The following is a 144,179-nucleotide window of genomic DNA, read 5'->3' as shown; positions in this document are numbered from 1 at the left end:
ACAAAGTTGTATTTTATTGCTAAAAAGCACAAAAAATAAATTTATAAATAATATACAAACCAACATTTTGAGTGTGTCCAAATACATGTTCACACTCAAAATGTTTAAATAAATTATCTGGTCAAATTATAAGTTTAAATAATAAAAATGAAAATGGTATTTTCTGGCGTTTCTCATGTGTGTGATTACAATGCAGGTTTCGGACCTCACATACTAATATAAGAGTTTCTGCTAAGTAAAAAGCTTCTTTACATCTCACCAATAGATGTCTCCAGTGAAGTTCTAGTGATTCAAGAACAAGGTTTCTAAATTGGTTCATATATATAGAACTTCCAAGAATTTGAGTAGAGTGGTTGTCAATAATGGGTAGAATTGGTGAATGTTACACGCGTGTAAAGTGATCAGTTGAACCAGTCTATGTCGGTCGTCAGCCCCGTAAATGCCCAGACTTCAATATTCTTCTTCATCTTTGATAAGATGTCAAAAAATAAAATGAATATATAAACCAGCCTATGACGGTCGTAAGCCCCGTAAATGCCCAGACTTCCATAATATTCATCCATGTTGAGATGTCGAAAAATATTATAAAAGTACTTATGTACATTTGTTTTATAATTTCAGTCAACATATTCATTGTCTATGTATTTTTTATCTGCCTCCACAGCGTAGTGGTTAGCGCGTTAGGCTGGATGTCCCGGGTTCAATTCCCAAGGGGGTCTAAAAAAATATTAGTGATTTTTCAGTCTAATATGACCCCGTTTACTTTGTGTATTACCACTTTTATTACAGAAAGTAAACGATGAATTATAAAGGAGAGTGTTATATTATTATGCTTTTGATATACAAAATATGAAATTATAGTGTTATTATTTCACCGGCATAAAAAGTGAAATAAAACGATTAAACTCAAATCCTTTGAAGTAGTATGAAAACAAAAGCATTAGAGAAGTCCAACAGACCACAAGGACCATTATTGAAAAACGCGGACGAGCCATGTGTTTGAAGAAGCGAGACAAGTCGGCGGTGTGTTTGGTTACTTTTTAACGGACGGTTTATCACAAACGGCGCAATTCTCTACACCAACTAATCGACCAACCATCACGCCGTCTTCTTCTTCTTCTTCTTCATGAGCCCTCTGCCCTCCACTGCCGGATATAGGCCTCTTCTCTACTCTCCATTTTCTCCGGTCGGTTGCTGCTTGCAGCCAGTTTCTATCCCCCACAGCGACTATGTCGTCGGACCATCTGTTTTGGGGTCTTCCGACACCTCTTTTCGCTCACTCCTTTCAAGAACGTCTTAAATAAAAAAAACTTGATTTTTCAGGAGAACGTTTTTGAAGTTTAAAAATATAATACAATGTATTAAAAATAAATTTAAAACAAATTTATGAGACGAATGTTAGTGGGAAAAGAAGCAGAGGAAGACCGAGAAAAACATGGCACGATCAGGTATGCCAAATACTTGAAAGTGGTCAGGTTAGGAGTCGTAACAATCGGCGGGTATGTATGAGGAGATACATGAACGTGGAAGAGGCGAAGAATGTTTCAAAGACAGAGTGGTGTGGCATTATATTCTCTCTGCCTACCCCTGCGGGGAAGCGGCGTGATGGTTAGTTGGTTAGTTTTTTTTTGGAAGCAGCACATTAAAGATTTGAGAATAGGGCCTATGGGAGCTTACCAACCTACAAACATTTGACAGTTTAGTTCTGTAAATATATATAAATTAAATTAAAACAATGTGTTAAAAAAACACACTTTAAAATGATCAAAGGAGACATATTAAAAGCAGACGCCATTTTCAAAGAAATCGAATGCTTCATGTATTTTAAAAATCAATTTGGATTAGTTTCCAGCGCATATATATTAGCCTCGTTTAACCTCAGGGATAGGCAGATGCTGCCGATTTTTAACAGAAATTCATCGTCATAATACACGATGTATAATGGTCAGCGTGTTTCGCTACCGTGCTGGAGGTCCCGGGTTCTATTCCCAGGGGGGGGGGTGAAAATAAAAATTAGTGATTTTACACTGTAATATTTATTTAATATTACCCTGGACTGGTTCCTGAAGCGCAAGAGTGATCACCTTGTCTTCATGTAAGTAATGATCAAGATAACACTGCGTCAATTCAATGCAGTGCCCTATGCACCATTGGGTGCGGATAAGGGTTATAAGTAATACACGAGGACATAATAAAATACATGTGGAGCCGATGAACACAAATACGTTTGGAGTAATGTCCTTGCAATATATTGCCTGCACCCAAATTAACCAGCTATCTTACATGTATAAACTAGAACCCAGTCAGGGACCCAAAATGAATGAACTTAAAAAAATACTTTATAGAAAGATATTTGTGAAAAAGAAGGATGAAAGTAAACTGAATGCAGTCGAAATGCTACAAAACGATGTATGATAGATGTGCGAATAGTGAAATAAGGAAGGAATGCAAAGCTGAGATAAGCATTATCGATAAACTTAAGAAAGGTGTGTTGAGATGGTTTGAACATGTAGAACGAATGAGTGAGGAAAGAAGGGTAAAACAAATTTATGAGGCGAATGTAATGTAAGTGGAAAAAAGAGCAGAGGAAGACCGAGAAAAACATGGCGCGATCAGGTATGCCAAATACTTGAAAGTGGTCAGGTTAGGAGTCGTAACAATCGGCGGGTATGTGTGAGGAGATGCATGAACGTGGAAGAGGCGAAGAATGTTTGCAAAGACAGAGTGGTGTGGCGTTCTATTCTCTCTGCCTACCCCTGCGGGGAAGCGGCGTGATGGTTAGTTAGTTATATCTGTGTTTGTGATTAGCTATCTTCTTTTTTTTTCCCTTTAAACGTGCTTCTTACCTCATTTCTATATGCCTATATAAAATAGAACCCAGTCAGGGATCCAGAAAAATGAACTGAAAAATACTTTACGGAAAGGTATTTGAGTGATAACTTATATTTTCATATTATTTTTTGACATCTCATCAAAGATGAAGAAGAATATGGATGTCTGGACATTTACGGGGCTGACGACCTTCATAGGTTGGTTTAAGTGATCACTTTACACACGTGTAACATTCACCAATTCTACCCATTATTGACAACCACACTACTCAAATTCTTGGAAGTTCTTTATATATGAACTAATTCCGAATCGTTGTTCTTGAATCATTAGAACTTCACTAGAGACATATATTGGTGAGATAAAAAGAAGCTTTTTTCATTGAGCAGAAACTCTTTTATTAGTATGTGAGATCCGAATTCTAGATTATTATCACACACATGAGAAACGCCAGAAAATATAATTTTCATTTGTATTATTTTAGCTAATAATTTGACCAGTGAATTTCTTTACAACATTCTGGCCGACCAAAAATCGCATGTGTTAGACATTTTGTGTAGTTTTGAGTGTGTAAATGGTGCTATGGTGGTGAAGGGTGGTATTGTTTGCATGCTCTAGTAGTGATAGTCCTGACGAAGAGACGGGTACGTCTCGAAACCGGTAGACATAAAAATCTCGGTGAGTGGTTATATGGTATACTAATATAAACATTTTAGTAAAAAAATAAATAAGTAAAAATGACTAACCACAAAGTAAATGCTTTAAATATTAATAATATTGAGAATACATTTATGATATTAAAAAAAAACCCTACTGTTTAGTTTAGAAAGCTACCCAGAAAGATATTCTGTAACTCCTTGTAATTATTAATAGATTTGCATTTTGATGTACATAATTTGTTTTTGGTGATTTATTGATGAATGTTAGCAAATCCAAAATCATGGTTTTTGAAAGAGATGAATGTAGATCTGAGTGTGAAATATTGGTAAATGGGGAGATTTTGGAACAGGTAGATGATTTCATATATTTGGGTAGTATGTTTTCTAGGGATGGAAAGATTGATAAAGACATAGAAAGGAGAGTGAATGCTGGGAACAGAGTGAATGGTGCACTAAAATCAGTTTTAGCAAATAAAATCTATCAGCGGAAGCTAAACTGGCAGTACACAATGGAGCTCTGGTTCCAACCCTTATGTATGGAAGCGAAGCATGGAGTTGGCAAAAGAAGGATGAAAGCAGACTGAATGCAGTCGAAATGCGATCCCTCAGACGAATGTGTGGGAAAACGATGTTTGATAGATGTTCGAATGATGAAATAAGGAAAGAATGTAAGGCTGAGATAAGCATTATCGATAAAATTAAGAAAGGTGTGTTGAGATGGTTTGGACATGTGGAGCGTATGAGTGAAGAAAGAACGGTTAAACAAATTTATGGAACGAATGTAGTTGGAAAAAGAAGCAGAGGACGACCGAGGAAAACTTGGCACAATCAGGTATGTCAAATACTTGAAAGCGGCCGGGTCAGGAGTCGTAATAATCGTCGGGTATGTATGAGGAGATGCATGAATGTAGAAGAGGCAAAGAATGTTTGCAAAGACAGAGTGGTGTGGCGTTCGATTCTCTCTGCCTACCCCTGCGGGGAAGCGGCGTGATGGTTAGTTAGTTAGTTAATTTGTTCAATCACCTGACATGCTCCGAATTCGTCTTGTATGGTATATTTTGAGAAGGGATAGCGGAATCTGTACTAAACCCCAATCAAGATACTTCATAACTAAATTCTTGTGAAAAAATTAAATAAGTAAAAATATAAATAGCTCCCGAGTGGACGATCTCAGATTGGTGAGATAAGATTTGGCCACACTCAAAATATTGCGGAGATATTAATGTGTCGCTGAGTCTGGCGGCAGATGGGAATGCCTAGATAGGTGGACCGATCGCCCATCGAGAGACGCACCTGTCGCGGGCTGTGAAGGATGGACCCAGCCGTACCTAGCAGCTTCACTGGGAAGCCGTGCCCCATATCAGCGTATGGACCGGAATGACATGTGCAGTTTTTAACTCTCTCGTAAATATTAATAATAAAAAAATTATAAAGTACAGTCCCAGGTCGCTAATTTGAACGTAAATCGAGAAGACAGTAGTTCGGAGAGTAGGGAAAACGTAGATTACAATGAAAAAAAAATCCTAGCCCGTTATATCGAGGTTTTACTGTAATACGTAAAAGGACGTCATGAAACTAAATCTATTTACAACATTTTGAGTGTGTCCAAATACTTGTTCACAAAATCTGGATTATCTCCAATTACAGGAGTTATTTTCTTATTATTTGTTGACATCTCATCAAAGATGAAGAAGAATATGGAAGTCTGGGCATTTACGGGTCTGAGCTTAGCATTTAAGTGTCACTTAACCCAGCCTATGACGGTCGTCAGCCCCGTAAATGCCCAGACTTCCATATTCTTCTTCATCTTTGATGAGATGTCACAAAATAATTCTAAATCTATTTAATTAATTTTTTTTTTTTTTTAAATATATAAAATCATGGTTTTCAACCCCCACATTTTAGTGTATTTAAAACAGAATTATGTCTAGCCTCCCACGATTCTGGTGATGTCAGAAACGAAGAAACCAGATCACTGGTCAAAGAAAATAACATTGGAAAAACTGTATGGTTGCTGATGTATTATATGAATACAGATAGTTGGATCGTTTTTATAAAAAAAAACTTAATTTTTTGGACATCTCAACATAGACGAAGAAGAATACGGAAGTCTGGGCTATAAAATCAAAAGAAAAAAAATTCTTTCAATTTTTTGACATCTCAACAAAGATGAAGAAGCATATCGAAGTCAGGGCATTTACTGGTCTTACAAGCTACGCGTCACACTACGCCAAATATATTTTTTAAATCAAACGGTATACGACGCAGCGTGCGCGATGATAAATCGATGGCCAGTTATGCAATACGGTGAGTGTAAAATTCTAAGACTACGTTTGACAAACGGGACCCGCCCACGCGGGCTTCCGTTCGCAACTTGCGGCCAACATTTATAGCTCCAACTACATATGTACTACCATGTCGCACCGGCCGTCGGATCCGTCGCCGCGTCACTTGTCGCTCGACCGTCCCGAGGGACTTTCAACCTGTCCGGCCGTACATGTACGGCCGTACCAAACTCTACTCCAAGGAGTGCGCAACAATCTTCTAGCGCAATATGAGAAATGCTGAAAGCATGGGACACTGCTCGGCTGTCCAAACTCAAAACACAGTAAGGGACATTTTTTATTAGTACGTTTTTTTTTTGCATTTTTGGACGAAGTAAATTCTACTGGTTCTGGAGGTCCCGGGTTCGATTCCCAGGGGGGGGGGGTCAAATGAATACAAGTAATTTTTCACTCTAATATTTATTCAATATTACCCTGGTCTGGTACCTAAAGCGGAGGGTTGATCACCTTTCCTTCGTGTGTTAACGATCAAGACAGCACTGCGTTTATATGATGCAGTGCCCTATGCGCCATTGGGGTGCGGATAAGGGTTTGAAGAAATTCTACTTAGTACAAAAATGCAAGAAAAATTTACTACAAAAAATGTCCCTTTCTGTGTTTTAAGCTTGGACAGCCGTGCTGCATAGTACATTAAAAAGCATCGCCTTAATAAGGAGGTGGCTTTTCGTGCTAAAAATTTATTCATTCAATGACAATGCAGCGACACATTTTGGCGAAATTTTAAGCGCCGACTAAAACAAATCGCTCACTCCTTTGAAGAACGTCATAAATGAAAAGTCGAGAATTTTCAGTTGTGCATGTTTTCAGAATGCCCAGAAAATGTACTATATCCCAGCAAAAGAGGCATATTTTTCACTTAATATTTACCCGCTACAGGACAAAAAATGTTGTTTTTGCATTTTGAAGAAAAGGTATTGTTTAATTATTTTTTTAAATATATTGAATATTTTTCAAATGGAGAAAAAACCTTCATGTTTTACCTAAAAAGATCTGTTGCACAGTAAAAAGTTCAATAAGTGGCTTGATATTTATTTTTAATACATTGTATTATATTTTTAAACTTCAAAAACGATCTCCTAAAAAATCAAGTTTTATGGTATATGCGTTGTTGAAAGGATTGAGCGAAATGTATTTTCAAAAACAGTTTTCCAGCTAAAAGGGATAAATTATTTGACATAAATTCATATTTTTATTAACTTTTTTTTTCAAATCTAAAATATTTTCCCAGTTTTAACACTCCCTAACAATCTCCATTTACTTTTATCCGCCTCCGTGGTGTAATGGTCAGCGTGTTTAACTACCGTGCTGGAGGTGCCGGGTTCGATTCCCAGGGGGGTGAAAATAAATATAAGTGATTCTGCACTGTAATATTTATTTAATATTACCCTGGAATGGTTGATTGAAGCGCCAGAGTGATCACCCTGCCTTCATGTATGTAACGATCAAGATAACACTGCGTCGATTCGATGCAGTGCCCTATGCACCATTGGGTGCGGATAAGGGTCATGAGTAAGCAAGAATTTACAAGCAATTTTGATTGAATAAACACTAAAAATATGATATAATTGAATTTTATTACGGCCTCGAACGCGTTAACGTATTTTCAATTGATCTGTATGGAAAAAATGTTTCGCATAACGATTAGGATGCTGGAACGAATTAAACTGTGAGAGGTTCTACTGTATATAAAAGTAAGTTGAACAGAATGTCCGAATGACCTTACAGACTTCCTTGAGAATTCCTTGAACTCCACTGTAGTAGACCTTAATATTCTTACGAGCTAGTAATCCGATCTTAGCTGCACGTCAATACAATGGATTTATCTCATGCTGTGTTATTATTGGCTAATAAATTAATATGAAAAACCACAAGACTATCTATGGGTTACATTCTTATTGAAATCTGTAGAGAACTAAGGGAGATATGGAGGTTTAAACCCGAGATATTTCAAAACGAAAAACGTGCGTTCGCATACGTCAGGTTTAAAATATATAATAATAAAACCCTTAACCGCACCCCGATGGTGCATGGGGCACTGCGTCATATAAACGCAGAGTTATCTTGATCTTTTACACGCGAAGGAAAGGTGATCAGCCCTCCGCTTCGGATACCAGTCCAGGGTAATATTGAGCGCACGATTCAATTAAATTTATTTAGCGATTTATTGATTTTGATTGATATTTAGTTAAGTAGGTAATTATAGATCTTCAATGCCACTTTAAAGAGTTTGCGAGCATAAATTGTGACGTCACACCGGTCCAGATATTGACAATACTGACATCATATTACAGATGTAATCATAAACAAATTTACGAGGCAAATGTAGTTGTAAGAAGGAGCAGAGGAAGACCGAGAAAAACTCGACACGATCATGTATGTCGAATACTCGAAAGTGGTCATGTTATGAGTCGAAATAATCGGCGGGTATGTATGAGGAGATGCATGAACGTGGAAAAGGAGAAGTATGTATGCAAAGACGGAGTGGAGTGGCGTACTATTCTCTATGCCTACCCATGCGGGGAAGCGGTGTGATGGTTAGTTTAAACGCGCAATAATCGTTGCCAGTGATTTACGTTTTTTTTCATATCGCTCACTCCTTTCAACAACGTAATAATATATCAAAAATCGTCAATTTTCAGTTGTGCATGTTTTCGGAATGCCCAGAAAATGTACTATATCCCAGAAAAAGCGGCATACTTTTAACTTAATATTTACCCGCTACAGGGCAGAAAGTGTTGTTTTTGCATTTTGAAGAAAAGGAATTGTTTAATTAGTTTTTTGAAATACACTAAATATTTTTCAAATGGAGAAAAAAACATTCAGGTTTTACATAAAAAAAGATCTGTTGCACAGTAAAAAGTTCAATAAGTGGCTTAATATTTATTTTTAATACATTTTATTATATTTTTAAACTTTAAAAACGATCTCCTGAAAAATCCAGTTTTTTGATACATGACTTTGTTGAAAGGAGTGAGCGACATGTTAAAAATATTGGTAAAAATACAAGTATGTAAACGAAAATCACCCTAAAACTAGAAGAAAAGAATGCGTTTTTTTTACGCAGCAGAAAAACATTCAAACAGCGAGCTATATCTCGTGAAATACACGAAAAATATTTACTTACTAATGTTTTCCGATCAACGCACACGTTTTCAAATTTAAAAACGTTTTAAATCACGAGGTATACAGCTTTTAAATATCCCTACATGTCAAAAAATAAGGCAGACGCCATTTTGGTTTTTTTTCAATATTTTCTATTATTGTTGAAAAATTAAGAAAATATACTCGATAATATTGTTGTAATCTTTAAAACAACTGAGTGTAATAAAATTTAACGACGATTTGTTGAATATGGTGGTTTTTATACGATTAAAATGTATATTTTATACGTTAAAAGAAAAAAAATGTATCAGTAATACAAGGATACAAATTAAGACGCCAGGACATAATTCTTTGTTTAAGCTTTTTATCATCAGATAGTTATTTTAATAAAGAAAACTATTTTAAAATATATAAATGATGGTTTCAAAACAGAAATAATAGGTTTAGGGGATAGTATTTCCATTTTTTAGTAACTACAACAACCAAAATTATGTGGACTTGACAGAAAACGAATAACGCAGGTGTAATGTTGAAGATGATTTTGTATAAAGAAACAAAAAAAACATTCATCTGTTTCGTTTTTGATAAAAAATAAATAAAAGCCTATTAGTTGAATAATAAATTAAGACATTTTCAAATAGGCCCGGCTTATATTTAAGAAGGGAAAAGTGGTTCGCTTTTGCGGGTCAAAATGCGCGTCCATTTTGTTAGCCGCATCAAATTCCGCATTGAGAAATGCAATCGAATTAAAACACATGCAACGAAATATTTAATTTAAAAACAACAAAGCGGACTTTGTTTATTGGATTTCCTACCTTATTCTCACTGGTGGAGGTATATTAAAAGCGGCAGGGAACAATTTCGCCGCGGCGTTGGCAGGATTCTCAAACAACATTTTGCCTGTCGAAATCACAACACAAACGAGAAAAATCCTATCACAAAACTATTGAAAAATCAACACGAGGTAATTCAACAACCAAATTTGAGCACTAAATCACTGGTTTGCTTGTGTTTTATTGCGAATTTTAACGCTTTTTCATAAAGCGATTTCGACGCACGACAACAAACAATGGCTTTTTTGCACGCGATCCTACCACCTTGAAAATGATATTCTACGGTAGGTTGTTATTCACTTATGTTATTTTGAGTTATAAGAAGGTGTTTTGATTCACGGTTCGCACGCTTTTGGTTTTGTTTTGGATAATTTCGACAATGGACGAACGCGTACGGCCGTCGGAAGTTGCCTCTACTCTCTACTGCCCGGTGTTGTGTGTACGCCGTGCGGGGTGGTCGGGGTAGTGAGGCATTCGCTTGTGCGGTGTTGCCACTACTACAAAAAATAATCCAGTACCTAAGTAGTGTAAGATCACAAATAAAACGCATTTTTACCGATTGTACTTATTTTATGAATTCGCTACTGTACAAAGGGATTTTATCGTATTTATTGAATGAAAATTGTTCGGTTATAACAAAAAGTTAAGTTTTTTAATCAATTTCTTTATCAAACGTACTGAATATTTATGAACTCTTGTAAAATAATGATTTGAGCTTTTGATTGTGAGCCTATCAGTAACACCTTGTGTTGTTTCGAAAAAAGGTGTTTCAGGAGGTCAATTTAAGAAATTTCCATTTTTTAAGATAAACAACTCAATCATTTAACTTTCTAAATAAGCGTCATTATTTTGGCGATCGTTTTATTTCATTTTTGTTCCCATCAAATGAGATAAAGGACACTGCATAAGGTAATGAAGCATATAATAGGGTAACATATGAAAAACTCGCCAGTATCAAATCTGGCACCACACGGAAATCGGGAAAAGTGATATTTACTCATTAAAATATCAATGTCGTTTAGATTATTGTCAAAAAGATTCAAGAAATTTTTATAAAAACTTCACTATTTAAGTCGTTAAACTATTTAAAACGTAATGTTTTAATGGAAGAAAATTGTGTTTATTCATCGTTTATGTAAAGAACGACCAGTTAAGGCAAGACGCAAAAGCAAAGTTTTATATTCATATTAAATGACATGAACCATATTTCAAAATACGAGAAAAAAAAATCCCTTTTTTAATTATGTATAGATGGTCAAAAATACATAAGACGTAAGAAACTATGAAGAATTAAAATTAACCAATTCAATTAAAAAATATCATGCTCATCTTGTGCACGTAAGGGTATGCAATCCCGAGTGCCAATTTTTCCCTCTAAGTTCTCTGTTTTCCGATTACTAATCTTTCCTATTTTCCATACGATATTAGTTATTTTGCGTCCATATAACTACAATCATGTTAACACTGCATTTATATTTTTACACTATTTGGCCAAATAAGAAGGAAACACATATATTTTAATAACTTAGTGTAGAATTTATTTTTACAATATTTATTTAGTAGACAAAAATAAAAATATTTGTTTTTATTTTATTTTAACCATCTTAATAAATTTAACGGAATCTTTTAGACTTTTTTCATGTATTTTTATCACTTAGCGTATGTAATACAAAGAAGTTTATATTTTATCTTCAGTTTAAACATATAATATACACGCAACTCATGAATATTTTTTCCCTTTATTCGGGAAATTTTCTTACGCATGGCAGCACCGTAGCGTTTCGAATGCCGATTTGCACGCCGCACACTAGCGCCAAAAGCAACGTTGCCAGTTACTCAACTAGGGATTTACTTTTGTCATTTTATTTTCATGGCATCCCAGCGGTCCTATTCCGGCGCGGTAGGACTGACAACACGCAGGTAAACCTAGCGAACTTCCATACAAACTTGTGAGGATAAATGACCGCTCGCTTATAGCCGTCGCTGGGAATAGGGCGCATTGACAGCCGGCTCGCTAGAGTAAATAATATTTTTTGCAAGTAAGCAGGAACCCCTATAATTTTAATCCCGATTATACGGATTTTCGATTACTCGAATTATACTAATTTAAGACTATTACAAATAAAAAACATAGTTGAAATATGCTTTCAATCTCGGATAGTCGATATATGGAGAATACTCTTTTAGTGAGCAGAAACTATTTCATATTAAAATGTAACTTTGGTTTAAAATCACTATAAAAATTTTATTATAACTTAATTATAATGTTTACCGGTTAGCTTCGAAACCGGTAGACATTATAATTAAGTTATAATAAAATATTTATAGTTATATTAAAACAAAGTTACATTTTAATTATAAAATGGAAAACACAAAGTGCTTCAAATATAAATTACAGAAACTATTTTATTTGTATGTGAGGTTCGAATCCTGGACCATTTAATTTATTTAAAACAGTTTGAGTGTGTCCAAATACTTGTTCACAAATCTGGATTATTATTTTAGAAATATTATTTTACATCTCAACAAGAATAATATGGAAGTCTGGGCATTTACGGGGCTTACGACCGTCAAAGGCTGCTTTAAATGATCACTTTACACACGTGTAACATTCGCCAATTCTACCCATGATTGACAACAACACTATTCAAATATAGTCTTAAAACTTCTATATATGTATACAGTTAAAATTTCGAAACAAAGTGCTTGAATCAACAGAATTTTACTAGAGACATCTATTGGTGAAATGAAAAATAGAAAAGATCCTTTCGTCCTTGAGTTCCTAAAATTTGAGTAGTGTGGTTGTCAATCATGGGTAGAATGGTGAATGTTACGTAGGTACGTATAAAATGATTACTTACTTCCAGTATATGATAGGTCTTATTCCCTTTCAACACCTAAACTTCCATATCCTTCTTCATCTATGTTAAGACGTCAAAATGTAACCAATTTAAACATTTTTATTTTATAACATTTTGATTGTGTCCAAATACATGTTCACTAAATCTGGATTATCTCCATTTACAGGAGAATTTTTTTTTTGACATCTCAATATTGATGAACACGAATATAGAAGTCTTGGCATTTACAGGGCTGACGACCGTCAAAGGCTGGTTTAAGAGATCACATTCATCATCATTCATCATTTCTACCCATGATTGACAACCACACTACTAAAATTCTTGGAAGTTCTATAAATATTAATCAATTTTGAAACATTGTTATTGAATCACTAGAACTTCACTAGAGACATCTATTGGTGAGATGAAAAGAAGCTTTTTATTGAGCAGAAACTCTTTTATTAGTATGTGAGGTCCGAATCCTGGGTTATAATCACACACATGAGAAATATCATTTTTAATTTTTATTATTTCAGCTTACAATTTGACCAGATCTATAAAATCTTTATATTTTGAAGCTGGAACATATGTATCACTAATCATCCCTTGGCGCTGAGTTGAATATATCGCATCTACAAGGCACAGCGACCCTGAAAACAGATTCACAAATCGATAATTTAGTCCGAATGATAATATGCAAATTGGATTATACAGATTATCAGAGTGCTACTTTCACCAGCCACCCACACGTAATAAGAGAAGCCGTACTATTGACTTGTTCAATACGGCGTACAGTACAGTTACCTGTGTGGGCAGATACGCCTGATCCAGTTAAAGGACGTTGGTATAAATTGTTTTTACTAGTATACTATGTTCGGTGAACGAGTGTTTTTGCCTAGAATTTTCACTCATGAATTACATGAAATTATAGTAACTTTAAACATGAAGAGTAAATCAACTCACGAGTAGGCATAGGCTATAAAACTTAAAATGTTGATCCCTGAGTAGAGTCCTGATAAGCGGTATTGCATAAGCCGTAGCTAGATTTAAGAGTCACTTGGACGTCAGGTAATTAAAAAAAAACTACGTTCGGTGAACAATGAATAATAAAATTTATATATATATATATATATTTATATATACATATATATATATATATATATATATATATATATATATATATATATATATATATATATATATATATATATATATATTTAAACATTTATATATATATATATATATATATATATATATATATATATATATATATATATATATATATATATATATATATATATATATATATATATATATATAACAAAGGTGTTTTGAGATGGTTTGGACATGTGGAACGAATGAGTGAGGAAAGAACGGTTAAACAAATTTATGAGGCGAATGTAGTTGGAAAAAGAAGCAGAGGAAGACCGAGGAAAACTTTTTACTTGAAAGCGGCCGGGTCAGGAGTCGTGATAATCAGCGGGTATGTATGAGGAGATGAATAAACATGGAAGAGGCGAAGAATGTGGCGTTCGATTCTCTCTGCCTACCTCTGCGGGGAAGCGGCGTGATGGTTAGTAAATTAGATCGCCGTTATTCCGCAGGAGTAGGCAAAGAGTATGGAACGCCACACTCTTCTGCTCTCACATACACTCCTAGCTTCCTTCAGATCTATACATCTTCTAGCCATACATGGACTATGATTTGACTTTTGACACCACCAGGTTCTAATCGAGCTGGTCGAGGCAAGTCTTTTCCGGCCGTCCTCGTTAGTTCCCGGTCATATTCACCAAATATACTTTCTTAGCCATTTCCTCGTTATCCTTTCACTCCACATGTCCATACCACCTGAATCAACTGTTTTTAATATTCTTAATTTTTCCTGGTTCAGCCTTATATTAATTTCTTATACGAGTATCTTCGTTTTTAATTCTGTCATACAATGATAATCCTCATATTCGTCTGAACCATGATACGCGATTTACCCACAACGAAGGTTTGATAATCCCAAGAATTAACAATAAATATGGGAGTCCGACACTGCAATATATCGTTCCGAACATTTTTAATTTGTTGCTGACGGAGGTTAGAGGTCAAAATAAAATATGGAACAAAGGCAAAATAAAGGAATGGGTAAATGATCAAGAGTTAATTCTATGAAAATTGTAAAATGTTTATATTCTTAATTTTTCTCTTTTTTGTGTGTATATTAGGTTAAAATCGTTAAAAACAATAAAAAATGTATTCAAAAAGAACTCCACCGACAAGACACACAAAGTGGCTTGGTGGGTCTCTGCAAAAATATTGTTTTTAAATATGTTTAAAATTGTAATTTAAATTAATGTATGCAATTTATAGGAGTTATTTTCATATTATTTCATTTTTTTATTTTTTGACATCTCATCAAAGATGAAGAAGAATATGGAAGTCTGGGCATTTACGGGGCTGACGACCGTCATAGGCTGGTTTAAGTGATCACTTTACACACGCGTAACATTCACCAATTCTACCCATTATTGACAACCACACTACTCAAATTCTTGGAAGTTCTGTATATATGAACCAATTTAGAAACCTTGTTCTTGAATCACTAGAACTTCACTAGAGACATCTATTGGTGAGATGTAAAGAAGCTTTTTATTCTTATTATTATTTTTAATTTTTATTATTTTTTTATGAGATGTCAAAAAATAATATGAAAATAACTCCTGTAATTGGAGATAATCCAGATTTTGTGAACAAGTATTTGGACACACTCAAAATGTTGTATATACAATTTATGTTATGTTATGTTAAATGTGCTTTGAACAGACTATTATTTCAAAACATAGATTTATCAGTATTAATAATTTTTATCTGTCAAATTGACCGGACAACCGTCATTAAATTGGTCGATTTAAATGAAATTTTGGACATGCAAATATAAGAAATTAACTATTTAGATTTTTAAATTGTGTCGTATTTCCCAACACCCACGAAAACATCACACATAGTTTTTTTTACGACTTTTATTACTTGTAATTTAAAAAAAAATTATTTTATCTACTGGTGGTTCTAATTTTTTTTCGCCTCCGTAGTGTAATGGTCAGCACGCTTGGCTACCGTAGTGGAGGTCCCGGGATCGATTCCCAAGTAATAATAATAAAAAAATGATTTTTTCATTATAATATTTATTCAATATTACCTGAAGCAGAGGTCTGATCACCTTTCATTCATGTGTTAACGATCAAGATAACACTGAATTTATATAATATGTTGCAGTGCCCTATGCACCATCGGGTGCGAATAAGGGTTTGAAGAATACAGGTTAATTTTGCGGGCATACGCTCAGAGTCTGGCAAGCGCATTCAATACTATTCTGTCCGTGAAACTTGAGCTATGATATTAAAATGAATAACGCAGTTCTCTACAATGAAGAGACTAAGCTCTTGTGCTTGGAGAGGGACTTACACTTATTATTTATTGTTTATGTTTGTTTTAATATCGTGAATTTATATTTTTATTTATTTTTTGCATGTGTATGCATATATCGTTCAATCTTTTCAACAACGTCATATATCAAAAAACTTGATTTTTCAAGAGATCGTTTTTAAAGTTTAAAAATATAATAAAATGTATAAAATTATTGAATTTATTGAACTTTTTACTGTGCAACAGATCTCTTTAGGTAAAACCAGAAGGTTTTAACTCCATTTGAAAAATATTTAGTTTATTTCAAAAAATAATTAATCAAACATTTTCTTCAAAATGCAATAACAACACATTCTGCCCTGTAGCAGGTAAATATTAAGTTAAAAATATGCCGCTTTTGCTGGGATATAGTACATTTTCTGGGCATTCCGAAAACATGCACAACTGAAAATTGACGATTTTTGATATATGAAGTTGCTGAAAGGAGTGAACGATATATATGATATAATTCGTTTAATTTATTTTTTAGCATTTTTTAAGTCTTCAATATATTTTTTATGTCTGTGGGAAAGTTGTTCAACTACTTAGTTCCAAAATATGCAATGTTCAGTTGGAATTGTTTGGTATTGTATTTTGGTATTGTAAAGTCATGTTGGTATCCTGAAGATGAATTTAACATTCAAGTATTTTTCACCCTTAAATAGTTGAAGATAAAATACAGTAAAATGAAGATATACAAAACTTGTCGCTCACTCCGTTCAACAACGTCATATATCAAAAATCGTCAATTTTCAGTTATAGGATCTATCCGACATCGGATCCGTGCTAGTTCATAATGAACTCCCACCAGAGATGGTATCATACATCGCTCACCCCTTTCAACAACGTCATATATATAAAAAAATCGTCGATTTTCAGTTGTGCATGTTTTCGGAATGCCCAGAATATGTACTATATCCCAGCAAAAGAGGCATATTTTTAACTTAATATTTACCCGCTACAGGGCAGAAAGTGTTGTTTTTACATTTTGAAGAAAATAATAATAATAATAAAACCCTTATCCGCACCCCAATGGTGCATAGGGCACTGTGTCATATAAACGCAGTGTTATCTTGATCGTTTACACATGAAGGAAAGGTGATCAGCCCTCCGCTTCAGGTACCAGTCCATGGTAATATTGAATAAATATTACAGTGAAAAAATCACTTATATTTATTTTACCCCCCTTGGGAATCGAACCCGGGACCTCCAGAACGGTAGCCGAGCGTGTTGACCATTACACTACGGAGGCGGACAAAATAAAAGGTATTGTTTAATTATTTTTTTTGTAAATTTTTATCAAATAGAGAAAAAATATTCAGGTTTTACCTAAAAAGATCTGTTGCACAGTATTAAGTTGAATAGTGGCTTGATATATATTTTTAATACGTTGTATTCTATTTTTACGAGATGTTTGGAAAAGATTCATTTGCCCATCCTTCATACAGCCCTGTGCAGCGAAGTTTTCACAAGACTTCACGACATCGGAGCAGTGCCCTGATGAAGAGAGAGTTATCGATAGGAAATTATGTTCGAAAATGTATCAAATCGGGGAAAGTTTAGTGCTCAGTTCGTGACCACTCGACACAATACAGTAACGCGCTTCACTGCGTCTCTAGGCGGTGTACGCGGTGGGGCAACATTCCGGGTACAGAACGCTAGACACAGAGGTTATCCACGCACATTTATTTCTTCAAACCCTTGTCCGAACCCCGATGGTGCATAGGGCACTTCATCATACAAAAGCAGTGTTATCTTTATCGTTGTTAACACAGTTGAAGGAATGGTGATCAGCCGTTCGCTTCAGATACCAGTCCAGGGTAATAATGAATAAATATTAGAGTGAAAAAATAATTTATTTTTATTGGAACCCCCTGGGAATCGAACCCGGGACCTGCAGTATGGTAGCCGAGCGTGCTGACCATTACACTACGGAGGCGGACATTTATTTACTTATTTGTTTATTTAAATAAATTATTTATTAATTTATTTAAACTTAACTAACTAAATAACTAACCATCACGCCGCTTCCCGCAGGGGTAGGCAGAGAGAATAGAGCGCCACACCACTCTGTCCTTGCAAACATTCTTCGCCTCTTCCACGTTCATGCATCTCCTCATACATACCCGCCGATTGTTACGACTCCTAACCTGACCACTTTCAAGTATTTGGCATACCTGATCGTGCCATGTTTTTCTCGGTCTTCCTCTGCTTATTTATTTAAACTTCATGTACAGAAAAGAAAAAAGTACATTGGCGGGCAAATTGCTAATAAAAAAAATCCAACTAACCAAAAATAGACTAATGGTCAAAACGTTTGATACCATATAAGTATAGCTGTTTGCAATCAGAAGGTATTTTTACTTTTCAATAATTGATGCAGCTGTCACTTTGTGGTAAAATCTATCCATTTTTTAATAATTTTTTACACAATAACGTAGAAATCCTAAAAATAATTAATACGAAAAGTCATAAACTGCAACATTTTGAAACAATAGAAATTCATAAAAATATAAATAACAATAAACCCATAATTAACAATATGACAATGACTAGAGCCTCCCCCTTTTGTCTATGTTCCCACTGATAAGAAATAAAAACAAAAAATTAAAATAAAATTAATTAATACAAATAAGAAACAGCTACTACTTCCTCTTTTACCTTCAACGTCCCAAGGACCCAACTCTAAAATTTAGAAGTAGCTTCACATACGGTGTTTGAAAATGATGCGGAATGCATCGAAACACGTGTCACAGTAGATTTCAAGAAAAAGTGGTATGTACTAAGTTAAACATTAATTAAAAATGGTATTGTCAATCTCGTATGTTGGGTGAATGTCGAAAGGTATGAATGATATGATGGGCAGTTACATAGATAGAAATCTTTCAGGCCTTTCTTGAAGGTTTTCAGATATCGCTCACTCCTTTCAAGAACGTCATAAATAAAAAAAAAGTCAATTTTCAGTTGTGTATGTTTTCGAAAAGCCCAGAAAATGTACTATATCTCAGCAAAAGCGGCATATTTTTAACTTGATATTTACCCGCTACAGGGCAGAAAGTGTTGTTTTTGCATTTTGAAGAAAAGGTATTGCTTAATTATTTTTTTAAATATACTTAATATTTTTCAAATGGAGAAAAAACCTTCAGGTTTAACCTAAAAAGATCTGTTGCACAGTAAAAAGTTCAGTAAATGGCCTGATATTTATTTTTAATATATTTTATTATATTTTTAACTTTAAAAACGTTCTCCTGAAAAATTAAGCTTTTTGATTGATGACGTTCTTGAAAGGAGTGAGCGATATGTATTTTCACATGAAAAGGTGATTCGTTCCACATTTCAGAGAGACGCGTAGTTTTGTGGCACCCACTGCGGTCGCGGTAACATAAGTAGGCGACAGAAGCCGTTTAGTTATGGAATGGTTCATTGAACAAGGTTTAGTTACTCTCAAATCTGCTGGACAATGCAATTCGACCAACTTTGAACATAAATACAATAATGATAGTAATAGTATTATATCAAAACCGTTCAGAAAACAATCATGAAAGTTGAAGAAAAAAAACCTTTCCATCAAATTTATCATTTTCAATATTCCAGGTCCCAAAAGTAGAAACCGTTTAAAAAAAAACACCGATTTTTCAACTATTCTTTTTATAGATCTTCAGGATCTGTCTGTGCCGCCGCCTGTCGCTCTCTCCATCTTTTTGGAGGTCTGATTCGAAGTCGAAATTTTGCTCTAGAAGCATCTCGGCTGTCCAAACTCAAAACACAGGACATTTTTTTTTGTAGTACGTTTTTTTTGCATTTTCGTACTTAGTCCAAAAATGCAAAAAAAAGTACTACAAATAAAATGTCCCTTACTGTGTTTTAAGTTTGGACAGCCGATCTGCTCTTGCCTCAATTCCATAAGTGGCTATTGGTCGAACACATCGCTAACTCCTTTCAACAACTTTATAAGATATAGAAAATTGATTTTACAGATCATTTTTAAAGTTTAAAAATATAATACAATGTATTAAAATATATATCAAGCCTCTATTCAACTTTTTACTGTGCAACAGATCTTTTTAGGTAAAACCTTAATGTTTTTTCTCCATTTGAAAAATATTAAGTATATTTACAAAAAAATAATTAAACAATACCTTTTCTTCAAAATGCAAAAACAACACTTTTTGCCCTGTAGCGGGTAAATATTAAGTTGAAAATATGCCGCTTTTGATGGGATATAGTACATTTTCTGGGCACTCCGAAAACGTGCACAACTGAAAATCGACGATTTTTTTTATATATGACGTTGTTGAAAGGAGTGAGCGATGTATGATACCATCTCTGGTGGGAGTTCATTATGAACTAGCACGGATCCGATGTCGGATAGATCCTCATCCAGGCTCCTGCAACATCTTGAAACATGTCTTTGAAAGCTGAAATCTGCTTTCGATGAAAAGAATTAGAAGATAAACTATGTGTGATGTTATACAGTAATTATTTTTGACATCTCATCAAAGATGAAGAAGAATATGGAAGTCTGGGCATTTACGGGGATGACGACTGTCATAGGCTGGTTTATTTCATTTTGCCTATGCTTAAATACAGAAACGAAGCATGGAAGAAAATAAGATCGATTGGAAGCTCGTTATCATCTGCGTCTGTTTTGCGATTACGTTTGTACGTTTATCGCCAGATGGCGGCTCATCACGCGACCAGCGGAGACACGAACCGGGGACAGTCGGCGCGAGGCGGCGCCAGGCCCGGCCGTCTCCGCGACCTCTCGACACGACATGGCGTTGTTAGCGCTGCGGGGCGCGTTCCGACAGTCCTCTGGACGCGGGTGATCGCTCGCTGATCAGTTTTCTGACATTTTCAATTTAACCTATATTTAAATTAACACTATTATGCTAGTTCTACTTTTAATACCCCCCCAATTTTGTCCGCCTCCGTTGTGTAATGGTCCGCACGCTCGGCTACCGTTCTGGAGGTCCCGGGTTCGATTCCCAGGGGGGGATCAAATAAATATAGGTGATATTTTCACTCAAATATTTATTCAATATTACCCTTGACTGGTACCTGAAGTGGAGGGCTGATCACCTTTCCTTCGTGTGTTGACGATGTTGTCGACGTGTGTTTATATGATGCAGTGCCCTATGCACCACTGGGGTGCGGGTAAAAGGTTTGAATTTAATGAATTGAACTTATACTACCCTTATACCCTTTACTATGACCTAAATTATATTGTATACCCACACACAGGCCATGACTTTGTGGGATCTTTTTTTGTATTTATATTAATATTTTATTCATATTTTTTTTTGTATTTAAATTTATGTCAAAAAACCTTTCCGTTTAGACGTAAATGAACGTCGGTGCGAATTTTCCTCAAAGGAGTATCGACGTTAATGGACGTCGAAGTCTATCTGTCTATTGGTATAATGTAACTTGTATACCAATGACATCTGTGGATATTTGTGTGTAATTTTATCATTGAAAAATATTTCCAATAGTTGTTTTTTTTTTAAATTTTATATAATTATTTAAACATAATTTCTTAATGGTTATGGGTTTATTGTTTCCAAATGTTAAATTTTATAACTTTTCGCATCAATTATTTGGCGAACACGAAACGCGTGTCAGGATAGATTTTAAGAAAAAGTGGTATTTGCTAAGTAAAACTAAAATAAAAAATGTGTAGATTTTACAACAAAATATAAAGACAGCTGATTCAATTAATCAGTTATCTGGCACCTGGTCGAAGGTTTAGTATTTTTTTATTTATTTGAGCTGTATTTATTATTTACTTACTTTGTTTAAGGTTTAAATATCATTTTGTGATTTTTCATGGTTAGTTAATTTATTTTTATTTACAAGCCAGAATGACCGACGACAGATGGAGGAAACGCGTTCTGGTGTGGTGACCGAGGAACCAGAGGCCTCAAGGACGTCCACCGATGAGATGGGTGGACGACATCAGGAAGTTTGCTGGAAGACAGTGTATGGGGACGGCGCAGGATCGGGAGGAGTGGAGGCGGAAGGGGGAGGCCTATGTCCAGCAGTGGACCTCAACGGGCTGATATGATGATTTACAAGTTATTATGGTTCGATTACCGAATACAAGGGTCGAGCTTACTAAATTTTTCGACAGCGGATCCGTGTTAGTACATAAGGAATTTTCACGACAGTTGGTATTATACATGATAAAACTAGCCAAGGACATTGCTACCATAAACTGAGCTAGGGAACAAAATGCCCAACCCTCTTCTAGTAGAATGGAAGGCCTGTTGAGGACAGTCAGTAGTCCGCCTTCTCCTGAGGAGTGCGACGTGGTTTTCTCCCAGCAATAAGCAAATGCTGAAAAGTACCAGACTGGCCCAAACTATATTATCCCTCCTGTTCCCAACACAGATTAAAATAAAACATTTTTAACGTTAGAATTATCAAATATCCACTTTTTGATCTATAAAGTTTGTACATAATCTTCTTCTTCTTCTTCATGTGCCCTCTGACCTCCACTGCTGGATATAGGCCTCTTCCCCTTTCTTCATTTCCTCCGGTCGGTTGCTGCTTGCAGCCAGTTTCTACCCCCCACAGCATAGTAAATATGTTTAGTCAGTGTTTGATAATGTCCTAAAAAGATGAAACGCGTATTAACAAATACATAAACAAATGTAGAATTCAATCCAACAAACCTTGTTTAACTTTGGATATATTACCTTACAATTCAATATGGAATTCTACCAGCTGTCTGCAGTTGCAATAAACACGATCAGATGTGTTGCACGAACGCGCTAATAAGCGTACCTTGCGTTATAGATTCGTAGCAATTAATTCGCTATTTATTCTCTTATAAAATAAAGTGAATGAGGATTTGGGGAAGTAGTTCTGCCAACAGTTGTCACGAGATCGAACCAAATATAGTCCAAGCCAAAATTATATAGGCTTCGTGCCCAATTACCGACCGTTTGAACCAATGAAAACTTATTTTAATAACCCGTTACTTATAAACGGGTCAAAATTTAAATATCGTTAATTTATTTTTTTGTTCATTTAATATATTTATTAATAATAAAACCCTTATCCGCACCCCAATGGTGCATAGGGCACTGCGTCATATAAACGCAGTGTTATCTTGATCGTTTACACATGAAGGAAAGGTGATCAGCCCTCCGTTTCAGTTCAGGGTAATATTGAATAAATATTACAGTGAAAAAATCACTCATATTTATTCTTACCCCCCCTGGGAATCGAACCCGGGTCCTCCAGAACAGTAGCCGTGCGTGCTGACCATTACACTACGGAGGTGGACAAAAATATATTTACATTTTTTTTTATAACATGATACATTTGAATCATTTATACATATGGAGAACTTTGATATTTCGATTCGCTGTGCCTCTCCATAAAAGGGACTGTGCTCTTGTGCTTGGAGAGGGACTCGTACACTCGTGGTTTAATGTTATATAATAAAATATATAATAGTTTTTTTGGTGTATTTTTTCAAGATTTAAATGTTTAGAATTTTAATTTTTTTCTTATGTATTTTTATAACATCTTTTTTTAAATTTCTTTAGGGAGTTTATTGAAATGTTTGATTGCCAAATATTTTAAGTTAAATGTTTTCGTTAAATGTTCATAGACTTTATAAATACTTACTAATTAACCAAGCGTCACGCCACTTCTCGTAGGGGTAGGCGGAGAGAATAGAACCCCACATTAATCTGACATCTTACAAACGATCTTCGCATCTATCATGTGCACGCATCTCTTCATACACTCCTGACCTGATGACCGCTTTGACATACCTGATAAGTTTTTCTCGGTCTACCTGTGCTCCTTTTTCTAAACTACATTTGCCAAATAAATTTGTTTTACCGTTCTCATCTCAGCCTTGCACCCTTTCCTTATATCGCCATTGGAACATCTACCATACATGGTCTTGCCGCACTGAGAGATGGCATCCCAACTGCATCCAGTCTACTCTCATCCTTCCCAAACCATCCCAACCCGCCTTCCTTAGTTTGCTGGATAGTGCTCATCTCAGCCTTGCACCCTTTTCTTATATCACCATTGGAACATCTACCATACATGGTTTTGAGAGATCGCATTCCGACTGCATTCAGTCTACTTTCATCCTTCTTTTGTCCATAATTTTTATCTCAGTCTTACATTATTTCTAATTTATATTTGAAGCATTAACTTTGTGATTTTCCATTTTATAATTAAAATGTAACTTTGTTTTAAAATCACAATAAATAGTTATATTTTATTGTGATTTTAACACAAAGTTACATTTTAATTATGAAATGGAAAATCACAAAGTAATTTCCGTTTTCCCTTCACTATTCGAACATCTGTCATACGTTGTTTTGCCGCATATTCATCTTATATTTTTTAACATATCGCTCACTCCTTTCAACAACGTCATATATAAAAAAAAACTTGATTTTTCAGGAGATCGTTTTTAATGTTTCAAAATATAATAAAATGTATTAAAAATAAATATCAAGCCACTTTTTGAACTTTTTACTGCACAACAGACCTTTTTAGGTAAAACCTGAAGGTTTTTTCTCCATTAAAAAAATAATGAAACAAAACATTTCCTTCAAAATGCAAAAACAACATTTTCTGCCCTGTAGCGGGTAAATGTTAAGTTGAAAATATGCCGCTTTTGCTGGGATATAGTACATTTTCTGGGCATTCCAATATCATGCACAACTGAAAATCAACGATTTTTGATATATGACGTCGTTGTAAGGAGTGAGCGATATTTACCTTCCCTTGTTTAAAATACCAAAGGTAAAATCGTATAATTTAATTGATTGATTCGGCAGTCACTTTGTGGTAATGAACATAACTGAAAATTGATGATTTTTTTTATATATATGACGTTGTTGAAAGACCTGAGCGATGTCTAATATTTTTGTGATGGAAAAATTTAAATCACGTATTACACATTAATTTAAATACCACGCAAAAAGTATTTCATGACTTTTTTAAACGGAAAATGAGAGGCGTAATGATTCGCAATCAAAACGCGATTTCTCGCAAACACAACTGGAATTTGGCGGGCGCTTTTCCAAGCGCGGAATGTCTCCTGGCGAAGTATGGCGCAGTTAATGGCCAGAAATTAAAAATGTGACCCACACTAAAACATCCAGGGGGCCGTTTGATCGTTTGCCTTTGCTTTTTACGCGGAACGAATTCAGAATTTTTTAAATGACATGTGATATTTATTATATTTCGGCCGCTGAACGCGGTCAGACTGCAAATACCCTCTCCACAGATATGTATCTACATATATGTATGTTTTACTTTTTTATTTATTTGGTAATTTAACAGAACATTAACATAAATACAAATTTACAATAATGAATTACAAATATAACAGGTAATTGTAACATTCCTATTACGGAATTGAACAAATCGCTCACTCCTTTCAAGAACATCATAAATCAAAAAATTTGATATTTCAGGTGAACGTTTTTAAGTTCAAAAATATAATACAATGTATTAAAGAGAATTATCAAGCCACTTGTTGATTTTTTTTACTGTGCAACAGACGTTTTTAGGTAAAACATTAAGGTTTTTTCTCCATCTGAAAAATATTTAGTATATTTAAAAAAATAATAAAACAATACATTTTATTCAAAATGCAAAAACAACACTTTCTGCCCTGTAGCGGGTAAATATTAAGTTAAAAATATGCCGCTTTTGCCGAAATATAGTACGTTTTCTAGGCATTCTTGAAAATTGTCGATTTTTTTAAATGACGTTCTTGAAACGAGTGCGCGAAATGTTAAATCAGTCAAAAGTAAACAGCAAGAATAAAATATGCCAAAAGTTAAGATGATTAATAGGCAGACTTAATTTAGATACGTAGCTATTCATATATCGATACGTAGTATCAATATATGAATACCGAATCACTCTAGTGAAGTTCTAGTGAAGTTCAAGAATAATGTTAAAGAATAAAATTGGTTCACATATATATAGAGCTTCCAAGAATTTGAGTAGTGTGGTTGTCAATAATGGGTAGAATTGGTGAATGTTACACGTGTGTAAAGTGATCACTTAAACCAACCTATCGTCAGCCCCGTAAATGCCCAGACCTCCATATTCTTCTTCATCTTTGATGAGATGTCAAAAAATAATAAACACGTTTTACACTCAATATTTTGAGTGTGTCCGAATCGTTGTTCACAAATGTGGGCCTGTCCACTAGGGAGTTATTTATATGGACATATAAATAACTCCCTAGTGGACAGGCTACATTTATACAGGGTCTATGATGACTCATAGGCTGGTTTAACTGATCAATTTATACACGTGTAATATTCACCATTGTACACATGATTGCGTAAAATGCTGAATATTATTAAAAAAATGTAATTGGAGATAATCCAGATTTTATTTTATTTTACACACTCAAAATGTTGTAATACTTGTTCATTTTTAGAATCGCTTTAAGCCGGAATGTCTGCCTACACTGCTATGTAGTAAAGGTCCAATTTCCCTTTCGGTCCGATAGTCGAGTGGGTAGGTACTTTTTATGATAATATTCCCATTGTTTCATGCGTCTGGCAGGACCATTACGCGCGCAAATACACGGAAAGGGCGGGAACCCGAGACGTTAAACGTCATAACCACGAATCGGGCGTCCATCATGCGCGGAGGAGAGCCCTCCAGCTCGCGACTGCCTACCGCCGGAACGCTTTCTTATTTTAATAGTTTTCCGAACGAATTTGTCCAGGGTATGCTCGGCTACAATAGTTTAAACAGCTTAAGTACTCTCTCTTATGGTGGGGAAAGACCAAAAGAAGTTTCTGAGGTATCTCTACATGAGAGAGTACGGGTATTATCCCGAATTAATTTCATACTAAAAGAAATCGCATCGATCGTTTCTCTATCACCATTTACCGCATTTCGCTCACTCCTTTCAAGAACGTCATAAATCAAAAAACGTCAATTTTCAGTTGTACATGTTTTCGGAATGCCCAGAAAATATAATATACCCCAGCAAAACAGGCATATTTTTAACTTAATATTTACCCGCTACAGGGCAGAAAATGTTGTTTTTACATTTTGAAGATAAGGTATTGTTCAATAATTTTTTTTTTAACATACTAAATATTTTTCAAATGCAGAAAAAACCTTCAGGTTTTACCTAAAAAGATCTGTTGCACTGTAAAAAGTTCAGTAAGTAGCTTGATATTTATTTTTAATACATTGTATTATATTTGTGAACTTTAAAAACGTTCTCCTGAAAAATCAAGTTTTTTGATTTATGACGTTCTTGAAAGGAGTGAGCGATTTATCATTCGAATTAAGCTGCATATTTTATACATCTTGTCTGTTTTAAAAAAAAAAATATTTTCAATTTTCTTACATTCAACGGCAACGTATGGGATAGAAACTATGGAAAGCTCGTGTAACCGATAGCAGGAGAGGTCGATATTAATGAAAAGGAGCCGCTGCCTGTACCTGCATTGAAACTGAAAGAAAACTTTCTAGAACGCACATTCAATAACCGATGCTGAAAAAAAAATACTATTTGCAAAGCCGAAAATATACTGACATTCGAAAATAAAGCAGTTAAAAAACAAATTTGGATGAATAAACTTTAGTATTTTTTTAAATTCTGATTAGTATTTTTTAAAAACAAATACATTTGCATCTGAAACCTGTATTCTTCTTAGAATTTCAGGCTACGAATGGCTATACATATTAGGTATTGACCTCTTAATCCCGCATTCATTGTTTTCCCGCATTCATAGTTTATTTTAATAGATCCCTTTAAACGATAGATAGGGGTTTTACTGTATAAATATATACATTTTCTTGTGTATACATATTCTTGTTGTTGGCCTTGTGGCCTGTTTTTAAGAGGGATTAGCCTCCTGCTATGTCTGTAGTGGTCTGCCCGGGAGACGTCTACCATGGGGTTAGCCGTACAGTGTGATATGGAGGAGTCTGGATGGTTCCACCGTTGCCACAAAAAACGCGCTTAGAGTGTTAGAAATGAAGACTCTCAGAAGCATATCAGGCAAGAGTCTTCGAGATAGAATAAGAAATCGAAGATGTCGTAGGGAAGGTGGGAGAGGCAAGGAGACAATATATATATATATATATATATATATATATATATATATATATATATATATATATATATATATATATATATATATATATATATATATATATATATATATATATATATATATATATATATATATATATATATATATATATATATATATATATATATATATAAATATATTTCGCTACCCTTAAGTTGAGGGGTGGTAAGGGGAGACGATAAGACACATTATTTTTATCTGTGTTTCGACTCAATTAGGTTCGAGAAGAAGACTTCCATTGTGGCATAACCCTGCCAATCTATGCGCTAAAGTCGTAACTTCAATCGGAAAACTTCAGGGCTGCCACTGCATGTAATAAAAATATTATAATATGTACATATTTCTTTTACATTAAAAAAATAGCTGAGGGGTGTTACTACCGACACTGATGTATGGTAGCGAGATATGAAATCGGCAAAAGAAGGTTGAATCTTTTTTGAAATGCGTTCTCTCAGACAAATGTGTGTAATATCGATGTATAAGAGATTTAAAAATGAACGAGTTTAAGGATGATAGTTGAAAAGATAAAAAAAAGTTCCTTATGTTGATAAAGACTTGTAGAGCGAATGAATACCGAGAGAATGAGTCAAGAAATGGATTATTTGAGGTCTCCCAGATGTATGTAGATGATTTAATATTTTTTATTTTATTTGTCCCTTCGTCAGGACAGAAAATAAAGTCACACATATTTATAAAGATCATCAAATCTGCAAGTTCTATATATATGTATGTATGATCCAATTTCGAAACATTGTTCTTGAATCACTAGAATTTCGCTAGAGACATCTATTGGAGAGATGAAAAGAAGCCTTTTTTTATTGAGCAGAAACTCTTTTTATTAGTATGTGAGGCTCGAATCCTAGATTATAAACTAACTAACTAACCCTCACGCCGCTTCCCCGCAGGGGTAGGCACAGAGAATAGAACGCCACACCACTCTGTCTTTGCAAACATTCTTCGCCTCTTTCACGTTCATGCATCTCCTCATACACACCCGCCGATTGTTACGACTCCTAACCTGACCACTTTCAAGTATTTGGCATACCTGATCGTGCCATATTTTTCTCGGTCTTCCTCTGCTCTTTTTTCCACCTACATTCGCCTCACAAATTTGTTTTACCGATGAATGATAGATGTGCGAATAGTGAAATAAGGAAGGAATGCAAAGCTGAGATAAGCATTATGGATAAAATTAAGAAAGGTGTGTTGAGATGGTTTGGACATGTAGAACGAATGAGTGAGGAATATAAAATATATAAAACCCTTATCCGCACCCAAATGGTGCATAGGGCACTGTGTCATATAAACGCAGTGTCATCTTGTTCGTTTAAACATGAAGGAAATGTGATCAGCCCTGCGTTTCAGGTACCAGTCCATGGTAATTTTGAATAAATATTACAGTGCGAAAATCACTAATATTTATTTTACCCCCCTTGGGAATCGAACCCTCCAGAACGGTAGCCGAGCGTGCTGACCATTACACTACTGAGGCGGACAAGTGACAATGAGTGAGGAAAGAACGGTAAAACAAATTGCATTATACTTATATTTTTTTGAAAATCGTTCACTAAAAATTGTCAACCCTGTACAGTTCGGAAGATTGGAGCAAGAGTCGCGTCACAGCCCCATAAATCAGTCCTTATTATCCGCTTCCTACAATAGAAGGCAAGGTGATAATGGAACCCTCACCCTTCTGCGTCGTAAGGGATGCGACGAACAGAACGCAAAATTATATCCACCCATAAACCACCCTATTTTGTCATACTTGGTATTGAAAAATTGTAATCTTCCACTGAACTTACTTAAACGTCTTGTATAATACAGATTTTATTTTTTATTTATTGTTTAGGCATTCACTTTGCGGTGAGACATATCGCTCACTCCTTTCAACAACGTAATATATAAAAAAAACTTGATGTTTCAGGAGATCGTTTTTAAAGTTTAAAAATATAATAAAATGTATTTAAAATAAATATCAAGCCACTTATTGTACTTTTTACTGTGCAACAGATCTTTTTAGATAAAACCTGAATGTTTTTTTCTCCATTTGAAAAATATTTAGTATATTTAAACAAATTATATAGCTATAGGTACCTTTTCTTCAAATGCAAATCATTTCTAAAATCAAAAAACTCAAATTTTCAGGAGAACGTTTTTAAAGTTTAAAAATATAATACAATGTATTAAAAATAAATGTCAAGCCACTTATTAAACTTTTTACTGTGCAACAGATATTTTTCGGTATAACCTGAAGGGTTTTTCGCCATTTGAAAAATATTAAGTATATTTAAAAAAATAACTAAACAATACATTTTATTCAAAATGCAAAAACAACACTTTCTGTTTTGTAACGGGTAAATATTAAGTTTAAAATATGCCTCTTTCGCTGGGATATAGTACATTTTCTGGGCATTCCGAAAACACGCACAACTGAAAATTGACGATTTTCGATTTATGACGTTCTTGAAAGGAGTGAGCGATATGTCAGGCAGCTGGTTAATTTGGGTATAGGCAAGGTAGACCACTAAAGAGATGGATCCACAGCGAATCAACATCGCAGGAGGCTTATCCCTCTTAGAAATAGAAGAAGTGAATTACAAAGCGATCGGAGTATTGAGTTCATCATAATACATATACGCGTTACGCGAATGCAGATGACACAATATGTGAACTGATGAATAATGGGGGGTCTGGGGTCTTCTGAAACCGGTCATTAGGGGCTATTAATCAGGCGAAACATCTGTTACTGACCCGCGGCCTGTGGACCGCACGCCAATCAACAGCGCTCTCCAAACTCTGGATATCGCATATCACTCACTCCTTTCAACAACGTCATATATCAAAAATCGTCAATTTTCAGTTTTGCTTGTGCGGGTTGACCAAAAATCGCACCTATTGCATTTTAAATAAGGGAAGGTACATGTCGGTCACTCCTTTCAACAGCGTCACATATCAAAAATCGTCAATTTTCAGTTGTGCACGTTTTCGGAATGCCCACAAAATGTACTATATCCCAGCAAAAGCGACATATTTTTAACTTAATATTTACCCGCTACAGGGCAGAAAGTGTGTTTTTTGCATTTTAAAGAAAAGGTATTGTTTAATTATTTTTTTAAATATACTAAATATTTTTCAAATGGAGAAAAAACATTTAGGTTTTATTTAAAAAGATCTGTTGCACAGTAAAAGTTTCAATAAGTGGCTTTATATTTATTTTTTAAGCATTTTATTATATTTTTAAACTTTAAAAACGTTCTCCTGAAAAATCAAGTTTTTTGATACATGACGTTGTTGAAAGGAGTGAGCTATATATGAACAATTTTTTTTTACAACATTTTGAGTGCTTCCAAATACTAGTTCACAAATCTGGATAATCCCCGATTTAAAGTTATTTTGCATATTATTTTTTAAAATCTCTATATAGATGAAGAAGAATTTGGAAGTCTGGGCATTTGCAAGACTTCATAGACTTGGTTGATTGTTCACTTCACCAATCCACCCATGATTGACAACCACACTTCTAAATTTCTTTGAAATAATTACCGAAAGTAATAATAATAATAATAAAACCCTTATCCGCACCCCAATGGTGCATAGGGCACTGCGTCATATAAACGCAGTGTTATCTCAATCATTAACACATGAAGGAAAGGTGATCAGCCCTCCGCTTCAGGTACCAGTCCAGGGTAATATTGAATAAATATTAGAGTGAAAAAAATCACTTATATTTATTTGACCCTCCCTGGGAATCGAACCCGGGACCTCCAATACGGTAGCCGAGCGTGCTGACCATTACACTACAGAGGCGAACATTTACCGATAGACTTGTGATTTTTCATGTTAATTATAACACATCATGATCCATTCGTAATTCGCTAAGCAGGGCCGGCATGTGTGAACACGGGCGTTGTGGAACGCAGGCGTTAGGGAGAAGTAAACAGAGGCACAACCGATCGCCTTAATTAAAAGATGTTAATCAAGTGCTTTAATTTAGCGATGAAATGCAACACTGAGTACAGTACGACATGTTTATGAAGGAACATTTCTTAACAGGTGTTCCATTTGTTTATGCTGGAGGCATACATAACTTGCCTGTTAGATTTGCAGCAGACGATAAAACACAGTGGACATTTTCACTTCTTTTGGAAGTGTTTCTTTTGTGTTTTTGTCATCTTCTTCTTATTCAAACCCTTATCCGGACCCCAATGGTGCATAAGGCACTGCATCATATAAACGCATTGATCGTTAACACATGAAGGCAAGGTGATCAGCCCTCCGCTTCAGGTACTCGGCTGTGCAAATTTAAAACACAGTAAGGGACATTTTTTTTTGTAGTAGGTTTTTTTTGCATTTTTGGACTAAGTAGAGTCTACATAGTCCATAAATGCAAAAAAACCTACTACAAAAAAATGACCCTTACTGTGTTTTAAATTTGGACAGCCGTACTGGTCCAGAGTAATATGAAATAAATATTGGAGGGAAAAAATCACTAAGTGTCGGGTTGTAGTGCCGTGGTTAGTGTCGCGGACTCTTGAGTCAGAGTTTCTCAATTCGAACCCACTCTACCACAATTTGATACCTGTTACTAATAATAGACCGCTTGGGCTCACGGAAATAGTATAAAATATAATCAACTTTTTCAAGTACCTAAATGTAACACTGATTTTGCCAGAAATACTACAATTAACCGCATTATGGATACTTATCATAAAATGTTTAATGATATAGATATATTTGGGAAAAGCACTAGTTCCATAAAAAATGACATAAGCAGGAAATTAGGTGAATGATTGATCGTTGCCGTTTGTTCAACAAGCCAACTGCTAATTGGATGATTTATGTTGACATGGAATAGGTACTACACACACACACACACACACACACACACACACACACACACACACACACACACACACACACACACACACACACTCACCCCAACCAACATAAGAATAGCATTATCGGAGGATTTTTTTAATTGGCCATAGTTTGGTTAATTAATGTTGTATAATATATTGTTTTGGCTGTAAAAATCCCAAATAAAATAAAATAAAAAATAAAAAAAAAATAAAATGGAAATATGTTTTAAAAAAATAACAAATTTTTCTCAATTTATTAACAAAATATTTATAATAATTTCATTAATTGATTCGGCAGTCACATTGTGGTAAAATCTATCCATTTAAAAAAAATTATAAACATAATATTAGAGAACAATCAACATTTTGAGTGTGTCTAAATACTTGTTCACAAATCTGGATTATCGCCAATTACAGAAGCTATTTTTCATTTTTTTTAACATATCATCAATAGTGAAATTCTAGTGATTCAAGAACAATGTTTCAAAATTGGTTCATATATATAGAACTTCCAAGAATTTGAGTAGTGTGGTTGTCAATAATGGGAAGAATTGGTGAAAATTACGCGTGTGTAAAGTATTCTCAATTTTTTTCTCTTTTTGTGTGTATATTAGGTTAAAATGGTTAAAAACAATAAAAAATGTATTAAAAAATAACTTCACCGACAAGACACACAAGGTAGGTGCTTGGTGGGTCAAAATTGTGATATAAATAAATGATTATAATTTATATTATGTTATGTTAGTGTCCGCCTCCGTAGTGTAATGGTCAGCACGCTCGGCTACCGTTCTGGAGGTCCCGGGTTCGATTCCCAGGGGGGGTCAAATAAATAAAACTATTTTTTTCACTCTTACAATTTATTCAATATTACCTTGGACTGGTATCAAGATAACACTGCGTTTATATGATGCAGTGCCCTATGCACCATTCGGGTGCGGATAAAGGTTCTTAAAAAAAAGAAATATGTTTAAAATTATGATTTAAATAAATGTTTACAATTTATATTATGTTATGTTGGTGTGGTTGTCAATCACGGGTAGAATTGGTGAATGTTACACGTGTGTAAAATGATCACTTAAACCGGCCTATGACAGCCGTCGGCCCCGCGAATGCCCAGACTTTCATATTTTCTTCATCTTTGATGAGATGTCAAAAAATAATAGAACAACCAAGTCAAGTAAGTCTCCTGGGTTTTACAACATTCCTGGATTTGTTCTCGTCGATAAATCGGACGTGAAATAGCAGTTCCACGTGTCGTGGAGCCCCCCCCCCCTGCTCTGCCTACCCACTCCTGTAACGGGGAGGGGAGTGCCAGAGTTATACACCCCTTGCACCACGTACACTGGACCGTAAATCTGTACGACAACACCAGAGTACGTCGAATCTACTAGCAGTAAACTATAATACAACATATAATGAAAATGTAACTTTGTTTTAAAATCGCTATAAATATTTTATTAACGCTTAATAATAATGTCTACCGGATTCGAAGCTAACCGTTTCTTATTCAAAACTGATTAATATTTCATAAAGAAGCGGTTAGCTTATGAACCGGTAGACATCATAATTAAGTTATAATAAAATACTTATAGTGATTTAAAAACAAAGTTACATTTTAATTATAAAATGGAAAATCACAAAGTTAGCGCTTCAAATGTAAATTATATAATACAAGTGTGTCCAAAAACTTGTCCACAAATCTAGATTATCTCCAGTTATAGTAGTTATTTTTTGTGTTATTTGGTATTATTCTATATGTATTAGTATAAATGGTACTGTTTTTTGGGCACTAAACGGAATTTTACCATCTGGCAGTCCGGTTAGCATGATAAAACGGATGATTTGCTTGTGTTTTTAGCAGTCTTTCTTCGGATTGGTGCGTGATCACGATGCGCGTAAATTAGATAACGTCAATTGTCGTCACTTTTATTAAAGAAAAAAAAAAAACCGAAAAAAATTCAGTGTAGTGCACGAGCGCTCTATGTATATATGTATATATTTATATATATTTTATATATATTTATATATATATATATATATATATATATATATATATATATATATATATATATATATATATATGTACATATATATATATATATATATATATATATATATATATATTTATATATATATATATATATATATATATATATATATATATATATATATATATATATATATATATATCCAATTGACATTGTACCTTTTTAAATTGTTTTCAATGTGCAGGAATGTAAACGACAAACCCACGTACGAGTATGTTTCCATTGGAGCTGACAAAAAATATTTTTTCTTTCTCCAAATTTGGGGTCGAGTGCACTTCGGTTTCGCGATTTTTCCGCCAGGGGCGCTCGTGCGAGCCTTTTCCCGTTTTTAAAACAAAATGTCACCCGCAGGCACTCGGCAAGTATTCTTCGCAAATCGCCGCTGATATTACAAACACTGAGTGACATCAGCGCCGGACTGGGGCATTTCAAATCTTATATTATATTTTTTTTAAAAAAAGTAAATAATATCAAAAATAGTAAATAATGTCCGCCTCCGTAGTGTAATGGTCAGCACGCTCGGCTACCTTTCTGGAGGTCCCGGGTTCGATTCCCAGAGGTGGGTCTAATAAATATAAGTGATTTTTTCATTTTAATATTTATTCTGTATTACCCTGGACTGGTACTTGAAGTAGAGGGCTTGATGGAGGGTATAATGCAGTGCCCTATGCACCATTGGGATGCGGATAAGGGTTCAAAAAATATCAAATCAACAATATTTTGAGTGTGTCCAAATACTTGCTCACAAATCTGGATCATCTTCAATTAGGAGTTATTTTTTACATTTTTTTTAATATCTATACATAGATAAAGAAAGATATGGAAGTCTGGGCATTTACGGGGCTTACGACCGTCACAGACTTGGTTAATTGATCACTTTACACACGTGTAACATTTACACCACCCTTATTTCATCCCCCTCCGTGGTGTAATAGTTAGCGTGTTTAATTCCTCAAGTATAGTCCTGAAGGTGTACACAGAAGGCGCACTCTTGGCGTGGAGATGTGGGCTACTCCAGTGCAGGAACGACTGAAGGATACTGTGTTATGTGGAGGAATGGAAGATGTTCTCTCCTGAGAAGGGTTCCCTACAAGATATGATGTACATTTTTCTCTACGTCATACTACTGCTACAATCAAGTTATTTTCTACAAGGTGGGTAGAGCGAATGTAACTCCCCACCCGTCGCTACTGAAATACAATTCTAGCTACCATACTACTGCTACCATCAAGCTATTTGGTGCAAGGGTCGAGAGTGACCATGGAACGACCCACTCGTTTTGCCTGACATATTTTTTACTATAATTTTTTTTATCATTTTTTATTTGGGTGAACATCAGCAACATATGTTAAACAAAACAATCAAAAGATATACTTTAAACAAGCCAATTATAGCTAACCACAGAAACATAAAGATTAGTACTAAATATTTAGTGTAGATCTAGTAAATGTGTGTGTGTTTGTGTGTGTGTGTGTGTGTGTGTGTGTGTGTGTGTGTGATGTTGATTCCAGTAGGGACATACATACAATGCAGAGAAGCATAGTTTTTAAAGATCCTGAGAGGACAATATGCTTACCATTTTCAACACAGATTTTCCGCAATTGAAAATATCAACTTGGCTAAAACTTGGCTTGGAAATGGTTAGGTTTGAATGCATGGTTAGGTTTCCGAGGGTAGATAGTCTCCTGAAGGTGTGCAGAGAAGGCGCACTCTTGGTGTGGAGATGCGGACTGGTCCAGTGCAGGATGACTGAAGGATGATGTGTTATGCGGAGGAATGGGAAGTGTTCTCTCGCGAAAAGTATACATGAACCCTCTACAAGATATCTGGCAAGGATAATACGATGGACAGTGGGCATACAAGGATGTATAGTCTCCTGAAGGAGTAGAGAGCAGGAATGATTGAAGGATGATGTGTTATGTGAAGGAATGTGAAGTGTTCTCTCCTGAGAATGAACAACCATTAAAACAATTCTATTTTATTTTATTTTATTGGAAGGAAAAACAACAGATACAATATATGATAAATCAGAATACAAAAAAAATCATGACTACCAATTATAGTTCTTCAAAACTATGCTAAAGAAAAGTCTATATATCGCTCACTCCTTTCAAGAACGTCATAAATCAAAAAACTTGATTTTTCAGGAGAACGTTTTTAAAGTTTAAAAATATAATACAATGTATTAAAAATAAATATCAAGCCACTTATTGAACTTTTTACTGTGCAACAGATCTTTTTAGGTGAAACCTGAAGGTACTTTCTCCATTTGAAAAATATTTAGTATATTTCAAAAAATAATTAAACAATACCTCTTCTTCAAAATGCAAAAACAACACTCTATGCCCTGTAGCGGGTAAATATTAAGTTAAAAATATGTCGCTTTTGCTGGGATATAATACATTTTCTGGGCATTCCGAAAACACGCACAACTGAAAATTGACGATTTTTGATTTATGACGTTCTTGAAAGGAGCGAGCGATATAAGAAGAGACATGAGAAAAGGATGGGGCAATATAAGTATGTATATCCCTCTGCCGGCCCTGTAGCATACTTTTCCCGATATGAGAACAGGAAGCCGGAAGGGCCGAAGCGGAAGTAATTTGAAATAAGGCCACAAGTTGCACAGCGCAGGGGTAACTGTATCTGATGCATGATGCGTGTGTGTTACTCACTCTTAGTGCTTGCTACGTACCTACTCACTCCGACCTCATATGTATATATATATATATATATATATATATATATATATATATATATATATATATATATATATATATATATATATATATATATATATATACATATATATATATATATATATATATATATATATATATATATATATATATATATATATATATATATATATATATATATATATATATATATATATATATAATTGTCCGCCTCCGTAGTGTAATGGTCAGCACGCTCGGCTACCGTTCTGGAGGTCCCGGGTTCGATTCCCAAGGGGGGTAAAATAAATATAAGTGATTTTTTCACTGTAATATTTATTTAATATTACCCTGGACTGGTACCTGAAGCGGAGGGCTGATCACCTTTTCTTCATGTGTAAACGATCAAGATAACACTGCGTTTATATGACGCAGTGCCCTATGCACCATTGGGGTGCGGATAAGGGTTTATTATTATATATATATATATATATATATATATATATATATATATATATATATATATATATATATATATATATATATATACATATATATTCCCTAAAGTTATCCCTCTTTCACATTCACCATTCCTCCCAGTATTGAATGCAATTAATACATTATATCAAGTGAGAATTATCACCGTCCCACACACAGCACCTCGGGCCCGAAGAGCACATTCCGCCCATTGTGGAGCGGGCCGGCTCGAGGCATTGTGTCGCGGGCACTTGTGGAACACTGCTAGGGGATGATTTATGGAACCATCCCCCAGTAGACCGCGGTGGCTAATAATAGCGTTATAATTATAATGTAAATCTAACACCAGGATTGCGGTGAGCGGAATTTCAAATTTTCGCCCATTGTTCTCCGGATTTATGAGATAACGAATATTTCAATTATTTTAGATGTACGATCTCGTATTATAGTCTTCTTATTGTCGAAACTATTATGTTAAATTCCACTTTGAGCGGATATTTGCAAGAATTAATAAAAAATAATTAATTCCGTCATACAATGATATTCCATATATTCGTCTAAACCAACCTACCTCTCAACCATGAAACACGATTTACCCACAACGAAGGTTTGATAGTCCCAAGAATTAACAGTAAATATGGGAGTCCAACACTGCAATATATCGTTACAAGCATTTTTAATTTGTTGCCGACGGAGGTTAGAGGTCAAAATAAAATATGGAACAAAGGCAAAATAAAGGAATGGGTAAATGATCAAGAGTTAATTCTATGAGAATTTTAAAATGTTTATATTCTTAATTTTTTTCTCTTTTTTGTGTGTATATTAGGTTAAAATCGTTAAAAACAATAAAAAATGTATTAAAAAAGAACTCCACCGACAAGACATACAAGGTGGCTTGGTGGGTCTCTGCAAAAAAAGTTCTAAATATGTATAAATTGTGATTTAAATAAATGTAAAACACAGATAATATTGTACTCTAATTTATTGCATAGTTTCACGAGTACAATTTCTAATATTTACATGGAAATTCGACATGGCCCACTGTATCCCATCTTCAATATATCGATAATTTACATATATTATTTTATGACAACACATCAAAATATACCATACATATAGTAATGAACCATGTAGCGTATATAATCAATGAACTGCAATGTACGTGAACAGTAATCGCGTCTACAAATACCTCGTATAGCAAAAAAAAAAATTATTTAATGAAAAAAAAAATGTTTTCAATCATTTTTATTTTTGGTACTTAGAAAAATGGGTTGGAGAACCAACCGGTTTCAACAATTACCTTGTCGTCCTCAGGGATGGATGTGTCCTCCATTTTTCGCCAATTGGTTTCGATAATAACCTTGTCATCTTCGGTGATGGAGTGTTAAGTTGTGGCTGTTTAGTGTAACACGGCTCAAAGCATTCTTATAACTGACTTCTATCATATACATTCACAGATTGTGCTCTATCTCTTTCCTTTACCGAGATATTCATTATCCAAATAGCCGCAAAATGGTATTAATTTGATACATGTTTTGGCAAAAAGCATAATTTTAAGTTAAACTATATAAAGACATAGAAAGGAGAGTGAATGCTGGGAACAAAGTGAATGGTGCACTGAAATCAGTTATAGCAAATAAAAACCTATCAGTGGAAGCTAAACTGGCAGTGCACAACGGAGTCTTGGTTCCAACTCCAAAGGATAGAAATGAAACATGGAGTTGGCAAAAGAAGGATGAAAGTAGACTGAATGCAGTCGAAATGTGATCTCTCAGAAGAATGTGCGACAAAACTATGTATGATAGATGTGCGAATAGTGAAATAAGGAAGGAATGCAAAGCTGAGATAAGCATTAACGATAAAATTAAGAAAGGTGTGTTGAGATGGGTTGGACATGTAGAACGAATGAGTGAGGAAAGAACGGTAAAACAAATTTATGAGGCGAATGTAAGTGGAAAAAAGAACAGAGGAAGACCGAGAAAAACATGGCACGATCAGGTATGCCGAATACTTGAAAGTGGTCAGGTTAGAAGTCTTAACAATCGGCGGGCATGTATGAGGAGATGCATGAACGTGGAAGAGGCGAAGAATGTTTGCAAAGACAGAGTGGTGTGGCGTTCTATTCTCTCTGCCTACGAGCGAATAGAGCGCCTCTCTGAAGCGGGGTGATGGTGCGTTGCGTTTTTTTTTCTATAAACTAGCTTATCTCAAAACTACTGTTTTTGACTTGCGGCTATTTGCCTTATTTGCACATTAATGCGGAGAAGCGGCGCGTTGGTTAGTTGGTCAGCTAATTTTTTTGTGGGATACGATGTTTTGTTTGATGTAGGTCGTATGTTCAGATACCTTGCATATATATTTTTTTGAGTAAATTCAACGCAAGTACAGACCGTCGAACATGTAGAGGCCTCTTTGAAACTCATCCATCCGTGGCGTGGGAGATAATACCATCAAATAACATTCCGCAGAGGTATACACATCGTATATTGCAGGTTTTGATACACCCTGGAATTGTATACCCTAAAATTCAGCCTGACTCTCCACTAGGCGTATACATATACCGCTCACTCCTTTCAAGAACGTCATAAATCAATAATCAACAATTTTCAGTTGTGCATGTTTTTGGAATGCCCAGAAAATGTACTAAATCCCAGCAAAAGTGGCATATTTTTAACTTAATATTTACCCGCTACAGGGCAGAAAGTTTGTTTTTGCATTTTGAAGAAAAGGTATTGCTTAATTATTTTTTTAAACACACTAAATATTTTTCAAATGGAGAAAAAACCTTCAGGTTTTACCTAAACAGATCTGTTGCACAGTAAAAAGTTCAATAAGTGGCTTGATATTTATTTTTAATACATTGTATTATATTTTTAAACTTTAAAACGCTCTCCTGAAAAATAAAGTTTTTTGATTTATGACGTTCTTGAAAGGAGTGAGCGATATGTGAACGTTCACGGGTGTACCACAAGGAAGCGTTCTAACCCCTATTTACATCATTGACTATTTGATATCTTACTAGCTTAATATTGCCCTGAAAAAATCCCAAAGGATTTTAAAACTAACTAAATTAACTAACCATCCCGACGCTTCCCTGCAGGGAAAGGCAGAGAAAATAGAACGCCACACCACTCTGTCTTTGCAAACATTCTTCGCCTCTTCCACGTTCATGCATCTCCTCATACATACCCACCGATTGTTACGACTCCTAACCTGACCACTTTCAAGTATTTGGCATACCTGATTGTGCCATGATTTTCTCGGTCTTCCTCTGCTCCTTATTCCACTTACATTCGCCTCATAAATTTGTTTTACCTTTCTTTCCTCACCCATTCGTTCTACATGTCCAAACCATCTCAACACACCTTTCTTAATTTTATCGATAATGCTTATCTCAGCTTTGCATTCCTTCATTATTTCACTATTCGCACATCTATCATACATCGTTTTGTCGCACATTTTTCTGAGAGATGGCATTTCGACTGTATTCAGTCTACTTTCATCCTTTTTTTGCCAGCTCCATGTTTCACTTCCATACATTAGAGTTGGATCCAGGACTCCATTGAGCACTGCCAGTTTAGCTTCCGCTGATAGTATATTAAACTTGGGAGTATAATATATTGACTTGGTAAAAATGACTAACTGCATTGATGTTTATTTTGTTGCCAAGCAAAAGTGACTTAAATGAACATTTTACGTTTTGTTAGTTGGTCACTTTCTCCTTTACGACTACGATATTTCGCTTACTCCAACAACGTCACAACATTTTGAGTGTGTCCTTACGACTACGATATTTCGCTTAATTCAACAACGTCACAACATTTTGAGTGTGTCCAAATACTTGTTCACAAAATCTGGATTATCTCCAATTACAGGAGTTATTTTCATATTATTTTTTGGCATCTCAAAAAATGTAAAATCTCCGTAAATGCCCAGACTTCCATATTCTTCTTCATCTTTGATGAGATGTCAAAAAATAATAACTGCATTGATGTTTATTTTTTGCCAAGCGACTTAAACGGCCCTTCTGAACATTTTACGTTTTGTTAGTTGGTCACTTTCTCCTGTACGATATGTTTTTTTTCAAATAGAAATTCGCACCGCGAAAACACAAGCGATTTTTGAAAAATTAAGGGTGGCTTGATACGTACCTTTATACGAGTATAAAGGGTTCTCTCTGGCCAGACCTCCCCCTCAATGAAGCTACCTCGTTTCGCGATTCCGCAAGAGATAGCTATTTAGCTATTTAGTCATTTGTAGCTGAAATGAGAGGTGTTGGCGCTACTGCCTGTAATTGGCTAATGGCCCGGAAACGCCAGATAACTCGGCGGGCAACGTTCTGGGAAGAGGGACCACCGTCAAATAAATTCGGATGTATCTTTTAAATGCTGCATTTTTCGGAATATATATATATATATATATATATATATATATATATATATATATATATATATATATATATATATATATATATGTGTAATAAAATACCTAGGTACCTAACTATGCATTTTATTAAGTACCTACATATTGTACAAATCTACCACCAGATGTGGCATGCGTCGCACTGAATAAAACAAAAGACATCAGATAGAAAAAATATAATATTTTTAACTGTCAGAATCAGATAGATAGAAAAATATTGTAAAGATTAATTAAGAATAAACTCTTATTGTCGTTTCTTCCATTACAAAGCAACACATTGTTTATTTTTATTATTATTATACACCCACTTTATATATTATTTACACCCAATAACAAAGAAAAATATTATATAACGTGGTTATATTCTTCTTTGTAAATTAGTGGGTGTAAAAAAAATAAATAAACAATGTGTTGCTTTGTAATCAAAGAAACGACGTTAAAAGTTTCTACTTAATTAATATTTTAAAAATTACATATAATATGACAGTTCAACAAAAAACAATATTTTTCTATCTATCTGATTGTCTTGTTTTTCCCAGTGCGACGCATGGCGACATCTGGTGGTAGATTTGCGCGATTTTCTTGGAAATTCTTGGAAGTTCTATATATATGAACCAATTTAGAAACCTTGTTCTTGAATCACTAGAACTTCACTAGAGACATCTATTGAAAAGCAGCTTTTTATTGAATAGAAACTCTTATATAAGTATGTGAGGTCCGAATCCTGGATTATAATCACACACATGAGAAACATTCCATATTCTTCTTCATCTTTGATGAGATGTCAAAAATAATATGAAAACGGCTCCTGTAATTGGAGATAATCCAGATTTTGTGAAGTATTTGGACACACTCAAAATGTTGTATTTAAAATGACGCCTGAAAATATAATTTTGATTTGAACAACGCTTACAATGTCAATGTAACATATAAAGCTGTGTCAAGCGTCTAATATTAAACTCAAAAATGCCATTAAAATACGCATACCTTACAAATCTCCTTCATCTACATATATTGAGATGCTAATGTGAATGGACTCCTTTATATTTCTAGAGGTGAAAATTTCGACGATTTGAAATGCGTATATAAAATATATATTTTCAAACGCTTCGACTGTAATTCTCGCATCAGCTTCCGGACCATTAATTTCCTTATCAGCCTGGCTCGCTTCATTAGGGTGGAGCGCCGAATGAGCGTTTCTTTTCAGTTATCTGTCGAATAATCCCGAAAGTCATGGCCTATTATGTCGTCACACCATCAAGTCATACACCCGATGGTTTTATAACCATTCATTGGATAGAACGCTTCGTTTAGTGTGGGTATATATATATATATATATATATATATATATATATATATATATATATATATATATATATATATATATATATATATATATATATATATATATATATATATATATATATATATATATATATATATATATATATATATATATATATATATATATATATATATATATATATTTATGTTTATTTATATATAAAATATACAACATATTGAGTGTGTCTAAATACACAAAATCTGGATTATCTCCAATTACAGGAGTTATTTTTCATATTATTTCATATATTATTCTTCATCTTTGATGAGATGTTACTCATCAAAGATGAAGAAGAATATGGGAGTCTGGGCATTTGCGGGGCTGACGACCATGTGTGTGAATATAATCCAGGATTCGGAACTCACAGACTAATACAACAGTTCTGCTCAATAAAAGCTTCTTTTTATCTCACCAATAGATGTCTCTAATGAAGTTCTAGTGATTCAAAAACAATGTTTTTAAATTATATTTATATATATATATATATATATATATATATATATATATATATATATATATATATATATATATATATATATATATATATACACATATATATATATATATATATATATATATAAATATATATATATATATATATATATATATATATATATATATATATATATATATATATATATATATATATATATATATATATATATATATATATATATATATATATATATATATATATATGAATAAATATTGCAGTGAAAAAATCACTTATATTTATTTTACCCCCCTTGGGTTACTGGTAGTGTTATGGTCAGCACGCTCGGCTACCGTTCTGGAGGTCCCGGGTTCGATTCCCAAGTGGGGTAAAATAAATAAAAGGGCTGATCACCTTTCCGTCTTGTGTAAACGATCAAGATAACACTGAGTTTATATGACGCAGTGCCCTATGCACCATTGGGGTGCGGATAAGGGTTTTATTATTATTATTATATTATTATTGAAATGCTTTATTTAAATTTTTTTTTAAACGACATAAAAGCCATGGGACCTCATAAAATATTCAAATTGACCGTCAGTTCGCTGTAATGGGTTTCGTTACAGCCCACCTCCCCATAGTGGATCGAGTGTCCGGACGGGTGACCGAATATTAAACCTCGGATAATCCGAATTAATGGTCCATATTAAGATAACGCGGGTAAATATTATGCTAAATTTTGTTTATTTAAAATACAAGGGTAGAATTTGATCAAAGAGTGAAGGGTGAAGAAACGGCAAGCGTAAAAGCAGAGGAAGACCAAGGAAAACTTGAGGCCAGGCGTCGGAATAATCGGCGGGTTGTATGAGATGTTGCTCACTCCTTTCAAGAACGCCATAAATCGAAAATCGACAATTTTCAGTTGTGCATGTTTTCAGAATGCCCAGAAAATGTACTATATCCCAGCAAAAGCGGCATATTTTTAACTTAATATTTACCCGCTACAGGGCAGAAAGTGTTGTTTTTGCATTTCGAAGAAAAGGTATTGTTTAATTATTTTTTAAATATACTAAATATTTTTCAAATGGAAAAAAAAACCTTCAGGTTTTATCTAAAAAGATCTGTTGCACAGTAAAAAGTCCGATAAGTGGCTTGATATTTATTTTTAATACACAGTATTATATTTTTAAACTTTAAAAACGTTCTCCTGAAAAATCAAGTTTTTTGATAAATGACGTTCTTGAAAGGAGTGAGCGACATGTATTATTATTTGTGGCACATTTTAAGTTTACAAAATGTGCCACAAAGTATCTGAGAAAAACAGTCAAGAAAAAATAAATATACATTTATTTGATTTGGCGTTTAATTTTGTTTGATTGAAAATTAATACATAAAATAAATAAACATTTATGATATTTAAAATTTTTTTTAAAAAAATGGTGCTATGGTGGTGAAGGGTGCCATTGTTTGCATGCTCTAGTAGTGATTGTCCTGACGAAGAGACGGGTACGTCTCGAAACCGGTAGACATAAAAATGTCGGTGAGTGGTTATATGGTAACTAACTAACTAACTAACCATCACGCAACTTCCCCGCAGGGGTAGGCAGAGAGAATAGAGAGCCACACTCTGTCCTTGCAAACATTCTTCGCCTCTTCCACGTTCATGCATCTCCTCATACATACCCGCCGATTGTTACGACTCCTAACCTGACCACTTTCAAGTTATATGGTATGCTAATATAAACATTTTAGTAAAAAAATAAATAAGTAAAAATGACTAACCACAAAGTAAATGCTTTAAATATTAAAAATATTGAGAATACATTTATGAGATTTAAAAAACCCTACTGTTTAGTTTAGAAAGCTACCCAGAAAGATATTCTGTAATTCCTTGGAATTATGAATAGATTTGCATTTTGATGTACATAATTTGTTAAATCTCCTGACATGCTCCGAGCTCGTCTTGTAATTAATGGTATATTTTGAGAAGGGATACCGGAATCTGTACTAAACCCCATACGTAATACTTCATAGCTCTTAGACATTCATCTCAAGGGTGGCCCAAATAAAACATCTCTTCCAAAAAATTTCATCGCAAAGCCGGACTAAAAAAATCACAAAATTTTGAGTGTGCAAATATTTATTAATGCTTTGAAAGCTGTCCCACCGCATACCCAGATCTGATACAGAAGCATCTAGGCTTCCCGACAGATCTGCTCTTGCTAAGCAATTTTTTTTTTGAACCAAGTTGCGAAATTAATTGAAAATGTGAAACAACATAAAACTGTATCCCAATTTTACTGTGAATTGACATTTAAAAGTTTTCAATATACCTGTCACTGCCAATCTAAATAATACAAGATTGTAAGTCCATCACCAAATTTTCTAGAAGTACCCCGGTATAGGCAGTGAAAGGGATTAGTGTTTAGTTCAATTAGTCAGCTAGATCCGATTCCGACTCGACGTTGGCCGGTACACAGACGCCCACAACCCCGACCAGCACAGCAGACAGACACGGAACAGTGCAGAGACATTTACAGAAAATGGTCAGTCATCGCATTTCCACTCAACCATTATTCATCGACACTATTTCGGATCCCTTTCACAAATAACTACATATATATATATATATATATATATATATATATATATATATATATATATATATACAACATTTTGAGTGTGTCCAAATACTTGTTCACAAAATCTGGATTATCTCCAATTACAGGAGTTATTTTCATATTATTTTTTGACATCTCATCAAAGATGAAGAAGAATATGGAAGTCTGGGCATTTACCGGGCTTACGACCGTCATAGGCTGGTTTGAGTGATCACTTTACACACGTGTAACATTCACCAATTCTACCCATTATTGACAACCACACTACTCAAATTCTTGGAAGTTCTATATATATGAACCAATTTAGAAACCTTGTTCATGAATCACTAAAACTTCACTAGAGACATCTATTGGTAAGATGTAAAGAAGCTTTTTATTAAGCAGAAACTCTTATATTAGTATGTGAGATCCGAATCCCGGATTATAATCACACACATGAGAAACGCCAGAAAATACCATTTTCATTTTTATTATTAAGCTTATAATTTGACCAGATAATTTATTTACAACATTTTGAGTGTGTCCAAATACTTGTTCACAAAATCTGGATTATCTCCAATTACAGGAGTTATTTTCATATTATTTTTTGACATCTCATCAAAGATGAAGAAGAAAATGCCCAGACTTCCATATTCTTCTTCATCTTTGATGAGATGTCAAAAAATAATATATATATATATATATATATATATATATATTATTTTTTGAACAAGTACTAACATATAGTACCTACATAAAACAGATCTACCACCAGATGTCGCATGCGTCCCACTGAATAAAACAAAAGAGATCAGATAGAAAAAAATATAATATTCTGAACTGTCAGAATCAGATAGATAGATAGAAAAATATTACACCTAACCTAACCTGACCACTTTCAAGTATTTGGCATACTTGATCGCGCCAAGTTGTTCTCGGTCTTCCTGTGCTCCTTTTTCCAATTAAATTCGCCTCATATTTTTTTTAACCGTTCTTTCCTCACTCATTCGTTCTCACTTTCAGACGAATGTGTGGCAAAACGATGTTTGATAGATGTTCGAATGATGTAATAAGGAAAGAATGCAAGGCTGGGATAAGCATTTACGATAAAATTAAGAAAGTTGTGTTGAGATGGTTTGGACATGTGGAACGTATGAGTGAGGAGAGAACGGTTAAACAAATTCATGAGGCGAATGAAGTAAGAAAAAGAAGCAGAGGAAGACCGAGGAAAACTTGGCAAAATCAGGTATGTCAAATACTTGAAAGCGGCCGGGTCAGGAGTCGTAATAATCGTCGGGTATGTATGAGGAGATACATGAATGTGGAAGAGGCGAAGAATGTCTACAAAGAATTCTCTCTGCCTACCCCTGCGGAGAAGCGGCGTGATGGTTAGTTAGTTAGTATTGGGACACACTCAAAATGTTGTTGATATCAATACGTTCCGGTGCCCTGCGCACCACAGTAAGAGGATAACGTTAAAAATATATATATATATATTATGGCTTAGAGTTTCGGCACACCGTGTACAAGAATAATCTACCCAAATTACAACATCGTTCAGAGAATAATTTTTCGACGTTTTCAAAAAAAATTTTTTAGGATGAAAAATGTACGTTTTAATATATTTACCTGTTTTTTTCCTACCTCCTTAGTATTCGAAATTAATCTTTGTAGTTAGTATTATGGTAATACTTGAAAACGGATTTACTAAAGCCAGATGGGGTATCTGAAAAAAAATTTAAATTAAAAAAAAATGAGGTAAATTTCTATCTTTGGAACCCTAACTGTCCATCATAATATATATACCAAATAACTTGTAGAGAATAGGAGAGGAATAACTAATTTATTATTTTCATCCCAACTCTTATCCGCACCCCAATGGTGCATAGGGCACTGCATCATATAAACGCAGTGTTATCTCGATCGTTAACACACGAAGGAAAGGTGATCAGCCCTCCGCTTCACGTACCAGTCCAGGGTGATATTAAATAAGTATTACAGTAAAAAAAAAACGATGTAGCTTTTTATTGAGCAGAAACTCTTTTATTAGTATGTGAGGTCACCAATAGATGTCTCTAGTGAAGTTCATGTGATTCAAGAATGATGTTTCAAAATCGGTTAATGTATATATATATATATATATATATATATATATATATATATATATATATATATATATATATATATATATATAGTTATATATATATATATACATAAATATATATATATATATATATATATATATATATATATATAATAATTAAAGAAAACACTTCGTTTTTTACCACTTGAGTTTAATTATAGACTACATGTTTCAGAAGCTAAACTTCCATCATTCAGGTCTGTATAATAACTAAAATATAAAATATAAAATTGTTCTATAAATAAGGATAGGGGGAAAGTAAGGGGAAGGGGTTAGTCAAGGAACGGAGTTTGAAAACAAAGGAAAAATTGAAAGCAATGGCGAAGAATTTTGAAACAATATATTATTTAATAAATTATTATTAGAATTCAGGTTTTTTTGTATTTCTAAATTTTCAAGATAATTCATAATTTGGCCTTTATATGGAACAAGGTGTAATAATTTTAATTTATGGGAGTGAAATGAGTGATTAGTATCTATTATATATATATATATATAGTTATATATATATATATATATATATATATATATATATATACTATATATATATATACTATATATATATATATATATATATATATATATATATATATATATATATATATATATATAAATATATATATATATATATATATATATATATATATATATATATATATATATATATATATATATATATATATATATATATATTTATATATATATATATATATATATATATATATATATATATATATATATATATATATATATATATTTATATATGTATATATATATATATATATTTATATATATATATATATATATATATATATATATAAAATATATATATATATATATATATATATTATATATATATATATATATATATATATATATATATATATATATATATATATATATATATATATATATATATATATATATATATATATATATATATATATATATATATATAATATATATATATATATATATATATATATATATATATATATATATATATATATATATATATATATATATATATATATATATATATATATATATATATATATATATATATATATATATATATAAAGTTATATAATATAATAATATAATAGAACTTCCGAGAATTGGAGCAGTGTTGTTTCTATACATTGAACCAATTTTGAAACATTGTTCTTGAATCACTAAAACTTCACTAGAGACATCTATTGGTGAGATGAAAATTTGTTTTAGGATCTCTTGATTTTTTTATTTATCAGTCAGGTATATCCGAGGCTAACACCTTGCGGCCGGAGTTATTAATTGAACCTTAACCCCCTACAGCCGCACGTTTTCCAATGTATCTAACCCACTGATTAACGACGTGACGTCACACCTGCCGCCGCCACTGAAGGGTTGATACGGTATGAACATTGTATGTAAATATATATACATAATTTAACAGAATACTGCTTGCTTTGGACGGTACAGGGTTCAATATATACGATTAAATTTTATATATTTATATGTATATATATATATATATATATATATATATATATATATATATATGTATGTATATATATATATATATATATATATATATATATATATATATATATATATATATATATATATATATATATATATATATATATATATATATGTATGTTTATATATATATATATATATATATATATATATATATATATATATATATATATAAATATATATATATATATATATACTACTACTACTACCATCACGCCGTTTCCCCGCAGGGGTAGGCAGAGAGGATGGAACGCCACACTCTTCTGTCCTGACATACACTCCTCGCCTCCTTCACATCCATACATCTAGTCATACATGCCCTCCGATTACGCAGACTTTTGACACCGCCAGATTTTAGGTTCTGATTGATCTGATCGTGCCTTTTTCGGTCGTCCACGCTCTGTTTCCCCTCTCACATTCGCCACATATATTTTCTTAGTCATTCTCTCGCTATCCATTCGCTCCACATGTCCATACCACCGCAAAGAGCTCTTCCTAATCTTTTCAATTATTCCTCGTTCAGCCTTACATTACTTTCTTATATCGTCGTTTTTAATTTTGTCATACAATGATTTTGCACACATTCGTCTGAGGGAGCGCATTTCAACAGCGTTCACTCTGCTTTCATCCTTATATATATATATATATATATATATATATATATATATATATATATATATATATATATATATATATATATATATATATATATATATATATATATATATATATATATATATATATATATATATATATATATATATATATATATATATATATATATATATATATATATATATATATATATATATATATATATATATATATATATATATATATATATATATATATATATATTTATGAAAGTAGACTGGATGCAGTCGTAATGCGATCTCTCAGTGCGATAAAACCATGTATGGTATAGATGTTCCGATGGTGAATAAGAAAGAATGCAAGGCTGGGATACGCAGTCTGTTTAAATGGAAAAGAAAGAAAATACAAAACAAACATTGAAAACATGATTTTTATTTAACTTCTTTGTATATTAAAAAAAAAACATTTATGACATCTCAACAAATAGGTTCATAGATGAAGAAGAATATGCAAATCAGGGAATTTACAGAGCTTCTGTTATTGGCTGGTTATGTGATCACTTTACAAACGTGCAACATTTACCATTTTACCCCTGATTGACAACCACACTACTCAATTTTTAAAATTTATTTTTATTTAGAACAGAGTGAGCTATAATTACTTAGCAAATTTTTCAACAGATGATGCCACTATCAACTTTACTTTCAAATCTATTGAAATGCTACAAACATGTGAAAGGGATCCAAGACCATTGCATTTTTGCATGTTCTAAAATGATTAAAATAATACACGTTTCATATCAAATTAAGACACCTTTAGTATTATCTCATCCGTAGGGTGAATATATGGGATGGTCTTGGATCCCTTTCACATGTTTGTAGCATTTCAATAGACTTAAAAGTAAAGCTGGTAGTGGCACCATCTGTAGAAAAAAATGTAAAGTATTTATAGCTCACTCGTATTAAATAAAAATAAATTAAAAAATTGATAAGTGTGGTCTCTAGTGAAGTTCTAGTGATTCAAGAAGAAGGTTTCTAAATTGGTTCATATATATATAGAAGTTCCAAGAATTTGAGCAGTGTGGTTGTCAATAATGGGTAGAATTGGTGAATGTTACACGCGTGTAAAGTGATAATTGAACTTAGCTTAAGACGGTCGTTAGTCTCTTAAATGCCCAGACTTCCATATTCTCCTTCATTCAATTCAATTCAATTCAATTCAATTTATTCAACAAAAAAATAATATATACATAACAAACAATATTCAAGGCGTATATATTAAAAGTAAGCAAGAAGACTTAAAGGTGTAGAAGAATCCCGCTTCGGAAAACTCCTTCGGACACATGGAACAGATCAATATCCAATGTGATATTGTTCATCATAGCGGTATTGAAATGCTACAAACATGTGAAAGGGATCCAAGACCATTGCATTTTTGCATGTTCTAAAATGATTAAAATAATACACGTTTCATATCAAATTAAGACACCTTTAGTATTATCTCATCCGTAGGGTGAATATATGGGATGGTCTTGGATCCCTTTCACATGTTTGTAGCATTTCAATAGACTTAAAAGTAAAGCTGGTAGTGGCACCATCTGTAGAAAAAAATGTAAAGTATTTATAGCTCACTCGTATTAAATAAAAATAAATTAAAAAATTGATAAGTGTGGTCTCTAGTGAAGTTCTAGTGATTCAAGAAGAAGGTTTCTAAATTGGTTCATATATATATAGAAGTTCCAAGAATTTGAGCAGTGTGGTTGTCAATAATGGGTAGAATTGGTGAATGTTACACGCGTGTAAAGTGATAATTGAACTTAGCTTAAGACGGTCGTTAGTCTCTTAAATGCCCAGACTTCCATATTCTCCTTCATTCAATTCAATTCAATTCAATTCAATTTATTCAACAAAAAAATAATATATACATAACAAACAATATTCAAGGCGTATATATTAAAAGTAAGCAAGAAGACTTAAAGGTGTAGAAGAATCCCGCTTCGGAAAACTCCTTCGGACACATGGAACAGATCAATATCCAATGTGATATTGTTCATCATAGCGGTAGCTCTTCCTACAGACATAACCATCGGCAGGTTGGTCCTGTGTATAGGAATGTGAAACAATCTATGCCGACGCTGTCTTAGGTAACTATCGGGAACATACAGACCAATGTTCCGGATAATTTCAGGATTGTCGATCATACCGCGCAACAATCGATAAAAATGCGTAATCAAATACACATTCCTTCTAGTCTGTAGACTGTTGTAGCCAAGCATACCCTGGAGGAACTGGGTCGGGTAGAGCCGAGGATAATAGCCGTACTCTCTCATGTAGAGATACCTCAAAAACTTCTATTGGACTTTCTCTACCATAAGAGAGTACTTAAGCTCGTGTGGCCCCCAAATCATGGAGCCACTCTCGAGTCTACTTCGCACCAAGGAGTTATAAAGAGTTCTCAACACGCGGGTATTTTCGAAAACCCTGGCAGTACGCAGAACAGTTCATCTATGTTGAGATGTCAAAGAATAATCTATAAATCTGATTTTTTTTCTTCAATCTTCATTCTGGCGGTAGAGGCAAATCGTGGTCGTCTTCCGATGGCTTCCTTCCGGAACTTCGAACCTGTAACATAATATATTACTCCATAAAAAAAACCAAAAAACCAAACGTATTTCTTGCCTTTATTATTTACATTGCTTTTTATGTTCGAGTCATGTCATTAAAGTATATAATATAATAAAGCCCTTATCCGCACCCCAATGGTGCATAGGGCACTGTGTCATATTAACGCAGTGTTATCTTGATCGTTTACACATGAAGGAAAGGTGATCAGCCCTCCGCTTGAGGTACCAGTCCATGGTAATATTGAATAAATATTACAGTGAAAAAATCACTAATATTCATTTTACCCCCCTTGGGAATCGAACCCGAACGGTAGCCTCCAGAACGGTAGCCGAGCGTGCTGACCATTACACTACATAGGCGGACAAAAAGGCGGCCATTAAAGTATAGCTATAATAAAAAAGAGGTTAGTAGAAAGTTGCCATACTCTGTTTCTTCTTCTTCTTCTTCTTCTAACCCTTATCGGCACCCAATGGTGCATAGGGCACTGCATCGTATTAACGCAGTGTTATCTTGATCATTACTTTACATGAAGGCAAGGTGATCACCCCTGGGCTTCAGGGACCAGTCCAGGGTTAAATAAATATTAGTGCAAAATCACTAATATTTATTTTCACCCCCCCTCTGGGAATCGAGCCTGGGACCTCCAGCACGGTACCTAAACACGCTAACCATTACACTACGGAGGCGGACATTGTTATATTTACTCTGTTTACTCTCCACCAATCACCTAGTTATGTTATGGGTGGGGGGTGAACGGTGTATGACAATTTTTTTTCTGTATTTATAATGTATATGTATATGTATGTTTATGTCAGTGGCGTGCCTAGGGTTTACCAGTAAGGCAAGCCCACTATTTTTCACATTCGTGAATACATGATGCACCTATAATTCCTTCACCTCATATCATTCCCAGTATAGTAAGCACCCAGAAAGTATTATAAATTTAAACAATGTATTGTAATCATTGTGAAAATATGCTAACATGTAACTTTTGTAAGGTATAGCCATCACCTTTAAACAAAGAAAATGTTCACTATAATAAAATATCTTCCTCAGATATCAACCATTATCAATAAGTACCATCACCATATAATGGCATGCGTAGTGTTTAATAAACATATAAGCGCACGATAATTTAAAAACAGTCACACATTAATTATGTATTTTTAATCATTTGGTCTAGATTTAGTCATTTTTATTTGGAATTTTCGGGCTTTTGGGCTTCTAGGGAAGTACCGCCACTGGTATATGTATATATATGTGTGTATGTATGCGTATGTATATGTATGTATGTATATTTATACATATATTTTTAAACTTCTTACCTAGAAAAAAAATCCTTTAACCACCCTTATTAATTCCTCTCCTTTCCTCCTCCCTCCTGCTAAATCTACAATATTATTTTATATAACACCCTTTTTTTGTTTTTTTGCTTTTTTTATAGTTTCTAATCTCTGAATGTTCTTTCATAGTTTTATAACATAACATATTTGTCCGCCTCCGTAGTGTAATGGTCAGGACGCTCGGCTACCGTTCTGGAGGTCCCGGGTTCGATTCCCAAGGGGGGTAAAATAAATATAAGTGATTTTTTTCACTGTAATATTTATTCAATATTACCATGGACTGGTGCCTGAAGCGGAGGGCTGATCACCTTTCCTTCGTGTGTAAACGATCAAGATAACACTGCGTTAATATGACGCAGTGCCCTATGCACCATTGGGGTGCGGATAAGGGTTTTATTATTATTTTTATTATTTATAACATAAATGTGGAATTGTTTAATTGGCTTTTTTTTATTTTTTGACATCTCATCAAAGATGAAGAAGAATATGGAAGTCTGGGCATTTACGGGGCTGACGACCGTCATCGGCTGGTTCAAGTGATCACTTTACACACGTGTAACATTCACCAATTCTACCCATTATTGACAACCACACTACTCGAATTCTTGGAAGTTCTTTATACATGAACCAATTTAGAAACCTTGTTCTTGAATCACTAGAACTTCACTAGAGACATCTATTGGTGAGATGTAAAGGCTTTTTTTTAACGTAACTATTTTTTGTTAATGTAATGTAATGTTTATTATTTGTTTATGTAACTATTGTTTATTTTAACATTTTTTATATATAAGCTGTACAATTCCCGAATAAATAAAATACAGTAAAAAGTAAAAAAAAAGTAGATTTTTGTCTCTTCTTGCTAAAAATGCTTCATTTGAATCTTTTGCTGAATCTGTGCTGGGAACAGGAGGGATAATCTAGTATGGGCCAATCGGGACCTTGTCAGCATCTGCTCATTGCTGGGAGGAAACCACGTTGCACTGCTCAGGAGAAGGCGGACTGCTGACTGTCCTCAGCAGGCCTTCCGTTCCACTAGAGACGGATTTGGCATTTTGTGTCCTAGCTTTGTTTATGCTACCAATGTCCTTGGCTAGTTTTATCATGTATGATACCATCTCTCGTGAGAGTTCCTTATAAACTCACACGGATCGGATTGGTCCTCACCCAGGCTCCTGCAACGCGCCTCCGGCTGTTTACAGACACCATTACAGAGATGAAAAAATTAACATTTGGGTATCTCAACAATGTTGAAGTATAATGTGCAGGTCTTCGTATTTACAGGACCTGCGACCCGTCACAGGCTGGGTCAAGTGATCATTTTATAAACGTGTATTATTTACATAAATAAGTTATAATTTTTTAGTTGTGTGGTAGTCGATCACGGGTAGAATGATAAATATTACCTACAACGTTATCATGTCCAAATGCCCTTCACTAGTTTTATCATCTTATGTAGAAGTCATAGAGATTCATCCACTTCACATATCACTCACTCCTTTCAACTTGATTTTTCAGGGGAACGTTTTTAATGTTTAAAAATATAACGCAATGTATTAAAATTAAATATCAAGCCACTTATTGAACTTTTTACTGTGCAACAGATCTTTTGAGGTAAAACCTGAAGGTTTTTTCTCCATTTGAAAAATATTTTGGATATTTAAAAAAATAATTAAACAATACCTTTTCTTCAAAATGCAAAAACATTACTTTTTGCCCTTTAGCGCGTAAATATTAAGTTAAATAAATGACTCTTTTTTCGAAAACACAAAGCACATCTGAAAATTGACGATTTTCGATTTATGACGTTGTTGAAAGGAGTGAGCGATATGACTCTAAGCACGATGAATTGAATACCTGACTAGGGTATCAGAAATACCAAGGTTTAAGTAAAGAGACAGTTAGTTTTTGTAGTTTTAATAAAGATTATTCATTTACCATTCTTCTTAGAGAATCCTGAGCTGATAGAGGAGCAGCCGAAGCGTGCATAATAAGGTCTTGTCCCTGTAGGAAAAAAAACACAAAATTAAAAAAGACATATTTAGGAAGAGTAAGAAACAGTCTCAAAGATGGTTGGCCAAGTAGAGAGGATGGTAGGAGCAGTATACTACTCTCGGGAGAGTAGGCCCGAGAGTCTACATAGCGTGTATGGCCAGAAGCTAGGACTGTATGCCAGGGTCAGGAGTGCAGAAGTCAGAAGAAGGGGTGTGCAGCTGAGGTAGGTATAGTTGGGAAGATCAAGGGTCTATGAGATGGTGTAGCCATGTGGGGGGTATAGTTAGAGCAGTATATATGGGAGAGTAGGCCCGAGAGTCTACATAGCATGTATGGCTAGAAGCTAGGACTGTATGCCAGGGTCAGGAGTGCAGAAGTCAGAAGGGGTGTGCAGCTGAGGCAGGTATAGTTGGGAAGATCAAGGGTCTATGAGATGGTGTAGCCATGTGGGGGGTATAGTTAGAGCAGTATATATGGGAGAGTAGGCCCGAGAGTCTACATAGCATGTATGGCTAGAAGCTAGGACTGTATGCCAGGCTGAGAAATAAGATAGAGACAATGAACATACCTGAGAAGAAGCGGAATTTTGCAGGATTCCTCTGTTATTGGCTGAAACCAGACTTGCCTTCGTGCCTACAAAAAAATATACAAATTACATAACTTGCCAATGAAAAATGCATATTGCACTTCAAAATTTTTCTTTTAAAACCGTTCTTACCCGGAGATGAACTTCCTCGCGAAGATCCGCCACTTCCGATAGTCAGAGGTGATTCTGAAAGAGTGAAATCAGTGTAATAACGAAGGCAGTATGGAAAATATGACATAGGGCTTATAGGCTGGAACCAATTTTTATTCCCAAGAGTCCATTATTATGGTTCAGTTTTCATGTTTTTTTCAGATGGGAGCTGCAATTATTATATACCTCACATATTATGTACAAGGTTTGTTTCATCTCCATAAAAAAAAACAAAAACAAAACGTATATCGTGCCTAGTTATTTACTTTTCCTATTCGGCTGTCCAAACTCAAAATACAGTAGGGGACATTTTTTTGTAGTACATTTTTTTTTTGCATTTTAGTACTTAGTAGTTTCTACTTAGTCCAAAAATGCAAAAAAACGAACTACAAAAAGATTGTCCCTTACTGTGTTTTAAGTTTGGACAGCCGTATGTACTATGCACAAGGTTTAAAAATATTTATGTATTATAGATTTTTATCTCTTCTAGCTAAAAATATTTTCATTAATTATTATTCCGCAGTCACTTTGTGGTAAAATCTATCCATTTTTAATTAATGTTTTAATTAGTAATGCCACTATTTCTTAAAATCTACTGTGATACGTGTTTCATTTTTAAACACCGAATGATACGTATACGGTGTTTGAAAATGATGCGAAAGGCGTCGAAACACGTGTCTGAGTAGATTTTAAGAGAGTGGTATTTACTAAGTACAACATTTATTTGAAAAAATATAATCTGTGTTTTCCAACACTTAGGAAGATAATCCTGGGGACATTTCCTGTTCCCACAGGAGGGATAATCTAGTGTGGGCTAGTCAGAAACTTGTCAGCATTAGCTCATTGCTGGGAAGAAACCATGTTGCACTCCTCAGGAGAAGGCGGACTGCTGACTGTCCTCAGCAGGCCTTCCGTTCCACTAGAAGAGGGTTGGGCATTTTGTGTCTTAGCTTGGTATATGGCACCAATGTCTTTCACTAGTTTTATCATGTATGATACCACTTCTCGTGACAGTTCCTTATGAACTATCACGGATCCGATGTCAGATAGGTCCTCACCCAGGCTCCTGCAGCGCGCCTCCAGCTGTTGTCTTTGAAAGCTGAAAAGGAGGCAAAGCATCAACAGCTGAGGGACATCTTGAAATGGTAACGATATGTGGAACAGACCTGCAGTAGCTTGGTGAGTCCTTCTGGCCCTCTGCAGTTCTGCCGCCCACTTCTCTGCATCCCTCGACCCGGCGGATCCGCTCAACTTCACCAGCATCTGAAGACCTGACAAAACAAATATTTCCTGTTTTGAAAACGACTTTTTTCAAGGCACTGTCACTAAACCATCAGTTGTTTCTGATAACATCAACAAACCCCTAATTTCTCCAGCATATATCTGCAAATCTGTTACTTTACAGGAGAGAGCTTTGAAGATTTTTTCAACGAATTTTTTATTATTCTTTGACAGTTTTATCTGAAATTCTAAATTAGTATTATACATTAAAAAGACGATTAAATAATGTACTTCATCGTTTGAAAACTTTATGCTTTGTCAAAATTAAGTAGTTAGCGTTTTAGGAGTTCAGTTCATTTCGATGTAGATAGCGTCTTATACGCCTGAAAAATAGGCGTAATTAATTTTATATATATATTTTTCGTTTACTTATATTTGTAGATAACGGTCAGCTGATAACGCACACCAAATATCTCAAAATTGTCAAAAATGTAGTTAGAACACTTTACGTAGGGCAAGTCGATATGATGGACAGTTGGAGTTTCAAGATTTTATAGTCTCCTGAAAGTGTACATAGATGCGCATTCTTGGTGTGGAGATGCGGGCCGGTCCAGTGCAGAAATGACTGAAGGATGCTATGTTTTTTGGAGGAACGGAAAGTGTTCTCTCCCGAGAGTGTACAGAAAGGTAAAACGATATATCTGGTAAGAAGGTATGATAGACAGCTAGTATTTCTAGGATGGATAGTCTCCTGAAGGAGTAGAGAGCAGGAATGACTGAAGGATGATGCGTTGTATGGAGGAATTGAAAGTATTCTTCCCTGAGAAGTAGATAGAAAGGAACTATAAGATATTTGGTAAGGACGATATGATGGACAGTTAGGGATATAAGGATAGTTAGTCTCCTGAAGGTGTACAGAGAAGGCGCGCTCTTGGTGTGGAGAAGCGGGCTGGTCCAGTGCAGAAATGACTGAAGAGTAGTCTGTTATCTGGAGGAATGGGAAGTGTTCTCTCCTGAGAAATGCACAAAACAATAGGTACTATAAGATATTTGGTAAGGATGGTATGATGGGCAGTTAGGGATATAAGGATAGGTAGTCTCCTGAAGGTGTACAAAGAAGGTGCACTTTTGGTGAGGAGATGGCACTATTCCAGTGCAGAAATGACTGAAGAGTAATATGTTATGTGGAGGAATGGGAAGTGTTCTCTCCCGAGAAGTGTACTGAATGGTATCCTTAGGGAGCATGTGAAAAACTTGGTAGACCACTTACATTCGATGTTGTCTGGGTGCCGCTGATGCAGCCTTGTATATGCCGACAGGGCTTCCTTGTGTTTACCCATAGCCCTGAGGCATCCCGCCTCCTGCAGCGACCATTGGACCTAATCAAGAACATTGATGATAACCACACTAGTAAAAAATTATTATTAAAAAATATCCGCTCCCTAGGTAGAGCATATATGCAGTCCACAAAGTGTCTCCAGGCTTTTCTGTCGTCTGCCAGCTCCCTTGCATCCTCCCAAGTCAGATCCGCGTCCCGTTCTGACGAGAACTGCCGACGAATTGTCAGCAGTGGTCGGGAACCTGATGCCTTGTGAAGGAGAAAAGCTTGATGGCGGCTCTCGGGAGGCATGCGGAGTGCATGACCAAGCCGACTGAATCGCCTTTTCTTGGCGACAGTTGTGACCAAGATTTTCTGCGTCCTACGCATTTTCTCTTCATTCCTCACAAAGCCAAACCACCGCACGCCGAAAATTCTCCGCAGACACCTATTCTCAAAGCTTAGTGATAGTTGCTCTGGGCCCTTGTAAGGTGCCATGTTTCACAGCCGTATAAGAGAACAGAAGCAATGCAGGCATTGTATAGGCGGCATTTGGTCTTCACCGAGTATAAAATAAAAAAAATAGAACTCATTTATATATATGATACACGTGTATAAAATGATCATTTTACCCAGTTTGTGACGGGTCGCAGGTCCTGTTAATACGGAGACTTGTACATTCTCCTTCGACATTGTTGAGATGTCCAAATGTTCATTTTTTGATCTCTGTAACGGTAGCGCATTGCAGGAGCCTGGGTGAGGACCTATCCAACATCAGATCCGTCATAGTTCATGAGGAACTCTCACGAAAGGTGGTTTCGACAGGATAAAACTAGCGAAGGACATTGGTGCCATAAACCAAGCTAGGACACAAAATGCCCAACCCTTTTCTAGTGAAACGGAAGGTCTGCTGAGGACAGTCAGCAGTCCTACATCTCCTGAGGAGTTCAACGTGGTTTCCTTCCAGCAATGAGCAAATGCTGACAAGTTCCTGATTGGCCACACTAGACTATCCATTCTGCTCTCAACACAGATTAAAATAAAACATATTTTTTAGTTAGAAGAAACAAAAATCCACTAAATGATCTATAATATAAACCTTGTACATAATAAGCAAGGTAAATAAAAAATCCATTTCTAATCCAAGAAAAGCATTGTTAAATCATACTCATTTTAAACCCTGCTGGATTAGATAGCGAGGATATAATGATATACGATAGATGGTTATAGTAGCGTGATGATGAGTCAGTTGGTTAGTTACAATGAGCCTTCTTCTTCTTCCGTCTTTGTAGACTGTTGAAGTCGGCTCTCCTCGTCCTCAGGCTGTAAGTCCTTCTATCATTTATGATAATAATTGCTACTCCCATAAGGTAAATAATAAATGGAACACCCATTGAAAAAAACGATGAATCTGTCTGCTCACCTGGTTGGGGCTCAGGAGGGCCGCCCGCCGGTAGTAGGTCGCGGCCAGGCCGGGGTCCCCCGCGGCGCGCGCCCTCGAGCCGAGCCAGCCGGCCACCTCAGGCATCCCGGGGAATATCGCGTCCGCCTGCAGACACAGTTTCAGATGAGAGGATACAACGCCAAACTATGCTGTCTGAATTAGGAAAAGGCAACAAAACGCGTTTTGCAATTTTTTGCAGGGCTTCGTGAATATGAGACAGTTTAAAATGAGATGATAGAACGCCAAACTATGCTGTCTGAATAAGGAAATGGCAAAAAAACATTTTTCTACAAATTTTTTCAGGGCTTCGTGAATATGAGACAGTTTAAAATGAGATGAAAGATCGCCAAACTATGCTGTCTGAATAAAGAAATGGCAAAAAAACGTATTTTGCAAATTTTTGCAGGGCTTCGTTAATACGTGTGGGTGGGTTATATATAGGTTGTCCGCCTCCGTAGAGTAATGGTCAGCACACTCGGCTACCGCACTGAGGTACCGGGTACGATTCCCAGGTTGGTCAAATAAATATAAGTGATTTTTTCACTGTAATATTTATTCGATATATACCCCGGACTGGTACCTGAAGCGGAGGGCTGATCGCCTTTCCCTCATGTGTCAACGATCAAGATAACATTACGTTTATGATGCAGTGTCTTATGCACCATTGGGTGAGGATAAGGGTTTGAAGAAGGGTTATATATATAAAATTAAAATAAATCTAAAAACTAACTAATCCTATCTCCTTAAAAATCTATTAAACTATATTATAAAATTTACTTAAGTATGCCAAATACTAAAAAGTGGTCAGGTTATGGTCAGGTTAAAAAGTATCTAGGAGTCGTAACAAACGGCGGGTATGTATGAGGAGATGCATGAACGTGGAAGAGGCGAAGAATGTTTGCAAGGACAGAGTGGTGTGGCGCTCTATTCTCTCTGCCTACCCCTGCGGGGAAGCGGCGTGATGGTTAGTTAGTTTTTTTTTTATAAAATTGACTTAACTGACTAGTACCCAACTTTTTACTGCTATGGCACGTTTAAATCCAACAACCCATCTAACCAACATCTGACCAACAAATAAAAAAATTAAAAATTATCTGTCGTGGATAGTTCGCGAGTCAGTACGATCATCTTCAATGATTGAGGAGACACATGAATGTAGCTATTCCACATTCAAAACCACCTTGTCTTTGCAGGCATTTTTGCCTATACAAAAAACTCCTGCAAAGACAAGGTGGTGTGGCGTTTTAACCTCTTTACCTTCTACTGTTCTTGTCTCATTTATTCGTTCTACATACTCAAACCATTCTAACCCACCTTTCCTAGTTTGCTGGATAGTGCTCATCTCAGCCTTGCACCCTTTCCTTATATCACCATTGGAACATCTACCATACATGGTCTTGCCGCACTGAGAGATGGCATCCCGACTGCATCCAGTCTACTCTCATCCTTCCCAAACCATCCCAAGCCGCCTTCCTTAGTTTGCTGGATAGTGCTCATCTCAGCCTTGCACCCTTTCCTTATGGAGCATCTAATATACATGGTTTTGCTGCACTGAGAGATAACTGCATTCAGTCTACTTTCATCCATCTATTGCCAACTCCATGTGTCACTTGTATACTAGAAGATTTCTCGTTTTTCGGTTCTCAAACTTTATTAACTTATCTACTTTCCAATACATACCAAGAATTTCGCTATTCCAACATCCACCATCATTCGCTTTTCGACAACACTCAGTGTGCTTTCGTCCTCTTTTTGCCGGCTCTATAGTTAAGTGTTGGCACCACGACTCCACTACGGAAGGTACCTACGTCCAAGTAGCAGTGTTGCGCCATAGTGAGATCTCCAGCCTCCTCGTACACGCGAGCCATCTCGCACAGGACTCCAGTGTCGTGGGGGAGGTCTGCCAGCACCTGGTGATACCTGGGGAGAAAGTATCGTGTAGGGAACAAAGAAGTATCAAACAGGGCTGGGGAGTCTACATGCTGACTAAGTAAACCCTATATACCATCGGATGTTAAAATTTCTAGATGGACCAGTTTTAACGTCCGATGTAAAGAGCATATAAGCTGCCTTAAAAGTCCGTTATTAAATGTTTCCACTCACTAAACATCCCTGATCCCTTTTGCCTGTGACTGCCAATCAACACAACAAAATAAAGCCATTTGAGATCTACCCAAGCTTCTTTCCCGAACCGTTAAAATATTTTAAATATTGTTTGGTAGATAGTGTTTTAGTATTAATCAGTCTTGATAATGAAGCGGTTAGCTTCGAACCTGGTAGACATTATAATTAAGTTATAATAAAATATTTATAGTGATTTAAAAACAAAGTTACATTTTTATTACAAAATGGAAAATCACAAAGTTAGTGCTTCAAATATAAATTCAATTGAATTGAATTAAATCAAAGTGTACGGTAGATGTAACTGCAGTCAATATGTTTTTTCTTTACATAAAATGCATCATGGGTGCACTGGGGTGATCCTGACTGACGCCTGACTATCGGGCAAGCAGAACGAGGGTAGCTGGAGGTGTTTGAGATGTGGTGCTACAGGCGAATATGGGGGGTTCATCAGTCGGAACATGTAGGGAACAACGAGGTTTCAAGCAAGGCTGGGGAGTCTAGGTGCTTACTAAATAAAGTAATACAAATGGATAGGCCATAATATAAGGACCATCGCTCAGGCAGAAAGGAGGCGTCTGGAGGCGTTTGAGAGGTGATGCTACGGACGAAGGTGGGATTCATCGCTCGGAACATACACGCTACCATAGCACGTAAAATATCGCTCACTCCTTTCAACGACGTCATTTATCAAAAAACTTTGTTTTTCAAGAGATCGTTTTTAAAGTTTAAGAATATAATAAAATGTATTAAAAATAAATATCAAGCCACTTATTGAACTTTTTACTGTGCAACAGATCTTTTTAGGTAAAACCTGAAGGTTTTTTCCTCCATTTGAAAAATATTAAGTTTATTAAAAAAATAATTGAACAATACCTTTTCTTCAAAATGCAAAAACAACACTTTCTGCCCTGTAGCGGCTAAATATTAAGTAAAAAATATACCACTTTTTCTGGGATATAGTATATTTTCCAGGCATTCCGAAAACGTGCACAACTGAAAATTGACGATTTTTGATATATGACGTTGTTGAAAGGAACGTACCAGTGCACGGCCGCGTCTGAGTCCTGGTGCTGTCGGGCGAGAGCCGCCTGCCGCACCTTGGCCAGCGGGTCCGCCGGAGCCGCCCTGAGCGCGAGGGCGTAGCCCCCCGCCGCCTGGGGGCGGAGCCCCAACTTCTCGCACGCCAATCCTGAAGTTTGGGAAGATAAAACATCATTGGACTTGCCCCAGCAAAGAACAAGAAAAGAATGTGGAAGAAGAAGCGATAATGAGGTGGAAAAATATAAAGTGGAATAAGATAAATTGGAAGATGAAGAGGTAGAAGTTGAAGAAGAAGAAAATGAAGAGGAAGAAGATAAAGGGGAAAAAGTTGATGAGGAATAAGGTGATGAGGAAGAAGTTGAAGAATATAAAGGAAGAGGAAGAATAAGAAGAGGGAAAGATGAAGATGAAGAAGATAAAGAGGAAAATGAAGAGGGAGAATATGAAAAGGAAGAAGATGAAGTGGTAGAAATTGAAGAGGAAGAATATGAAGAGGAAGACGTTGAAGAGGAAAAGATGAAGAGAAAGAAGTTGAAAAATATAAAGGAAGAGGAAGAATAAGAAGAGGGAGACGTTGAAGAGGAAGCAGATGAAAAGGAAGAAAATGAAGAACATAAAGATAAAGAGGAAGAAGGTGAAGAATAAGAAGTTGAAGAGGAAGATGAGGAGGAATAGGTAAGGGGAAGGGGAAATGGAATAAGACGAGTTGAAAGAACAAGACAGCCTCGCACTCATGTTACATCTTCTACAAGAAGAGCGCACCTACCGTGATAGTAGTGGGGGTCCCTCGCGGCCGGCTCGGCCGCGGCGGCGCGCTGCAGCAGCGCCCGCGCGGCCCCCCAGCCCGCGGAGCCCTGCGCGGCCGCGGCGCACAGCGCGCGCGCCACGAGCGCCGCGCCGCCGGCGCGCGCCGCGCACGCCTCCTCCGACAGGCGGGCGGCCGAGACGACGTCGCCCTCCTGCCAGACGCCAAACATGTATCATTACTCCCTTTATTAATGAAAGAAGACGGAAGTCTGAGCGTACCAGGGCTTACGACCTGGCGTTCGGCAAAATGCCTAATTTGAAAAAAAAAATACTTTACGAATCCCTCAACTGGCGGCCATAATTCACGGATGTATGGAAAACGTCATAAATAAAAAATCGTCAATTTTCAGTTGTGCATGTTTTCGAAATGCCTAGAAAATGTACTATATCCCAGCAAAAGCGGCATATTTTTAAATTAATATTTACCCGCTACAGGGCAGAAAGTGTTGTTTTTGCATTTTGAAGAAAAGGTATTGAAAAAGGGTGTAACTTGAAAAAATAACATGGAGAAGAAATGCTGAGAAAGTACAGATTTCAAGGTGGATAACAATATATTAAATAAATCTATACTTTCAAAAGCATTGGCTAACATGTGAAGCCGCGGAATGGGAGAGAACATGGCATAGTTTGCATTATACCGTATACAGGTTTCAAGAATTAATTCAATATGGATATTCTCGAAATTAGTAATACTTTGTGGTTAGTCATTTTTAATTCTACACTTTTTACAAAAATATTAGTAATATTAGTTTATAACCAGTCACCGTTTGAATTGATGTTCAACAATACGTCTGTCCAAACTTAAAACACAGTAAGGGACATTTTTTTTTGCATTTTTGGATTAAGTAGAATCTACTTAGTCCAAAAATACAAAAAAAAACGTACTACAAAAAATGTCCCTTACTTTGTTTTGAGTTTGGACAGCCGAATAGGCAGAATGGTGAACGTAACAGTTAAGTGTACAAAGCGATCGCTTAAACCAGCCAAATACCAGATCGTAAAATCAGTCCTGTAAAGGCTTCCATATTCCTCTTCATTCATGTCGAGATGTCAAAAATATATAACGGAGCGCAATGGAGCTCACCACGAACGCCAGGAAGGCCAGGTTGCTGGCGGCCTCGGCCCTCGCGTCGCTGGGCGCCGCCGCGTCGCCGCCCAGGCGCCGCAGCGCCGCCCGCGCCGCCGCGGCGCGCCCGGAGCGCAGGGCGCGCGCGGCAGCTCCGCCCTCCAGCGCTGCGGCCAGCCCGGCGCGCCCAGCCGAGCGCAGCGCCTCGGCGCACCACTCGAGCCTTCGGGCAGGTGCAAACAAACACCGTGAGCATATATATATATATATATACACGGAATGCAGGCAATTACTCAGCTACAAGGAGCACATACACTATCGGCAAATGAAGATCTTACTTACGTACGAAGGAAGCTCATAATACACACTCTCATGTTGTTTATTAAGTTTTACTCTATTAAAAAATACTACTTAGTTCTTCTCTCATTTTTTCAAAATTCTCATTTGTAATTTTCTTAAGCATTATTCTCATAGTTTTAATTTGAAGAATCTCCAAGATGTGCGACATCATGCGACCCTCCGCGGGCGCGCTAAACTCACCCATTGGGGTCGTGCAGCGATATGGCTCGCGCAGCTCTGAGCACGCAGCGCGCGCGGTGAGCGCGTCGCGCACTCGCCCAAGTGCTCAGCCTATCGGCCCGAAGCACGTCCAGAAAAACAGCACCGGCTGCGTCCTCGGTCTAACGTGCAATGGACAAATAAAATCAGCCTAAAAATGCATGTCGTATAGTAAATAATCGATAGTAAAAAGAGGAAATATTGGTATAAATTTGAAGCATATGCAGGTGGAAATGAGAGCAGAGGAAAACTTAAAGAAAACTTGTCAAAACCGTGTATGGTAGATGTTCCAATGGTGATATAAGGAAAGCGTGCAAGGCTGAGATGAGCACTATCCAGCAAACTAAGGAAGGCGGGTTGGGATGGTTTGGGAAGGATGAGAGTAGACTGGATGCAGTCGGGATGCCATCTCTCAGTGCGGCAAGACCATGTATGGTAGATGTTCCAGTGGTGATATAAGGAAAGGGTGCAAGGCTGAGATGAGCACTATCCAGCAAACTAAGGAAGGTGGGCCTCAAGATGTCAAAAAATAATATGAAAATAACTCCTGTAATTGGAGATAATCCAGATTTTGTGAACAAGCATTTGGACACACTGAAAATTTTGTACATATAGAGGAAGCTAGCTTACCTCAGTGGTCAGAAATTTCTCTTGCAAATCTTCTTCGAGGTCTAGATCTTGGTCCAGATCAACATGGAGCAATGATTGGAAGGCCGCTCTCGCCCCGTTCAGATCGCCCAAAGAAACCTCGCACAGAACCAAGTGAAGACCTGGAAACGCGATACATACTTAAGAAAGTGTCCAAATATCTGTCCACAAATGAGACTGAGAAGTAAATTGTGAATGAAATATGCTGACACATGTGGCACACACCCTAACTGACTAACTTACCATCACACCGCTTTCCCTCAAGGGTAGACAGAGAAAATAGGACGCCATACCAATCTCTCTTTGCAACTAATATCCCATCTTCGTCCATCGGTTGATATATCGCTCACTCCTTTCAATAACATCATATTTCAAAAAACTTGATTTTTCAGGAGATAGTTTTTAAGTTCAAAAATATAATGAAATGTATTAAAAATAAATATCAAGCCACTTATTGAACTTTTAAATGTGCATCAGATCTTTTTAGGTGAAACCTGAATGTTTTTTCTCCATTTAAAAATATTATGTATATTTAAAAAAATAATTAAACAATACCTTTTCTTCAAAATGCAAAAACGACACTTTCTGCCCTGTAGGGGGTAAATATAAAGTTGAAAATATGCCGCTTTTGCTGGGATATAGTTCATTTTTTGGGCATTCCGAAAACATGAACAACTGAAAATGGACGATTTTTGATTTATGACGTTCTTGAAAGGAGTGAGCGACATCATCCTTCAGCCATTTCTGCACTGTCCGAGCATTGCACAAGATAGCCAGCACCCCACACCAAAGAAGCATGCTGTCCGCCATGAGCAGAGCATAGCATGAATTGCAGTTTATTTAATAGGTCTCGATAAAAACCCGCCCGAATTCAAATACAACTTTTGTCGAAATTTCAAAGCAATCGGTGGATTTAGGATTTTTTTTAAATGACTTTTTGCCGCAAGAGTCTCACCAGTTGTGAAGTCTGGACCTTCGTGCATCATATGCTGAAAGTTGGTGACAGCGTCTCTGAACTTTCCCATCCTGACGAGCAGAAGCCCAATGTTGTGCATTATCTTCAACCTGAAAAAAAACAAAGTTACTTTTCTGTAAAAATTGTTTGCGATTATTTTCAACATATCTTCTTCTTCTTCTTCATCTTGTTGTAAGCCTTGTGGCCTTTTTTAAAGAGGGATTAGGCTCCTGCGATGTCGATTCCCAGCTATCGGCCCATCTCTTTGGTGGTCTGCCCGTAGTCGTCTACTATGAGGTTGGCCGAACAGTGCTATGTGGGGGAGTCTGGATGGTTTTGTTCTCCTCATATGCGCCTACCATTGTCTCCTTTGTTGCCTTCCCCACCTAACGACATCTTCGATCTCGCATATTTCCCTGATCCTAGCATTTCTTATTCAACTATTTTTTTAAATTCCCTGACGTCCAAGTGACTCGGAAATGTAGCTATGGCTTATGCAGCACCGCTTATCATGTCCCTACTCAGGTTTCATAGCCTATGCCTACTGGTGGATTTACTTTTTATGTTTAAAGTTACTATAATTTCATGTAATTCATGAGTGAAAATTCTAGGCAAAAACACTCGCTTGAAAATATCTTCCTCCAGCACCTCTTATATCTAGGTTCGAAAATTTAGCCCCACGAACGCAACCGCCACCTACTTGAGGTCCTTCTCGGTGGCTGGCGTGCCGTCCAGTGCCATACGGTAGAGCTTGAGCGCGCGCCGGTGCTCGCCAAGCGCGAGGTGCGCGCACGCCGCGAGCAGCCCGCGGCGCGCGGGAGCGTGCGGGGGCGGCGCGCCCGCTGCGGCTGAGCCGTGCAGCGCGCCCAGCGCCTCGCCGGGCAGGCCGCTGCGCACGAACGCGCACGACAAGTTGAACGCCACCTGCGCAGTGGAGAAAACACAGATCAACTTCCAACTACATTAGCAATAATAATGATTCACAATACTAATGAGAAAAAAAGTCATACCGTAAATGAAAGATCCACGTTAGTTGAATCGATGGTTCCAGCTTGGGCGTGGAGACGTTGGAGCTGGCGTTCCAGCGAGCTGGCTTCTTGGGCCTTCGCAAGGGACTGATGAAAAGACAAATAAAATAAACAAATAAAATCTCCACAAAAAATGATCCCAAACAAAATACAGTAATACCAACTGGTGGTGTCCCACAGGGGTTGATGTTTGTGCCTTATTTAGTATGTATTTCATACAATTTTAAAAGGTTTCAAATTACATTCGTCTGACTGCCTTTGAAATGTAGTGCTAAAGACGTACGTAGGGGTTCGTCGGACAGATCACATCCAGAATTGATAAGTATTGAGTAGAACCGGAAAACGAGACAACTTTATTTAAAAAAATGCTCAACAACGATCCAAGTAGTTAGTCCATAATATCAGGTACCCAGGTCTGTTTTTATTTTAGTCACGGGCGGCAGCCATAGAGGCTGCCCAAGAGATTACTACATGAACTAAGACATAGGAGACATGCGCTGTGGCAGCTAGAGTGAGATGAAAAGGCTGTCTGGAAATAGGGAGGAGTGGAAAGATGAGTGAAAGACAGAAGAACTTGAAAACATCATAAAAAAATCAAACTTGAGGATTGTGGAATCGAGGGTATGATGGTGAATGTTACAGTGATCACTTAAATCAGCTCATGATAGGTCATTAGCCCTGTGAATACCCAGACTACTATATTTTTCTTCTTCTTTGTTGAGATATCAAACATGATCGTATTTGATTAACTTTTTCACTTTTTGAACTGAACTGAACTCAACTGTTGACCTATCCTACATTGGATCCGCGATAGTTCACAAGGATCTGTCACGAGAGGTGGTATCATACAGGATAAAAATAGCCAAGGACATTGCTACCATAAACCTAGCTAGGACACAAAATGCCCAACCCTCTTCTAGTGGAACGGAAGGTCTGTTGAGGACAGTCAGCAGTCTCTGTGAGCGTGGTTTCCTCCCAGCAACGAGCAAATGCTGACATGTTCCCGATTGGCCCACACTAGATTATCCCTCCTGTTCCCAACACAGTTTAAAATAAAACATGCTCTTAGCTAAAAGAAACAAAAATCCACTAATCGATTTATAATATAAACCTTGAATATAATAAGCAAATTTAATAATATATGCAACTCACATATAAAAACATTGTTCCTTGGCTTCTATAGCCCTCGGTATATAATGACTACTACTACTAACCCTTATCCGCACCCAATGGTGCATAGGCCTCTGCATCGTATAGAAGCAGTGTTATCTTGATCGTTTAATACACGAAGGAAAGGTGATCAGCCTTCCGCTTCAGGTACCAGTCCAGGGTCATATTAAATAAACATTAGATTATTTATAAAATTACTTGTTAGATAATAAATATTGATTTTATTCCTACTCACTTTGGCTGGATCATATGGGATTTTATTTCCACCCGATTGAGTGATGATCCCATCCGACTCCTGTGGGATTCTCAGGGCGCACGACTCTTCTATGAGGGCTATGATTTTCGACTCCATCTGCTTGATTTTCTCTTCGACTCTGACAAAGACAAAAACACGTATAAGCCTAGAGAATTACCCATACCGCTGCGAGACAGCACCTTTCAAAAGTTCAGAAGCATTGTTGATAACTGGGTATGACTTCAATCAACTGTCGATGGAGAAATAGGTACTCAACGCACACAGGGCTTAAAATTGATGTTTCAAAATGTGTGGTGCAACAACTCGTGCCTAGATGCCCAGCAGCTCTTGGAGTGGGATGATGTGTGTATTTGATTACAAATTTTCATCGATTGTTGCGCGATATGATCGATAGTCCTGAAATTATCCGGAATATTGGTCTTCATGTTCCCGATAGTTACCTAAGACAGCGACGGCATAGATTGTTTCACATTCCTATACACAGGACCAACCTGCCGATGGTTATGCCTGTAGGAAGAGCTACCGCTATGTTGCATAATATCTCATTGGATATTGATCTGTCCCATGTGTCTGAAGGAGTTTTTCGAACCGGGATTCTTCTTCACCTCTAGCAATAGTTCTTGCATATATTTTATTTTAATGTATTTTTAATGTAAACGATTTAAATTTTTTATAGTTTGTAATGTACATATTAATTGAAATAAATAAATTGAATTGAATTGAATTGAATGTCAAGTACTTGGGACTGTTCATCATAAACTGGAAGTGCGTTTAGAGCTTGCGGGCATCGCATTTAACAGTATGAAGTTTGAAGGCTGTCTGAAGATATGATCTGTACTTGTCGAAGACCAAATGCCAACTATATAAAGCCTGCATCGCTCCTATTTATAAGAGTAAAGCGGCGTTATGGTTAGTTAGTTATAAGCAAGTTATGGGGAAGTCTAGCCTCTAGGGAGTCTAGCCTCTCAATGTCTAGTCTAGCAGTATCTTTGTCAGGCTTACGAGTCCAGGGTGGGGGTGAGGAGCGGCGGCGCCGGCGGCCTGCCGTGGCCCGGAGCCGCGCTGTACCCGGCGGCGCGCATAGCGGTGAGGGGCCGAGCCCCGGTCTGCAGGCGCGCGGCCGTACCGGTACGCCCGGTGACAGGGGCCCCCGTCACGAGGCGCCCGTACGAGGTGGCGGTCCTGCCGACCTGAGAAAGGCAATCATCAAATTACAATCTATTTATTTATTTATGACAGTCCAGCAAGCTGTCCCACCGCATTCCCAGACCTGATACAGAAGCATCTAGGCTTCCTGTAGGGACCTTCTCTATAATAATAAGTACATATTTTAAACTTAATATTTACCCGCTACAGGGCAGAAACTGTTGTTTTTGCATTTTGAAGAAAAGGTATTGTTTAATTATTTTTTTAAATACACTAAATATTTTTCAAATGGAGAAAAATCCTTCAGGTTTTACCAAAAAATCTGTTGCACAGTAAAAAGTTCAGTAAGTGGATTGATATTTATTTTTAATATATTGTATTAAATTTATAATCTTTAAAAACATTCTCCTGAAAAATCAAGTTTTTTTTATTTATGACGTTCTTGAAAGGAGTGAGCGATATGGCCACAAGCGAGCAGTTGTGTTCTAAACGAGCAGTTGTGTGCACTGGTCGCGGTCAGTCAGCGATGCCGTAACGTCGTAACGTAATACGCTCGTTGCGAGCGATGTTACGACGAAATGCTCCGGTCAGTCTCCACCAGTAGATATTTGACAGTGTTTGTGGCAAGGAACAAGTTTATAAAGTCCTTACGAGAGCTGTTTTCTTCCCGATGGGAGTAGTCTGTAGCGCCTCCTGGAAATTGAGGTCCTGTTGCAAGCTTCTGGGATCTAGAGCCAGCGGGACAGAGTCAAACCCTCCATAGTCTTCTTCTTCATCGTCTATGACTAGAAACATAAATAACGAAACTAGTTGGTTAATAAAAATGCGAGTGGATAAAAAACAAAGTTTTTTTATTTCTCAAAATAATATATCAATTTGATCCACAAAGTTAATGCTTTCAATATTCAAAACATAAGTAACTTCAGTCACAACATATCTGCTGTATCATATAACGCACGGATATAGGAAAAATACACATATAATTTTTGGGTAATATATCCAAAATAAAACACGGTTACTGGATTGAATTAAATTTGGGACCATAGGTTATTTTTAACAATGTAATTTGACACAAGACATACCTATTTCATTAGCATTCGAGGAATTGACTCCAGCAACCGTTCGAGATGTGTAATACATGATTGAAACTTAACTTCAGAAATAAAACACGAACGCAATCATCGCAAAACTAATGTTTTGTATTGTGTACCCCCAGTTGCCCTAACAACCGCTCGTATTCAACATTTTATTGAATTTTCAATGTAGGTAGGTACTGGACAGGTTTATCATTTTTCTAGTGCACACTCTGTCCAGCGCCTTCTAGATGTAATGACTGACTGAATAATGAATTGTTGAAATAAGTACCCAGGTACCTACTTACCTACGTGGGTCAGGCGTTGGCAACAATATGAACAACATGCGTTTGCAACAATAGGAGTAGGCAGAGAGGGTAGAACGCCAAGCTAACCCACCTGTGAAAACAATCATTACCTCTTCCACATTCGTGTATCTCCTTTTATTCACCCGCCGATTATTCAAATTTCTAACCTGACTACTTTTAAGTATGTATTTAAAACATTTGTCCATGTTTGATTCGTAAAATTAAAAAAAAAATGCTTTTTAAATTGTTTCCCCGTATTTTCTTCAATCATTGGTATAAGAAACCTATTCTGGAAAATATATTAGATATAATCTATTTTTTTTACACAATCCACCCTAATTGTTGAAATTTGATGTTTCGTATTAAATATGGTATGTTTTTCAAACAAAATTGGTTAAAATTCAATTAGAAAAATACACGTGTAACATTTTAAGAAGTGAATGTAAATCGGTTTATAAAAAACACCAAAAAAGACATCGTCAGATTCAGACTATGAACTGTGATTTATACAGAAAGCACTGCATTTCTCATGTGACAGTAGCGCAGGACGACAACTTGAGCGCACGGAATTCAGACCGCCTGACGTTTCGCCCATATTTCGTTCATTCTCCAGTAATTTATCACCAATTTTGATCGCATTTCCACAAAAATGGGCGCTTCAGCACTTGTTGTAATAATCATGACGGCGATCTGGGCCGTGATCGGAATCGTCATACCCGTTGTTTTACCGAAAGGACCCAACAGAGGGTGAGTTGTATTGAAATTGTGTCAGAAAAGCCTTCGGGAATTTTTGGCAAAATTGATATTTTTTATATAATATAGCTATAAACTCACTTTGTTTTAGTAGATAAATATATTTTTGACTTACTTATGCTATAATTGATAGACTTATCGCTGAATTATATGGTTTTTTCGCGATAAAAATTCGCGACGGATTCACGCTGTTCGTGGAAAAATCCATGGACAGCTAGATGCACCAACGAGTCCATTCGCCAGGAACTACACTTGGATGGCTTGACTCTGGCCAATATCTGTACATGAAGGATTATCCAGTTCTTTGGAACGTTGCGCGTGCCAACGAGGATAGCCTGGAACAACTGGTTGTGATGGGCAGCCTGGAGAGGAAGAGAGGGAGAGGAAGATCCCCACACGATGGACCGATGGAATTAAGGCAGCAGTAGGCACCTCGGTGATTGGAGCGCTACAAGCAGCGCAGTCAAGGGATAACTGGAGAAGAGTCATTGCTTCCACAAGGGTCACAACCCTCAGTAACGAGGAATAAGACGGAGAATAATAATGAGGAATTACGTATACTATAATTGATAGACGCATGTAAAATATATTTATATTTTTTTGCTTAATATATATATCGTAGTCATACAGAAGAAAGTGCATTGTTTTACAAAAACGTGATCATTGACTATTTGATATCTTACTAGCTTAATATTGCCCTGAAAAACATCCCAAAGGATTTTAAACTTGGAAGTATAATATATTGATTTTCCATGATATAATAAAACCCTTATCTGCACCCCAATAGTGCATAGGGCACTGCTTCATATAAACACAGTGTTATCTTGATCGTTTACACATGAAGGAAAGGTGATCAGCCCTCCGCTTCAGGTACCAGTCCAGGGTAGTATTGAATAAATATTACAGTGAAAAAATCACTGTAATATCAAATTAAGAAAGGTGTGTTGAGATGGTTTGGACATGTGGAGCGTATGAGTGAAGAAAGAACGGTTAAACAAATTTATGAGGCGAATGTAGTTGGAAAAAGAAGCAGAGGACGACCGAGGAAAACTTGGCACAATCAGATTTGTCAAATACTTGAAAGTGGCCGGGTCAGGAGTCGTAATAATCGTCGGGTATGTATGAGGAGATGCATGAATGTAGAAGAGGCAAAGAATGTTTGCAAAGACTGAGTGGTTTGGTGTTCGATTCTCTCTGCCTACCCCTGCGGAGAAGCGGCGTGATGGTTAGTTAGTTAGTGAAAAAATCACTTATATTTATTTGCCCCCCTCTGGGAATTAAATCCGGGACCTCCAGAATGGTAGCCGAGCGTGCTGACCATTGCACTACGGAGGCGGACATGATATAGTGATTTAAAATAAATAAAAGACCTTTTTTTCGACTATCGCCAGCGGTCCATAGATATAAAATTAGCCGCCTGAAATGTTTGAAGAAATTCGGTGCTGAGAGGATGATTAAGTAAACTTATCGCTCACTCCTTTCAACAACGTCAAATATAAAAAATCGTCAATTTTCAGTTGTGCATGTTTTCCGAATGCCCAGAAAATGTGCTATATCCCAGCAAAAGCGGCATTTCTTTAACTTAATATTTACCCGCTACAGGGCAGAAAGTGTTGTTTTGGCATTTTGAAGAAAAGGTATTGTTAAATTATTTTTTTAAAGTATTTTTCCAATGGAGAAAAAACATTCAGGTTTTACTTAAAAAGATCTGTTGCACAGTAAAAAGTTCAATAAGTGGCTTGATTTCTTTTAATACATTGTATTATATTCTTAAACTTTAAAAACGTTCTCCTGAAATTCAAGTTTTTTGATATATTTGACGTTGTTGAAAGGAGTGAGCGATATGTGAATAATTTTACGTACTAGTGTTTTGAAATTCAATTATTTTTTTTTATAATTAAAATGTAACTTTGTTTTAAAATCACTATAAATATTTTATTATAACTTAATTATAATGTCTACCGGTTTCGAAGCTAACCGCTTCTTTATAAAGACTTGATAAAGAAGCGGGTAGCTTCGAAACCGGTAGACATTATAATTAAGTTATAATTAAATATTCATAGTGATTTTAAAACAAAGTTACATTTTAATTATAAAATGGAAAATCACAAAGTTAGTGCTTCAAATATAAATTATATGTTTGTTTTATTTTCCAGCGTCCTTCAGGTGATTCTGATGTTAACGGCTGCAACCTGTTGGCTCTTGTGAGTACATACGATTAGTTTTTCTAACCCTTATTGACTTTAACCTTCCCTTCCCGGCGATATGTATTTACTACAAGTCGAAAATGAAAAATATCAATATAAAATATAATAGATACGGGCTCACAATTTGTGTATTCTTCCGTATACAGTGAAACCTCGAATTTTTAAGAATTTTTATATGAAAATAAAATTACCAACAATTGTATCAAGCTTTAAAATATTAATTTTATAAAATATGGCTATCAATAAATTCTTCCTTTCCCAGAAAATAAATATAAGGGTACATACCTTCATCCCCCATTAGCTACTGTTGTCTCCCATAAATTATTGCTGCACGTGTTAAAACTGTCACTTAGAATTGTATAGCTACATAAGGACCGTAGTCCATTTGATCTTCACATTCGTTTGATAATGCCCTAACAAGGCGAAACAATTGTCGCAGTATAATTTTTTATGTGTTTTTTGTTAATAAAATACAACTTAGTAGACTCAAAAAAACTGTGTTTGATTTAAAATTAATACATAAATTAAAATGGAGTTCTACAAATTAAACGCCAAGTCAATCAATATTATTTATGACGTTCTTGAAAGGAGTGAGTGATGTGTGATGTTTAGAGTATTTGAAATCACATATTGTGTGTTTGGTTACAGCTGGCTGTGTTGCTACATGTCCCAGATGAATCCGCTCATCGGGCCGAAGATCAACAACCACACTCTCCTCATGATGGCGAGGGAATGGGTGAGGAAACTTTCACATCCATCTTTTTTTCATCATCTCAACATAGATGAAGAAGTATTTTATTTATTGTTTCGGCATTAACTTTGTGGTAGGACATGTTACAATGATTAAAGAAAACACTTGTTTTTTACCACTTGAGTTTTATTATAGACTACATGTTTCAGAAGTTAAACTTCCATCATTCAGGTCTGAATAATAACTGTTATTATTAAGACCTGTTATTATTACGTCCGCTTCCGTAGTGTAATGGTCAGCATGCTCGGCTACCGTTCTGGAGGTCCCGGGTCCCATCATTCAGGTCTGTATAATAACAATACCTGTATCTGTCTGTATCAGTTAAACTTCCATCATTCAGGTCTGTATAATAACAATACCTGTATCTGTCTGTATCTGTTACTATGCAGACCTGAATGATGGAAGTTTAACTTCTGAAACATGTAGTCTATAATAAAACTCAAGTGGTAAAAAACAAGTGTTTTTTTTTAATCATTGTAGATGAAGAAGAATTTCATTGCTTCATTTGGCCATGTTGTATTTGAATACATGTTATAAACAATTTTCTTTCATAGTTATTTCATATTTAAAAACCCTTACCCGCACCCCAGCGGTGCATAGGGCACTGCATCATATAAACGCAGTGTTATCTTGATCGTCAACACACGAAGGAAAGGTGATCAGCCCTCCGCTTCAGGTACCAGTCCAGGGTAATATTGAATAAATATTTGAGTGAAAAAATCACCTATATTTATTTGATCCCCCCCCCTGGGAATCGAACCCGGGACCTCCAGAATGGTAGCTCAGCTTGCTGACCATTACACTACGGAGGCGGACAATTTTTTTTTCTTCATATATATAATAGATACTTTTTTCAAAAGTGCCCTCGGCACGGAAAAACCCAGTGATGCTACATAATAGTATTTTTTTAGTATGTGGATGATGAAATATTTATTTATTTATTTATTGAACGGCTAATGCCTTTACATAATACATATATACAGTATCTAATATAAAAATACACTAATGAATACACTAATAGAGAAACAAAAAGTCTTAAACATATAATAATAATAAAATAACAAATAGTAAGCACTGGTCAATACACGTCTCCTCCACACACTATCAGCGAGCAGCGAGAGAGAGTGAAACACAGCGTTTACATTTATCCATTATAACATGTCCGCCTCCGTAGTGTAATGGTCAGCACGCTCGGCTACCGTTCTGGAGGTCCCGGGTTCGATTCCCGAGGGGGGTAAAATAAATACAAGTTATTTTTTCACTTCAATATTTATTCAATACTACCATGGACTGGTACCCGAAGCGGAGGGCTGATCACCTTTCCTTCATGTGTAAAACGATCAAGATAACACTGCGCTTATATGATACAGTGCCCTATGCACCATTGGGGTGCGGATCAGGGTTTAAAAATAAAAATATTATAACATGGAGAAGAAGTGCTGAGAAATATAATAAAATAAATTACAGGAATGGATACTTTTCTACAGCTGTGCATTTTTTTAACGTATTACGCAACGTTGAGAAGGAATTTTAGGGAAAAAATAATCTTTCAATAATAATAATAAAAAAATAAAACCCTTATCAGCACCCCAATGATGCATAGGGCACTGCGTCATATAAACGCAGTGTTATCTTGATCGTTTACACATGAAGGAAAGGTGATCAGCCCTTCAGGTACCAGTCCAGGGTAATAATATTGAATAAATATTACAGTGAAAAAATCACTTATATTTATTTTACCCCCCTTGGGAATCGAACCCGGGACCTCCAGAACGGTAGCCGAGCGTGCTGACCATTACACCACGGAGGCGGACCAATAAGTGTGCACAAAATTGCGTACATTTTCGTCAAATATAGAGGGATTTTCGTAATTATTTCGATTGTGTCTAGGGAACATACTGTTCACATAATGTGATCAGTATGTTCAAATGAACAGTGTCACTTGAAGAGTTTGATCGTCATAGCTAATAATATAAGTAATAATAATTAATAAGTTCCGTGCTAGCGTCAAGGTAACATATATTAGCATAACACAGAGAAGATAGGAGGACAGATTGTGACAGATTTATTTTAGCAGTGGGCGGAAGAAAATTTTGTAACCTTTTTAATGAGTGGAGAGTGCGGTAAAATTTTTTACTAACTTCAGTTATCTGTTCATTCCAGCTTAAGTGTTGGTCCATTGAGACACCAAGGTTTTTTACAGTTTTCGTAAAAACTTTTAAACTTTTAAAAACGTCTGAGACATTACTATCTGTCATTAGAATCCTGACTGTCGATCAAACCTCCTCCCTCTACCTCCTTCCCTAAACTCCCTTCTTCCTTTGCCCTCCTTATTATCGTCTTTTGTTAATTTATGTTTCTTTTTAAATGTCAATTTGTAATTTATGTTTTTTTAAATGTTCAAGTACTATCTACCCACTGATTGCAAACAGCTATATATGGTATCAAACGTTTTGATCAATATCACTAGTCCGTCTTTGGTCGGTTGGAAGATATTGCTTTTTAGCAATAAGCCCGCCAATGTACTTTTTATTTTCTGTACATGAAGTTTAAATAAAATAAATATATATATTTTTCTCATTTCAGAACTCTCCATTGCTGCCTGAAAACTGAAAAGGAAAAAACATTCTCTGTCATATTTTTTTAGTAATAGTTATATTATAATTCCTCGTCAATACTTATTTTCTCATATTGCATCTCTGGTACGTGCTAATGATCCGCAGAGGCAGGCAGAGAGGATGGAACGGCGCAACACTCTGTCTTTGCAAATGATCTACGTTCATGCGTCTCCTCATACATTACATATGCGTCGATTATAACCGCTGCTAACGTGATCACGCCCGATTATTTTAAGTAACCATGCTAAGTTTAACTCGGTCTTCTTCTGCTTGTATTTCCAACTACATTCGCTTCGTATCGCTCACTCCTTCCAACAACGTCATAAATCAAAAACCTTGATTTTTCAGGAGATCGTTTTTAAAGTTTAAAAATATATCACAATGTATTAAAAATAAATATCAAGCCACTTTTAGAACTTTTTACTGTGCAACAGATCTTTTTAGGTAAAACCTGAATATTTTTTCTCCATTTGAAAAATGTTTAGTATATTTAAAAAAATAACTAAACAATACCTTTTCTCCAAAATGCAAAAACAACACTTTCTGCCCTGTAGCGGGTAAATATTAAGTTAAAAATATGCCTCTTTTGCTGGGATATAGTACATTTTCTGGGCATTCCGAAAACACGCACAACTGAAAATTGACGATTTTTGATATATAACGTTGTTGAAAGGTGTGAGCGATGTGTGACATTCTTCACTCGTTTGCTACACATGCCCAAACCATCCCAACACGCCTTCAGTTTGATGGATGGAGCTTTTTAGTTTAATATGTTACATATCAACACACTATATGTCACATATGTTACAGAGAGAGTAGAACGGACTCTCCCCCTCTTTTCTTTTAACTGCGGGTTAAATTCGCACAAAATGAAGCGTTTCACTTTTTTGTATGATTTGGCAAATTCGCACTATGCTCATCAAGAGGCTTTTCACTTCATATGCTTACAAAAAAGTCAGTTATTTATTGTAACTGCAGACAGTTGGTACAATTCCATTTTACCGAGTTGCCAACCAGCCGAGGACAGTTCAGAGGGGCTCTATTGCATATAAATGCGCTATATTGGCTTTACCTAGGTTTCTTGCAGTACATAATAGGTTTATTTTTCAAATAAAATTTAGGATGTACCCGTCAGTGTAATTTACATATTTAAAAATGTGTATATGTTGGAAATCTGAATAGGATTTTGTTTAGGAAAATAAATCGTTTCTTAACTAAATACATGATAAAAGTAATCATTTTAAAAACGGCGAAATACCGCCGCGTACGGGCGTCTCTCAGGAACAAAGTTAACGCGGTTAAAAGGTTAAAATGCTATGTGTAACTGTATTACAAATTTCCAAATTCGAAAAGGCCACAGCCTCAATCAGCTCTGATTTCCGGTTTTACACTGTAAACACATTTTTTTGTTGACTTGATGTTATTAATATAAAGAATACAGTCATAGATATTATTAAAAAATTTAAAATGTTAAAATTTTTCCATAGTCATTCCTTGTCAGTACATTTTCACTGTATGGCGGAAGACAGTTGTAGCGTGTGTTTGCGAGCGGCATATCTCGACGGCCCCTACGTAAAGTACTCTATCTGCAAAATCCGTCACTTTACAGGAGAGAGCATAGAAGATTTTTTGAACATATTTTTTTTATTTTTACAACGGTTTTATCTGAAATTCTGAACTAGTATTATGCAATTAAAAATACGATAAAATAACTAACTAACCAACCACCACGCCGCTTCCCCGCAGGGGTAGGCAGAGAGAATAGAACGCCACACCACTCTGTCTTTATATATATATATATATATATATATATATATATATATATATATATATATATATATATATATATATATATATATATTTATATATATATATATATATATATATATATATAGATATATATATATATATATATAGTTTAGCTATCTCGAGTCAATAAAATATAAATGAAAATCTCTTGTTTCTGGACGATTTTTTTGTTTGAAAATATTTTTTTGTGTGCCTTCTTGCAAACAAAAAATTCTATTTGTGCCTCTAACCATCCGATGGCTGTCTTTCATCTTTGCAAAGCTTTTTGATATGTCGGAGCATCGGACGCCTCTTCATATAACACATCTTGGTTGATTACATTTTGGACTACATCCTCCACCTGTTACGGCTGACAAATTAATTTTTCTCCAAACAAAAATTGGTTTAAAGAAGAATGGCGGTATGTCCGAATGCGCGTTATAACCGGCTTCTGCTGTACAGGGAATGTGTATTGTATTGTAGTCTTGTACGTTGAATGAAACGTAATATTTTAAGTTAAATTGTATATATTATTTTGTGATTATAAAATAAATTATTGTTCCACAGATGTGTTTTTTTCTCTCACTAATATACATAATTTTTTTTAAAAATAAATGTGAAACATTTGTGTTTTATTATTTACATGATTACTTCAATTTCATACTATTTGTGTGATCCTAAGCGGATCATTATTAGAATTAGGTATCAAATTGTAGTAGAAAAAATGTTTGCGCTTGCGTTACTACAATCTATATTTATATAATTTAAACTAACTAACTAACTAACCATCACAAAGCTTCCCCGCAGGGGTAGGCAGAGAGAATCGAACGCCACACCACTCTGTCCTTGCAAACATTCTTTGCCTCTTCCACGTTCATGCATCTCCTCATACATACCCGCCGTTTGTTTCGACTCCTAACCTGACCACTTTCAAGTATTTGGCATACTTGATAGTGCCAAGTTTTTCGGGTCTTCCTCTGCTCGTTTTTCCAATTACATTCGCCTCATAAATTTGTTTTACCGTTCTTTCCTCACTCATTCGTTCCACATGTCCAAACCATCTCAACACACCTTTCTTAATTTTATCCATAATGCTTGTCTCGGCTTTGCATTCCTTCCTTATTTCACTATTCGAACATCTATCATACATAGTTTTGTCACACATTCTTCTGAGAGATCGCATTTCGACTGCATTCAGTGCTATATATATATATATATATATATATATATATATATATATATATATATATATATATATATATATATATATATATATATATATATATATATATATATATATATATTCTTATATAACCTTCTCTAACTTTCTTGGATGAAAGAGAAACCTCTCGCCAATGATTTTAACAGTTTGGGGGTTCAAAAGACAGATGGTAATCATTTTAACAGCGTTTCATTGAGGTTCCGAGGTATCTAAAAGAGCTGTGCATTCCATTCCTGTGATGAATCGGTCGACAGACGCCTCGCACTTCCATCTGTTACATCAACAACTCCATATACTTATTGGTGGCTATAGTGCGTTGAATGGTGAATTTTGGGAATTCTGGGTTTATTTGGGAAAAATAAAGTATTATTTAATTTTTAATTAAAAAAAAAATTGAAAACAAGAAAATATTTTAAAATTTTGTTTATTTTAATACAGAGGACATATTATTATAAAGAAAAGTATAAAAAAACTAAACATTTTTGGCAAAATACAATAAAAAAACAAACAAAATTGTCAAAAAATTCTTTTTTACATTCTGTACTCATATATTCCTCATAATTAGTTTATAGGCATCTTTTGAAAACCATTTTCTAAACACAAGCGATACTCAACGCAGTTCATTCACACAATTTCACCAAATGAGCAGTGCCATACGCCGGCTGATACGAGAACGGGTGTGCAACCCAGAGTGTCCCGGCCATCGCTGTTATCGTCCTTTACTCGATCTGGGTAAACTTTCGAAGACTTGGGTCATCAATCGTGGGGAGTGACGGTGAATGTTACAGAGTGATCACTTAAATCAGCCAAGAGATATTTCGTTTCATGAGATATATCATCTATGTTGGGATGTGAGCGAAGATTTTGCTTACATTGTCTGGTTTAAGTGATCACTCGATACAGTGTGATGTAAATTACAGTGTTCATGTATAACTTATTGCATTTATTTATAAATTATTGTATTTATTTACAAATTATTGTATTCATTTACGAATAACGGTTTTATTTACAAAAATTGTATTTATTTACAAATTTACTTTGACTCATTTTCATGTATCTGTTTTCATAAACAAGTTACAGTTCTCATTAACAAGTCACTATGTTCATATACAATTTATTGTATTTATTTAAAAATCATTGTAATTATTTACAAGTTGTATTTATTTACAAAATAATGTATTAATTTACAACTTTTATCAATTTATACTCATTTACTAGTAACTGTTTTAATTTACAAATTACGTTATTCATTTACATGGTAGTGTTTTTATTAACAATTTACTGTATTCACATACAAGTTTATGTATTTATTTACAAGACAAATTATATATTGATATACAACTCCTTGTATTCAGATACAATTTGCAATATTCATTTAAAAGTTTTTGTTTTAATTTACAAATAACTGTATTCATTTACACTTTTCATTGTTCACAGACTAGTTACTGTTTTCAATTACAAGATACTGTACTAATTTTTACTTTACAATACTCATTCTATGTTGACTTTATTCATTTACAAGTTACTAAGGGAACATATAATAATGGTATTTACATTTTTATGGGCTTCGTTCTGTGACCTACAAATTTATAAGCCCTTTTTATAATATCCATCGTCTTTAGGAACAGCATTACCTTTTATGACTTTTGCGTATATATATTTTTATTATTATAAAATACAAATTCGTCCACCCACTTTTTTATCATTTTGAAATTTAAGCCCATACATCTAGACTAAACCATAATATGGTTAGTACCAAAAACGGCTAGATTAAAAATTTTTGTCGTTAATTAATTCTAAGCAAAACGTTAAAAAAAAAAAAACTATGGTGACACGTCCAGCTGATAAAGTCGTATCCACACTACTATAGGAATATGAAGTACCTACGCTATAGTTGCATGTACCCCCAAGTACTATCAAAGCATTTCTCCTATTTCCCTACTGCCTAAAATTCCTCCTTCATTTTCTTTCCCATCTATCAGTAATATCATTTTCCCTGAGCTCCTTCATTTACGTCGTATTACATGTTCTAATTCTAAATCAACTAATCTTAATTTACATTGAAAAAATAAAAAATTCAGTGCCCTATGCACCATCAAGTGTGCTTTGGATTAAAAAAAAGTTTTCAAGGAAAGTATGAATTATATATATTGAACGATATAACAATATAATTATGTTAATAATTAACCATCACGCCGTTTCTCCGCGGGGGCAGGCAGAGGACATAGAACGCCACACCGCTCCATCTTTGCAAACAATCTTTGCCTCTTCCACATTCGTGCATCTCCTCACTCACACCCGCCGATTATTCCTCCTCGACTTGACTCCTGGCCTGATATAATGCAAATGACGAGTCATAATTTTATTTTGTTATACGCAGATCCGACTTTATTTGTTGAACGTGTCCATCGAAAAAGAGTTATTTTTGCACTCCGAGACAAGACTCCCTTTTAAAAACAACAAAAATAAATAATTAAAACGTATTGAAAATCTCGCGACTGGGTAATAGACACGCAATCTTATGTTCTAAGATCGAATGCATTACTCACGCGAATATCTTCTTAGTTTTGTGAATCATCATCGTTTTCTGCGAACGGGGCCATTTCTTACGAAACTGTGCTATTTCTTTCGAAACTGTGCTATTTCTTACGAAATGGGGCTATTTCTTACGAAATGGTGCTATTTCTTACGAAACGGTGCTAATCACGGCGAAACGTTCCCGTTTCATTTTTCGATGCATTATCATAATTTTGCAATAGGCTTTATATGCGTTTCTTCCGATTTGGATCGAACTGCTTTATTCTGACGGGCACTGTCACTTGGGGTAGATTGACCGTCTGTCTGGGAGGGCTCAGAATAACTCTCTTCGGCGGTCTCCTCGTTTGCTTTCGACCGATCCTCGACCAGAAGTTGCCACCGTTCTCCTCTTCGCATTCCACCACACCTTCATCCAGGGCCGGATCGGCCGTGGGGGCCGGCGGCGGGCGCCCGGCCCGGGCACTCTTCGCGTCCGGCTCTGCACTCTTCGCGTCTTCTTCCTCTACCGTTGGACCTCCCCCCGCAGCTGCGCTTCCTGCCTCACCGCCGCGAGCCCTTATGAACACTCAATATAAATTTTACCCCGTGAAAATTTGTATGTATGAATTAGTAACTGAATGGCAACGGAAAAACTTACAATATCTTGCAAGAATGAGATAATTATATTTATATATATATATATATATATATATATATATATATATATATATATATATATATATATATATATATATATATATATATATATATATATATAATATATATATATATATATATATATATATATATATATATATATATATATATATATATATATATATATATATATATATATATATATATATATATATATATATATATATATATATATATAATATATATATATATAATATATATATATATATATATATATATATATATATATATATATATATATATATATATATATATATATATACATATATATATATATATATATATATATATATATATATATATATATATATATATATATATATATATATATATATATATATATATATATATATATATATATATATATATATATATATATATATATATATATATATATATATATATATATATATATATATATATATATATATATATATTTATAAATATATATATAATAATAAAAATAATAATAATAATAATAATAAACCCTTATCCGCACCCCAATGGTGCATAGGGCACTGCGTCATATAAACGCAGTGTTATCTTGATCGTTTACACATGAAGGAATCAGTGTGATCAGTCCTCCGCTTCAGGTACCAGTCCAGTGTAATATTGAATAAATATTAGAGTGAAAAAATCACTTATATTTATTAAACCCCCCTGGGAATCGAACCCGGGACCTCCAGAACGGTAGGCGAGCATGCTGACCATTACACTACGGAGGCGGACAAATGTGAGTTGATAGTGGTCTTAATCAAAAACCTTGTTCGCGAGGAATTAAACAATGTTTTATATCATATTACAACCAATTAATTGAACTGAATTATCTCATTCTTGCATTTGGTCAACTATTTTGTGTTTTTAATTATATTTAATTAAATAAGGTTTTTCACTCAACTTAACGTTTTTTATTAAATTTAAATACAAAGATATTTTTCAGAAACCTTGTTTCGAGGCACTAAACAACGTTCCATATTTTATTTTAAAACCAAAGTTATTATTTTTTTAAATGTTTCATTCTTGCCATGGATCAACGATTCCTTTAAATGAAATTAGGAAGAAAAAAGTTTTTGATTAAATTTATGATGATCTTAACCAAAAACCTTGTTATTACCAAGTTTTACTTTAAACTTAATTAAAATGTCTTAGTATTGACTCATTCTTGCGATGGATCTACGATTCCTTTACATAAAATTAGATAAAACAAAGTTTTTGATTAAATGTGAATTGATAATCTTAACCAAAAACCTTGTTAGAACAAAGTTTTAGTTTAAACTCAATAAAATCGTAATCTTGAGCGTTTAGATGCGTTTCTAGCCAAAAAACAATGCAATATGACACTAAGCGGGCATGACAAGTTAATATAAAACACGGTTAATTTAAAACATTGTTTTATTAAATATTTTATACAAAGGTACTTATTTACAGCATATAAACATTTATAATGAAATGATATGTATCAGTTTGATATATGACTAAGTACATATTGGAAAAAGTGTATTTTATTCATGAAATTCATTTTTATTCACATATTCTAAGTGTGTCCAAATCCTTGTCCACAAAATCTGGGTTTCTCCAGTTAGGAGTCATTTTATAGTGACGACTTAATACAGATAAAGAATCTTATGGAAATCTGGGTATTTAAGGGGCTTCCGACCTGTCATAAGCTAGTTTAAGTGATCACTTTATACACGTGTAATATTACACTATTCATATTTTGGATATTTTGGATTTGCTCAAACACATTTCATAAATCTCATGACGCTTCATGTTGGAGTTCACGGGAGCCATCTATGGTTGGTTTGACGCAATTTTTAGAAAAAACTTTATATTAGCCTTCGACAGGTCATAAGTCTTGTGAAAACCCTGACTTCCATATTCTTCTCCGTCTAATACTCAATTTTTTGTAATTTTTGATCAAGTATATTAAACACTTGGGCATGTGTGTGTCAAGTCAGGAGTGTGAATAATCGGTGGGTATGTGTGAGGAGATGCGTGAATGTGGAAGAGGTGAAGAATGATTGCAAAGAGTGGTGTGGCGTTCTATTCTCTATGCCTACTCCTACAGTGAAGCGGCGTGATAGTTATTTGTTTTTTTTAGAGTTTGTGAATCTAATGAGTGAAGAAAGAACGGTGCAACGAATTTACGGGGTGAATGTGGTTGGCAATAGAAGCAGAGGAAGACCGGGGAATGCCATCTCTCAGTGCGGCAAGACCATGTATGGTAGATGTTCCAATGGTGATATAAGGAAAGGGTGCAAGGCTGAGATGAGCACTATCCAGCAAACTAAGGAAGGCGGCTTGGGATGGTTTGGGAAGGATGGGAGTAGACTGGATGCAGTCGGGATGCCATCTCTCAGTGCGGCAAGACCATGTATGGTAGATGTTCCAATGGTGATATAAGGAAAGGGTGCAAGGCTGAGATGAGCACTATCCAGCAAACTAAGGAAGGCGGCTTGGGATGGTTTGGGAAGGATGAGAGTAGACTGGATGCAGTCGGGATGCCATCTCTCAGTGCGGCAAGACCATGTATGGTAGATGTTCCAATGGTGATATAAGGAAAGGGTGCAAGGCTGAGATGAGCACTATCCAGCAAACTAAGGAAGGCGGCTTGGGATGGTTTGGGAAGGATGAGAGTAGACTGGATGCAGTCGGGATGCCATCTCTCAGTGCGGCAAGACCATGTATGGTAGATGTTCCAATGGTGATATAAGGAAAGGGTGCAAGGCTGAGATGAGCACTATCCAGCAAACTAAGGAAGGCGGCTTGGTATGGTTTGGGCATGTGGAACCAATTAGTAAAGAAAGAATAGTAAAACTAATTTACGAGTCAAACACTGTTGGCAATAGAAACAGAGAAAGATCTGGGAAAACTCGGCACGATCAAATGCTTTGTTCAAGAAAACTAACTAATGTGAATGAGGTGAAGATTGCCTACATGAATGGAACAGTGTGGATTCCAATTCTCTCTGCCAACTCCTTCGGGGAGTGGCGTGATGGTCGGTTAGTCATGGTGGCAAGCTGTCTCTACATGAAGCAAGCGGTTTCTGATTACTTACTGACATCTTCAGCTCTTGAATTCGGTGTTGGGTGAGAGGGGGTCTCACAGACGGAATTTCTGTGGTTCGAATGGGCTGTTGGGTGCGGTTACGCAGAGAAAAATATTAATAAGCATTTTTATCTTTTGATAAATATATTTTTACATTTTTTTCCCACCAGAACATAGATCTTTCAGTATTGGCTTTTAAAGGCGACGAATAAATCCAGTATCGGAGTCTATGAGCACTTGTGCACTTCACGGAATTTTACCGTCCGGCATTCCGGTTTTAAAATATAAAAGCGACTTCGGCAGTTTAGCGTGATCGAATTTACGTTTAGCGTGATCGAATTTACGCAACGTGTTCACGCATCAAGATCGCCGATCCGAAGAAAGATGGAGAAAAATGATGAAAGATGAAAAGCACAAGCCAATCATCCGTTTTATTTGTTAACTGAATTGCCGGACGGTAATATTCCGTGTAGTGCACAAACGCCCTATGAGCGCGTTCGCACAGCACGGAATTTTACCGTCCGGCAGTCTGGTAAGCTTGAAAAAACGGATGATTGGCTTGTGCTTTAGTCTGTCTTTCTTTGGACCCGTGCGTGATCACGCTAAACTGGCTTAGTTGCTTTTATTTGAAAAAACCGGACTGCCGGACAGTAAAATTCCATGCAGCGCACAAGCGCTCTATGGTGAGTGATGTGAATAGTCAAATGGGCAGTAACAGATTGTTGAAAAAGTAATGTCGTGTAAAAATGTACCCTTTTTGCGTTTTAACACATTTCGGATGGCTGTTTTTTACGTCGGCGGACCACTGGCGACAGTATTTGATGGTTATGAACATATAGTTAAGACCTTAACAAAGACATTGGAACATAGTCATGGAAAAATATTAAATAATTCCTTATTGTCTGGCTTTGGAATGAGGCCGGCGCAGAAGGTAAAAATACCCTTCCCGTCCTTAAGCGTCAATCGACCGAATGGGTAGAAATACCTTTCCCGTTCAGAAGTGAGTAGTAGTGAGTCCAATAGTACCACTTAGTATGTTTCAATAAAGTCCTATTATATAATATATTATTAGATTAAAACCAATATTTTTAGATTTTCTATAATGTCTAAACGTATGAGTCTAAATGTATGTTTCAATGTATACCTTATTATGTCTAAATGTACCCAATATTGAGTCCACAAATTCTCCTTAATTGGTTTAAAAATACTTCTTTTTATGTCGAAATATATCTCACAGTGAGTCTTAAAATGTAAGTCTAAATTTATCCCATTCAGTGAGTCCAAAAGTTCCCTTAATGTCATTGAATATGTCTAAAAATGTGCATTTTTTAAGACTCCAAATGTACTTTTATATAGTGCCCAAATGTACTTTCAAATTGTGAACGAATAAACACCTTAGACCAGAAACACACTTGCAGATTGGAACTCCCGCTGCCGATGTCTCAGAGATTTCTAGTCAACATTCAATTCATTAAGCGATCGGCTGCACGAGGGGCCAGACGTGTCTTCGCGTTTTTTTTTTTTTTACTTTTTATCTTTCATTCTTACTTTTCAAAACCATGAATTATTTAGAAGAAAAACTTATTTTTTCAATACGAAAACGGCGTTTTAAGCAAAAAAATTAATTACTTTAAATGTTATCTGGATTTTAAGGAATTTAGGTTGCGTTTGTAGTATATTGGGCCTTTGATGAGCTGTGTTTATTATACCAGTCTAAAGTATAATTTATCCTCCATTTTTTTAACGCGCAGTGCCCTATGCACCAACTTGCAACATCCAACAGGAAAGATCTATATTTTGGGTACATTATGAGTGTATAAAGGTTAGTTAGTTGCATTGTAATGAATTTTCTGTTGAATTTTTGTTTGCTATGTGTGGAAATCATATGTAATACAATATAATAAAAATTATTTTTGAAGACTATTAATATATAAATTAAAAAGAAAAAAAATATTGTGAAATTTCTTACTTTTTAAAAAAAAAAAAAAATTTTAACAAACAAAAAAAAACGTAAAAAGAGGGAGAACGTAAAAAAAGGATTTTATTTCATATTTAACATTTAAAAAAAATGTTTAAATAACATTCACACATTTTGAGTGTGTCTAAATCATTATTCATACATTTAAGTGGCTCCATTAAGGAGATATATGTACATCTCAACATAGATGAAGAAGAATATGGACTTGAAAATCATATTTTCAGTAAATAAATCGGTGATTGGAACATGCATACATCCAAATAAAAAAATCTCTGCTGAATAAATGATTTGTCAATCTAACCATAGATGGCTGTTGTGAACTCATATGAACTGTGTCACGAGATTGATCATAATATCGAGGAGTTCAGAAAATTTTAGTAGTGTGGTTGTCATGGGTAGAATGATGAATGTTGCACGTGTGTAAAGTGATCACTAAACCAACCTACAATAGAAGCTATGTAAATTCACAGACTAGCATGTTCTTCTTCATCTATTTTGAGAAGTCAACAAAGGTAATTGTAACGCTAAAAAATAAAAATCACTCGCATTTAGGAGACATTTTTACATTTTTGGCATCTTAACATAGATGAAGAAGAAGTCTAGGTATTTACTGGGCTTATAACCTGTCACAAGCTAGTTAGGTGATCACTTTACATACATCTTTATTAAAGGGTCTACGCTTAGTAAAATCTTTCTCAATCCAACCATAGATGGCTGTTGTGAACTCATATGTACTGTTTTATGAGATTGAACAACACATATAGGAGTTCCGAAAATTTGAGTAGTGCGTTTGTTAATCATGGGTATAATGGAAAATGTTATTTTTAAGTAATGTTGGTATGTTGGTGACACAGTGGTGACAACAACATAGACGCAATTGTGTGTATACCCGCATAGTCTGGCAAGGACATTTTATATTTGTCTCTCCTTGAAAGCAGTCATTTGCTTAGAGCTACCTAGTGATATAATAAACCAAAGGCCAAGTTACTACTAGTTCATTTCGTAGTACAAAATTACACGGGTATAAGGTGATCACTAAACCAGCCAATGACAAAGTCTCTGTATTTACATTTGTCCAGACTTGCATATTCTTCTTCATCTATGTTGAGATATCGAAATATTACTATATATATATTTATTTTTTATATTACTTTTTAGTGAGTGGAAATTAAAATAAGCTCGTTATTGTAAAATCTCTATGGAAAACTATATTACAATATTACACTCTCCTTATCATTCATCGTTCACTTTCTGTGAACTATGAATGGTAAGGAGAGTGTTATATTACACTCTCCTTATCATTCATCGTTCACTTTCTGTGAACTATGAATGGTAAGGAGAGTGTTATATTACCACAAAGTTAACAATGCTTTTAATATACAAAATATTACAGTATGACGCAAAGCTGATGCATCTTTGCACAGTTTCGAAGCAAATTCACCAGTTTGCAAGGCATTATCACTCGAAATTAATGGTTAAAATATGATAATGATGAATTTCCCATTTATATATATATATATATATATATATATATATATATATATATATATATATATATATATATATATATATATATATATATATATATATATATATATATATATATATATATATATATATATATATATATATATATATATATATATATATATATATATATATATATATATATATATATATATATATATATATATATATATATATATATATATATATATATATATATATATATATATATATATATATATATATATATATATATATATATATATATATATATATATATATATATATATATATATATATATATATATATATATATATATATATATATATATATATATATATATATATATATATATATATATATATATATATATATATATATATATATATATATATTGTCAGACCCGCACTCTTCTATGGCTCCGAATGCTGAACGATGTACAACACCTACTCTAGGCAACTAGAAACTGCTGAAATGCGAATGCTTAGATGGTCAGCTGGAGTGTCCCTTAGGGACAAAATAAAGAGTTCACGCATTCGTGAAAGCCTGGCTGTAACAGGCATCAATAGTAAGGTAGAGGAAAGGCCATTGAGATGGTATGGGCACATAGGACGTAGAAAACCTGTTCATATTGTAAACCAGGCGATCGCCATGGATCTTCCTCGGAAGACATCTAGAGGAAGATCAAATAATTCATGGATGCTGCAGAAAGATAACATGATTCGATGGCATGACCTAGGTGACGTTGTATATGATAGAAGGACCTACAACCTGGACTACAAGGAGAGCTGAATCCAACAGCCTGCAAAGGCGATAAGTTGGGATAGAGCCAGGAAGAAAAAGATATATCCTGGAGACACTATATCTTGAATGACAACGTACTACAATTATTTATCATTTAGTGACAGGTTCACTACCTAACCTGGCCTTAATCTTATCCAAGGTTACCTATAGATGCCATGATTTAGCGACATGCTTACTATCTAACCAATCTTGGTCTCATCTTATCTTATCTAAGCTTACCTATATGTATATAACATAATTAGGCTTACCTATGAATGACATAATTTAGTGACCAGTTCACTACCTAACCGGGTGTTAATTTAATCCAGGCTTACCTATGAATGATATAATTTAGTGACCAGTTCACTACCTAACCGGGTGTTAATTTAATCCAGGCTTACCTATGAATGACATAATTTAATGACCAGTTTACTACATAACCTGGTCCTAATTTAATCCAGGCTTACCTATGAATGACATAATCTAGTGACCAGTTCACTACCAAAGGTCACCATATATTCTAGGCTTACAAATCAATGACAAAATTTAGTGACAAATTCACTCCCTAACTTGGCCTTCATCTAATCCACCTATGGGTGACGTAATTTAGTGACAAGCTCAGTACCTAACCTAACCTAATTTAGTTTTCACCGTACCCAAGGCTTACCTATGGATGACATAATTTGAGTTGTTTAAAGTGACAAATTCACTGCTTATCCTGTTCCCATCCAATCCAGGTTTATCCATGGATGACATAATATAGTGACACGCTCACTACCTAACCTGGTCTTCATCTCACCCAGACTTACAAATAAATGACGTTATTTAGTAACTTTACCTAACCTAGGCTTACCAATGGATGACATAATATAGTGACAAGCTCACTACCTAACCTGTTCTTCATCTCACCCAGACTTAGTAACCTAACCTAACCTAGGCTTACCTATGGATGACATAATATAGTGACACGCCAACTACCTAACCTATCCTGGTCTAGTCTAACCCAGGCTTGCCCATGGATGACATGATTTAGTGACACGCTCACAACCCGTCGCAGGAGGTTGCGTACTGGCCGCGGAAGCACAGACATGAGGGCCTACCGTGACAGGGCGTCCAGCTGTCTCCTGAGAGCCTGGGCGCGAGCCTTCTCGTCCTGCAGAGCCCTGCGAAGCTGGGCTGCCTCGCCGGGGGCTTGCTGCCAACGCGATCTCATGTCTTCGAACCTGGAATGCGCCAATAGGAAATCAAGTATTGAAGGCAAATAGGAGATCATGCAATAAAGAGTAATAGGAGACCATCTATTGAAGTCTTTTAGGAGATCATGAACTGAAGGCTAATAGGAGACCATATACTGAAGGCTATTGGAGATTATATATTGAAGGCTAATAGGAGATCATATACCGAAGGCTAACAGGAGACCATATACTGAAGGTTAATAGGAGACCATATACTGAAGGCTAATAGAAGATCATGAACTAAAGGCTTATAATCATGTGCTGAAAGCTAATTGGAGATCATGTACTAGAGGCAAATAGGAGACCGCGCAATGAAGTCAAAAGGGAGATCATGTACTGGTGGCAAATAGGAGATCATGAACTAAAGACTAGAAGATCATGTACTGAAGGCTAATAGAAGATTATGAACTCGAGAGAAATAAGAGATCATATATTGAAGGATAATAGGAGATCATATACTGAAGGCTTATAGGAAGGCTTATAGTGAAGGCTTAAAGTAGATTATAAACTTAAGAGAAATAGGAGATCATAAACTGAAGGCTAATAGGAGACCATCTACTGAAGGCTAAACGGAGGCCATATACTGAAGGCTAATAGGAGATTATGAACTCGAGAGAAATAAGAGATCATATATTGAAGGATAATAGGAGATCATATACTGATGGCTTATAGGAGACCATATAGTGAAGGCTTAAAGTAGATTATAAACTTAAAAGAAATAAGAGATCATAAACTGAAGGCTAATAGGAGACCATATACTGAAGGCTAATAGGAGGCCATATATTGAAGGCTAATAGGAGATTATGAACTCAAGAGAAATAGGAGGTCACGCACTGAAGGCTACTAAGAGATTGTGTACTGGAGGCAAATAGGAGATCATGAACTGAAGGGAAATAAAAGGTCATATACTAGATGCATTACCAGTTGTTATAGCCCAACTAAGCTTGAGACGACTATCAAAAAATTCATCTGAAATGCACATCTCTTTCAGTATGATACTCTATGTAGTCTGTTTATAGTCTACAAAGTCTACTTACAAATATTATGATTGATATAGTAAAAATGAAATATTGATATTTAAAAATACACTTACAGGTTCGAGAGGCAAGCACACTTCTTGGTAAGGTGGTCGATTGTGTCTCTGGCTTCCCTCTTTTCAGCCTCCGCTTGTCTCGCCGCCTCGGCTCTGACCGCCGTCTCCCTCGCCGACAGGGCTGCTTGCGCCTCACTGCGTGGCCACATGGTGAATTTCAACGTCACAACATGGCCAATTTCAAGGTCAACGTTCGCCAGTTTTCAGAGTTCCAATATGGCAATTTTCAAGGTCATCCGTTGTCGGTTTTTAAATTTGCAACATGGCAAATTACAAGGTCAACATTGGCCAGTTTTCAGAGTTGCAACATGACAAATTTCAAAGGTAACATTGGCCATTAATCATAGTTGCAAAATGAGAAATTTCAAGGTCAACGTTTGCCAGTTTTCAATGTTGCAACATTGCAAATTTCAAGGTCAACGTTTGCCAGTTTTCAAAGTGGCAGCACGTCAATTTCAAGATCACAACATAGCCAAATTTTAGGCGAATATTTGTCGAATTTTAAGGTATGGCGAATTCCAAAACCGATGTATCGAGGTGAAATTCAAAGCCGCGGTGGGTCGAGATTTGAAGAGGAAACGTGATGGTTTTCAAGGTCACGACATGGCGGTTTTAATGTCTCAACACGAGAGTTTAAAGTTTTTAATAATAGTGGTATCGATGGTTGTCCGAGTTTATTTTTCACAGTCCAAAATGTTATTTTTTCACAGCACGAAGCACAATATGTTCACATTATCATCAAAAGATTTCAACATGTTGTCGGACGAGTGCAATTGTTTTATGTTGCAAACGTGAACTTCATTAAATTGTTTGTATATATTGTACAATTGTTTTTGTATGTTGAGGTTATGAATACCATTTTTATATTGTAAAATTATAGCGTCGCTTTTAACAAATATGGTGTTTTAAAGTTTTCGGTTATCAGTTTTTAAATTTTGTTGATCGATCCAAGTCCACAGATATTTCACACCATAGACAGCAGACACAAACGCCATGGTCGTCCATATTCCAATGGTAGTTGACGGGAACAACAGCAAAAGCATGGGGAAAGGGAGAAAAACTCATGTTAATATTACAGGAATAAATTGATTAAATATTATCAGCACATGGAACAATTTGCAGACCAAAAATTCTTGCTTTTAAATATCTTTCTATATTATTTTTTTGCGTTTAACTGGAATGAGCCACAGCAAAGTATGACTTGTTGAAATTAATAATACTTGATAAATATAATACTTTTAAAATTGCAAACCTTGTTTTAAAATGAAAACCACTTTTTATGTGAAAATTCTGTGAATATTATTTACATAAAAATGTAATGATTCATTAAAAATCTAAAATCTCCTTAAGTTAATCAATTTTTTTTAACTTATGGCGGACAGCGTGCTTCTTGGCAGCTGGTTACATTACTTATCCAAAAACATTACGAAATAAAACATATAAAAAATGTGAAATTTATTTTTTATTTTATTCTTTTTTAACTAGAATGAGCTACAGCAAAGTATGACTAGTTAAAATTAATAATACTTTATAAATATAATACTTTGAAAATTGCTTAACATGTTTTAAAAATGAAAGATATTTCAAATTTATTTTAGATATTCAATGATTGATTTTTAAGCAAAAAGTAGTATTAATATAAGTTCGCTATAAAAATAAAAATATATTAAAAATGTAAAACATTTGGGAGTACCACAGGGATCATTTCTAGGACCAGTGCTAAAATTAAAATAATACATTAAAACAGGCTAAATGCTAAATGCTATCTTAAAAACGCACATTAGTCTGTGAATTTAATAATAAAATAAAAAAATTATACAAAAAAATGCATCTTTTCAAAAAATAATCACAACTAAACAGTTGTACCTAATATTCGTGTTCAAAAAATCCGCCAGATCCAATTTTATATGATTTTAAAATAAATACTCTAATGCCAATTGTGGATTTTATTTTTTAAAATATTTATGTAATAATACTTGAAAACATTGCTAAAAAATACATAAAAACAGCGTTGTATTTTAAATTCTGCTATAATCATGTAACTTGCCTTCTGACCCATATCGGCCCATCAGAGAGAGGGGATAGGTCAAAAATTAAGATGACGTCATAATAGGTTCATTATTAAAAAATAGGAAAGTTCTCTATTTCATAATATTTTATCTAAAAACAGACAAATCTTTAAAACATAAAATGTTGCAAGGAGAATTTCGCATTTTTTGTAAAATCACGTGGATCTGGCGGATTTTAAAGTAGGCGACACAAATATCATATGCAAATATATTTGAATACTTATGAGTTTGAAAGGAAAGCCTATGTGGTCTGTCTGTAGATGGGAATCAAGCTGTGGTAGAGTGGGCACGAACCAACAAACTGTGGGCCTACACTAGCTAGATATAATTTTTTTAAAATTGGTATTTTAATTTTGTTAGACATACCACAACATTTACGGTATATTAATAATAAATTAATAAATTATTAAAACCCTTATCGTGCATAGGGCACTGCATCATACAAACGCATCTCGATCGTTAATACATGAAGGAAAGGTGACCAGCCCTCCGCTTCCGATACCAATCCAGGGTAATATGAAATAAATATAAGAGTGAAAGAATCACTTATGTTTATTTGACCCCCCTGGAAATCGAACCCGAGGCCTCCAGATCGGTAGCTGAGCGTGCTGACCATTACACTACGGAGGCGTACAAATTATTACTGATACTTAAAATTGAAGTGGTGATACTTCAATTTTTACGAGGCAGTGATCACCATTTTTCATCGACATTTCGCTCACTCCATTCAAGAACGTCATAAATCAAAAAACTTGATTTTTTAGGAGAACGTTTTTAAAGTTAAAAAATATAATACAATGTATTAAAAATAAATATCAAGCCACTTGTTGAACTTTTTACTGTGCAACATATCTTTTTAGGTAAAACCTGAATATTTTTTCGTATTTATCGATAACGCGCGTATTTGTATCGTTGTGTATATGTCGTTCTCTTTTGCTCCAATCACGTGGCGTCAGAATATATATATCTCTCTCTTTCTCGTTTTCTGTACGCCATATCGTTCTTCTCTTTCATGTAACGAAATTTATCTAATAAAGGTAACGCGTCCTTGAAATTTCACTCTCAATTCTCCTCCGATTATCGACGCCAAAGAAGTTTCACTTATTTTTTTAAAAATAATTTCATAGTGCAACGGTTAGCATGCTGTATAATTCATGCATAACATTAAAAGGGTAAAAATATCTTGAGCTAAATTTAGCTGAGTGGGACCATCTGGACCTAAATTTGAAAGAAATTTTGAATTTAAAATGCTAAAAAATGCAATCGATACATCAAAAAGTAGTCTTAGAATGGCGAGAATGAGTTGAAACTTATTACAGCACTTTGAGTGTGTCCAAATACTTGTTCACAAAATCTGGATTATCTCCACTTGCAGGATTTACTTTCATATTATTTTTGACACTCATCAAAGATGAAGAAGAATATGGAAGTCTGGGCATTCAAAATTGGTTCACATATATAGAACTTCCAAGAATTTGCGTAGTGTGGTTGTAAATTAGTGGGCAAATAATAATAAAATAAACAATGTTAACAACATTTTGAGTGTGTGCAAATTCTTTACATCTCACCAATAGATGTCTCTAGTGAAGTTCTAGTGATTCAAGAACAATGTTTCTAATTTGATTCACATATTTGAATAACATAACTTCCAAGAATTTGAATAGTGTGGTTGTCAATAATGGGTAGAATTGGTGAATGTTACACGCGTGTAAAGAGATCACTTAAACCAGCCTATGACGGTCGTCAGCCCCGTAAATACCCAGACTTCCATATTCTTCTTCATCTTTGATGAGATGTCAAAAAAGAATATGAAAAGGATAGTGTTTTTAACTAGAATTTCACTAGAGACATCTATGATGAGATGAGAGAAGCTTGTTATTAGGCAGAAACAGGCTAAAAATGTCCGAATCCTGGATTATATTCACATTGGTAGTCGAGAAACGCTTGAAAATACCGTTTTTAATACCATTTTTATTTTAAGCTTACAATTTGACCGTTTGAACATTTTGAGTGCGTCCAAATACTTGTTCACATGAAACTTATTAATTTCGAATGGTAGAAAAGTAAAAGACAGAACATGGAAGATGAAGTATGTAGATGAAGTATGTAGTAAGCCAAAGAGTGGTAGAGAATGAATCGTTTGAAGTGAGCTGTGAAGAGTCGTTAGCCAGAAATGAGATCGAAGAGCCGGTTAAAGAGAGATGTGCTAGGGCTCCATGATCGCCAGTCGGCGTTCTTTGGACGAATGCTCCGGCCACAGTAGCAGCAGGAGTAGCGCGAGGGCCAGCAGTAGGGCGGGGGCCGGAGCCCCGCTGGCCGCCCAAGCCAGGAGCCCCAGGAGCCCCATCCCACCAGCTAAAGGCCAACTGAAGCACCCACAATGGTCTCATGAGCAATGGTCATATTACAGATGGAATAGACACCATTTTTTTCAACAACAACAAAAGTTGATGAAAAAGACATGATCTTAATGAAATCGTGATGAAAAATGATCAAAAATGACGTTTTTTCCAACAGCAAATGAAGTACTTTTAATGATTTCATGAGCAATGGTCATATTACAGATGGAAAAGATATGATTTTGATGAAATCGTGATGAAAAATGACGTTTTTTCAACAATAACTGAAGTACCCATAATGGTTTCATGAGCAATGGTCATATTACAGATGAAAAAGATATGATTTTGATAAAATATTGATGAAAAATGATCAAAAAGGACGATTTTCTTCAACAACTAAAACACCCACAATGATTTCATGAACAATTACATATTGCAGATGGAACACATATGATTTTGATGAAATCGTGATAAAAATTATGGAAAGTGATGATTTTATCGTATGTACGAGAATGCGCGGAAAAGTGATTTTTGGATTCTTGCCAGGATGGATTCATACAGGAGCTCTTGGGACTCAAGGGTTGTCAGGCAGTGATGATGATTGTGATATTATATGAGGAATGTTTGATGTCCATGTGAGTTATAATGGTGACAAAAAATACATGAACAGTGAATCGATTTGATGATAACATAAACAGCTATATATATATATATATATAGCTGTTTATGTTAATATATATATATATATATATATATATATATATATATATATATATATATATATATATATATATATATATATATATAATATATATATATGTATATAAATAGGTTTTTGTGAATAAAAGGGCAAATGGAAGTATGTAAATATTAAATAAGAATAATAAAACAGTATACTACAAATAGTCAATGATCACGTTTTTGTAAAAAAATGCATTTGGTCATTTTATTTTAAAATAACACCGATTTCTTAATTGTTGTACAATTTCAACTGATATATAATCTTTTGATAAAAATAAAAGTTTATTAAAAATATATTACACACATGCAATAGAGGACTTAAATAAGATTACCTAGAAATTTTAGAAATCAAAAAGGCAATTAAAAATAATTTACAAATAATATATACACAAGTAAACGATTTTTCTAAAAGTCCGTTATTAAATATGTTCCCAGTCCCTCAGCATCCCTGATCCCTTTTGCCTGTGGCTGCCAATCGACACAAATAATAATGTCACTTGAGATCTACCCAAGCTCTTTTGCCTAGCCGTCAAAATGTTTAGAATTTTGTATAGAAGATAGTGTTTTAGTATTAATCAGTCTTGATAAAGAAGCGGTTAGCTTCGAAGCCGGTTTCGAAACCGGCAGACATTATAATTAAGTTATAATAAAATAGTGATTTTAAAACAAAGTTGCATTTGAATTATGATTTCAACTTAACTTCAATTACAAACTCATATCACTTTGATATTAAGAACTGTTTATTAAAATGTTATTCTACTTTATCTCAAATTATTTTTTGACATCTCATCAAAGATGAAGAAGAATATAGAAGTCCATTCACGGGGCTGACGACCGTCATAGGCTGGTTTAAGTGATCACTTTGCACACGTGTAACATTCACCAATTCTACCCATTATTGACAACCACACTACGCAAATTCTCGGAAGTTCAATATATATGAACCAATTTAGAAACCTTGTTCTTGAATCACTAGAACTTCACTAGAGACATCTATTGGTGAGATGTAAAGAAGATTTTTATTAAGCAGAAATTCTTATATTAGTATGTGAGGTCCGAATCCTGGATTATAATCACACACATGAGAAACGCCAGAGAATACCATTTTCTTTTTTATTATTTAAGCTTATAATTTGACCAGATAATTTATTTACAACATTTTGAGTGTGTCCGAATACTTGTTCACAAAATCTGGATTATCTCCAATTACAGGAGTTATTTTAATATTTTTTTTTTGACATCTCACCAAAGATGAAGAAGAATGTGGAAGTCTGGGCACTTACGGGGCTGACGACCGTCATAGGCTGGTTTAAGTGATCACTTTACACACGTGTAACATTCACTAATTCTACCTTAAATCATATTAACTTGTGTGCGACCCATCATGACATATGGAATCGAAAGCCCAGCGGACACCGTAGTCACAAAAAACGCGCTAAGAGTGTCAGAAATGCTTCATCAAATGCTTCCTATCTTTAAAAAATAATAAAAAATTGTTATAAAATAATATTCATATATATATATATATATATATATATGTATATATATATCAATATATATTTATATATATATATATATATATATATATATATATATATATATATATATATATATATATATATATATATATATATATATATATATATATATATATATATATTTATTTATATATATATATATATATATATATATATATATATATATATATATATATATATATATATATATATATATATATATATATATATATATAAATATATATTGATATATATATATATATATATAAATATATATATATATATATATATATATATATATATATATATATATATATATATATATATATATATATATATATATATATATATATATATATATATATACACACACATTGAAAGCTGTCCCACCGCATGCCCAGATCTGATGCAGAAGCATCTAGGTTTCCTGACAGATCTGCTCTTGGAAACCCCTGCATTATTGTACATAACTATAAAGTGTTGACATTGCGAGGAATGACTTAGGGATGATATCTATCTAAGCTCTAGATAAAAATGAATAATAACCAAAAGGAAAAGGGTGAACACTGTGTATTGGTGTTCTGACCTGAGGCGTCGCTCTGCAGTTATGCGGGCGTCGTTGGCTTTCCTCGCCTCTAGCCTGAGAGATCCGACGTCGCTTTCCCTTGTAGACAGCTCATGCTTCAGATCTGGAAAAACATCACAATTCGACGCTAAAATATTAAAAAGGATGCAAGATGATTCAGTCGTATGGAGAGAGTCTACGTATCATGGTTAGAAGCTAAGACTGTATGCCAGGGTCAGGAGTGCAGAAGTCAGAAGGGGTGTGCAGCTGAGGCAGGTATAGTTAGGAAGATCAAGGGTCTATGAGATGGTGTAGCCACGTGGGGGGTATAGTTAGAGCAGTATATATGGGAGAGTAGGCCCGAGAGTCTACATAACATGTATGGCTAGAAGCTAGGACTGTATGCCAGGGTCAGGAGTGCAGAAGTCAGAAGGGGTGTGCGGCTGAGATAGGTAGATCTGTCTTTCACGGTTTCATGATAGTCTCAAACCCTTGAAGTGTGTCTTCACTCACCATCTATACTTCTGAGCAGTTGTTTGTCTCTCTTTTCCCGTTCTTCTTCTCCCTCCATCGTGCACTCGGCCTTCATCCTCTCTAAGCACTGTTCTTTGTCCGATTCAAACATCTCCCATTGCTTTTCTGTGAAAACACACAACGTGAACATTTTAAAATAATTGCACAAGGAATGTTGTTGGAGACAAAATTCTTCACATCAAATAGACACAACGATAACGAAACATTAACGAAGCCTTTGATTTTTAAATGGGGGCCACACATGACCCCTCAAGAGAGGGAGAGGAAGGTCCCTACATGATGGACAGAACATGTTAAGGTAGCAGCAGGCACCTCGGTAGTTTGAGCGCTTCGTGCAGTGCAGTCAAGGGATAACTGGAGAAGAGTCATTGCTTCCACAAGGGTCATAACCCTCAGTAATAAGGAGTAAGACGGAGAAGAAAGGAAATTAGTTCTGAAATTTGGTAGAAAGGATGTCCACAGTAATATTAAAAGTTGTTGGGTAATATATCCAAAATAAAACACGGTTTTTTGGATTGAATTCTACATTTATTTATGTATATCGTAGTCATACAAATCTCGACTTCGAACCTCCCAGATGAAGACTCTCCGATCCATAACCGGAAACACATTGCGAGACCGAGTAAGAAATACCGACATCCGGAGCATGTGTAAGACGGAGGATATCGTGAGGTGGGGACGACAACGAAGGCGATACTGGAAGGAACATATAAACATAATGTCAGAAGACAGACTTCCACGTATCGCCCTCCAAGGCAGCCCTGAAGGAGGCAGACCTCCGAAAAGATGGAAAGACAGCTGGGAGTAAGAGCAAAATGTAAAAAAAAAAAATAATGAAAAAACAGACAAATTATATAAAATATGTAGCTTAGTCAAACGAAAATTTTGGATAGAAACGATCGATGCGATTTATTTTTGTATGAAATGGTTTCGGGGTAGAAAAAAACGACACATCCGGGAAAACGATTATTCTATGATAGATAGAGGTTTCACTGTATATGTACTTTCTCAGCATGTCTTCTCCATGTTATAATGGATAAATGTAAACGTTGTGTTTCACTCTCTCTCGCTGCTCGCTGATAGTGTGTGAAGGAGACGTGTATTGATCAGTGCTTACTATTTGTTATTTTATTATTATTTTATGTTAAAGACTTTTTTTTTCTCTATAAGTGTATTCAATAGTGTATTTTTATATTAGATACTGTATATTTGTATTATATGTACTATCTTGAAGGCTTCAGCCGTTCAATAAATAAATAAATAAATGTAGAATTCAATCCAATAAACATTGTTTAATTTTGTATATATTACCCAACAATTCAATATGGAATTCTACCAACTGTCTGCGGTTACAATATATATTAAAAGTTGCATTAGTTAGTACCCATGTCTTGGCGATGTTGCTCCTTCATCTTCATGAGGGTTTCGGCGTGCTCAGACTGCAGCTGCCCCCTCACCAGCTCCAGGGTCGCTCGGGCAGAGCAGGCTTGGGCGCTCAGGGCGCCCTCTAGTTCCTTCACCTTCCGCTCCGACTCTGCCGTCAGGCGTTCTGGGGAACAAACAACGCACCAGTACATAACAAGCTTTTCTCTTTAAATTGATCAGAGTTAGACTTTAACCCTTTCCAGTCCATATTTTTTTTTAATTCCACCAGGTCCACAATAGATTAACAGCATTACAGGAATAAACAAAACATATAAGTTTTTTTATTAATAAAAATACACTTGTGCTTAAATTTATATTTTTGAATGTATACAATCTTGTCTCTTATTATTACATTTTACACTAAATACGGATGTATACTTATATCGCTCACTCCTTTCAAGAACGTCATAAATCAAAAATCGTCAATTTTCAGTTGTGCGTGTTATCGGAATGCCCAGAAAATGTACTATATCCCAGCAAAAGAGGCATATTTTTAACATAATATTTATCCGCTACATGGCAGAAAATTTTGTTTTTGCATTTTGAAGAAAAGGTATTGTTTAATTATTTTTTCAAATATGCTATATATTTTTCAAATGGAAAAAAACTTCAGGTTTTACCTAAAAAGATTTGTTGCTCAGTAAAAAGTTCAGTAAATGGCTTGATATTTATTTTTAATACATGGTATTATATTTTAAAACTTTTATATTTTAAAAACGTTCTCCTGAAAAATCAAGGTTTTTGATTTATGACGTTCTTGAATATGTTATTGTTCTCTGTTGGTTTTCCAAATAAAATTTTAAAAAATAAAAAAATTAAATTCGTTGAAGAAATTTTCTAACCAGTGTCTTCAGTATACTGTTCCTCCAACTTCTCAAGAGCTTCCGCGTGTTTCAGTTCTGCTTTATCCAGCATCCTTCTGATTTCCATGATCTTCCAGTCTGCCCTTCCTTCGGCTTTATCTAGATTCTCTGCGTACTGCGCTTCTTTCTTAGCTAGCAGATCTTTCAGTTCTTCAATCTAAAAAAATTGCATCAAAGTATCATATATAATATTTTGTATATTAACCCTCCCTTCCCGGTACCTTGTACACATTGCTTCTAATAACCATCACATCGCTCACTCCTTTCAACAACATCATAAATCAAAAATCGTCAATTTTCAGTTGTGCATGTTTTTGGAATAACCAGAAAATTTACCGCATCCCAGCAAAAGCGGTATATTTTTAACATATTTACCCGCTACAGGGAAGAAAATGTTGTTCTTGCATTTTGAAGAAAAGGTATTGTTTAATTATCTTTTTAAATGTACTAAATATTTTTCAAATGGAGAAAAAACCTTCATGTTTTACCTAAAATGATCTGTTGCACAGTAAAAAGTTCTATGGAAACTAACCACTCATTTGACTCTCATACTCTTAAATTATTACACTCTGTTACAAATAAAGGTCAAGTCATGAATAATTTAGAAAACTTAGAAATACATCAAAATTTAAATTCAGATAAAACAATAATTAATAATATACTGTTTCAAAATACGTCACCATTATTATCTATGTTTCCTTTTACAAAAAATGTTGTTCCTTAACCCCCCTCCCTGTATTTATTAACCTATATATACACCTAAATATATTTTTATTCGCTAGTTCTAATTTGTACCAGAAGATGAAAACAATTGTCGTTTTCGAAACTAGTCGTAAATAAAAATAAAACTCAATTAAGTGGATTATTCAAGTGTTTAATTTTTATTAAAATAAGTAAAAATTTCTATAAGTGGCTTGATATTTATTTTTAATACATTATGTTATTTTTTTATACTTAAAAAACGATCTCCTGCAAATCAAGGTTTTTGATTTATGACGTTCTTGAAAGGAGTGAGGCGATATGACATCTCTACTCAAACGATCCTTCAGTTTCTCCGTTACAGATGCCAGATTTTACTCTTAGGTAGTATTTTTAGTTTTATACACATTTTTGGAATTGGACATAGTATTTTATAAAAAAGAAGAATGAAAATATGTATAGATTCGAGCGTCGTTAACGTTCGTTACGGTTCGCCGTTCGTTCGGTTGCTAGAATATTTCGCAATTTGAACTATGACCCTCTGCGCCCGCCAGGGCTGGACGGAGTGTACGCGGGGAATGTTGACGCTATACCCTTATGGGAGCGATATGGGGAATTTCGAACACCCTGTTTGATGCTTAGAAATACCTTTTTGTACGTATCCTTCAGCAGCTTCTCATGCAGCGAGCATTCCTCCAACCTTCTCTGCTGGCGTCCTTCCTGCTCGGCCCTCCTCGCTTCCTCTGCGAGCCTGGCCACCAAGCGTTGCTCCTTATCGTCCAACTCCTGAAGAGATGAATAAACATGTCTGTACCATCATCAACTCTTTCCACTATGACCATTTTTTCTCATAACTGATCAGCTCGGCTGTCCAAACTCAAAACACAGTAAGGGATATTTTTTCAAAACACATCAAGGGATCAAAGTAGACTGAGTGCAGTCGAAATGCGATCTCTCAGAAGAATGCGTGACAAAACGATGTACGATAGATGTGCGAATAGTGAAATAAGAAAGGAATGCAAAGCTGAGATAAGCATTATCATTAACATGAATACACTAATAGAAAACCAAAAAGTCTTAAACATAAAATAATAATAAAATAACATATAGTAAGCACTGGTTATGTCTTTGACACCATCGAAACCTATCAGCGGAAGCTAAACTAGAAGTGCACAACGGAGTCCTGGTTCCAACTCTAATGTATGGAAGTGAAACATGGAGTTGGCAAAAGAAGGATGAAAGTAGACTGAACGCAGTCGAAATGCCATCTCTCAGAAGAATGTGCGACAAAACGATGTATGATAGATGTGCGAATAGTGAAATAAGGAAGGAATGCAAAGCTAAGACAAGCATTATCGATAAAATTAAGAAAGGCGTGTTGAGATGGTTTGGACATGTAGAACGAATGAGTGAGGAAAGAACGGTAAAACAAATTTATGAGGCGAATGTAAGTGGAAAAAGGAGCAGAGGAAGACCGAGAAAAACATGGCACGATCAGGTATGCCAAATACTTGAAAGTAGTCAAGTTAGTCGGCGGGTATGTATGAGGAGATGCATGAACGTGGAAGAGGCGAAGAACTTTTGCAAAGACAGAGTGGTGTGGCGTTCTATTCTCTCTGCCTACCCCTGCGGGGAAGCGGCGTGATGGTTAGTTAGTTAGTTTTTGGATAATTTTTTTTAGTACTTTTTTCTTTGCATTTTTGGTCTAGGTAGATTCTACTTAATCCAAAAATGCAAAAAAAAACGTACTGCAAAAAATGTCTCTTACTGTCTTTTAAGTTTGGACGGCCGAACTACTCTGATCAAAAAATGTGACGTTATTCTACCATGAAAATAAATATTTTGTTTCCCTAATTTTTGGACACTCTGTTTGGCAATTCGTATGGCCATGTTAATTAAGACCAACTGTATTTATCTGAAATATTTTTTGGTAGAATATACTTGGGTGATAGAGAAATCAGTGATTAAAGTTATACCTGCGCCGGGCCAGACATTGCGGCCCACGGAGCTGCCTACTAGAATCGTACGGGCCAGAATGTCTGGCCTGCAGAGTGGTAAGAGTTGAGGTATGAAATACAAGGATTTAACACTGGCCTTATCATTTTTGATGACCACAAAGCTAGCAATGCTTTTAACATACAAAATAGACGAGGATTGGTGTCGGAAGGTATTTGATACCTTGGCCTTTTTTTATGTGCAAAAGAAGGTATTCAGTTGACAAAATTGATGAGGCAATAGGGCATAAAGATCTGTTGGATTTAGTGGTGTCTTATTTAGAATATATGACAAAACGAATAAGACTAGTTAATGAGCTATGTGACGAATCTTGATATTGAATCCATTGTGTCTTTTGTATTCTTGCATCTTTTGTATTGTTTTTAGGTATCAACCTAAATCATTTATCATGAACTATACATAACTAACTAACTAACTAACCATCACGCCGCTTCCCCGCAGGGGTAGGCAGAGAGAAGTCCTTGCAAACATTCTTCGCCTCTTCCACGTTCATGCATCTCATCATACATACCCGCCGATTGTTACGACTCCTAACCTGACCACATTCAAGTATTTGGCATACCTGATCGTGCCATGTTTTTCTCGGTCTTCCTCTGCTTCTTTTCCCGCTAACATTCGCCTCATAAATTTGTTTTACCGTTCTTTCGTCACTCATTCGTTCCACATGTCCAAACCATCTCAACACACCTTTCTTAATTTGATGGATAATGCTTATCTCAGCTTTGCATTCCTTCCTTATTTCACTATTCGCACATCTATCATACATCGTTTTGTCGCACATTCTTCTGAGAGATCGCATTTCGACTGCATTCAGTCTACTTTCATCCTTCTTTTGCCAACTCCATGTTTCACTTCCATACATTAGAGTTGGAACCGGGACTCCGTTGTGCACTGCCAGTTTAGCTTCCGCTGATAGGTTTTTATTTGCTATAACTGATTTTTGATGATGATGATAATATAACTGACTTTTATTTGCTGAACTATACATTCTCTATCAGTTTTAAGAAATATCAACTAAATATGCTATAATTCCTTGTACATCATACATCCTTGGCAAGGAGAATTTTCTAAGACAACTAATAGATAATGATTAAAGAAAACACTTGTTTTCATACCACTTGTGTTTTATTAAAGACTACTAGTTTCAGAAGCTAAACTTCCATCATTCAGGTCTGAATAATATATATACAAAACCCTTACCGCACCCCAATGGTGCATAGGGCACTGCTTCATATAAACGCAGTGTTATCTCGATCGTTTACACATGAAGGAAAGGTGATCAGCCCTCCACTTCAGGTACCAGTCCAGTGTAATACTGAATAAATATTAGAGTGAAAAAATCACTTATATTTATTAAACCCCCCTGGGAATCGAGCCCGGGACCTCCAGAACGGTAGCCGAGCATGCTGACCATTACACTACGGAGGTGGACGTAATAATAACAGGTCTTAATAATAACAGTTATTATTCAGACCCGAATGATGGAAGTTTAGCTTCTGAAACTAGTAGTCTTTAATAAAACTCAAGTGGTACAAAAACAAGTGTTTTCTTTGATCATTGTAACATGTCTTACCACAAAGTTAATTCTGAAACAATTAATTAAATAACTAATAGATATTTTATTAAGATATGTACTTTCGCGTGTTGTTGCTTTATGGCTTGCATGGCGTCCTTCTCCATGACGAGCAAGGTCCTCAGCCTCCTGGCTTCCTGCTCCAGGGTGTCCTTGGCTGCCTCCAGAACCCCAGACTGCTGTGCTTGCTGTCTCATGGTCCTCTGCTGCTCCAAGGAGGTAGCCCTCAGGGCGGCCATCTCGGACCGTAGCTGGAACATTAAAATCAATCAAGCTGCTTGCCACTTCTAAAAGCTATGCGGAGAGAATAGAATACCACGCCAATTTGTGTTTGCAAACCATCTTTGCCTTTAAAACATGCAACTCCTCATACATATTTTCTGATTATTCTGACACCTGACCTGATAACGCCTAAGTATTCGTAATACTCAGCTCCTATTTTCAACTAAATTCGCCTCATAAATGAAGAGATTCATAAACGTGAAAAAAAGCGGTCCTACCGCATTCTCAGATCTGGTTGCGCTCCTCAGGAGAAGCTGGACTGTTGGCTGTCTTCAATAGGCCTTCCATTCCACTAGAAGAGGGTTCGGCGTTTTGTGTCCTAATTTGGGACTAGTAGTTAGTTTGTTCAGTTAGTCAGCTAGATTTAAAAGATATGTATGAGGAGATTCATGAACGTGGAAGAGGCGAAGACCGCTTGCAAAGGGGCGTTGTTTTCCATTCTATTAAAAGAGGGTTCGGCATTTTGTGTCCTAATTTGGGACTAGTAGTTAGTTAGTTCAGTTAGTCAGCTAGATTTAAAAGATATGTATGAGGAGATACATGAACGTGGAAGAGGCGAAGACCGCTTGCAAAGGGGCGTTGTTTTCTATTCTACTAGAAGAGGGTTTGGCATTTTGTGTCCTAATTTGGTCCATGCTACCAAAATCCTTCAGTAAGTACGATACCAAAAGTGGAATGGATTAGTTAGTTAGTTAGTTCAGTTTGTCAACTAGATGTTAAAGATATGTATGAGGAGATTCATGAACGTGGAGGAGGCGACGATAGTTCTCCTACCTCCCCGACTTGGCGGTCGGCCGCCTCGCAGCGCTGGTCGGCCGCCTGCTGCAGCTCGGCCAGGCGAGCCTCGGCGCGCCGGCAGCGCTCGGCGGCGGCGCGCTGCACGTCGCGCAGCTTCCACTCGCAGTCGGCCAGCAGCAGCTCCTCGTGCTCGGCGCCCTGCGACCGCAGCCGCTCGAACTCCGCCTTCCAGGCGCGCTCCCTGCCGGCCGCCTCGGCCTGGAACCGCGCAGCGCTCTGCGGACATAACGAGGATTATGACATGACACTGCATCGTTTATAGGTGAAAGGTGATCAGCCTTAAAAAATCATTGCACTACATATTATTTATGTAGTCTAAAGGTGATCACGGGTTATCAGCCCTTCTCAAAATGAACCATAAAGTCTCTGCGGAAAAAATCGAGAAAATTTTCCATTTCAATTACCTTTTGGTTGATATTATTTTTTGACATCTCATCAAAGATGAAGAAGAATACGGAAGTCTGGGCATTTACGGGGCTGACGACCGTCATAGGCTGATTTAGGTGATCACTTTACAAACGTGTAACACTCACCAATTCTACTCATTATTGACAGCCACAGTACTCAAATTCTTGGAATTTCTATACATATGAAACAATTTTGAATCATTGTTCTTGAATCACTAGAACTTCACTAGAGACATCTTTTGGTGAGATATAAAGAAGCTTTTTATCAAGCTGAAATTCTTATAGTATTCTTCTTCATCTTTGATGAGATGTCAAAATTATAATATGAAAATAACTCCTGTAATTGGCGATAATCCAGATTTTGTGTACAAGTATTTGGACACACTCAAAATGTTGTACCATTGGTTAGTTCGCGGCTGGACCGGGATGGGAGGAGTCGTTGAATAGTGATCGCTTGGGGGGATCTAAAAAGGAACCTGTAGCAGAGAAGATTGGATGGTTCGAGTCGGAATGGAATCCTCACCTCTTCATTGGCCTTCTTCTCAGTATCTCGTTCTTTCCTCAGCGTTTCTGCCAAGTCCTTGAGTTGTATCGTCTCCGGCAGGAGCTGGTCCAGCTTCTTCTGCAATCTGATCACATCTTCAGCGAGAATGTCGGACCGCTTTTCAGCCTTGCGAATCTCATCTGCGGGTGTTTATAAATTTTATAACTATCATAGACGAATAGTATAAAAAATAATGAGTTAGAGACAAAATGAAGATATGATTTTATAACATCTCATCAAAGATGAAGAAGGATATGGAAGTCTGGACATTTACGGGGCTGACGACCGCCAAAGGCTATTTCAGTGATCACTTTACACACGTATAACATTCACCAATTCTACCCATTATTGACAAGAACACTATTCAAATTCTTGGAAGTTCTATATATATGAATCAATTCTGAAACATTATTCTTGAAACACTAGAACTTCACTAGAGACATCTATTGGTGATGTGTAAAGAAGCTTTTTATTAAGCAGAAACTCTTATATTAGTATGTGAGGTAAGAAGAATATGGAAGTCTGGGCATTTACGGCGCTGACGACCGTCATAGGCTATTTCAGTGATCACTTAACACACGTGTAACATTCACCAATTCTACCCATTATTCTACCAATTCTTCATCTTTGATGAGATGTCAAAAAATAATATGAAAATAACTCTTGTGATTGGAGATAATCCAGATTTTGTGAACAAGTATTTGGACACACTCAAAATGTTGTAAATAAATTATCTGGTCAAATTATAAGCTTAATAATAAAAATGAAAATGTTATTTTCTGGCGTTTCTCATGTGTGTGATTATTATCCAGGATTCGGACCTCACATACTAATATAAGAGTGTCTGCTTAGTAAAAAGCTTCTTTACATCTCACCAATAGATGTCTCTAGTGAAGTTCTAGTGTTTCAAGAACAAGGTTTCTAAATTGGTTCATATATATAGAACTTCCAAGAATTTGAGTAGTGTGGTTGTCAATGATGGGTAGAATTGGTGAATGTTACACGTTTGTAAAGTGATCACCTAAATCAGCCTATGACGGTCGTCAGCCCCGTAAATGCCCAGATTTCCATATTCTTCTTCATCTTTGATGAGATGTTAAAAAGTAATATTGTTTAACTCCATATATTATAAATTATTTGTCATTATTTGATCAGTACGTGTTTATTTTTTTAAATAAAGGAACCAACTGTAAGTACATACTTTAATTTTTACTCTGGGGACCAAATCCACATAACATCGGCAACACGCCCCAATAAAACCAGCCGGAATTAACATAGCAACTAGCTATAAAACGTTGCCAAAATTGCTAAGTTCAAGTTACCTGCTCTGTTTTCAAGTTGCTCCAGCAGATGACAGTTTCTCGATCTAGTAGCTGTTAGATCACCCTCTACATGTCGCAACTTCTGTCGCACGAGTTCGGCTTCCTTCCTTGCGTTGCAAACTTCACTTTGGACTCCTAAAACAAATAAAAAATGTCATTTAGTTAATTGTATTTAAAAAAATGTGTTTAAATTAAAGGCTGCCACTCCAGCAGCGCCCCAGTGCTGCAGCGGAGCCAGGATATACGCGGAGTTGCCGAGCCAGGATATACACCTTCTTCCTACGCTGCGTTTACCTTCCACGCCGCCTTGTAATATAATACCTATTACTCGCTATTTCTCTTCCCTCATACAACGGCCCGAGTACTCCACGCTGAAGTTTGGCAATCATCGTGTCAGTCTGCAGCCGCTCTGAGCAGCGCCCCAGTGCTGCAGCGGAGCCAGGATATACGCGGAGTTGCCGAGCCAGGATATACGCCTTCTTCCTACGCTGCGTTTACCTTCCACGCCACCTTGTGATATAATACCTATTACTCGCTATTTCTCTCCCCTCATACAACGGCCCGAGTACTCCACGCTGAAGGTTGGCAATCATCGTGTCAGTCTGCAGCCGCTCTGAGCAGCGCCCCAGTGCTGCAGCGGAGCCAGGATATACGCGGAGTTGCCGAGCCAGGATATATGCCTTCTTCCTACGCTGCGTTTACCTTCCACGCCGCCTTGTAATATAATACCTATTACTCGCTATTTCTCTCCCCTCATACAACGGCCCGAGTACTCCACGCTGAAGGTTGGCAATCATCGTGTCAGTCTGCAGCCACTCTGAGCAGCGCCCCAGTGCTGCAGCGGAGCCAGGATATACGCGGAGTTGCCGAGCCAGGATATACGCCTTCTTTCTACGCTGCGTTTACCTTCCACGCCGCTTTGCAATATAATACCTATTACTCGCTATTTCTCTCCCCTCATACAACGGCCCGAGCACTCCACGCTGAAGGTTGGCAATCATCGTGTCACTCTTTAACCAAATTAAGCACCATAAAAAAATATTCACTAAATAATTTCTAAACAAATTTGTTTTTAGTATATTTCGTGCTTTATAGAAGCATTAAATATCGTTCATCTCGAATTTGTTTCATCTTAAAGTCAGCGTGGAAAACGACTTAACGTAATTTTCTAGTGAAATGTCATCTCACACTGTGAATGAGTCTCGCACGGAATGCGTCAGAAGGCTATTTTCGTTTGTTAAATAACTTGTTTTTCTTAATTTCTTTGACGCACTTGACTGCTAAATTAACTCATGGCATTCTCAAGCGTTGTTTTACGAATTTATTTTTCTAGCTTATTTATTCGCGAGTGTTTATTTATTTTATTTTCTTTTATGTACAATATATAACAATTTACATCATATCACATCAAAAGTGTACAATTCCCAAAAATATTAGAAATTGTTTTAATATGCGAAAACGTTTGAAACTAACTAACTAACCATCACGCCGCTTCACCAGGGGTAGGCAGAGAGAAAAGAGCGCCACACCACTCTGTCCTTGCAAACATTCTTCGCCTCTTCCACGTTCATGCATCTCCTCATACATACCCGCCGATTGTTACGACTCCTAACCTGACCACTTTCAAGTATTTGGCATACCTGATCGTGCCATGTTTTTCTCGGTCTTCCTCTGCTTCTTTTCCCACTAACATTCCCCTCATAAATTTGTTTTACCGTTCTTTCCTCACTCATTCGTTCTACATGTCCAAACCATCTCAACACACCTTTCTTAATTTTATCGATAATGCTTATCTCAGCTTTGCATTCCTTCCTTATTTCACTATTCGCACATCTATCATACATCGTTTTGACGCACATTCTTCTGAGAGATCGCATTTCGACTGCATTCAGTCTACTTTCATCCTTCTTTTGCCAACTCCATGTTTCACTTTCATACATTAGAGTTGGAACCAGGACTCCGTTGTGCACTGCCAGTTTAGCTTCCGCTGGTTTTTATTTGCTATAACTGATTTCAGTGCACCATTCACTTTGTTCCCGGCATTCACTCTCCTTTCTATGTCTTTATCAATCTTTCCATTCCTAGAAAACATACTACCCAAATACACGAAATCATCTACCTGTTCCAAAATCTCTCCGTTTACCAATATTTCACATTCAGATCTGCATTCTTCTCTTTCAAAAACCATAATCTTGGATTTGCTAACATTCATCAATAAATCACTTTCCTTGCACACATTATACACTTTTGTCACGAAAACGTTTGGCATCAATATAATAACATTTTGAGTGTGTCCAAATACTTGTTCACAAAATCTGGATTATCTCCAATTACAGGAGTTATTTTCATATTATTTTTTGACATTTCATCAAAGATGAAGAAGAATATGGAAATCTGGGCATTTACGGGGCTTACGACCGTCATAGGCTGGTTTGAGTGATCACTTTACACACGTGTAACATTCACCAATTCTACCCATTATTGACAACCACACTACTCAAATTCTTCGAAGTTCTATATATATGAACCAATTTAGAAACTTTGTTCTTGAATCACTAGAACTTCACTAGAGACATCTATTGGTGAGATGTAAAGAAGCTTTTTTATTAAGCAGAAACTCTTATATTAGTATGTGAGATCCGAATCCCGGATTATAATCACACACATGAGAAACGCCAGAAAATACCATTTTCATTTTTATTATTAAGCTTATAATTTGACCAGATAATTTATTTACAACATTTTGAGTGTGTCCAAATACTTGTTCACAAAATCTGGATTATCTCCAATTACAGGAGTTATTTTCATATTATTTTTTGACATTTCATCAAAGATGAAGAAGAATATGGAAATCTGGGCATTTACGGGCATTTATTTCCATATTCTTCTTCATCTTTGATGAAATGTCAAAAAATAATATGAAAATAACTCCTGTAATTGGAGATAATCCAGATTTTGTGAACAAGTATTTGGACACACTCAAAATGTTGTAAATAAATTATCTGGTCAAATTATAAGCTTAATAATAAAAATGAAAATGGTATTTTCTGGCGTTTCTCATGTGTGTGATTATAATCCGGGATTCGGATCTCACATACTAATATAAGAGTTTCTGCTTAATAAAAAAGCTTCTTTACATCTCACCAATAGATGTCTCTAGTGAAGTTCTAGTGATTCAAGAACAAAGTTTCTAAATTGGTTCATATATATAGAACTTCGAAGAATTTGAGTAGTGTGGTTGTCAATAATGGGTAGAATTGGTGAATGTTACACGTGTGTAAAGTGATCACTCAAACCAGCCTATGACGGTCGTAAGCCCCGTAAATGCCCAGATTTCCATATTCTTCTTCATCTTTGATGAAATGTCAAAAAATAATATCAATATAATACAATATTCTAAATATTTAAATGTAATCAAATTGTAACTTTGTTTTAAAATCACTATAATTATTTTATTTTAACTTAATTATAATGTCTACTGGTTTCGAAGCTAACCGCTTCTTTATCAAGACTGATCAATCAGTCTTGATAAAGAAGCGGTTAGCTTCGAATCCGGTAGACATTATAATTAAGTTATAATAAAATATTTACAGTGATTTTAAAACAATGTTATATTTAAATTATAAAATGGAAAATCACAAAGTTAGTGCTTTAAATACAAATTATAGAATGTTTAAATATTAACAAAAAAGAGTATTTCAACAAGTGTGATTTCAGTGTAATGGTCAGCACGCTAGGCTACCATGCTGTAGGTCCCAGGTTCGATTCACTAGAGGATCGAAATAATTATTAGTGATTTTTCAGTCTAATATTTATTTAATATGACCCTGGACTGGTACTTGAAGCGGAAGGCTGATCACCTTTCATTCATCACCAGTGCTTACTATTTGTTCTTTTATTATTATTTTATGTTTTAGACTTTTTGTTTCTCTATTAGTGTATTGATTAGTGTATTTTTATATTAGATATTGTATATATGTATTATATTAAAGGCTTTAGCCACTCAATAAATAAATGAATTTCAAAAAATCTATTGTTTGAATAAACAAACTTTGAAGTTTGTTTTTGAAATACTTAATCGTCCCAAGTTTTCCTCCGTGTTCCTGTTCTAATATAACCAAATATATACTACACTAATAAAGCCTTTTGGCCTATAGGGATTCGAACCCAGGACATCTAGTACGCCGGTCAGGCTTGCTGACACCGCGCTGCGAAGTCAGCGACAACTCGATACGAGTGTATGGGAGAGTTCTCAGATGCGTGAGCTGACAGCAAATGGCTCGGATAATTTTAAAATCAGCAGGAATATAATAGTCAGGCGGGAGATGAATGTATTTTCCCACTCGCGATATAATTAGTTTGGTTTGGAGGTCAAGTTGGCGAATTGTGGCAAAGATGTCCTTGAAGTGTGAAGAAAACAGAAAGAGTAATATCAGAGCTCAAATAACTCTAAAATTTAACTATATTTATTTATTGAACGGCTTTTAAGCCGCGGAATCGGAGAGAACATGGCATAGTTTGCATTATGTACAAATACTGCGAATACAGACTTTTGCCTAGTACCTCTTGGACGCACGCTAAGCTTAATTTGATTTAGGAGATCAGGGCTAGTAAGAATTTTATATAACAGGACCAGATCAGTAATTACCCTTCTATCACTAAGATTTATTAATTTTAGCCTTTAACATAATACATACAGCATCTAATATAAAAAATACACTAGTGAATACTCTCTCTCTCTCTCTCTCTCACACCCTTATCCGCACATAATGGTGCATAGGGCACTACATCGTATGGAAGTAGTGTAATCTTGATCGTTAAAATACTCGAAGGAAAAGTGATCAGCCTTCCGCTTCCGCTTCCAGTCCAGGGTCATATTTAATAAATATTAGACTGAAAAATCACTAATATTTATTTTGACCCTCTAGGGAATCGAACCTGGGACCTCCAGCATGGTAGCCTTGAGTGCTGACCATTACACTCATAGAGAAACAAACAGTCTTAAGCATAGAATAATAATAAAATAACAATTAGTAAGCACTGGTAAATACACGTCTCCTTCACACACTAGCAGCGAGCAGCGAGAGAGTGAAACACAACGTTTAAATTTATCCATTATAACATGGAGAAGAAATGCTGAGAGAGTACAGACTTTGAGGTGGATAACAATATATTAAATAAATCAATACTTTTAAAAGCATTGGTTAACATGTGAAGCCGCGGAATGGGAGAGAACATGGCATAGTTTGCATTATGTACAAATACTGGGAATACAGATTTTTGCCTAGTACCTCTTGGACGCACGCTAAGCTTTATTTGATTTAGGAGATCAGGGCTAGTAAGAATTTTATATAACAGGACCAGATCAGTAATTACCCTTCTATCACTAAGATTTATTAATTTTAGCCTATAACGTAATACATACAGCATCTAATATATAAAAAATACACTAGTGAATACTCTCTCTCTCTCTCTCTCTCTCTCACCCTTATCCGCATATAATCGTGCATAGGGCACTACATCGTATAGAAGCATTGTAATCTTGATCGTTAAAATACACGAAGGAAAGGTGATCAGCTTTCCGCTTCAGGTACCAGTCCAGAGTCATATTAAATAAATATTAGACTGAAAAATCACTAAAATTTATTTTGACCCTCTAGTGAATCGAACCTAGGACCTACAGCACGGTAGCCTAGCGTGCTGACCATTACACTACGGAGGCGGACACACTAATAGAGAAACAAAAAGTCTTAAACATGGAATAATAATAAAATAGCAATTAGTAAGCACTGGTAAATACACGTCTCCTTCACACACCATCAGCGAGCAGCGAGAGAGAGTGAAACACAACGTTTAAATTTATCCATTATAACATGGAGAAAAAATGCTGAGAGAGTACAGACTTCAAGGCAGATAACAATATATTAAATAAATCTATACTTTCAAAAGCATTGGCTAACATGTGAAGCCGCGGAATGGGAGAGAACATGGCATAGTTTGCATTATGTACAAATGCTGGGAATACAGATTTTTGCCTAGTACCTCTTGGACGCACGCTAAGCTTTATTTGATTTAGGAGATCAGGGCTGGTAAGAAATTTATATAACAGGACCAAATCAGTAATTACCCTTCTATCCCTAAGATTTATTAATTTTAGCCTCTTCATTTTGCAATTATAATCTAACTCAACAATGGGTATATTTAGTTCAAAATTATTGTATCGAAGGAACTTGTGTTGTTCTCTCTCTACACTGTGTGTATATCTACATATCGTAGTCATACAGGAGAAAGTGACCAAGTGCATTTTTTGCCAAAACGTGATCATTGAATATTTGATATCTTACTAGCTTAATATTGCCATGAAAAAAATCCCAAAGGATTTTTAACTTGGAAGTATGGTATACTGATTTGTTAAAAATGACCAACAGCGCTGGTGTTTATTTTCTTGCCAAGCAAAAGTGACTTAAATGACCCTCCTGAACATTTTACGTTTTGGTAGTTGGTCACTTTCTCCTGTACGACAACGATATATCAGCACGTTAATCTTTTGTATGCTAGCGACATGTTATTTATTACTTTACAACATTTTGAAAGTGTCCAAATACTTGTTCACACAATCTGGATTATCTCCAATTACAGGAGTCATCATCATCTTTTGAGATGTCAAAAAATAATATGAGAATAACTCCTGTAATCGGAGATAATCCAGATTTTGTGAACAAGTATTTGGACACTCAAAACGTTTTTCATTTCCCTCTAATAAAGGTGATATTACCATAATCAGAGAGCGAGACAATTAGACTAGTTGATTTTCATTTGATCCGATTTCCAGCTTTTTGCTTATCGGATGGCTGCCGTCAGTCGGCGCTTGAACGCGCGTTGGAAAGGAAATTTCTTCTATGACTCAGCTGACGGCACATGCTGCGTACTACGATTTCCATACAAATTATGAACTGTTGCGTGTAATTTTTTAACCCATCCGCAAATCAGTTTTTTTCAAAACATGTATATAAAGACAATAATTGAATGTATCCCCGCAAGTAAGAAAGTTGCCCCGCCCGGAGGGGAGGTGATATGGTTTGTCAAACAATGAGGAGCTAATATTTTGCACCTGATAAAACGAGAACAAACATGTAAATAATCTTTAAATTCAGAAAAAGGTAGCACGCACTACAGATTGGTTTTTGTGGTTTTAAATCAGTCCGACCAATGATAACGCTCTCGTGTTTGAAGCGTGAAAGGCGTTCAAATTCAACCGAGTTATAAAAATAATCTCATACAATTATAACTTTTACTGTTTTACCAATGAATATGGTACATATAACTATTATGCACGTATTTTATCGTGTGTCTAGATCAGAAATGTGATAAATTAATAAGAAAACTTGAACAAATAACTCAATAAAACATTAGTCCTGGGATGTAAAGTTTTGATTTCTAACTGATTTTAATTAATATTACAATCAAAATGATAATTTTATCCTTACAGGGACATCTTTGGTCAAGTCGCCCACTCCTTTAAAGAACGTCATAAATCAAAAATCGTCAATTTTCAGTTGTGCATGTTTTCGGAATGTCCAGAAAATGTACTATATCCTAGCAAAAGAGGCACATTTGTAACTTAATATTTACCCGCTACAGGGCAGAAAGTGTTGTATTTGCATTACGAAGAAAATGTATTGTTTAATTATTTTTAATAAGTATATGGTAATTATTATTCAAAAGGAGAAAAAACCTTCAGGTTTTACCTAAAAAGATTTGTTGCACAGTAAAAAGTTGAAAAAGTGGCTATATATTGATTTTTAATACATTGTGTTATATTTTGAAACTTTAAAAACGTTCTCCTGAAAAATCAAGTATTTTGATTTATGACGTTCTTGAAAGGAGTGAGCGAAGTGTCGTCAGTAAATTTGTACAAAAATTATAAAAAAATAATGCATTACAAAAAGCCTTATTTACTGATTAGTAGATATCGCACTAAAGTATCTTTATAATATGAACTACCACGGATGTGGGCGTGGCTTAACCTGCGGCTGTTATTCGAATGACAACACATACCTACCGCCAACGTTTGGCGGCTGACAGGCCGATGGGTTTATGATCAGTATAGGAAAGGTAGACTTACTATGCAATGCAGCAGCTCTTTCTTGTAAATCGGCCAGTCTGCCTTCTTGGCCTGCAAGGCCACGCCTGAAAAAGAAAGTATTAAAATTTTAATGTTTGGAAGTGAAACATGGAGTTGGCAAAAGAAGGATGAAAGTAGACTGAATGCAGTCGAAATGCGATCCCTCAGAAGAATGTGCGACAAAACGATGTATGATAGATGTGCAAATAGTGAAATAAGGAAGGAATGCAAAGCTGAGACAAGCATAATAAAACCCTTATCCGCACCCCAATGGTGCATAGGGCACTGCTTCATATAAACGCAGTGTTATCTTGATCGTTTACACATGAAGGAAAGGTGACCAGCCCTCCGCTTCAGGTACCAGTCCAGGGAAATATTAAATAAATATTACAGCGAAAAAATCACTTATATTTATTTGACCCCCCCCCCCTGGGAATAGAACCCGGGACCTCCACAACGGTAGCCGAGCGTGCTGCCACCTCCGTAGTGTAATGGAGACAAGCATTATCGATAAAATTAAGAAAGGCGTGTTGATATGGTTTGGACATGTAGAGCGAATGAGTGAGGAAAGAACGGTAAAACAAATTTATGAGGCGAATGTTATTGGGAAAAGAAGCAGAGGAAGACCGAGAAAAACATGGCACGATCAGGCATGCCAAATACTTGAAAGCGGTCAGGTTAGGAGTCGTAACAATCGGCGGGTATGTATGAGGAGTTGCATGAACGTGGAAGAGGCGAAGAATGTTTGCAAGGACATGGTGGTGTGGCGCTCTATTCTCTAACTCAATGTGTGTGATTCTAATCCAGGATTCGGACCTCACATACTAATAAAAGAGTTTCTGCTCAGTAAAAATATTCTTTTCATCTCACCAATAGATGTCTCTAGTGAAGTGCTAGTGATTCAAGATAATTGTTTCAAAATTGGTTCATATATATAGAACATCCAAGAATTTGAGTAGTGTGGTTGTCAATAATGGGTAGAAAAGGTGAATGTTACACGTGTATAAAGTGATCACTCAAACCAGTCTATGACGGTCGTCAGCCCCGTAAATGCCCAGAATTATTATTCATCTTTGATGAGATGTCAAAAAATTATATAAAATATAAGTTTAAGTATTAGTAAAAGCTTAATTAAACCTCTTGTCCGGAGCATTCTGCGAAAGTGATCACTTAAACCAGCTTGTGACGGTCGTCAGCCCCGTAAATGCCTTCCGTATATTACGCAGACTTCCATATTCTTCTTCATCTTTGATGAGATGTCAGAAAATATTACAAATGTGTATATTTAAAAAAATTATCAGAAGAAACCCTTCTATGTAGTTTTTTACGTACTTGAAGTTTCAATTTATAATATGTAAAAACTGTACGGCTCTCCAAATTTAAAACACAGTAAGGGACATTTTTTTGTAGTAGGTTTTTTTTGCATTTATGGACTAAGTAGACTTTACTTAGTCCAAAAATGCGAAAAAAAACCTACTACAAAAAAATGTCCCTTACTGTGTTTTAAATTTGGACAGCCGTGTACTGTCCTTGTTTTTGTACGTACTTAATTATTTATTGTTTTTTTTTCAACACCTTCCCACGTTTTCTTGGAAAATCATATTAAAAATACCTCTTTCGTATGTTCATAAGTGGACTAACGCACGTGCAATGCCTTCTATATGCAAAACAAAATATGTACCTTATGCTATAAGTATAACATTTATTCGAATTGTAAGTCATATATCGCTCACTCCTTTCAAGAACGTCATAAATCGAAAATCGCAAATTTTCAGTTGTGCATGTTTACGGAATGCCCAGAATATGTACTATATCCCAGCAAAGGCGGCATATTTTTAACTTAATATTTACCCGCTACAGGGCAGAAAGTGTTGGTTTTGAATTTCGAAGAAAAGGTATTGTTTAAGTATTTTTTTCAAATATACTAAATATTTTTCAAATGGATAAAAAACCATCAGTTTTCATCTCAAAAGATCTGTTGCACAGTAAAAAGTTCATTAAGTGGCTTGATATTTATTTTTAATACATTGTGTTATATTTTTAAACTTTAAAAACGTTCTCCTGAAAAATCATTATTTTTGTTTTATGACGTTCTTGAAAGGAGTGAGCGATATATCATCTGCTCAAATTTTAAGCTTAAATAATAAAAATGAAAATGATGTTTTCTGGCGTTTCTCATGTGTGTGATTATAAATCCAGGATTCGGACCTCACATACTAATAAAAGAGTTTCTGCTCAATAAAAAGCTTTTTTTCATCTCACCAATAGATATGTCTACTGAAGTTCTAGTGATTCAAGAATACTGTTTCAAAATTGGTTCATATATATATAGAACATCCAAAAATTTGAGAAGTGTGATTGTCAATAATGGGTAGAATTGGTGAATGTTACACAAGTGTAAAGTGATCACTTAAACCAGCATATGACGATCGTCAGCCCCGTAAATGCCCAGACGTCTTCTTCATCTTTGATGAGATGTCAAAAAATAGCATAAAAATATAATTTATGTATTAATTTTAAATCAAACACAGATTTTTTGAGTCTACTAAGTTGTATTTTATTAACAAAAAACACATAAAAAATTATATTGTGACAATTGTTTCGCCTTGTTAGGGCATTATCAAACGAATATGAAGATCAAATGGACTACGGTCCTTATGTAGCTATACAATTCTAAGTGACAGTTTTAACATGTGCAGTAATAATTTATGGGAGACAACAGTCGCTAATGGGGGATGTAGGTATGTACCCTTATATTTGTTTTCTGGGAATGGAAGAATTTATTGACATGGCCATATTTTAGAGATTTTAATACAATTGTTGGTAATATTATTTTTAAGAATTTTTATATGTAGATGTAATTATTAGTTTATCAATAACGCATCATGCAAGCGTTATTGATAAACTAATAAAAATATAAGTTTAAGTATAAGTCTGGACCATTCTGCTATATAGAAGAGAAACGTGGACTTTCGGGTCGGCAAACAGGTATTTAAATATATAAATATATATATATATATATATATATATATATATATATATATATATATATATATATATATATATATATATATATATATATATATATATATATATATATATATATATATATATATATATATATATATATATATATATATATATATATATATATATATATATATATATATATATATATATATATATATATATATATATATATATATATATATATATATATATATATATACATATATATATATAACGTGGTAATATTTTTCTTTGTAAAATGGGTGTAAATAATATGTAATGTGGGTGTATAATAATAAAATAAACAATGTGTTGCTTTGTAATTAAAGAAACGACAATAAAAGTTTATTCTCAATTAATCTTTACAATAATTTTTATATCTATCTGATTCTGACAGTAAACAATATTATCGGAAGTCTTTTGTTTTATTCTGAGCGACGCATGCGACATCTGGTGGTAGAACTGTTTTGTGTAGGTACTATTTGTAAGTACTTAATAAAATGTATAGGTAGGTACCTAGTTATATATATATATATATATATATATATATATATATATATACATATATATATATATATATATATATATATATATATATATATAAGTTGCCATAGGAAATTCTCCTTGTCAATAGGCATACTAATAATGTACAAGGATTTATGGCATATTTAATTTATATATCTAAAAATGATGATGGTAGTGTATAGTTCATAATAAGTGAATGAAGTTTGATCCCTAAACACAATACAGTAGATACAACAACACAATTGGCACAATGGATTCAATATCTTACACCAAACAAGATTCGTCACATAGCTCATTTACTAGTCTTATTCGTCTAGTCATATTTTCTAAATAAGACACCACTAAATCCGATGGATCTTTATGTCCTATTGTCTCATCAATTTTTGTCAACTTAATATCCCCAAATCATAATGATAACATGGAGTTGGCAAAAGAAGGATGAAAGTAGACTGAATGCAGTCGAAATGCGATCTCTCAGAAGAATGTGCGACAAAACGATGTATGATAGATGTGCGAATAGTGAAATAAGGAAGGAATGCAAAGCTGAGTTAAGCATTATCGATAAAATTAAGAAAGGTGTGTTGAGATGGTTTGGACATGTGAGGAAAGAACGGTAAAACAAATTTATGAGGCGAATGTTAGCGGGAAAAGAAGCAGAGGAAGACCGAGAAAAACATGGCACGATCAGGTATGCCAAATACTTGAAAGTGGTCAGGTTAGGAGTCGTAACAATCGGCGGGTATGTATGAGGAGATGCATGAACGTGGAATAGGCGAAGAATGTTTGTAAGGACAGAGTGGTGTAGCGCTCTATTCTCTCTGCCTACCCCTGCGGGGAAGCGGCGTGATGGTTAGTTAGTTAGTTAGTTTTTAATACCTCCTTGAGCAGATTCTGTTTCCGATTTCAATGTTTCTTTTTTTTTTAAATTGTAGGGCTTGTAGGGAACAACGAGTATCTAACAGGGCTGGGGAGTCTAGATGCTTACTAGGCTGGGCCGTTTTCACTTTTTTTCGATTTCTTAACGGGCACAGCAATCAAAAGGTGCCGAATAGTCCTTAAAAAACACGTGCAAAATATGAATTCATTATGATAACTCTCTCTGCCTCCGGATTGATGTCAAAGTTTCATTTTTGTGATTTTCTAGGTAAATTCCAGTTTGGATTCCAACCAAAATGTATAATTTTGCTATACATACGTCAAACCGTCAAAATGTATAATTTTTTGTCCGCCTCCGTAGTGTAATGGTCAGCATGCTCGCCTACCGTTCTGGAGGTCCCGGGTTCGATTCCCAGGGGGGTTTAATAAATATAAGCGATTTTTTCACTCTAATATTTATTCAATATTACACTGGACGATATTAATCGATCGAGATAACACTGCGTTTATATGAAGCAGTGCCCTATGCACCATTGGGGTGCGGTAAGGGATTTATTATATACATACGTCATGATTTCAGATCATTATTGTGTTATTTAAGGGGTGGGCGGGTAAAGTTTGGGAACACCAGCACATTTGTGAGCGCTTTCCAGAATAGCTCAGACCAATAAAACGAGCAGTAAGTAAGCATTGCTTACTCAATAAAGTAACGCAGGCCATAATATAAGACATCCAGGCCTATTGGAAGCTGTCCCACCGTATGCCCAGATCTGATACAGAAGCATCTAGGCTTCCTGACAGACCTTCTCTATAATAATAAGCGAGGTACATTGAGAGCTGTCCCACCGCATTCCCAGACCTGATACAGAAGCATCTAGGCTTCCTGACAGACCTTCTCTATAATAATAAGCGAGGTACATTGAGAGCTGTCCCACCGCATTCCCAGACCTGATACAGAAGCATCTAGGCTTCCTGACAGACCTTCTCTATAATAATAAGCGAGGTACATTGAGAGCTGTCCCACCGCATTCCCAGACCTGATACAGAAGCATCTAGGCTTCCTGACAGACCTTCTCTATAATAATAAGCGAGGTACATTGAGAGCTGTCCCACCGCATTCCCAGACCTGATACAGAAGCATCTAGGCTTCCTGACAGATCTGCTCTTGCTAAGCAATTTTTTTAAACTAAGTTACGAAATTTATTGAAAATGAGAAACAATATAAAATTGTATCCCGATTTTACTGTGAATTTACATTTAAAAGCTTTCAATATACCTGTCACTGCCAATCTAAATAAATACAAGTTTGTAAGTCCCTCACCAAATTTTCTAGAAGTACCCCGGTGTAGGTAGTGAAAGGGATAAATATTTAGTTCAATTAGCCAGCTAGATCCGATTCCGACCCGACACTGGCCGCTACACAGACGCCTACAACCCCGACCAGCACAGCAGACAGACACGGAACAGTGTAAAGATATTTGCAGAAAATGCTCAGTCATCGCATTTCTCACTCAATTATAATTCATCGACAGTCATTATAAATATTTTAACCCACGAAGAAGAAAAAGCAATTAGTGTCGGGTTGTGGTCCCGTGGTTAGTGTCGCGGACTCTTGACTCAGAGTTTCTCGGTTCGAACCCACTCTACCACAATTTGATACCTATTTCTAATAATGAGCCGCTTAGGCACACAGAAGAATTTTTGTACATAATAAAAACACAAATATTTCTCTTTTAAAACAAAAAAAAATCATTTCTATGCGTTCAAGTATCGAAGCAGAACTTCGAGAACTTCGCGGAACTTCAAGACGCCGGACTGACCTGGGAGGAAGCCAAGGAGATGGCGCGTGACAGAGTGACTTGGAGACGTCTTAGGGAGCGAACATGGAATGAAGAGGAAGACGCAGGAAGCAATAGCCGGCAGCACATTTTTTGTGATATAGGAGGTTGTGCAAATATGTCATCGACTTTTAAAACCGCTTTGGGAAATTCCTCGTGATTGCGTCAACGCTCAACAAAGACATTTTTGTCGCCAAATTTGAACCAAAAATAACTTATAACATCAACATGTTTTAAAACAATACGCATGTAACAAAGACTTGTAGTTTGGATCATTGAACCAACTGTTGCCATTGTTTTAAGTCTCTATCTCCATTTGTCTTTGAACTCCACCGAGCTTCTTCTTCTTGGTGTCGGCAATGTGGTTAATTTTAAACAGAAATCAGCAACTACAATAACTATACTTAATAATGATTAAAGAAAACACTTCGTTTTTACCACTTCAGTTTTATTATAGACTACATGTTTCAGAAGTTAAACTTCCATCATTCAGGTCTGAATTTAAAATATAAAATATAAAATTGTTCTATAAATGAGGAGAGAGGAAAGTAAGGGGAAGGGGTTAGTCAAGGGACGGAGTTTGAAAACAAAGAAAAATGGAAAGCAATGGTGAAGAATTTAGAAACAAAATATTATTTAATAAATTATTATTAGAATTCAGGTTTTTTTGTATTTCTAAATTTTCAAGATAATTCATAATTTGGCCTAAATATGGAACAAGGTGTAATAATTTTAATTTATGAGAGTGAAATGAGTGATTAGCATCTATTATGTGATTTGCAAATTCCGAAAAATAATTACTAACAAGACCGCTATGATGTTCTTTAATTCTAATCTTTAAATTTCTCGCAGTTTGGCCAATATATATTTTCTATCACAATCTCCACACGAAATTTCATAAACACCACTTTTTTGTAATAAATCAATTTTAGATTTTGAGTTATCGAGGATTTTATGTAAATTATTATTTGTATAATATGCAGGTTGGATATGGGAGGGTAAGATTTTCGAAATATTTTTAGTTATTGAACCCGTATATAAAATTTTTCGCCAAGATTAATTTTTGATTGAATCATTATTAGGAGCTGAATATATAATAATAATATTTACTTAATAATTTTCTTCACAGCCTCAATGCACCTAAATATCTGGCTGAAAAATTTATATACCTCTCAGATCATGGTCTATCACTTGGTTCTTCCCAAGTAAGGACACTTTCCATTCCTCGCCATAACACATCATTCTTCAGTAATTCCTTCTCTGTCCAAGCGGCCAGACTATGGAATGAACTACCTCTCCGCGTAAACAAGTGCACCTTCTTTAATAACGTTTAAGAAACGTTTAATACATTACTATCTATTTAGAGCAGTTTTTGACATCTCAACAAAGATGAAAAAGAATAAGGAAGCCTGGGCATTTACATATAAATGATATATTTAATATATATAGTTTTCATGTATATAGTTTAAATATATATAGTTAGTATTTAATATATATATATATATATATATATATATAGGCCTTCTTGTTCTTCTATTACTAACCACACTCGCCTCATAAATTTGTTATTTCTCCATTGATTCGATACACACGCCCAAACCATCCCAAGCCACTTTCCTTAGTTTGCTGGATAGTGCACATCTCAGCCTTGCACCCTTTCCTTATATCACCATTGGAACATCTACCATACATGGTCTTGCCGCACTGAGAGATGGCATCCCGACTGCATCCAGTCTACTCTCATCCTTCCCAAACCATCCCAAGCCGCCTTCCTTAGTATGCTGGATAGTGCTCATCTCAGCCTTGCACCCTTTCCCCAGTCGGAACGAAATCTCTCAGTGCGACAAAACCATGTATGGTAGATGTTCCAATGGTGATATAAGGAAAGGGTGTAAGGCTGAGATGAGCACTATCGATAATATTAAGAAAGGTGTGATGAGATGGTTTGGACATGTGGAATGAACGGGTGAGGAAATAACGGTAGAAGGCAGAGAGGATGAAACGCCACACCACTCTGTCTTTGCAGGTATTTTTCGCCTATTCCACATTCATCATTAAAGACGATCGTACTGAGTTGTGCCCTATCTACGCTTGTAAGTATTTCAAGCGCTTGATTATCCCTCTTTTTAAGTTTTCCTCGGTCTACCACTGCTTCTATTTAAAAATATAACCATCTCGACACACCTTCGTTAGTTTGATGGATAATGCTTATCATTTCCTTATTTCACCATTCTCCTGAGTCCGCCTGCCTCCGTGGTGTAATGGTTAGCGTGTTTAGCTACCGTGCTGGAGGTCCCGGGTTCGACTCCCAGGTGGGTTGAAAATAAATATTGGTGATTTTACAGTCAAATATATATTTAAAATAACCCTGGACTGGTTTCTGAAGCGCATGAGTGACCAATTTGCCTTCGTGTAAGTTACGATCAAGATAACATCGCGTCAATACGATGCAGTGCCCTATTCACCATTGGGTGCGGGTAAGGGTTAGCAGAAGAGATTCTGAGTCTACATTAATCTTCTAACCCTTTAGCAGTGTTATCCGGATCATTAAATACACAAAGGAAAGGTGATCAGCCTTCCGCTTCAGGTACCAATTCATTGTAATATTAAATAAATATTAGACTGAAAAATCACTAATATTTATTTTGACCCTCTTGGGGATCGAACCCGGGACCTCCAGCATGGTAGCCTAGCGCACTAACCACTACACTATGGAGGTGAACATTAATCTTACTTCGTGTTAAACTTCCATACATTAGTATCGGGACTCCTAAAATAGTAAAAATATGCAAATAAACTTACATAAGTTGCTTTTCCACAATTTTAAGTAGATCAGAGTACGCTGATTCTTCTTCTTTTTCCGTTTCTTCCTCTTCTTCACTTTCCACTATTTCTCGCTTCCTAACTTCTTCAATCACTTGTTCACTATCGAATATCGCTTTCTTTTTCGTCCCATCTCCCTCGTCACTACTTTCACCCGTTTCACTGTCGTCACTCTCCGTTTCTTCGTATTCTTCGTCTGAGCTGTCTTCATCGTCTACCTTGTCTATAGTTTCTTTGACTTCTATTATTCTTTTGAATGGATCTTTTTCGGAATCTGATTCCGTTTCTGATTCAGATTCTGAACTCTGTTCCGGGCTCAGCTCTTCCACAGTTACGGGGATGTCGGCCATTGTTTCTAGTCCCAGATGCTCGTTATTTTCGATTTCAAGAGCGTCAGTGTACAACTCTTCATCGTGGCTTTTGGTGCTGGCCAATTTGTCGGTTTTGCGAGGCAATACGTCTTCAGCTCGACAGCAAAAGGGTTTTCCGACTGCCTCGTCGGAGCTGCTCGCGTCCGCGACCATTTCGTACTCGGGGTCTGGCACTTCTTCGTTATCAACTTTGTCCAGGTCGAATTCTACATCTTCGTCTTCTACTTCGTCCAGCGATGCGAAGGACTCGTCGACTACAGAGTCTTCCTCTTCGCACGCATCGTCTTCGACCTTGTCGCCGTCGTCGAAATTAATCACGCTGTGGAATGTCACATGTTTCTTACTCGCTAGTCTCCCCTCTTCCGCTATACTCTCCTTCAGGATATTTTTCAGTCTTTTGGTTTCACTGTTGTTAGACTCGGGCATTTCGTCTATTGCTGTCGCAGCCTCCGGGCCAGTTTTCGCGTCGTCTTCGATCTCTCGGTCAGAGATGTCGGAACATTTGTCACTAATGCTGGAAACCTGTTCGCATTCTTCTCCCGACGCGACCGTATCGAACTGCGCGTTTTCGCAAACTGTCGCCTTGAGATCCGCGATTGTGATAGGCTCGCTTGTCACCCCGCCGAACGGAGAGACGTAATCCTTGTCGTCGGGTGTATTTCGGGAATTTAAAGTTACGTTATTAACTCGCTTTTCTTTGTCTCCGTTCGCACTTTTGACTTGCTTACTGTCCGTAGCACCCATCTCGCTTTCTGAATGATCTTTATCGAGTAAACAGTCTGTATTTTCAGAATGGGTTGTGTTTTGGGTGGTGGTCCGATTTATGTTATCGGCGATATCGATCGAGTCGTCTATTTGTGTATTCGTTTCTATTTCTGCAGTGTTTACTCCATCGCGTTGTCGCGTGTTATTATTACACGTTTCCTCGACCGAATCCGCGGAGCTATCATCGCTCGCTCGGGTGTCGCATTTCGCGATGGCCCCACTCGACTGGAGCGAGGAGTCCGCGTCGCTTCCCACGGGCTTGGCACGGCTCCCGGCGGCCGCGCGCGTCACGACCCCCCGCGCTCCGGGCCCCCTGTCCGCGGGTGTCGCCGCCTGACCCCCGCCCGTCCCTCGCGGTCTCTCGCGCGCGCTGGCGGACCTCTGCAAGTCCACCGTTGTCTCCTCGCCTTCTCGATCGTCGTCTTCCTGGTCCTCGGCGTCCAGGACAGCTCCCACCTTCGACTTCTGCCCGTTGAACGACCACGATCTTCTATTGTTGTTATCTGCGCGGTTCTTCTTACCTTTGAATCTTTTTTTTCTTCCGCCGGCCATGATGTCTAAGAAGGTTTTCACGCCTGTTTTAGAAAGATAAGATTCGTCCTTTTTGTAGGTCAAACTGTCTCGCGGTAGCAATAGATTGACGACTTCCTTACTGGTCCTTGAATCCTTACAGAGCGCATCGTCCCTGTTCAGTCGTTCGAAGCGATCCAAAGTATAACTTCCATCCCTCTGGCTTCTGGGGTTTTCGCAAACATCGAACAGTTCGCTCGTGACTCTCCTGCGCGGCGCGTGTCCGGAGTCACGTGTGATAACTGCCTTTAGATCTGTCCCTCTGTTGATATCTTCGCGTGTTGGGCTCTTGACAGCTAGCGCAGGTCCGACCTTCGAGTTCGTATCGTCCGTGTCGCGTGCGTCCTTAGCGCTATCGTCCAATCTACTGGTAACTTTTTCTACTCCGGTATTTCGGGAGATCGTAACGGCGGCCACCTGTTGGCCGTTCTGTACCGGCTTCTCAGCGCCGGCTGGGGAGCTTCCACTGCGCTTCCGGTCATCTTTCTCCTTGTCTTGGTTCCACTTGGACCCGACCTTCTTGCGGAAGTAGTTGAGCATCACTGGAGCCGACTACGTCAGTCTGGACTATTTCAAGTGCGAAGAGAGGGGCTATTTCGGGGCGAACACTTGTAGACTTTACGCGGATTTATATTTAACCGGAACATTTAGTAACTGAAGCACTTCACCGCGAACACTAATATAAACACCAATTAAGAAGATACCAAATGTACCATGCGAGAAAACAGACATACGTAAAGGTCATAATAAATGATTTAAGACCGTGCGAGAGCCAACATAAATAAACATTCCTTTAAAGATGTTCGCGTTATGAGTATTTTTTCAAATTAAGCTAATGTACATTTATGATGCGATGTATATTTATGTAATGTAAGGCTGAACGAGGAACAGTTGAAAAGATTAGGAAGAGTTCTTTACGGTGGTATGGACATGTGGAGCGAGTGGATAACGAGAGAATGACTAAGAAAATATATGTGGCGAATTTGAGAGGGAAAACAGAACGAAGACGACCGAAAAAGACTTGGCACGATCAGATCAATCAGAACCTAAAATCTGGCGGTGTGAAAAGTCTGCGTAATCGGAGGGCGTGTATGACTCGATATATGGATGTGAAGGAGGCGAGGAGTGTATGTCAGGACAGAAGAGTGTGGCGTTCCATCCTCTCTGCCTGCCCCTGCGGGGAAACGGCGTGATGGTAGTAGTAATAGTAGTAGTACATTTATGATACCGTAGCCCCGTTCTACGGTATATTAATATGACATTCATTATGATGACAGAGCTAAGAAAGAGTTACGGTAATATTTTACGAAAATAGTGCCATATAAATTTTACAAAATTACCATGATAATGACGACAGTTATGTAGGCGACCGCTAGATAACTGTCCAAAGTCTTCATATGTAGTTGGGAAGTTAAGACAGGTGGCTAGGATGTGTGAAGAGCAGTATATATGGGAGAGTAGGCCCGAGAGTCTACATAGCATGTATGGCTAGAAGCTAGGACTGTATGCCAGGGTCAGGAGTGCAGAAGTCAGAAGGGGTGTGCAGCTGAGGCAGGTATAGTTGGGAAGATCAAGGGTCTATGAGATGGTGTAGCCATGTGGGGGGTATAGTTAGAGCAGTATATATGGGAGAGTAGGCCCGAGAGTCTACATAGCATGTATGGCTAGAAGCTAGGACTGTATGCCAGGGTCAGGAGTGCAGAAGTCAGAAGGGGTGTGCAGCTGAGGCAGGTATAGTTGGGAAGATCAAGGGTCTATGAGATGGTGTAGCCATGTGGGGGATATAGTTAGAGCAGTATATATGGGAGAGTAGGCCCGAGAGTCTACATAGCATGTATGGCTAGAAGCTAGGACTGTATGCCAGGGTCAGGAGTGGAGAAATCAGAAGAAATCTTCTGCCATTTACATTTTATAATTTCTGGTGACACATGTTGGAGTTAGATACCCATTAAACGAACGAGTTGACGGATGGAAGGCGGATGAGAACCAAAATAAACCAAGTCAATAAAACGCATTTACAGTTTGTTATTCTCGTCGCTTAAAAATAAACTGACTTGCGTCACGCGACACATCCGGGAGTTAAGAGTTTCAGGAAAAAATAAATTGAAAAAATTAAATAAAATTAAAAGCGAAACATCGTTCGACTCTGTCCTATGTTGTTATGTATCCATGCCAAAAAAATGGAGATCGATATACAATTTGATAATATGTGTCTTGTTTGGGGAGACGTAGTGTCTTTTTAAATTAGAAAATATTGGTTGGCCAGTGAAAATTTTTGAAAAAGAGATTTACAATCAAATCCTAATCGAAATGCTAACTTCATAATCAAGCCAGTCAAGCTTAAGGGAAAAGTCTACCAAACAATTGTTAGACCCGCACTACTCTATGGCTCCGAATGCTGGACGATGTACAACACCTACTCTAGGCAACTAATAAACTGCTGAAATGCGAATGCTCAGATGGTCACCTGGAGTGTCCCTTAGAGACAAAATAAAGAGTTCACGCATTTGTGGAAGCCTGGCTGTAACAGGCATCAATAGTAAGGTAGAGGAAAGGCAATTGGAGGTGGTATGGGCACATAAGAAGCAGAGAACCTGATCATATTGTAAACCAGGCGATCGCCATGGATCTTCCTCAAAAGACATCTAGAGGAAGACCAAAAATCATGGATGCTGCAGAAAGATAACATGATTTGAAGACATGACTTAGGTGACGTTGTATATGACAGAAGGACCTACAGCCAGAGGGCGAGGAGAGCTGACCCCAACAGTCTGCAAAGACGATAAGTTGGGATGGAGCAAGAAGAAGAAGTAAGAGTTTTGACATTCATTTCAACGCAGAAGCGGGGCCTATGATCTGCCAAAGGCTGGTAAAGTGATCACTTTACACTCGTGCGACATTCACCATTCTACCCATGATTGGCAACCACACGACTATTTTTTTTGAAACTCCAGATAAATCGATCAATCTCGCGACACAGTATAAGTCGTGAGTTCACAACACCCATCTATGTTGGAATAAGGAAAGCTTTTATATAGCTGAGACTGTTTTGTTAGTGTACAAGATCAGAACCCCGGATTACATTCACATACTGAGAACCGCCTGAAAACACGTTTGATCACCTTTGCACACTTGTGATATTTACCATTCTACCCATGTTGACACTGCTTAATTTTTTCGGAACTCATAAATCTCGTATTGTTCCATGTTTGAGTTCATGACAGCATCTGTGGTTCCATATTTTTCCACCATATTCCTTCCACATCCTTCCTTTTCCATATTTTTCTTCGTCTGTGTTGAGATTCGCCTCAGTAGTGCTTTGGTAATCGTGTGTAGCTACAAAGACAGGTCCCGGGTTCGATTCCCAGGTGGGGTTGAAGATAAATATGAGTGATTTTAAATATTATTTTTTGACATCTCATCAAAGATGAAGAAGAATATGGAAGTCTGGGCATTTACGGGGCTGACGACCGTCATAGGATGGTTTAAGTGATCACTTTACACACGTGTAACATTCACCAATTCTACCCATTATTGACAACCACACTACTCAAATTCTTGGAAGTTCTATATATATGAACCAATTTAGAAACCTTGTTCTTAAATAATATGAAAATAGCTCCTGTAATTGGAGATAATCCAGATTTTGTGAACATGTATTTGGACACACTCAAAATGTTGTAAAGTGATTTTAAACATTAATGAATATGTAATATTAACCTGGATTGGTCCCTGAAGCGCAGGAGGGATCACTTTACCTTAGTAAACACTGCTCAAGATAACACTGCGTTAATACGATGTAGCGTTATCTTGATCCTATGCAACAATAGGCGCGGATAATGGTTAGAAAAAAATGTATTTTCACTAACTAACGAACAAATTTGTAAGCGTGTTTAGCTACCGTGCCAGAGGTCCCGGGTTCGATTCCCAAGGGGGGTGAAAATAAATATTAATGATTTTACACTAAAATATTTATTCAACATTACTCTGGACTGGACCCTAAAGGGCATGAGTTATCACCTTGCCTTTGTGTTGGCAACGATCAAGATAACACTGCGCTAATACGATACAGTGCCCTATGCACCATCGGGTGCGGACGAGGGTTTGAAGACTAACGAGTCAACAAGCCGCTCCCCCAAAGGGGTAGGCATTGTGAATAGAACGCCAAATAACTCATTTGCAAACAATTAAAGTTAGTTATACTTCTGAAATAGTGTGAAACATATATATATATATATATATATATATATATATATATATATATATATATATATATATATATATATATATATATATTTATACAAATATATATATATATATATATATTATATATATATATATATATATATATATATATATATATATATATATATATATATATATATATATATATATATATATATATTTGTATAAATATATATATATATATATATATATATATATATATATATATATATATATATATATATATATATATATATATATATTATACAAATATATATATATATATATATATATATAAATATATATATATATATATATATATATATATATATATATATATATATATATATATATATATATATATATATATATATATATATATATATATAAATATATATATATATATATATATATATATATATATATATATATATATATATATATATACATATATATATATATATATATATATATATATATATATATATATATATATATATATATATATATATATATATATATATATATATATATATATATATATATATATATATATATATATATATATATATATATATATATATATATATATATATATATATATATATATATATATATATATATATTAAAATCACAAATACTAATGATAACGAAGAACACTTGTATACGTTTTTTAATGCACTTTTTCAACCATCAAACATTCCCAAACTAGCCGGTTCAAAAGACGATACAGCGACTAGGGTGTGACGTCACGGGATTTCCGGAGTTTCCCGACGTTTGCCGACGTGTTCCGACGGCGCCGACAGCGGGTCGACGTTCTGGGAGCGAGTCGTCTCTCCCGACTGCTGGAATATCGGGAATTCATCCCGAAAGCACAAGTGGAGGGGATCAGGCGTTGTCTGGACGACTGCCATCTTTAAAACGAGATTTTCAATCAAATCTTATCGAAATGCTAACTTCATAATCAAGCCAAGCTAAAGGGAAAAGTCTACCAAACAATTGTCAGACCCGCACTCCTCTATGGCTCCGAATGCTGGACGATGTACAACACCTACTCTAGGCATCTAGAAACTGCTGAAATGCGAATGCTTCGATGGTCAGCTGGAGTGTTCTTTGAAGACAAAATAAAGAGTTCACGCATTAGTAGAAACCTGGCTGTAACAGGCATCAATAGTAAGGAAGAGGAAATGTAATTGGAGGTGGTATGGGCACAAAAGACGCAGAGAACCTGATCATATTAAGAACCTGATCATGAAAGACATCTAAAGGAAGACCAAAAAATCATGGATGCTGCAGAAAGATAACATGATTTGAAGACATGACTTAAGTGACTTGTATATGATAGAAGGACCTACAGCCTCGAAATCTCCTCTTCCTCAGGCCGTTGTATGAGGGATGAGAAATAGCAAGTTATAGGTATCATATTATAAGGAGGCGTGGAAGGTAAACATAGCATAGGAAGAAGGTGTATATCCTGGCTCGGCAACTTCGCGTATATCCTGGCTCCGCTGCAGCACTGAGGCGCTGCTCAGAGCGCCTGCAGACAGAGTCTAAATTGCCAATTCTACAATAAGATGAAAAAATACAATACAAATGTACTCACCAATAGCTGAAGAATTTGGCGAGGTCATAGCAGTCAAAAGGTCTTCTAACTTGGATGGGTTCCTCGGCTATTCCACTGTCCACATCTTCTTCTCCGTCCGAACTTCCGGAAGAGTCTTCCTCATCAGAGTCTTCCATTTCTTCTCTCGCCGGACTAAGGTCGGCGTCTCTCCCACTGTAATTGTTGCCCTCGAACGTGTTGACCACTTTTTCCACGTTGCTCGGGTCTTGAAACCCTTTGGCGTTGATAGCTTCCATGTCTTCTGCGACTTTGCCGAAAATTTTCGAGTATTCCTCGGTCTCCGCTTCGATTCGATCACTTTTGGAAATAATTTCACCCCGGTTCGCGTCGACTGAGTCATCGCAAGACATATCGTTTTCCAGATTACTCATTATTATTGAATTGAACAAAACCTTAAATGCTGAAACGATATTATGCTTTTCACAACTAAAAGCTAGCTAAATAACCACCACGCCGTTTCCCCGCAGGGTTAGGCAGGGGTAAAAGAACGCCACACCACTCTGTATCTGCACTCAATCATCACCTCTTCCACGTCTGTAAATCACTTCATTTAAACCCACGGATTATACAGGCCTGACCACTTTTAAGTATTTTTAATTAATGTTTTACTTAGTAAATACCACTATTTCTTAAATTCTACTGTGACACGTGTTTCGATGCATTCCGCATCATTTTCAAACACCGTATGTGAAGGTAATTCTAAATTTTAGAGTTGTGTCCTTGGGACGTTGACTGTTGAAGAGGGGGTAGTAGCTGTTTCTTATTTTTGTTTATTAATTTAATTTTTATTTTTAATTTTTATTTCTTGTCAGTGGGAACATTGACAATATGGGGGAGGCTTTAGTCATTGTCATATTGTTAATAATGGGTTTATTACTATTTATATTTTTATGAATTTCTGTTGTTTTAAAATGTTGCAGTTTATGGCTTTTCGCATGAATTATTTTTAGGATCTCTACGTTATTATGGTTAAATTTGTGATCATTTTCTATTAAATGGTTAGCGAATTCCGAAAAAAAAATTATTTCTTGAACATAATTCATGTTCCCTGATTCTTGTTTTGAATTTTCTGGAAGTCATACCAATATACGAGCTTCCACAGTCGTAGTTTAATTTATATATGCCACTATTGTCCAATATATTTTCAGGATAACTTTGTGTTTTAATAAATATAGTTAAATTATTTTACAATGATTAAAGAAAACACTTAATTTCACTCTCATAAATTAAAATTATTACACCTTGTTCCATATAAAGGCCAAATTATGAATTATCTTGAAAATTTAGAAATCCAAAAAAACCTGAATTCTAATAATAATTTATTAAATAAAATATTGTTTCAAAATTCTTCGCCATTGCTTTCCATTTTTCCTTTGTTTTCAAACTCCGTTTCTTGACTAACCCCTTCCCCTTACTTTCCCCTTTCCTTATTTATAGAACAATTTTATATTTTATATTTTAGTTATTATACAGACCTGAATGATGGAAGTTTAACTTCTGAAACATGTAGTCTATAATAAAACTCAAGTGGTAAAAAACGAAGTGTTTTCTTTAATCATTGTAATATGTCTTACCACAAAGTTAATGCCGAAACAATAAATAAAATAAATTATTTTAAGTGTAAAATGGTGGTTTTATATTATTAGGGATTTTTTTGGTTATTTTATGTGATACAACATTTTGAGTGTGTCCAAATACTTGTTCACAAAATCTGGAATATCTCCAATTACAGGAGTTATTTTCATATTATTTTTTGACATCTCATCGAAGATGAAGAAGAATATGGAAGTCTGGGCATTTACGGGGCGGGCGACCGTCATAGGCTGGTTGAAGTGATCACTTTATACACGTGTAACATTCACCAATTCTACCCATTATTGACAACCACACTACTCAAATTCTTGGAAGTTCTGTATATATGAACCAATTTAGAAACCTTGTTGTTGAATCACTAGAACTTCACTAGAGACATCTATTGGTGAGATGTAAAGAAGCTTTTTACTAAGAAGAAACTCTTATATTAGTATGTAAGGTCCGAATCCTGGATTATAATCACACACATGAGAAACGCCAGAAAATACCATTTTCATTTTTAATATTTTTAAGCTTATAATTTGACCAGACAATTTATTTACAACAAAAATAAATTGGCGGGGCGTCAGCCTCGTAAAAGCCCAGACCTCCATATTCTTCTTCATCTTTGATGAGATGTCAAAAAATAATTTTATGTGATGTTTTATTTATGAAAATGATTCTTATCCAGTTGGTTTTTACTTTTTCATTATACGTATCGGCTGATACTTTAAAACATAAAATAAGTATGATTGGTGCAGTGTCCTCCTATGTACCGCCGCACAGCGATAAGCTTCAAAGAAGAAGAGGAAAACTAAGAAGAAGAAGAAGATTTGACAGTACTTACATACAGTGCAATAGAATACTACAATCAAATGGTATTACATTCAGTTTGAACACCTTCAAATGGGGATCGGTGCCAATTAAGGTCTTCAAAAATTGAATCACTCGAAAAACGTCAACTGTATATTTTTCTTTTGCTGTTTTTTCGTTGTTTACTTCAGTCACTTATTTTCTTTCATATTTGTCAAGTTTTTCGGTTGTTTTTTCACACTCCTTGCCTTTTTTTATACTAGGTTTCAGAGCGCCCGTTGCATACTGGTCGGGCAGAGACGACTGTAGGCCCAGATGTCGTGGTCTATTTCCGTCCGAAGCGAGAGCACTGCACTTCGGCTAGATGCAATACCTCAGATCATCTCCAACTTTTCTTGTACCCAACTTTTTTTGTTAACTTAACTTAAAAATTGTGTTGTTATATATAAAACATGGCAGGAGTTGATAACCATGATTTGATACAATTTGGTTGAGCAATTAATTTAATTTGAGTGAATTTAAGTATTGTATGATATTAAAAATATTTTTAACAATTTGTATAGCCTCCCACCAGTCTGATGATGTCGGTAACGACGAAATCCGGTCGCTGGTCAAGTAAAAATAAAGTGGAAAAGCTAAAATTACTGGTTTTAATCTAATAATATATTTTATTTATTGTTTCGGCATTAACTTTGTGGTAAGACATGTTACAATAATTAAAGAAAACACTTCGTTTTTTACCACTTGAGTTTTATTATAGACTGCATGTTTCAGAAGTTAAACTTCCATCATTCAGGTCTGTATAATAACTAAAATATAAAATATAAAATTTTTCTATAAATAAGGAGAGGGGAAAGTAAGGGGAAGGGGTTAGTCAAGGGGCGGAGTTTGAAAACAAAGGAAAAATGGAAAGCAATGACGAAGAATTTTGAAACAATATATTATTTAATAAATTATTATTAGAATTCAGGTTTTTTTGCATTTCTAAATTTTCAAGATAATTCATAATTTGGCCTTTATATGGAACAAGGTGTAATCATTTTAATTTATGAGAGTGAAATGAGTGATTAGTATCTATTATGTGATTTGCAAATTCCGAAAAATAATTACTAACAAGACCGCTATGATGTTCTTTAATTCTAATCTTTAAATTTCTCGCAGTTTGGCCAATATATATTTTTTATCACAATCTTGACGCGAAATTTCATAAACACCACACAGTCTATAATAAAACTCAAGTGGTAAAAAACGAAGTGTTTTCTTTAATTATTGATACAATTTTGTTGAGCAATTAATTTAATTTGAGTGAATTTAAGTATTGTATGATATTAAAAATATTTTTTTACAATTTGTATAGCCTCCCACCAGTCTGATGATGTCGGTAACGACGAAATCCGGTCGCTGGTCAAATAAAAATAAAGTGGAAAAGCTAAAAATATTGGTTTTAATCTAATAATATATTAAAATACAATTCCAAAAAACGCCTGAAACATCATTATCTTACCTTAGAACCCTAACTGTCCATCTCCTCCTCCCCTGACCCCTCCTCTCTTCCTTAAGCTTGCTACCTGATTCTACCTATTTATCATTAGAATCCTAGAATACTTTTTAGTCTAATTGTTAATAATTGTTTTTTAGTTTTTTGATAAAATCTATTACATCAGACAATAATATGTATTAACTTTTAAAAACGACTGAGACATTACTATCTGTCATTAGTACCCTAACTGTCCATCAAACCTCCTCCCTCTACCTCCTTCCCTAAACTCCCTTCTTCCTTTGCCCTCCTTATTATCGTCTTTTGTTAATTTATGTTTCTTTTTAAATGTCAATTTGTAATTTATGTTTTTTTAAATGTTCAAGTACTATCTGCCCTCTGATTGCAAACGGCTATATATGGTATCAAACGTTTTGATCAATATCGCTAGTCCGTCTTTGGTCGGTCGGAAGATATTGCTTTTTAGCAATAAGCCCGCCAATGTACTTTTTATTTTCTGTACATGAAGTTTAAACAAATAAATAAATAAATAAAATGCAATTCCATCACGAAGTGTCAGTGGATAATATAAATTTATATCTCTCTATATTATATTCAGTATAATTTCGTCAACCAAAAAGTGGGTTCGCGACCCGAATTTTGAGAATCGCTGGAAAGCACTACACCACAGTCTATTATTGAATTCTAATGATATAATATTGTGTTTAATAATCCTATTCATTATTTATTGATGTTGAATAATCTCTCAGACAAATGTGCGGCGAAACCATGTACAATGGACGTTTGAATGGTCTTCTTCTTCTTCTTCTTATTGTAGCCTTACGGCCTGTTTTTAAGAGGGATTAGCCTCCTGCGACGTCGATTCCCAGCTATCGGCCCATCTCTTTGGTGGTCTGCCCGGGAGTCGTCTACCATGGGGTTGGCCGTACAATGCGATATGGGGGAGTCTGGATGGTTCCATTCTCCTCACATGCGCATACCATTGTCTCCTTCGTTGCCTTCCCCACCTAACGACATCTTCCATCTCGCATATTTCCCTGATCTTGGCATTTCTCAGTCTATCTCGAAGACTCTTGCCTGTTATGCTTCTCAGAGTCTTCATTTCTGACACTCTAAGCGTGTTTTTTGTGGCAGCTGTGTCTGCTCTACTTTGGATTCCAGACGTCATGATGGGTCGGACACAAGTTTTGTATATCTTGATCTTGCTGCCGATCTTCATCTCAGGTTTGAATGGTGATGGAAGCAATGCAAGGCTGAGATAAGTATTACCCGTCGAACTGAGGAAGGTGAGTTAGGATGACAGCGATGGAGTCAAAAATGCATGGACGTGAAGCATGGAGTTGGCAAAAGATGGATGAAAGCAGAGTGAATGCAGTCGAAATGCGATCCCTCAGACGAATGTGTGGCAAACCGATGTTCGATAGATGTTCGAATGATGAAATAAGGAAAGAATGCAAGGCTGAGATAAGCAATA

General features: G+C 35.7%; 3 protein-coding genes across 11 annotated transcripts; 1 reads left to right on the top strand and 2 right to left on the bottom strand.

Annotated features, from left to right (window-relative positions):
* Nucleotides 1-52,745: 52,745 nt before the first annotated feature.
* Nucleotides 52,746-73,995, bottom strand: nompB (intraflagellar transport protein 88-like protein nompB). Its single transcript, XM_088273376.1, has 20 exons — nucleotides 73,863-73,995; nucleotides 73,432-73,565; nucleotides 72,637-72,824; nucleotides 71,614-71,752; nucleotides 70,191-70,295; nucleotides 69,881-70,104; nucleotides 69,181-69,290; nucleotides 68,208-68,347; nucleotides 67,560-67,699; nucleotides 67,038-67,242; nucleotides 65,913-66,105; nucleotides 65,147-65,294; nucleotides 63,790-63,901; nucleotides 61,961-62,086; nucleotides 60,490-60,598; nucleotides 59,165-59,269; nucleotides 57,981-58,034; nucleotides 57,831-57,895; nucleotides 57,206-57,271; nucleotides 52,746-53,924 (listed from the first exon to the last, which is right to left on the bottom strand). Exons 1-20 carry the CDS (start codon nucleotides 73,918-73,920, stop codon nucleotides 53,862-53,864), a joined length of 2,484 nt encoding a protein of 827 aa, XP_088129502.1. The 5' UTR covers nucleotides 73,921-73,995; the 3' UTR covers nucleotides 52,746-53,861.
* A 699-nt stretch (nucleotides 73,996-74,694) lies between these two features.
* Nucleotides 74,695-82,189, top strand: LOC148301370 (V-type proton ATPase subunit e-like). The gene is made up of 4 exons (XM_088273380.1): nucleotides 74,695-74,908; nucleotides 77,071-77,118; nucleotides 77,770-77,857; nucleotides 80,459-82,189. The coding sequence occupies exons 1-4, from the start codon at nucleotides 74,811-74,813 to the stop codon at nucleotides 80,483-80,485; spliced, it is 261 nt and encodes an 86-aa protein (XP_088129506.1). The 5' UTR covers nucleotides 74,695-74,810; the 3' UTR covers nucleotides 80,486-82,189.
* Nucleotides 82,190-85,727: 3,538 nt separating this feature from the next.
* LOC148301369 (uncharacterized) lies at nucleotides 85,728-138,042 on the bottom strand. 9 transcript variants are annotated; one of them, XM_088273372.1, is made up of 16 exons: nucleotides 137,840-138,042; nucleotides 131,248-133,650; nucleotides 122,198-122,262; nucleotides 114,073-114,207; nucleotides 112,730-112,890; nucleotides 111,776-112,015; nucleotides 110,782-110,970; nucleotides 107,779-107,916; nucleotides 106,411-106,588; nucleotides 105,528-105,692; nucleotides 104,123-104,248; nucleotides 103,631-103,733; nucleotides 96,379-96,513; nucleotides 95,151-95,273; nucleotides 89,793-89,867; nucleotides 85,728-86,603 (listed from the first exon to the last, which is right to left on the bottom strand). In XM_088273372.1, the coding sequence occupies exons 2-15, from the start codon at nucleotides 133,512-133,514 to the stop codon at nucleotides 89,837-89,839; spliced, it is 4,056 nt and encodes a 1,351-aa protein (XP_088129498.1). In that variant the 5' UTR covers nucleotides 133,515-133,650; nucleotides 137,840-138,042; the 3' UTR covers nucleotides 85,728-86,603; nucleotides 89,793-89,836. The 9 variants fall into 9 exon arrangements, with proteins under 9 accessions (XP_088129498.1, XP_088129497.1, XP_088129500.1 ...); XM_088273371.1 differs by having other exon boundaries at nucleotides 85,728-86,593; XM_088273373.1 differs by having other exon boundaries at nucleotides 86,506-86,593; nucleotides 89,797-89,867.
* Nucleotides 138,043-144,179: the final 6,137 nt, after the last annotated feature.

The sequence above is a fragment of the Brachycentrus maculatus genome, unplaced genomic scaffold (genome assembly GCF_059751285.1).
Source record: "Brachycentrus maculatus isolate JH-2025_06_01 unplaced genomic scaffold, ASM5975128v1 h1tg000569l, whole genome shotgun sequence".
Lineage (NCBI taxonomy): Eukaryota > Metazoa > Arthropoda > Insecta > Trichoptera > Brachycentridae > Brachycentrus > Brachycentrus maculatus.
The sequence above is the reverse complement of the archived record's forward strand: the minus strand, read 5'-3'. Positions and strand labels throughout refer to the sequence as shown.

Excerpts from the sequence above, each read along its gene's own strand:
- nompB (XM_088273376.1), bottom strand. The coding sequence starts at position 73,920 with ATGTATTACACATCTCGAACGGTTGCTGGAGTCAATTCCTCGAATGCT. Across the intron at positions 67,700-68,207 it reads AGAAATTTCTGACCACTGAG|ACCGAGGACGCAGCCGGTGC; the intron begins GTAAGCTAGCTT and ends ATTGCACGTTAG. Across the intron at positions 53,925-57,205 it reads AGGATTCTCTAAGAAGAATG|GTTCGAAGTTCCGGAAGGAA; the intron begins GTAAATGAATAA and ends ATTATGTTACAG.
- LOC148301370 (XM_088273380.1), top strand. The coding sequence starts at position 74,811 with ATGGGCGCTTCAGCACTTGTTGTAATAATCATGACGGCGATCTGGGCC. Across the intron at positions 74,909-77,070 it reads CCGAAAGGACCCAACAGAGG|CGTCCTTCAGGTGATTCTGA; the intron begins GTGAGTTGTATT and ends TTTATTTTCCAG. Across the intron at positions 77,119-77,769 it reads GCTGCAACCTGTTGGCTCTT|CTGGCTGTGTTGCTACATGT; the intron begins GTGAGTACATAC and ends GTTTGGTTACAG.
- LOC148301369 (XM_088273367.1), bottom strand. The coding sequence starts at position 133,514 with ATGCTCAACTACTTCCGCAAGAAGGTCGGGTCCAAGTGGAACCAAGAC. Across the intron at positions 103,734-104,122 it reads ACTGCTCAGAAGTATAGATG|ATCTGAAGCATGAGCTGTCT; the intron begins GTGAGTGAAGAC and ends ATGTTTTTCCAG. Across the intron at positions 96,514-103,630 it reads ACTGCAGAGCGACGCCTCAG|TGAGGCGCAAGCAGCCCTGT; the intron begins GTCAGAACACCA and ends GTGGCCACGCAG.